Source organism: Epargyreus clarus, unplaced genomic scaffold (assembly GCF_041222505.1).
Source record: "Epargyreus clarus isolate Ecla_fem2 unplaced genomic scaffold, WU_Ecla_fem_2.2 ptg000008l, whole genome shotgun sequence".
NCBI classification, from domain to species: Eukaryota; Metazoa; Arthropoda; class Insecta; order Lepidoptera; family Hesperiidae; genus Epargyreus; species Epargyreus clarus.
The window spans coordinates 10742558-10886736 of record NW_027332216.1 but is presented as its reverse complement, the minus strand read 5'-3'; the positions used below and the strand labels follow the sequence as shown (position 1 = coordinate 10886736).

At 34.9% G+C, this 144179-nt stretch overlaps 3 protein-coding genes across 3 annotated transcripts in view; all 3 read left to right on the top strand.

Moving 5' to 3' along the window:
• Positions 1-39974: 39974 nt before the first annotated feature.
• On the top strand, positions 39975-117409 carry LOC140744420 (cell adhesion molecule Dscam2). The gene is made up of 35 exons (XM_073076000.1): positions 39975-40206; positions 45147-45363; positions 64321-64466; positions 72013-72171; positions 75545-75673; positions 76033-76138; positions 76600-76801; positions 77552-77771; positions 78107-78254; positions 78871-79037; positions 79278-79368; positions 79683-79861; positions 80345-80490; positions 80790-80925; positions 81002-81121; positions 82129-82314; positions 82969-83113; positions 85516-85673; positions 94592-94829; positions 95337-95476; positions 95989-96059; positions 97558-97804; positions 100312-100493; positions 100868-100991; positions 101774-101903; positions 102435-102616; positions 103685-103861; positions 104880-105109; positions 105393-105705; positions 107134-107232; positions 107745-107874; positions 111877-111983; positions 114003-114143; positions 116241-116312; positions 117269-117409. The coding sequence occupies exons 1-35, from the start codon at positions 40200-40202 to the stop codon at positions 117292-117294; spliced, it is 5271 nt and encodes a 1756-aa protein (XP_072932101.1). The 5' UTR covers positions 39975-40199; the 3' UTR covers positions 117295-117409.
• Positions 117410-137528: 20119 nt separating this feature from the next.
• On the top strand, positions 137529-139349 carry LOC140744173 (uncharacterized). Its single transcript, XM_073075666.1, has 4 exons — positions 137529-137864; positions 138007-138081; positions 138578-138734; positions 139180-139349. Exons 1-4 carry the CDS (start codon positions 137661-137663, stop codon positions 139347-139349), a joined length of 606 nt encoding a protein of 201 aa, XP_072931767.1. The 5' UTR covers positions 137529-137660.
• Positions 139350-140663: 1314 nt separating this feature from the next.
• The window catches only part of LOC140744172 (uncharacterized), a 4438-nt gene continuing 922 nt past the window's right edge, over positions 140664-144179 (top strand). Inside the window, exons 1-4 of the mRNA XM_073075665.1 lie at positions 140664-140916; positions 141175-141445; positions 142066-142069; positions 142308-142520. Of these exons, the coding sequence (XP_072931766.1) occupies positions 140750-140916; positions 141175-141445; positions 142066-142069; positions 142308-142520 (655 nt within the window). The 5' untranslated portion in view covers positions 140664-140749. The remainder of the gene's footprint in view (positions 140917-141174; positions 141446-142065; positions 142070-142307; positions 142521-144179) is intronic.

The window sequence follows — 144179 nt, the reverse complement described above, 5'->3', positions numbered from 1 at the left end:
ATGCAAGGAGTTAATTTTCCTTTATTTATACAGAAAATCACATCAACTTGATAGTTATTCAGTAAATACAGAAAGTACGCAAGAAGGTATAAGACTTGAACTGAAAACTCTGTCTGGAGTACGCTTCCATCTCAGGTCCGAGTTGAAATGCCGCTTAAAGCGGTAATTACACAGACTTTTACACTTCAGACTGAAATACAGCGCCTCTCAGAAGTCTACTTGCGACAGAAGTACGCAAGATGGAAGTTTAAAGCCTAGACGAACTGAAATGAAGATTAATTACGGCTCTTAATAGACTGCGGTGATATACTGAATTATGACATTTGAAATCAGTATAGTAAGTCGACATTACTCTTTGCTTACTAATTCATCTGCGTGTAATGATTATTTTCAAATTAATTTTCATTATTGGTTTTTCAACTTAGTTCATTGATTTAAGACTAATGATTACTGATTGATGGTGATGATGATGATTAATAACGTATATTGGCTTCTTGTGATGTAAAGGTTTATTCATTTTAGTTTGAATATTACAAGTCAGCATATAACAAGTTAATAGATGCAAATGTTCGATATCAAACGGAACTAGCTAACTAAAAGTAGTATTTAATTAATTGTGATCCAATGAAAACAAATAGATACGTTTGCATTGTTTGCGCAATAATGATCAAATTCTCGTTAGCGCTGAATTACTGAATTGCATTTGTATTTCAAATATATTTGCACTACTTATAGTTCCATAGCTTTGAACTCTTACGCACAAATTAATTGTTTTCCAATATTGAATTGAATCATTACTGTAATCAACCTTATTTTTAATGTGAAATAATTTTAAGTAAAGTATTGTAAGTTTATCTCTATGTGCTGTGAGCTGTCTTATTACAAAATCAAACATTTGTTACAAAAAATATGTATCCGACGTAATAATCCAATATGTAACTGGAACTGAAATTACTAATGATTATCTTTTGGGTACGGACTACATTGAATCGCTTCATCGCGTTACTACATCAGTTACCCACAGCATAAACACTCGTATAGAATGCTTTGTGCTACGACATAGACGGTATAATTGAAAAATCGTACCAACATAGGTTTTTGTGATAAGTATTTCGCAAAGCAATGCGACGACTTAACGGAACTCGTGTAGAGATGGCGCCACATAAAAAATAAAAATAGAAGTCGGAATAATTATGATTACGGATTACTTTCGAACCACCGTTATACATTCTTTACTTTCGGTCATCCATCCATCCATCAGCCTTTACTGGTCCACTGCTGGACATAGGCCTCCCCTAGTCTGCGCCACTCCGACCGGTCTTGGGCCGTCTGCATCCAGCGGTTTCCCGCCGTCCGCTTCAGGTCGTCAGTCCACCTGGTCGGGGGGCGTCCTGTACTCCTTTTGCCGAGACGTGGTCTCCATTCGAGGACCTTCCGACCCCACCGGTTATCGGTCCTGCGAACTATGTGGCCAGCCCATTGCCACTTCAGCTTGCTTATTTTGAGAGCTATGTCGGTAACTTTCGTTCGCCTACGGATTTCCTCGTTACGAATTCTGTTGCGTAGGGAAATACCGAGCATAGCTCTCTCCATAGCTCGCTGAGCGACTTTGAGTCTTCGTATAAGGCTCACAGTGAAAGACCACGTCTCGGCACCGTACGTCATCACTGGCAACACACACTGCTCGAACATCTTCGACTTCAGGCTCTGAGGTATCTTGGATGAGAAGATGTCACGCAATTTCCCGAACGCTGCCCAACCGAGTCGGATTCTACGAGTGACCTCTTTCTCGAAGTTGGACTTACCCATCTGGATTATCTGTCCCAGGTAAACGTATTCGTCAACAACTTCGAGTGTGACGCCATCTACAACGACCGGCATGGGTGTGACATGGACGTTAGACATGATCTTCGTCTTGTCCATGGTCATCTTAAGACTTTCGGTCACCGTTATATATATTTTGTAAAAAATCAAGTTTATATCTATTACGGTTTAAGAGATAGAGTTGTGTGTGTATATGACGTGTGTGTGTGTGTGTGTGTGTGTGTGTGTGTGTGTGTGTGTGTGTGACGGACAGACAGCGGAGGCCTAGTAATTGGGTTTCGTGTTACCTTTTGGGTACGGAATCCTAAGAATGACAATACACGAAACAGTTGAACATCGTCACATGCACAAAGCTAATTCGTTATTAAAATGTGTTACGTCAGCGAGCTACTGACAAACGTAATGAGACACGTCGGAAACACGTTGTTACTTGACGTTCTAATTAAATGTACAGCGTTCGGGCGACATACATGTTTGTGTGATGTTTCAGTGCAATAATTGACTCAGCATTTAATTTTTACTTACGACTTCATATTTTTACACTCAAAAAACATCTCATTAATTTGGATGTGAAACCTTTTTTCTTTTTTTTTTGTTTGATGACGAGGGGGAAACAAGGTAAGCTTCCAAAGGTACCCGACACCGTGGGAGCGACGACGGGTTATGTGGGACTTTTACCGCACTAAAACCCCCCCGGTGACCGTCCTCAGTGCTACATGGAGGACTCCGGGATCTCCAAAGGAACGCTACCGGAGTTTGGATGTGAAACCTATGTTAAAAAAAAATCACATGCTAGAACAGAAACAAGATTTGTAAAAAGAATTATAGAAAAGTGACTTCGAATTCTTATGATTTGACTGCATCACTTTTCCGAGACTGCAGACTTTTCCGAGGCGTTCCAGCTTAGTCCTGAGGGGTAGCGGCGCATCTGTGGCCGACCTCAGGTAGGAATATCTTATCCTATCTGGGGTTGATTACAGATGTCCATGGGCGGCAGTAGCCACTTACCATCAGGTGGACTGCATGCTCGTCTGCTACTCTTATATTATAAAAAAAAAAAAAAAAAAAAAATCCAAGTTCTTTTGTAATCTGCCCCGAAGAGGGCACTAAAACAGACATGTGAACTTATATAATACTAGCAAACCCGGCGAACTCCGTTTCGCCACAGATGGCTTCGTTTTTTGTAACATTTCGTTTGGGGATTAAAAGATGAAGAAAAATTTTTTTTTGTTTTATATTTGAAAAGGAAAAATTTTATCTCATTTCACAACAGTAATGAATTCATTTCGATTACAAAAATGAAGTGTAATTTAGTTCAACTTTATTTACCCTAAATTATTGGATATTGTACCCTTACCAGGAGTTTTTACGTTTCGACAAATATGCCTGTTTTGGTATTTGTTTACGTATTGGCCCATACGATTTCCTAGTTCTGACACGATCCGCTAGGGGCGCTGATTGGAATTTGTATGGGCAAATACGTAAACAAATACCAAAACAGTCATATTTGTCGAAACGTAAAAACTCATAATAAGGGTACTGGACAGGGGTCTCCTTTCAGAATAAGAAGGATTAGGCTATAGTCCACCCCCGCTGGCGAACGTACCTACGTATTGGTAGACTTCACATACCTATGATTTTTTTTTTAATATTTGTCAGCTCCTCACGGTGTTTCTCCTTCACCCTCAAAACAAGTAATAACTAATTTCTAATTCGCTTTGAAAAATAAAGAGATGCGTGCTTGGAATTCGAAACTGTACTTTACTGCTATAAAAGTATAGACTCTTTTTTACAAGATCTATATGGGCTTTATATATATTTACTTGTTTTTATATATTTACTTTATACTTTCATATATTTATAAACGTAAATGTCATGAATTTTATCCCATACTCATCCACGCACAATCCCCAAGAAAACTTTTGAGAAACAAACTTAATAATTTTATGTACGAGTATATAAAGATAAGCTTAATAAATAAAATGAAAGCAATCCTGTTAGCTCGCTAAGCCACGATCGGATTGCTAACGGAATGAAAAGTTGCTCGTAAAATTGCTAGAATTAAACTGAATTTGCTGAAGTTATCTAGTTTATGTGTTGTCTCGTAAATATTGTCTATTACTGGAATTAGATTATCTGTGTCAGTGTTAAATCTGTGGTTAGTACTTTAAATTAATATACAATAGAAGTGCTTAACAGAATTAATTTAGCACGGCGTTAGAGATTACTCGTCCACCCGTATTTACAATAACTGAAAAACGGATTTTTTAAATCATATTTTAAGTAGACATTGACATTCAGAAGGTGTCAGAAAATAATGGTTTTATGTTTTAAATATACGAGTAAAGTTAGGAATTGCTTTGATCAACTCATGCCGCATTCATACTCATGTATGCATGAATACAAATCGGAATTCAACAATTATCATTAAGATTGATTTGCCTGCATATTATAAACATACAGTTTGCACATAAATGTTAAACATTTAACACAAAAAGATTCCGTTATTTTTCCGTAAAATCTATTTTGTTTTGCCGTATAAGTAAAACCATTTGATGGAACTAGTATCATTTATCGTTCAAGACCATCAATAAATAGGAAACGATAGCTTAATTATCTTCTGAATATGTACAATCAGAGCGGTTTTTACGTTGCAGTGAGCGTCTTCTAAAGCAAACTCCTTAAGCGCTATTGAACGACGAGGCGGCTCCATTTGTCAGCGCTCACTCGGCCATTAGCCGGCGGATATCCCGCTATCGTTTGGGGCAAATACGGATTTTGTTCGAGTCGTGATTGGAAATTGTTCACGACGACATTTATTTCCTTTTTTTAATGAATGCATTCGTAAGCGGTGATTTGTTGCTATTGTGGCTTTAGGTTTAGTTGTGGATTAAGTATTGCGCAGATACCAATATAATCTTTATAGAGATTATGCTTCAAAAATCTATAATTAAACTTCAAACAAAACGATATCGTTTTCTTTATTTAAAAAAAAGATTTAAAGTTATTATTATTTGGGAAATATATTTTGATTTTCCGTACAAGGAAAACTATTTGAAAGATCCGGTATCATTTATCCATCATTTCTATTTTATAAATACGAAACGATTGCTTAATTATCTTTTAAATATCGACAATCAGAGCGGTTTTTACGTTGCAGTGAGCGTCTTCTAAAGCAAACTCCTTAAGCGCTATTGAACGACGAGGTGGCTCCATTTGTCAGCGCTCACTCGGCCATTAGCCGGCGGATATCCCGCTATCGTTTGGGGCAAATACGGATTTTGTTCGAGTCGTGATTGGAAATTGTTCATGGCGACACTTATTTCCTATTTTTAATTACTGCATCTGTAAGCGGTGATTTGTTACTGCTTTAGCTATAAATGTGGATTAAGTATTGTAAAGATATCAATATCTAGTATATACAAGAAAGCAAGGCGTAATATCTGTAATTTTATAATTTAATTAATCGCAAATATTTTTATTGGAAATCTAAAAACGTATCTGAGAACCTTTTGAAGTATATCTGCATCTATCTAGATATGACTTACATCATACGAGTAGTAGAAAATGACAAGCACGGCGATATGCCTACATCGTATGTGCTTTCACATTGTGGATGATTAATTATTTTACTCATATTATCTCATTTTATACGATGAAAGTTAAGTAACCATGATCTATATTTCCGTGACATATAAAATTGGACGAATTTCTTAGAGGGTTTTTAGTGCGCATTGAGCATCTGCAAAAGTAAATTCTTTGAGCGCTATTGGAAGATGAGAGAAGCTCCATTTGTCAGCGCTCACTTCGCCATTAGCCGGCGGATATCCGGCAATCGTGCCGCGGCAAATAAGGTTTCTCCTCAAACTGCGATTGGAAATAATTCACGAAGACACGCCGGCATTCATTTTATTTCCTTTGTTCAAGAATGTACCATTGTAAACTAAATAATTGCTCATCATTTTACACCATTAGAAATTAGAAACGGAATTAGAACGGAATTAGAAAACTCCATGCTGGAGCCAAACACATGGAGTTTTCTAATTCCGTAATTATCCGTATTCATTATTGAAAATCAAATTAATATATATTGCTTTGCGATTAGAAATGGTTTATGAACGGAATCCAATCTCGATAGAAGTAGGTAACAGTTCACAGTCCTATGGGTACAAATACAGGTCTGTGTAACAGTTAATAGAATTATTATATTTTTTACTACTGTTATACGTAGGTAATATAAATGTATATGTTAAAGATAAAACTAAAAGAGAATGTACGTTAGTAGATGGATTGATAAATTTAGGTAGATTAGGGTTTTGTGATTTTAATGTCAATATAGACAAATTAATTACTATGCTCATCAACAACGTAATAAATGTACAATGTGATTGGTTGTTAATAAATTGAGCTTAAGTAATTTATTATTAAATTTATAATACTGCTTTAGTATTAGTAATTAGTATCTATGTACATATATCTAAGCTTAATAAGCAATAATAGCTTAGAGGTTAAGTGTTTTCGAAGTGTATTATAAATTTGCATCTTTTAGAAGGTGTGTGAAACCAAAACGGCATACGGCTATGGTGGTGGAATATGGCCCAAACAGTAAGGACCAGGGTGATTATAAGAATGATCGTAAGTGGAATTTTCATGCCTCTGACCACCCCATTGGTTTTTTAACAAGAGATGAACCTTCTTGGAGACTTTATGACGATAGAAGAATTTACAACGCTTTTATTAGCTATGTCATCCCATCATGCCTCACTTTATTTATTATACCATTTCATCGCATCTCATGTTATTTGGTTTTGGAAGTGGGTCGTTGGAAAGACCTCGGTCCTGTTATGTGGTAGAGTGATTCAACTAAGCGTCTATACCCTTAGTACCTCCTGTACATCCTGTACACTTAGAACCTGTGTACTAAGTGTACAGGGTCAATAATTTGTAGCAACCATGCATGTAATTTTAATGACAAAAAGTATTTTTATTTAAAAATAACAAGGTTCTTTCAATTGTTCTTCTCCTAGAATATTCCTTCAAGAGAAAAAAGTACAGACCCATACAGAATAATTCATACCTTTTGTTTTCCCAGAACTCATAAGCGAGCGACGGCGTTTATAAATTGATATTGCAAGGACTTATGACTGAAAAAAATAAAAAGAATGAGCTAAGAACAGAGCGGATATAATATTTCTTAAGTAATTGCTGCAGAAAAGTTTATAACTATTAATAAGGTTTATTTTTATATGGATAAAGGGATTCTTACATAGCTATTAGAAAAGATAAAATGGAACAAACGTATTGAAATAGAAAATTATTTATGTCAAGCGCTGTTGTGTTCTGGATTGAAGAGTGATAAAGTTGATATACATATCCGAGACGTTCGTGGCTTACCCTAGCAAAAAAACTAGAATTTAAATATTACTTAAAAACTATTTTAATATTCTATATTCGCTACGGTGCTTTGCGGATATACTAAGTACGCTGAAATGTTATTACTTCCAAAAATATTTTCATAAGAAGCATACTCCTTTATTTGGTAATACTTGCAAGCAACGTTTGATCGCTCAAGCCATAAGAGTCAGGGATATAATGCATACGAAACGAGCATAAAAGTAAGAGAATGTTTTTCGCAAAGTCCCGGCGTTCCAGGAAACTTTATTAACATAAAATAATCGTATATTCAAAATATGGATTGAGATGTTTTGATCGCGGAATCCGAAATAAATCTCGCTGAGCCCAGCCAATGCCTGGCAAGTTACCGAACAACAGTAATGAACGTTTAATCCGCCAAATTCCTGCATAATCCCCTAGGATCTATTTGACTTGGCTGCGCTATAACTATTCGGTTTGATTTGAATTTATTATAGGCAGTGAAGATTGACTTTGCGTATGTCAGCATTGATAAATGCTAACTGATTCTTAACGTTTACTAATAATGTTTTTGATATTTGTCATTGTGTTGGTAACATGAGTTTATTGATAACGTTAGTGAGTCATACTAACGTATGTTTATTGTGGAAATTGAGATTACTATTTAAGGACCGTAACGTATCTGTGACGGGGCTCATGTAGGTTAGGGTTAGATGTATGTAAGTTGTACATAGTTACAAATGTCCTTGAAAGATAGTCCACTAACACAAATAAACAAAGTACTTATCTGTGGTCTTGTAGGTTTTGAAGATAATTATAATAATTATCAATTCAGTGTAGCAGTGGCCTTAGCACTAGTTTCATTTTAGTATAAGAAAGACAGGCTTTACTCCACCGATCCGGCCAATTACAAATTCAAAGGTAATGTCTTGGTCTAACCTCCCGCTGCATTTGCTAAGGCGCTGTAAATTCCGTTTCGGATAATCCCCTTCGCAGTAATTTGCACAAACGACACCGCTTTACCGGAAGTACCGCGTTTAAAGCCCACCTGAATAATCCTAGAGGACGTTTGCTCATTTACATTAGCCTATTTGTAACCTACTTAGCCCTAACGTTATGTTAAATAATATATCTTACAACTTAAAAGGCTTTAATTGTAATTGGTTTCACAGAAATTGTTGTAACGATTTGCAGGAAATTTTGCATTAGGTAAATATTTTTTATAATTTGTCTCTACATTATTTTATCATTTCATTTAAGTATGTTTAGCATGTTTTATGTCTACAAATTAATATAAATATTATAGATATAAAAATAAATTATAAGGCAGCATGTCCATTTGCTACTCCTATATGCACAAAGAAGAAAAATATATGTCATATTCAAATACACGGTAATATTTCTTAGAATCATTGGAACATACCCATGGACAATATCTTAAAATTTTAAGTAGTTATATTTTGTCACACAAACTCACGAAAGGGCGGAGAATATTATGAAAATTCAGTAATCTTTTTATCCATCTTCATCTCGAGCGTGCCTTGGAATTAAATCGAGAATTATATACTTAAGTAATAAGTACATATATAATCTTAAAACGTTTCTTGATGCAAATATTTCTGTTATTATGTTAATAAATATATCATTAGGTATATTACTAAGGATATTTATTGTTCAATTTGTAGTCTTATACTTAGAAATTAAACTACTTAGAAATTTCTAAGGTTATCAAGCCAACAAATTAAGTAAATTAAATTTGGTATATTTTTATAGAACTACTAGCTGACCCGGAAAACGTTGTGTTGCCATATAAATAAAAAAATGTCAAGGGTGAACAACCCTTATCACTTAGGGGGATGAAAAATAGATGTTGGCCGATTCTCATAGATACCGGATAAGCACAAAAAATTTCATCAAAATCGGTCAAGCCGTTTCGGAGGAGTATGGCAACGAAAACTGTGACACGAGAATTTTATATATTAGATCTGAACCGCGTCAGAGAACTAACTGTTCGCTAGGTGCTTCGTTGCTTAGTATCGACAAAACTCTTAAATTTATTTATATATTTTATATTTTTGTCCTAAAATCATTTTATTATTATTTATCTCATATAGATCTCCCTTATGAGATCACAAGAGGTCACTAAATCACTAGCTTGCTTGGTTTCATACAGAAGGTCATATAGGCGTTATCTATTCAGATTTATGTCTATGGCTGACAGAAGTTCTGACAGTATCGTTCCGTTTCCGTGCCGTGCCGTTCTCGTCTCAATGAAGAAGCGCCCTATAGAGATTATTGTCGTAGGTCATTGCGCTTGGCTGTGCGTGTCAGTAACCGGAGTTGTTAAGTTTCGCCCTGAATTTAATCCTTTAGTTGCCTATGAATCTACGGGATCTATGGAACGCATCTATGGGACGGGATAGTGGTGCTTACCTACGAAGAAAACTTTATACATTATTACAAAGAAGACGGCTAAATAATGTTTGTACATTACAAGTAGTAGCAGTTTGTTGGAAATTGAAATATTTTAACATTCAATCAATATAATATGTACATAAATTACTGCTGATTGAAATAAACGCTGTGTATTTTTCGGAATCACTGAGTTGCACCAGTAGTTACGCGAAACGTGTTCAAACACACAAACAAAGTGGTTTTAATTACATTCCATATTTTTTTGTAAACATTTGTATATTACAAAGTACTTTTTAAGGGAATATTATGTTTCAAAAAAAGAAAATGAGCCTGCAGCCAGTCTTATATAAAGTAATAAATAAAATTATGACTTTCCAAGATGTAATCGATAGATCAAGGATAGCGTAATTGTCACAGATGCCATATTCTTGAGGATTAAGTTAGAACGCCAAATGTTCTTATTTAACTTCTTACATACTGCCCTTCAAACCAGAATACAGCAGCTTTATACTGTTATAAATCAGAAAGAGTTGTAGTGTTGTCGCACTTCGTGGAACATCCAACCTTCTTTATTACGTGAAACTCTAGTGTAAAACTGCTCCATCATACTCAAATACATTTGGCATTGTGAAGCTTGGATTCAAGTTGATTTTATCTGTTCCCATCAACAACGGAACAACAAATAGCGTTTGTAACTCGCAACTAGCACGAACAAATACTAAATACGTACTCGTACACCACTGGCCTTTTTGAAACGAGTTCAAAGCGTGATTTCTGCTTCAAACGAACTATTTTGTTGTTCATTGTTTTGGTTTTGTGGACTTCAATGATGAAGCAAAATAAATCAATCAAATAATGTTACGCTTTATTTCATTGTAGTCGATTTTATTTATAAGCAGCTGTTAAATAAATGTCTCGTATGAGCGTGTGTTGATGTCAGTGGAGATAAATAATCAGCAAGTATACATACTGCTACCGAGCATGCAGTCTTTTTGATCGTAAGTAGCTACTGCCGTTCGTGGATATCTGTGATCAACCCCCAAGTAAGTCAATAAGTCAAGATCACTTAAGGTCGGCCACAGATACACCGCTATCCCCGAGTACTTAGCTGGAATACTTCGGAAAAGTATATCTTACTTTCCACGCCCTTAAAATTAGAACACTTAGGCAGAATTATGAAATCATGATGCATTTGAAACATACATCTTTATAAAATTGTTCTATTAAAATTAAATCATATTAAGTTGTAAATATTTTATTTTGAAAATTGGAATTCTACACCACTAAAACATTGTTACTGTGTAACATGCGACTGTACTAGACTTGTGTTCTTAAACAATTTGCTTCCAATCCAATCTGTCTACGTTCAATGCTATCGAAGTCTGAGCTACGTTGCTGTACTTCGCTTACATTTAGATAATTGCAGAATAGCGTCAGAAGTTTGTTCTCTGACGCTTTGTCGGTCTGGTGCTTTGAAGTATAATGACGCACGAGTCCGCACGACACATTGTTCGAACGTGCCGCGGTTTGATTCTGATTTGATGGATCTCTTGTTGCCGTTCATGCTGTGGTCTTTGATAGTGATGTCATTTGTGTAAGTGTTAACTTAATATTGTGAAGGAAATTTGTTTTGATACTTATTGATTCTACTTGGTTACCTGAGCTGCAGTATAATTTAGTTAAAATTTGGTGTTCTCTTTGCACTTAATGGATTCAAATGCCTTGTTATCTCAATGATCACGACTTTTAATATGAGAAATAATTTCAGCATATATTTTTTTATTATACCTATAAGAAGTGTAGGTTTATAGAGAATGATCATAACCAATCATAACCACCATGATAGAGTTCAAATATTTCAGATTTAATATAAATTTTAATTATTTTTGCAATATAGCAGCTTCCATCAGAAACTTATTGTTTGTCATCACATTAAACAGAATTCAAATAAACGCAAGGCAATACAATTGATTGTATGACACGAGATTTTAAATATTTTTAACTATTTTTAACTATTCCGTGAAACGTGTTACGAATAAAAGCAAATATGTAATAATTGGAACTCACAAAATTCCATTTCGAATACTCGAGCGCTGAAATCAATGTAACCAGTATTTTATTACGCGTTTAATTATAGTTGCAATACAATCCATTGGGTGCTTTTCACATAATTCGATTCAGTTGATTATTGTTTTGTGCTCATTACTTTAATGACGTTATTATTGTGCTGATTTCAATACTGCAGTGTAGAAATTATATGAAATAATTTTAATAGTATATTGTAGTTATAATAACTATTATATTTAAGTTGTTTTTAAGGGACAAAAACAAAGCTAGTATGTAAAAATAATTATGTGTGACGGAGTAATGTAACCACGAATAGTTCTCCTATTCCTACCATTTAAAAAATAATAAGAATTGAAAATATATATTTTTGTACAACTGGCTTGCAACATATGTTTATTAAACATAATGGAGCAATCAGTTTCATGTTCCGAGCCATTGGACGCTTCGAACCAATGGACTGATTTACTACCCATTCATTATCTCTTTGACAGTGGAAAAATGCAGAATTTATATCACGCATGTTTCATGAAAAGGCCATTGAATTGTATAGCGGTACCACTATTTTTGGTTCCTTATAAAAAGTGTAAAATTGTAGAGACGCTAATAATGTAATATTTCAACTAATTTATCAGAGCTATAAAAAGGTACGTCTATGACAGCAAGAATGGTTAAACAGAATTGACATACATTCGACAGCATTATTAATTTACTTACAGGCTTATTCATTTTAGGCTTTACAAGCATTAAACATGTGTTCCAATTAGTTCGCCAACTACCCCCAAGTATTTTTCGAAATACATATGTTAATAGTACTATCCGTTTCAAAAAAGTTTAAATGACGGTCCCTTTTATGGGATAGAAGGAATGATTGATTGAAGGAATCTAGTAATTGATTTGACTCACATGAATTTGAAATATTAAAAAGTTTTTAAATCGAGCTCTTTAGTAACGTCATTTTGTTTATCATAATCCTATCAGAAAACACTTCCAAGAGATACATGTCGCGCGCAAAAATACTTGGCGCCCCATATTGGATGTAGAAATACGTCACTAATCCAATCATGCATCATCCAAACTAAACGTAATTACAAAATTACACTCTTTTTTATAATAAAGAAGTAGCAGACAAGCATGCAGTCCACCTGATGGTAAGTGGCTACTGCCGCCCATGGACATCTGTAATCAACCCCTGACAGGATTACCTACCTGAGGTCGGCCACCGATGCGCCGCTACCCTTGAGGACTAAGCGGGAACGCCTTGGAGAAGTATGTCTCCCTTACCACACCCTTCAAAACGGAACACAGCAGCGCCTAACACTGCTGTTATTAGGCAGAAATAGGTGTGGCGGTGGTGCCGCCGGTGGTCAGTGGTTAAATCAGTTGGGTTTAAGTGGATTAAACAGTACAGTTGCAAAATTTGACCCTCACATACACACGAACTAACAAAGAAAGTTGAATAAAAGCTTATAGACGTCAGAATTCCTAGTTGGGATTCGAACAAAAAATCGTATGTTATTACTTTTTGTATGTACACATAATATTATGCGGCATAAATGATAGACTTGAATATAACATACATATATGTAAATAGAACATCGTGTTCCGAGCCATTGGGCACTTCAATCGACGTGCATTGAACTGATTTCCCGCCCATGAATTATCTCTTTGACAGTGGAAAATTTATTGAACTATACATTTTTTCTTTGGTTTTTCTCATAAATGTTTAACGCCTTTGGATCGTTGTCTAGTTGACGAATTTGGAAACTGAAGAATGTTTTAAAAACGACGCTATTATTAACGGCAGTCTTGCAAATCTTTACTACGAGTACCTATCGGTTCATAGAGGTTTCTTTATTAGACTTTAATATGGAATCTATGAGGATCTACTCTAGGATAATCACCACTATACCTACCTATTTATCAAGCACATGACTGTGTAAAGGCACAAACATTTACACGAGGATTCTCACTTCGTCTTCAGAAGAACACAAATTTATAAATCACAACCTATCAGGCGGATTGCAAACTAGTGTGCTACTTAAAAGGTAATATATTATTAAACGCATCAATATTTCGGTCCAATGCATATATTGTTCATACATGAACAATGTTCCACTCCTATATGTGGCTACGTAGTACGTACATTGGTATGTCTATATGTTGGTCCGTGTATTTGCAAGTGTAAATGGAACAATCAGTAATCTGTTCCGAGCCATTGAGTGCGAAACTACGAGTGGACTCGGACCAGATTTCCTCTTAACAGTGCGCTCAGTCACATTGACCGATCTACTATAATTAAAATATTCTTAGCTACTGTCATAAGTGAAATATCACATCCGATTAACGAGTTTCACGTTGGTATATCTATGCTCGTTATTAATACTCAATTTATCCAAATTTGCCTGCCAATTTATAGTATGAATAAGTTGTCAAATATCGTCATTGGCAAACTTCTCGGATAGAGTAAAAGTTAAACGGGAGTTAATAAATGACAGGATCAATTCAGTCTTTGAACGTTGAAAAGAAAAATAAATTAGATTTGCGATGGATATTTTAAAGATAGTAAGACTTTTGGTCGTATGAAGGCGGCAAAACCACCACACTTAATTTATCTTATAACAATAGTACTGAATGCTGCTGTGTTATAGTTTAAAGGCGTGGTAAGGCAGAGACACTTTCAAGATACATTCTAACTCCATAGGGATGCTACACAGGCTTGGGTTCTTCATTGTTCACGAGAGAATCTATCAGTATTTGAATTTTGATTGTTCTCTTGTATATCCCGTGATGTAACATCACAAACGAAATGACATAAACTTATAGCAACACTTGATTCGTAATTATCTTTTTGCAGTCCGGCGACGCATTAATTAAGCCGAGTTTGTAGTCAATTCATCTACGACAGAAAACATATAAATATACAATGAAAATAAAAAACATGCTTTTTAAATTGATAACAAACCATTCATCTAGTCGATTTTAGGAAAGTCTCATGTAGGGTTTAAATATTTTTTATGTTGGTTATTATTATGTGGTCAAATAACAGTAACCACTTCGAACTACGTTTGCTACTTTAATTCCATCCAAAAATATTTGCGAATGCGATGCTGGGTAATTCTTCACATACATACGGGACATGTGTACACACGTAATAATAATTGAGAATCGGATTAAGCGCCTCGCGTGTTTACGTTCATCAACGGACGCCAATTCCGTTCTGTTAACAATGCATTTTTTAAATAACATCTCGTTTATATGAACAAACGGACGTGTGACTTGAAATGAGCTGCGTTTTTGGTTTTCTTTTATAAATGGAGTTGTATATTGTACTTTTAATTGGTTGTGTAATGAATTAAGAGTTTTGGGCATGGATTAAAGTTTGTTGTGTTTTTATGAGTGTAGTGAAGTGAAATGTAGTTCTTCAGAGATCATCTTTTGCGATAAAAAGAATGTCTTAGTTTACACAGTCTTCTTTTTAGAATTAGCATTATTTCAACTTATATGAAATATTTTAAGTCCTAACTTAGTCCTCAGCTACCTTAGGTAAGACTCTAATAGTAAGATTATTGACTACAATAGCTACTAACCACCAGTGGTAGTGTTTTACTTCAGTATATGTTAGTGTATATTCATATATTTCGACATATCCATTCATTTCTTGCTGTTCCAGAAATTTAGACTGAAATTTCAATATGCAAGGACACTCATTACCTACTTTATAATACTATTTTTACCTATCTTGTACGCCTTATTTAGGTATTAAAATACTATAAATATTATATAAAATCCACTAACACAAATTTGATTGAAATACATACAACTAGCGAAGCTTGCCGTCCATCAGGAGTGTGAAAGGGTCACGCGCTCAGCGATAATGGAAAACGGATTACCGCGCGAGCTTTCTATGCAAAGCTGACAATCTATGCGGAGCTAGCACCGGATTTACAATAGTGAGTAGTGCAATGAAATAATAATAAGAATCTTATCTACCAAAAAAAGCTTAAGATATAATTTTTTATGGCTGTATAAATGGCGAATGCGATGTGGAATGCTGCAGAAAAACTCGATTAGAATTATACAAGGAATACTTAAATGGACCTAATAGATATTCTTTGTTTAAGATTATACCCGATCCCAATAGTGGCATAGTTGTGAGTTAATTATGATGTTGGATGTTAGTTATTGAATAGTATAATTCTTCTTCAATTCACAGCGGTGGCGATATCGCCAGTTTTTTTCCTTGTAACAGAAGATTAGTATCTACATGTGTTTTCAAGTCTAAGGAATCATATCCTAATCGCGATTGATAATAAATGCATCCACATGAACAGTTAACACTACGTGGCACTAATTGCCCACTCAATAATACTTGTATCACGTATTTTGTACAATATTATTTAAATAATAAAATCCACTAACACAAATTTGATTGAAATACATACAACTAGCGAAGCTTGCCGTCCATCAGGAGTGTGAAAGGGTCACGCGCTAAGCGATAATGGAAAACGGATTACCGCGCGAGCTTTCTATGCAAAGCTGACAATCTATGCGGAGCTAGCACCGGATTTACAACAGTGAGTAGTGCAATGAAATAATAATACGAATCCTACTTCTCAAAGGTGGTTTGAGACATAATAAAATAGGATTGCTTTATAAATGTTGAATGTGACGTGGAATGCGCCAAAAAGTCACTTGAATATACAAGGAATACTCAACTCAACTCATTACAAAATTAGCGCGTAGTAGTGAGTTAATGATTATGTTGGTTATTAATTATTAGATGGTAAAATCTTTTGGCATAAGATAAATAACAAATGCACTCACATGGGCACATGGGCAGCAAACAGTGGCCATTTAACATGTGGCTGTATCTATTTTTCTGTTCCACTAAATTGAATATGTACATGTTTGTACTTAATTACTCAGTTCGCCATTAATTTATTAAAAATATCATTTTAGCTTTTAATTAAGAAACAAATGAAGGGAGTAACGACAGCGAAGGATATTTCCCCGGGAAAAAAGGAAGTTGTTTTATTAGGAAAAGTTTAATATTATCCTAAGTAATAAGTAAAAAGAATACCTAATTAGGGCGCGCAGAAATGTATTCAAACAAAAGGGAAATGGATTTAAATAATCTCAAATGTACTTAAGAAGTGGGTGCTAACTTTCCGTAAAGTCAAATAGCGGACTGAAAAAAGGGTCAACTAATCTGCAACTCGTTCATTAACAAAACTTCTTTATTCGTTTGATCTTTGTAAACATTAACGAAGCGTTTTTCTTAAGCATTTTGTAAGTAATTTTTTGATACAATTTGAAGAGTAATAATGTACGATAATTATTGGCCTAACATTTTTGATCCCGTAGACCTTTTGTGATGTGTTATACTTTGAAGAGTGCGCTAAGAAACCGACATAGATATGTGGAGTTCTAGTTATTTTATCTGGGGTAGCAAAGTAGCTGTCACTGATTTCATGTCGGACTTCAACAATAGCTGTTGATTATAAATGTATAAAAGACAGTTACGATTTACCATCAGGTAGACATGCAACGTAATAATCATATAGAATGAATTATTCATCTTTATGTTATTGAAGTAACAAACACTTGAATTAACGTTGAATAAAATATCGAAGGATATCAAAAGTACGCCATAAATACGACTAGGAGTACTGCGCACTATCGCCAAACTATTTATTAATCTGTGCTAAAGCAGACGAGCCACTTTCACGGTGCGCAGGTGTGGTTACTCGAAAAATATAATAATATCAATAATAGCACTATTAAAGATATTAAATGCAAATGCATCACAAATATCAAATAGCCGTGGGCGTCGCTAATCCGTCAGGTACGGGTACACAGTCCGCATAAATCTCATTACAAATTGTTTCTGCGTTTCTGCGGCCCAAACACGCATAATGGGCAAATTTCAATTATTTGTTTATTGGCCAAAATGTATCGGCATCTGTTTGCATACCGTAACGTTACTATTGTTTATTTGTTCACGTTTGATAAATGTTGTTTCGAAAAATTATATTGGGGAATGAGCATTCTTGTTATTCAGATACATTTTATTTACAATCGAAACATATAATTACGTTTAAAAATGTGTCGATCATAGTTAGGATAAGTCGGTTAATAAGGATTGCACCTATCAAAATTTATTGTTAGTATAGGTAATGAACCTAATACCTACGCTAGTTAAATATCGTAGGTACCCATAGGCACTTTGGAAAAAAATAGACAACCTACGAAATTATTCTCTACGATAATTTTCAGACTAAAATGAAAAATATGAATGAAATATTATTTTTTTCAGTCGACAAATGTAACTGAAATGTCATTAAAATAAACGTTATCATTGGCATCATTAGCCATTTCATATTTATGTGTAGTTTCTCTTAAGCGACATAGATAGATCAGTAGCATCTAAGCCTATTATGCGGTTGGTTCATTAAGGGCCTATTGTACAGGATAGATTCGTATTATATGCATTCCCCGCACTGTGGTTTCGAACATACGCACACACTGAAATCCTATGACAATACGAGACATGTCCTAAACTGTACACAGCTTGGTATAATATAGGACTTGGCAAATAGTGCTACAGCGTACCGTAATCCGTTTTACAAACAAATTGTACCTATGTTTACGTTCTTATGTTACTTACTAATTAATAAAGAGTAATCATAGTAAGTGGGTCTTAATACCCTTTCTTACAGTGTTATATATGTGAGTGAAAATATTTTTATTATACATCATCATCACGTTATAGACAGGAACTTTACTCAAAATCTGGGTAACCGTTCCTACGACTAAACAATACAGACATAATGTGAGGATCTTTGTAAATTACAGTCATTTATTGATCAATTTTAAATTATTAATTTAATTTAAAATTTAAAGGACAATGCCCATGAAAGTATAGACCGCCGTCCAGAATTGCATCAAATTGAAACTTGTTGTGGACGATGTATAATTAACCAAATACTATCACCAATAATTATTTTTTAGATCAGCACCCGGGTTCTGAAGTTATTTACCGAAATGTTACATAACCTTAAAATCGAAAATATCCGACGATAGATTGATGGTCGATTTTAACTGATAGTAGGTACCTATTATGTGGTTCAACTAACATATTCCATTTACTTTTAAAGGTAGTAGGAAAAAAAACCTAAAATATTCCTAAAAACCTAAAATAATGAATTCCGAGTATAAAATACCGCCATATTAATTTTTAAGAACAACAATCAACATTTCGTCTTATTTTATCTTAAATGGAACCCCCTTGTTCAAAGAAACTATTCTGATCGACAAACTATGTAAAAAATAAAAAAAATAATTCTAATATTACTTTCATTTTGATGCATCAGAAAAATCATTAGTCAAAACACTAATAGATCTTATTGAATTCCGAGTATAAAATTCCGCCATTTTAATTTTTAAGATCAACAATCAACATTTCGTCTTATTTTATCTTAAATGGAATCCCCTGTTCAAAGAAACGATTTTGATCGACAAATTATGTAAAAAAATCAAAAAATAATTTCAATATTACTTTCATTTTGACGCATGAGAAAAATCAGTACCAAGAATGGGCATTCTCCTTTAATTTAAATTTTAAATTATTAATTTAATTTAAAATTGATGTTACAGAATTCAGGATTAAGAATGTTTTGATGAAACTTATTTGATGATACCGAATATTTTTGTTTCATATAAATATTAAAATGCAAAATTTCATTTCAATAACATAAAATCTTTATTGATTAGTTGACAGATGCTCTTACTTGTTAACAGGTATTGATGAAAATAACACATTCCACATAATTTTCTTCCCTTTTCAATATTATAATGGAGACATTTTGATCTTTTTTCTAAAAAGCGATAAGATTATTTTCATATACAAAATTTCACGTCAACGACGGGTTGACAAGTGCCTCTTATATTTAAGGCGAATGTCACGCCTCACCTCCGTCAAGATAGCTCCAAGGAGCGTATTAAGACCCTCGACATATTGGAAAATCACTTTTGCTTGTCAGGTCAGCTGTCCTAAATATGTCCTCTTACACGGATTAAGCATTCGAAAGGATTTAGCTTTATTTTTAAAAAGTAAATATTTTCGTAACCTTAAAAAAACTAGATTATATATTATTTGATTATAGATTGATATTTGGTCTGGTTTATTCGCAAGCAAGATGGCGAGCGCAGCTCGCACATAACGTTAGACTATTTAAATACATATGGAACAATATCTGAATTTAGTATATAGATATTTATATGCCTGACAATTAAATCCAGAATGTTTGCATGTTGTTGCAGAAAATCCTCTAGCATAAAAATGCTTTTTAGAAGTAAGATAGGAGTAAAGAGTCTATTTATAGTCCAAGGAGCATAGATCGTAAGTAAAGATCGCCAATCGATATTTAAGTCCATATGATTTGCCTAAGAGTTTTCTAGTGTTCTCGATGATATGTAAAATCTGCGTGGTGAATTAGCCTAAACTTTTCCATCTTGAGTATTCTTGAGTGTATTATTTCAACGAATTAAATAAAATAACGACCCGCGCAGCGGAGTGTTCGCCATATCGGTCTAACGCGCTGAGGGTCCTGGGTTCGATCCGCGGCCAGACAGACATCTAAATGATGAATTTTGATATCCGTTTCTGGGTCTGAGTGTTTGTGTATTTGTCTATGTGTGTCCATTGCACCCACGACACAGGGAACCCTAGTGTGGGGTGTTTTTTTTTTAAATGAATAAGGTAAGTAAATGACTGAGGTATTTCTAATTATGCACGAAGAAACTGTTTTTACCCGACTGCCAAGGAAGGGTTATGTTTTTCGCGCGTATCTTGTATGTTTGTCTTTCTTTATTTGATCCGATCTTACGAACGGCTGGATACATTTCGACAGTTAAGGTGTCATTATATTCGTCTCAATGACCCGAGTGTCCTTAGATAGGTGTTAGAAAAATAAAATCAAAAGGGCGAATTTATGGCGCGAAATAGTGACACATTTAAAAAAAAAAGTTAACGGAACCTATCGAGTGGGGTATCAAATGAAAGTAAATTAAACGTAGATTATAAAAACATATTTGTATATATATAAAACTGCAAGATGACTGACTGACATACTAATTAAATGACTTTTTCAGTTTTTAGAAATCAAACTACAGCCAAAACCGCTCAACTTAGAGTTCTGAAATTTTGCACAAAGGTTCACTATATAGCGTAAATAAGTACTAAAAAAGGCCTTTTGGAAATTCTACCCCTAAGAGGGTAAAATAGGGGAAAATGGTTTTTTTGAAATCCTTTAATTTTGAAGCAACTGCTATAAAATTTTGTATTTAGCTTTCTGGATAGGAACAAGGACATACCTATTTATCCCCATCCAAAAAATTAACCCCGTAGAGGGTAAAATAAGGGTTAAAAGTTCATTTAAACAATCGTCAATTTTCAAGCAAACACTATGAAATTTAGTATTTAGCTTGTTGGATAAAAATAATGAAATTCTACCCAATACGAGGTAAAATAATGACCGGAACTTTGAATTACTGAAGTTATATATTTTATGGAGCGTAAATGGTGGATTGTTTTTGCGAAATAGTAACACGTTTTAAAAAAAGTTAACTAAACCTATCGAGTAGTATATCAAAATAAAGGAACTTAAAAGAGATTACACATACGTTATATAATATATACCTATGTATTACTCATCGAGATGACTGTCTGAGTCATCTCGATTGTTGCTGTGATAAAGATCAACGCAAAGGGAAACCGCTGAACTTAAGAGTGCTGGAATTTTACTCATAGGTTCTTTATATAGCGTAAATGAGAGCTATGAGGACAAAATAGGATAATATTGTTAGAACATCTTTTGTTTTTGAAGCAGATACGTACTATGAAACTTTGTATTTGGCTTTCTGGATTAAAATAATAAAACGCCTATTTCTCCGTTTTTGGAAATTCTACTTCAGCTTTTATAGTGCAGTCGGGTTTTTTGATTTTTTAATTAATTACTTGTTGATACAGTAATTTATGTCAATGTAAGAGATGTAAACTTTGAAAGAGACTCGAGAGGGGAATTGCGTAAACTATTTGAAATGTTTGGGTTATCTTGATTAACCGTAGCTAAGTTGTTCTATTGAAAGTGTAATTAATTAACTATGTTTAGTGGAATGGTTTAGTAAGGGTTTTCGTGTTTTGCTTGTTCTGAATATTTTGTGTAATTATTCGGTTATATATTTGTTACAAATGAAATACTTCCTTAGTTCTTATCTTTTTGTCTATAATTATTACAGTAGTATATTTTCATTTGACATTTTGTTGATTTCTTAACATTTTTTTATTTCTAACATTTTTCTAGTTTCTTCCAAGTTTTTCTTCTACTCCTTTAATGACGTATGATTTCTTGTGTATTAATTGACCCACTACACCTAGACGACCCGTTTTAATTGAAGGATTGAAACGTCTATCTGAAGTAATACATACTCAATGATTCTGATAATCATATCAAACATTTTAATAAAACTAAAAGTAACTATGAATTAAATCCTCCTAGAATTTTAACCAAGGGAATATCACTACCGTAGTAAATAACGAAACTTATTTATTGCCTAAGGTGAGCTATCGCTCTTGAGTGAGCAGGGGGAGCTCTACCAGGCGTGTGGGCATTTCTTATAAAGAAAATCTTTCTTTGGCAAACAGGCTATGTTAATACCTGAGGAACGGACGAACTCCAACAGTCTCAGTGTTTGGAAAACTACGATACTTTGGTTTATGACCGTTCTAATAGACCTGTGGTATCAAATTGCTAACTGCAATTATTGGGGCCTCGACTTACATTCGTGTAAAAGAGAGTTACGCCTTAGAAATCTGCAAATGAATGAGATTTTATCTTCAAAAATTATATACAAGTATACGTAAATAAAGCTTCAGTGAAAGCTGAAGAACATTTCGACTACTACAGTACAAAGGGAAACAATAAAACTCGGCAATCCTCATCACTTAGTTAGCCGAGGATCGTCCGTAACGTTAATTAGCGTCTGATTGTGCCTTCTTTGTACTTTATTCTGTTATTCCCTTTGAGAGCTGCACTGAATAGTAATTGCGTCAAATAATACAATATGACTCAATTGTTCCAAATGGAAAAATTATTTCGTGGGCGTTTTGCTTGCTTTATTGTTAGAGCTTTTCGTTAATTTCATTTTCGTAATTAGCTTTGACAATAATTGTAATACAACTTTTCTTAATTATAATATGATTCGGTGAGAATTACTTTATTTTAATCATTTTATGTTCAACGTGATGCGGAGAGGTACTGTTTTTTTCAGTGCCTACGAAGTTCTAAGGAACCCTTCATACGGGTGGGTTTTGGACTACATTTGAATAGGACTTACACCATCTCGAGAGATCCTTTACACTTTTAAGGATTTCAGTGACATTGATTTCAATGCACAAAACAATATTTTGCAACACGTATTCAAATTGCTAGGAACTCGGAGTAGCCGACCCAATTAATGTATTCATGTAACTTAACATTACAAAACACTGACTGAAGAGAACATTACAGATTTGCAACTAAAATTCATGTCAGTAACGGTAACCAAACGATGACCGCCCAAGACTATTACAACTTGCAAGCCTGACACACCATTATCGGTAGAATTCTTTACTAACCTAGTAAATAAATTGTCTAATGGGAGGTAGCGGTAAGTTACCAAATAATTCACTCTGAAAGTGCTGTAATAGGGCGGGCGCGCGCATAAACAATAAAAAGCTATAAAACTTCCACCAGAAAAGTCATTTTTCCGAGCACCCGAAATTCCCTTTCAGAGGCAGTATTTGAATAATAATGTACATTTTTAAAAATACAGGAAAATTTTAAAATTTGTGCTAAAATTACTCGGTAAAAACGTGGAGCAATGTAGAAAATATTTTAGGCATCTATGCGATAGCAGGTGTTCTAAATGCAGACTTTCTAACTTTCTGTACATTAGCCTTGTTTGGACCTGCTTTCGTTTTTATCATTACTTTTTGTAAGCACTTTGTAAAGACCTCTTTTTATGTTCTCCATTTTGAAAATAATGTTTCGTACAATATTGAAAATTCAATTTGTGCTTCACCTTAGTTGATCACACTTTTAAATAAAATTACTGTTGTTTTAATTAAAGATTCAATTGTTTCGAAAATAGGTTGTATCTATCTTAATATTTATTTTAAAATGTTTAATTAGTATCACTTAAAATACATCATTATTATCTTCTAGCGAGTGTATACGTACAGACAGACTGTTTGTTATGTATTACGTAATTTTACCACGACAATGCATCTAAAGCTAAACCCATGCTCAAAATATAATCAACCTTATATATTCCAGTGGTACAAGGATGAAATTGGTCTCATTAGCCTATCTGGGCAAATTTTGAATTTCGCTTATCTAGAACGAGCTCTAAACAGCGACTGTGCGAGATAGCCGAGATGTTCAAGCGAAGGTTATGCCGAGACGTGCTCTCGGCGTAACATTCCGCCAATTTGCATATATGGCCAATATTTGCACAAACAATGGAATGTACAATTGTATGTAACATTTTGTACTAGTTTTTTAGAGAATTGCGGTTAGCCTATGGAATCTTGTGTGGTAATAATCCGACTAACACGTGAAATAGGGAATATAATATTGGGGATTGTAATTGTGTGCGAATTTATGTATATTGTACTCGTATGATTTGAATAAGTATCGTAAGTTATGAAAATGATCGTCAACTATTAAATCCAATTACAAAGATGCATTTACGGTAAAAAAATATATTCATGAAGAATAGTCAGATTGATGCAATTGATGAGTCTGTCTAAGAAATAAATACCAAAATATTCATATTTTTTTCCGTTTAGACGTTGAATCTTGAAATAGTTCACCCGACTTAAATGGAACTTTCGCTGAAGAAAGTATTTACAAGCGATATAGTGAAAATTTGTCCCGAAAGTATCTAGGATTTCCATTTAAAAATAAAACCGTGCACGGGGATGCAAGCGGATCCGTGACGGGAAGCTCGTAGTCGCTGAAATTTTAAAATTTCTCCATTGCCCTGTCCGACATTTGCTTTTGTGCTTCGCATGAATTCTAAAAATGCCGGCATCAAGCCCACTTTCGCGACACGTTGGGAGTGATGTACGGTGCCGGCTATTCATTTGAATTAAACTTTATATTACGGTAAGCCGGTAAAAAGGAACTCTGTTCCCAATTACGGAATCAACTCTATTCATATGCAAATAAGACTACATTTTGTTCATACAAATTGAAGGGCTTTGAATAACTGGGATAAGGGATTTCTGATTTTAATTAAAGTTTTCGAAAGTATACGACTGATATACCGTTAATTTTCTGTATCCAAATTGTTTATAAATTTGAAAATTAATTAATCGTATAAGGACCTGCTACTTGTAATTAGTTTAGAGTTTTCTGCAAAAGATAAATACAATGTAAATTTAGAAAGATAAAATTTAAAATTACGTCACCAATTTTATGAATATATAACATTTTCTTTACGAATAAAATTATTCGTACGTGTATCCTGTTGTTGACAATTTTATCCTAGACTAATTTTGTTGTTCATTAGTTGACTATTTTACACATATTAGGTTAAAGTTAAGTTTACATTTACTTGTATTGGAAATATATCCAGCTTAAGTTCCTTATACTTGTGGCTGTAATGAAAGCGGAAGAATTTATTGCTCGTAAATATCTCCTCGAGAAATACCTACTTTTACGTTGTTCGAGAAAGTGCTTTTAATGGGTCAATTCAACATAAAACATTCGCGTATTTTCATATACATTTACAGACTACTCTATTAAGTTAGTAACATCATAAAATCGATATATCTATTAGTTGGATAAGATAGAAAAATCTTCTCATCATACATATCAATAATAAGAAGACAGTAAATAAGTTTTTTTTTTTAATTTGTACCTAACGATAAAGCCGACGTGCTAAATGATGGAAATTAGTCAACGTCGCCTATGAACATTTGCAACACCAGAGGAGTCGCTAATGCATCGCCGGCTTTGAAGGAGAGCTCTTTTTGCACTTTTTTTAAGAGCCCCAAGTTATAGCGCATGAGTATTTAGCATAAGTTATTTAGTGATTAAGTTTTTATTAGCTACAATACAATAAATTAATCCTAACAACATGCATAGATACTTACCCTACGTCAATAAGTGAATATAACTGTTTTTTGAAATAGCCTGTATAGAAGGACTGATAGGTGCATGGAATATAAAAAATAAGTTTGAAATTTAATCTCAGACTACCAATAAATATCGCTCTAAAAACTATGAAAGAAGATAATAATTAATTAGTCCGCAAAATGTTTAGGTGTGAATAGTTTTTATACATAAACAAAATCCGAGATTAGTTCACTGAATAAAAGATTCTCTTCACCCACTTAATTCATCTTGTGTGTGATTTGTACGTCCGCTCTACCGATAAAAGCCTCTTTGTGTGAACTCCGCTGGTTCTAGCATCCCAGCGCTTCGGAATAAGACATTCTTAGCTACTCGTCCTGTGAATGCGAGAAAATCGTGAGTGCTTTTGAAAATTCCGAAGCGGTGCAGGTAGGGTTTAGCGCACAAAAGTAAATACTACTAGTAGATAATAGGTACTATATTCTGTTAGTTGGACTGTTTGGTAGACTGAAGCGTTTTTAGAACGTTTATATTTAAAGAAGTCTTAGATGCGTACCTTTTTTCGTGATGTGTTCCTTAATTTCTCTACGCGCTTTAAAAATAAGAGGCATGTGGTGGGATTTAAACCTCAAAACTTACCATTGAAAGGTCAAGTTTCACTCACTATATACTTCAGGTATATATGTAATGAGGTTTAGGGAATCACATGCACTATAGGTCCATTTCAGTAAACATTAACAAGGACTCTACAGAGCGGTCAAAGGTTATTAGAACGGAATACATAAAACACTGTAAAATAAGATACTTCTCCGCCCGCATTAATTCGTCTCGTGTGTGATTTACACGTCCGCTTCACCCATAAAAGCCTCTTTGTGAACTCCGGTGTTTCAGCGTTCTCGCTTCCGAATAAGAATTTCAATGGTAGATTGTAGACGCGAATAAATCGTGAGTGCTTTTGGAATATCCAGTTAGATGTTCTACTATTCGTTGAACTTTATTATTTTTTAATACTTGATTATAAAGTTGTTTTGGTTTGTTTAATCAAAATATTTGGAAATTATTATAGTTTCAGAATGAGCGCTAAGTAAGTTCGCGCTGCATAATGTTTGGTTTATATTGCGAAGTGAGAATAATAAAATTATTTGTAAACGTAGCGTTATATGGATTATTTTAAGTAATGTACTATAGTATTAAAATTAGCCTTTTATTATTGTACTAATATTTGCCGCTTAAATGTATCAAGAATAAAACACTCATTCTCTGAGTATATCAAGTTTAATGTTGGGTTACTTGTTACATATCTTTTTCTTAGCAAAAACACTTATTAATGTACTATAAATGTATAACTACTAGAACTAATTAGAGAAGTTTACTTGTTTATAGCGATAGTAATATCGTCGTCTATCTTCATCTGTGTAGATTAAATACCTACATAGTTTTCGCCTTTACTGAATTTTATAAATAATTTTGTCATACCTGTCTGTATATTTGCACGCCTTAAAGGCAAATTAAGAGCATATTAAACTTTGTCTTAACACCCATTGTACCTTATTTAGCAAATAAAGATTTTGATAAAGAGAGGTGCAAAAGTAGATCGATTGGTTCGTGTTAATTTACACACTGCCCTTTGCATCCCAACTTGGCTGTCCCACTATTGTGTGTCTAAATTGTGTTTTATACATTTAGCCTCATATAAATTCATAAAATATCATTTCTGAAGCTCATTCATAAACGATTTTACGTCGTCCAACCTACTTAACACTATCTATTTTCTGTCGGATTTTGCGTCCGTGAGGCGATAAAAGCCTCTTTGTGTCCTGCCGCACCGCTCGGGGATAACTCTTTCACTACACTATGGGCATTATGGGAAAATGGGCGGTGCAGGCTAAGAATTTCTAAAGAGGTCTCGAGGTCTATATTTATTTTTGTTTATGAATTTTGCGGAGGTGAAGTCTTTGGGAAGCCATGGAAATTGTAATAATTTAACAGACAGTAATTTTTTCCAATGTCGTACTTATGTGTATTACTGAAGACTAAGTTAAAACGCTTCAAGTAAGTACCAACTACTTTGAGATGATATGCAACCAGCATCTATCATAGTATTTTTTTTAAAAACGGCCACCGTAATGGCTTAAAATCACATAACTACTGTGTGAATTATGTTACAATATATTATGTCCATCGCGGAATTTATCGAATTAATGTGATTCTAAGTTCATAAAATAGATTTCCAAAAACGAATACAATAAATTATTAATTATTCATGACAATGCACAATGACAATAATAGTATCATTGAAACTGTTGTTAGAATATTATGTGATTCACGTTAAGCGCATTGAAACACTCAATCCGTATATCTATTTACCTATATTTTATGCATATACCTAAATAATGACGAAACAGTACATTTGTAACGAGATGACCCCTTTCTCCAACATACAGGTGTGTCGTAACAAACCGCGCTAGTTAACCCTAATGTGCGCGGGGCTCGTGACAAACGGGACGCGCGACACGGAACGGCTTTTAGTCTCGTCTCTTACGTCACGTGACACGTCGAGAGGGACACGTGTTTTCCGGCAGGGTTTTAATGATAAACACTTGGTACATGCTATTGTATTTGGTTTCTTGTTTCCGTATTGATATTGTTCACTAATTGAGATATTTTGAGGTTTTAAGGTGAGATATTTTAAGTGTTAAGTTTTATTCGTCTTTTTATTAGATTTTACCCATGTATAGGAAAAAATTGAGTAGGTTATAAATTTAATTTTACTAAGTGTTTTATTTTGGCAATACAGAATAAAATTAAATTACCAGAGATATTTAGTCGACACTACTGACTATGTCTTACACACAGTATAATTTTTGTTTTATTTACGTAAAAAATAAGTTGTCAATGCAAAATTACGTTGTACAAAAATTACGTTGATATAAACACCACAATAAAAAAATACTCACTTAGCAATTGTTTTAAACGAACATCGACAATCACATTTATAATGAGACCCTTTCTACAACAGTACAGGTGTTCCCGTAACAAACCGCTCTAGTTAACCTTAATGTGGGGCTCGTGTCAAACATAGCGACACGCTTCAGCTTTTAGCCGAAAATTACTTAGACCGAAAATCTTGCTTTTTTACATGTGATACTTGTATATTTATTTCGTATAGCTTAATGTCATGCCAATTTTTTAGTCTGTTACCTTCCACCTTTCGATAAAAGATGGCGCTACGTATGTTGTGTAGGTTAATAGCAGATAGATCATATCATGGGCAAACAAAGTCTGTTATAAATATGTACCACCTGCGACATTTTGGGGTTATGTTAGAACAACGAAGAGTACCACCATTTTTCTACGCATATAACTTCAAAAACTATACAATAGAAACCTTTATCCATTACAGTTGGTTTATATGCAAATAATAAAACCGAGTGGTTCGGAAGTGCTTGTTATGTCCAGAATTGGGTTTAAATTTTTTGGTGCGTAAATTCGATCGTAACTGCATTTGTTGCTTTTTTCAAACGAATATCCGTTTTATTATTTCCCCCATTCTCTACTTTTATGTCACTTTATATGTATCGTGCTCCGGTGAACTAAAACGTTTGTGGTGAGATCTTAGGCGGTTTGCCAACTTGCAACATGTTGCGAAGGTTGTAAATAAGAGTATAATTTCGGCTAGCCGTACCAGCCGGTATCGATAGCCTATGTTTTCTATACGAATAACCATATTTCAAGGAAATTGTATTTGTAAGGGTAGCTATACTTTCAATGCTCTATGAAAGCTATATGATAATGTCCAATATAGATTGGCCATTAACCTGCACGTTCCTTAAATAATCTGCATTATATGTAGCAGTATTGTGGAACATGCTCTGGGCTTCTCTTGTTGTGAGGGTAGATTGTGCTTTGCCCAGTTATTGGATGTAAAAAAGGTAAGGTAAGCTAAGGTACATTTTGGTTATGGCTTCCTAGAATGAGGTTATTCGGTATATTCTGCAATATTTTTAACAAATTCTTTAATTAGTGGACATACGTTTTTTAGCAAAATAAAACAGTGCAGCTCTACCAGTTTCCTGCAGCATCAAACTATTTTGTCTAAAAACTCCCACATAATAATACACGTATTTTAATCACGTGTGATTTCAGACTTGCGTAGAACAGCGTTGTTTTTGTTTTGTTCCTTTGTTTACGTCGTGCGATGAGAACAAAACACTGGCAGCTGTACGCAACGGGCCGTTGTCAAGTATGGGACAAGTGAACGGTGAACAACAATCTGCTTGAATAGTGAACAATCCACAAAAACAAAGACGTGTCACTCGCGTCACTTTGTGTAAAGATTTAAATCATGAATGACGTTTCTTTTATTAACTTAAGAGTTGGCAAATGGTCGCTCTTAATATTAACAATGGACGAAAAGTAATCAAGTAAATTAATGGTAGATTATATTATGCGGGAAATGCGCTTTGTGATATAATATCATAAATAGGTCAAATGTAATTTACGTTTACGTATCTGTGAGTGAAAATATCTGCACTCATATTTAACATTTTATAGGTAGGAAAAAAAAAAATTGTGTTCCATACTACTTTATTCTTATTTTTCTCTCAAACTTTCACTTACAAGAGGTTTTAAAAAGTACTATTTTTGGGAGACTTTTGAACACCTCCTATTATATTTATGGATAGCCGACCTCATTTATTATTTCATATTTTCACTATGCAATTGTATATCACTGGATATATAATTACAATTACTGGATATATATACAACTAGTTTTTGCCCGCGGCTTCGCCCGCGTTTAAAAGAAAATAATATGACATACTAACATACATAAAACTGAATATTCATACCTTCATTGGAAAGAAAGTGGAAAGAATAGAAGTCATCTAGCGAAAATTGGTCGTACCAACTCTGAAACCTTCGTGGGCTCATGGACAACAACTTTGCTAAAGATCATAACTTGATCAAATGCATAGTTTACAATTCAATCCTTACTAATATCGATTAAAATAATCGACTTTTTGGTCCAAAAGTTCGATTCTCCGATTAATCGATCTTAGATCGCCATCCTTAGTTCCCGTGGGATTTTCGGGATAAAAACTATCCTATGACCTTTCTCGGGTCTCAGACTATCTTTGTACAAAATTTCATTAAAATCGGTACAGTGGTTTAGGCGTGAAGAAGAGACATACAGACAGACAGAGTTACTTTCGGATTTATAATATTAGTAAGGACTAGTAAGAATTGTAGTCACTGGATATGAAGTCACACATATTGAGGGTTTTATGGCATCGGCTACATAACCTTAAAACGGACGTCAGAGCCTTCAGGGTTCTTGAATATTCCTAAGTTACGAATAGTATAATCCTACTGAATTATTCACGATAGGCTAAGGATATCGGCTTGGATTATGTTTAGCAATCTCTCACGCTGTCACACGCGATTAGCAGTAATTACCTATGCCTATCAGCTAATTATAAATGTTAATTAAAGCATGAGATAATGTAATTGCCCTTAATTGCCCGATGTTGTGCAATATTGGAAATTATGGCTTGAACAATTACTTGCGTATAACATTAGGGACGGTGTGCGATATAGTATTACTATCTATTATTTATCTGTCATCTGTACCCTCTGTACAATTTCAAATCAGCGCCCCTAGCGGATTGTGTCAGGACTTGGAAATAGTATGGACCAATACGTAAACAAATACCAAAACAGTCATATTTGACAAAACGTAAAAACTCATGGTAAGGGTACTGTTTATATCTTGAATAGTATACGATGTACGCTCACAGGATTCCAGGCGCGAGTTCTGCTCATATTTGTGGCCATGATTTTAAAATTTTATTCCGAGTCGAATATTTGTCTATGGTCAAGTTTCATGTGTCTGTATGGATTTATAATATGAGAAACGTCTTATTGATTATACATATATTAGGGCTTCAGGGCTTCACATATATTAGGGCTTCAGGATTACATATTATTAAATCACATTTAGGTTCCTAGGCACATAAACCTGTTCTAAGTCTCAGTGCTTAGGTAATAGAGACTTAAACACTGACGCTTAAAGTGTACAAAAGTAATTTTAAACTAATCTATAAAGTTCCTATAACACATAAGACCATTATATCACAATAGAACATAACCGCTTTAAGTTGTAGTTCATAAATAGATTAGCATCACGTCGCACCCAGGAGTCGGTTGCCAGTAAAGGCCTGCCGGAAATGAGGGTTGTCTCGAGGGCGCGCCATTTCCGCCTCGGCCGCTCCGGAAACTCAGTACTGATGGCACAGTGCTGCCATCTGCGATGCGTTCGCGCCTCCGACCTCAACTATGCTTATTATTAAATCATGTTTATTTTATTTCGTGTTATGTTGTATTTCGTCCTATCATCACGAAGATAATCATTATGTTTGTACTAAATTTATACTTACCGGATAATCTTCCACGTCTCTTTCCACTACTATGTTTTATTATCGTGTATCTTTGTATGAAAATCCTTCCATACATATGTTAGTGCTTTCAAAAATGCTCTAAAACGTTCTTTACGTTTTTAAAATATTGATCATAAATGTGGTTGCGATCGTGTTAGCGCAATCTATTTAGTCCCTGTGAGGAATTTTCAAAAACATTGTCATCCATGTTGTTTAAGAAACTGCTGTAAAAATTCTTCATTATTTTAAGCATTGTGTTAAATTAACGTCAGCTAGTTTTAGAATTAAATTAAGTATCATATATTAATATCTGTCAGATATTTAAATCCGATGAATATTAATCTACTTGAAAATATTTAACTAGGGTCAACAAAAGAGCATTAGCTCAACTATTTGTTATCTAGTTGGTTGCTTAATATCTAGGTCCGTACTAAATCGAGCAAACGAAGTGGCCTACCATTACCGGATACTAGGTGTTATCTAACCGGCGTAAGTTGTACTGAAGCTTAATGTACCCTTTATTGCAATACAGTGGAGCTGCTACGATTAAACTCGACCGGCGTGTACATTGCTTGTTTTGTTCAAGTTTTAATGCGAGTCACTTAGCGGCTAAGTAACGCACTTTTAAATAATAATTAAGTGTGTTTTTTACATTTGTTACATAGTACAGGTTACGGTATTGTTGTGTGATTTCATTTGAAATTTACGTTCAAACTTTTTTGATACTCTATAGTCTATATACTTAAAAATATATGGTATATGAGAATAACTAATAAGGAATTGTACAGCACCAGCAATTGGACGAAAATATGACTTCTTATTAACAGTGGTGTTGCCGTAGCCAAGCTATCTTGAGCATCTAATATTATATTATCTTCTCTAAGGAATTTTCTCATAAAGTAATATGACCGTTTTTTCTGAGATTATCACGAACAAACTTAGATATATTCTTGAGAATCATGATATAATCTAAAAATATTTATATAGGAAACATATTTCAAAGTTATTAACTATTAAAAAACACAAGCTAAGCTACTTATAAAAAAACATATTTTATGCGATGTTACAAAGAACATGCATGATACGAAACAAAGTGAAATTTCACTTGCAAAAGAGAGTCGCTCACTGAGTGGTAGTTAAATATCATGAGTACCTCATACGAAATGCTACTTGCCTACCTAGCAAGTACTAGAGCTAATGTACTATAAGAAGATAGCGCAACTTAGATGCCTTGAATTGAACAGAAAGTACTAAAAATATTGTATGGAAAGCTTAGTAATGCACAATATAATCTTTTGTTCATAATGTAATGTGTTATTTCTTATTTATGAAGAAAATGATAACGAAAAATTTCTGATCAAGAAAAAAAAGCAACAGGGACAAAATTTCACTTTTTGTTATTCGTAAGAAGTAGGCGTACAACTTTGCTAAAAGGCAATAAAAATTATAATATATATTTTCAAGCAATTCTTCTAAAAATCCATCTAAAGCATTTTCTTTGTTGCTAGATAGACGCTCACAAATCGCTAGAACAAAATGCCTGTAGTCATTGTAAAGTTGGGAGAGAGAATGAAACAATGCCTTCGATGCTCAGATCCGTTTTGCGTGAAGCTGAAAGCGTTTGAATTGGAAAATGAATAGAACGCGATAACGACTGGTATCACTCTCTTCGCGACGTGTTTATCATTGGAACAATCGGCCGGTAAACTTGTTCTAGCACGTTTTTAGTATCTACTTTTAAATTAATTATATAAATATTTTAAAAAGCTTAGGTAATTTTAAATGAAATAAATATTGTATTAACTGGTCATCACTATTTCCGTGTACACTGTACACGTTTATGCTTTACTTAAAATGTTTACAAATTAGATCACATGCCATATATTAGTAAATATTACTCACTCCTTACAAGAAAATGTAACCAGTTTTGACAATTGAAATTGTCACTGTCATCTATTTTCGTGTTTGAAAAATATTTAATAAATGTAGTTTTTAGAGTATTTACGAATGAAACGATATTTTTCCGCACTTTTTTCGATTTTGTGTTTTTGCACCACATAACTGCACATGTCAACATTGTTCCACGTAAATTACACCATGACAGCCATTAAATGGCTGACACATTTGTCAGCCGTTTAAGCCATTTAATGGCTTCCTTAAATTACAAGGCGGTGAAATATCTATTCTTATCTATGTTACATACAGACAGTATTTTTTCTTTATTTTTAAAATATCTTATTTTTACTAACTTCAGTGCCATTATTAATTTTGGAGTCATTGTTAAACATAAAAAAGTAAATAGGAAATAATATGATAAAAAATGTAATATATTATTTTTTGCGTTGCATACAACTACAAATAACTATAACACTTACGTTTACTACGCAACAACAGATTTTAAAGTTGCTAACATTGTAGACAACATTCATATTGCTAAAGCTGAACTAAAATGTATTTGGAACGACCTACAAGCGAAGTTTTACATTAAAAGAAGTAAAGTTTTGCAAACTCGCTGTAAATTCTGTGACAACACTGCACTCTGCATGTTCCGTCGCCACGTCGGGCTAAGCTGCTGTCAAAACAACGTATATAGGAAAGTAATGGCAATGTTTTGTATAGAAGTATATTGAAATGTTATTGTAAAAGTATTTCGAAGAAATATTCGATCAGTTGTAATGTAATTTTAGTCTGTGGTTATGCGAAATGGATTTGATGTATCTGCGGTTAGAGCACACAATAAAATAATTATTATTTTTCTTTTCCGTTTGATTCAAAAATATTAACAATAAATATAAAGACAATAAAATGTTTTAATTTTCCAATATTTTTAGCTGTGGATTTTAAATTTAATTTGACATAAATTATGTTATTATTAGTGGCTGTATATCCATAAATACATTTGCCTGAACAACATTTATATAAAAAAATTAAAAGATTCATTTTGGCGGAAAATTATTAGTAACGTTATGGCAACGTTTTTAAATTAAACACGTAATTGAAAATTTTATTTATGGATATATTGGTAAGCCACATATTTAATTATGTTTTTGCTATTTTGTTACAATTGTCGCGTGTACAATAGCAAAATGATTGTAGATTTTATTGAAGCACATAAATAAGTCTATGGTTACGACCGCATCTGTTTACAAAGCCAAGAGTAACAATACTGAAGTTTCTATGAAACTTATGCTTAAAACCTACACTTTGTACGGAAAGTGAGGAAACTGACGATTTAACAAACTCCCAACGAACTTCAAGTATTTTAGTACTTGAGTTTCAAACGACGTCGTAACTCGGCTTTTTAATAATGGAACTTGTATTATAAAATCTATAGGTATGTTAATTTAAATAGATATAATATTATACAGTGTTATATAATAAATAAATAATTAGGCATTAAATGGTGGCTTGGAGGTAGAGGACCCCAGTACTATCGTTCTAGCCCATGTACATTTGCCGATTTCCAGTGGATCCAAAATTATTTAGGGTATTGTGATTTTTTTGGAAACCCCATAATTTAGTCTAAAGTCCCGATAAACAGCCAGGGTTTTAGGGCTACCGTGTGAAGATTAAAGCCCATCAAAGGGGTAGTCGATGGGAATATGAACAAAACACGTATACGAAGTTATGTATGTGTAGGTACTCTGTCATAAAAAATTGAGTTTACTTTAAGAAGAGCTCTTATGGTGTTATGAGTAAAAATCATTTTTTTATATTCAAAAAGTATCACGCTAGTTGTTCATGCATAAATATGTTAATGGATCGCAATAGAATCGTAACTAATATGAAATATGTTAATGGATTGTATTGGAAAATGTAAAACATTTTGTGTTAAAAGCAACACTGGTTTGAAATATTCCAATCCAATGAGCGCAAGCCGTTCATATTGTATATGTGCGTATAAATGTTGATAATAAAAATTAAGTAAATATTTTAAACAATACGCGTATCTTAGAGCGCGTGACTCCATATATATGATTCATGTCATTGGCGATATTCTCGCGGGTTGGCGCCAAATAACATTATCCGCCATTTCATTTATATTTGACACTATAAAAATATTTCAATATCAGACTTTAATATTCTGAGATAAAAATATTTTATATAAAAGACTTATGCAGTAAACCTGAGAATATGTTTTTAAACAATACTTCCGTGCGCTGCGGGTCTTCATTTAATATTATTCGCCATTCCCGGCGGTCGCGGGTTAATGACAATTTGTTGCCGCCATTCCGTTTCATATTTAGTAACACAGAATTAACATGAGGCAGAAATGGTATTTTTATGTACCGTGGCAGATATGGTTTTTATTAAAAGTTTAATGGTGATTACTAACGTATAATCCATAGCGATGTTAACTGCAATAATTTTTGATATAAAGTTAAAAATGTGGGATTACTACATTTATTTATTTTACTCTAATTTAAGAAAGAATATTTATGTAACTATATCAAAATATTTTAGGTAGGTTTCGAGCTTAGCACGTTTAGTCAAACTTTCTTAATAAGTAAGTAGGTAGGTCCTAGTTACAGTAGTTTCAGAATTACCGAAGACATTTCTATACAACACCTGGTCTGTGTTTTAGATATACATAGCTGCTCGCGTAATATTAACTTTGAAATGAATTCCAGTCTTCCAGCTTAATTTATTATCAGTGAATTCTAAGGTGTACGTAAACAACACCAAGTACTGTAATTAATAGTAGACAAAACAGCTAAAATATTTGAACTTAGAACATTCTGTATCTAATAATACCTACCCATAGAAAGGTTGTAGAACCCGCGTGGTGTAACCCGCTACACCTATTCTAAACTTCAGACAGAACTTGTTCTATTTTCAGCTGATCACTAATGTCCATGAGCGACAGTGACTACTTACCATGAGGTCGAGTGCAAGCTCGTCTGTTACTTCTATTTTCTAAAAATCTCAACATTTTCTAATATAGTATTGAAAGTTACATAAGATTCAGTATTTATTTGATTCAGTTATGTTGGATATTGTTCGATTAAAATTTACTATTTTACTTAATCATTTTTATAGAAACAACTCTGGAAGATTCAGAATAATAGAAATAATATGTTCCTTAAACTAAAGATACATAAAAACCATTACTAGTAAAGGCCTTACCGAGGCTTTCAAGTAACATTCATTACCACCTACACACACCATTCCATAAAAGTACTGCTCGTTTTATAAAAGTAGCGTGTTTTATGGGAAGGCAAACATTTTGCCGGGAAATTCGAGCGAAAACATATGCCATTACCATTGTACGGATAACGCATTAGGCTAATGAGAGATCCGCATTTTTCACTGGCGAATAGCAAATCACGGGCTTCCAATAGATTGAGTAGCTGATCGATAATCCCGAGGAAGACATTATCTATCTTATTACGCTGAAAGGATGGGTGGCCCCGTAATTGGTTTTGTCGATAAATCAATCGGGAAATTCTCGCTATGTCAAAAGGGCTCTGTACTAAATGTGTGTAGGTGTTTTCGTGTCCCTTTCAGTATGTCAGTGAGAGGTTGTCATGAATGACCCAATACAGAAGTAAAATTTGTCAAAACTTGTATTTGATGATTTTGTGGTGTGAAATACTCGTATTATAAAAGGAAATAAGTAATGCGTAAATTACATTGAGAATAATTATCATGAAATATTGTAGGAAGGTAAGAAAATATCTATAAATATAAATAAAATTGGAGTGTCTGTTTTAAATATTTAAATAACCGCTTTTTACTACATGCATATGAATATACATAGGGTATATACACCAAAATAACATTTTTATAAATGTTTGTCTGTCTATTCGTTCTGGCTATATTATTTCAATAGTGATTTAGTTTAGTAAATTTCAAATATAATTTAGTATCAAACAGAAAATAGGCATTTACTTGAAACACAAATATATATCGAATTGCTCTATAATTTGAAGCATATAATGTTTCTATAGATTGCTTATTAATATGATATTCCATTACTACGTGTGGTGTGGAATTCAAATACGTTCGTAATAAGGCAATGTGCAATGCATTAATGTCCGCCTCCGCAATCGCAGTTCAAAAGCGGCTCAGTCCGGCAATAGCCATTATGTGGCGATTTGAATGCAGCGCCGCGCCAACCGCCTGCAATGCAATTAAACGTTACCGACTCACTGCAACTAGGAAATAAGGGCTTCCATTCTTTTTAGAAAATAGTATTTTGTCTTCGAATGGGTGAAGTCAGTTCTCATAGTTTCTGTTCTTCATGTATTGTTCATGTTCTTACTATATTTATATGCATAATTATTCTTCTCTAACAAAGGACGTACCTTCTACGTTAAATGTATTCTTGTATATCAAATATTACATTTCAAATACTACATTCTCTGGAAGATTATGTACACTATAATAATTTCTGCATCCCAAATTGCAGTTCAAAAGCAGTTCAGACCGGCAATGGCCATTATATGGCGATTTAATGTAGCGGTACGCCAACCGCCTGCAATGCAATTAAATGTACCTAACTGAATACAACAGACAAGTGAGAGCTGATTCTTAGCGGTAACTAATGCTTTATCTTTGTATAAACAGAATGTAAAATAATGCTTTGAAGGTTTTAGAACCCTTTGTGGGCACCACCGCCACACCTACTCCTATACAATAAAAAAAAATCTCTAGTTAAAATTATAAATTATGTTTATTAATTGTGTCTTCACTGCACTCATAGTTTCTCACTCTATATTTAGAGAGTATTTACTAAAATGTGATACAATTTCGCTATTTTACACTACGCACTAGTAGCAGAAGTCAATTATGACTTGATTGAAATAATGTGTTTGAATGTAAATGTACACGTTAGACCTTAACCATGTTTATTAATATATGTGGAATTTTCCAATTTTCACTTGACCACTTTCAAGAACTATGACTTTAACCCTTCAAATTCTCACTGTCATGTCTAGCAAGCAATGGCACAATAATGACACAATAATTACTACCGATGTCCTATTGCTACGCGTATAACTATTATGTCTGTGAAATTAAAACTTATTAAAAATCAGGTTTCATCATGCTCAGCATATTTTAAACCTCAACTAAGAACAACAAATTGCAAAACATTTATCATTCTTATATTTCTTTAGCCGCTACGAAACGACGGCCACGTAGCGTCGCTACGAAACTGTAGACTGCATTTTCTATAAATATTTTAAAAGATTTGATGAAAGAATCACGATTGCAAGTTCCTTTTCTGAAATACCGTAAATATATAAAGAACAAAAAATAAATAAGTTAAAAAAGATAACAATAATAACTATTTAATACTTTATTAATATTGAAACTCGGTGTTCAGTTCAAATAAATTACTCGCAGATATAGTCATAACAATTTGTATAAATGTTTTGTCTCCCTACAAAATAAATATGAATCGCGAAATGTTTACTTCACGACCATGTCATAAAATATCGTTTATTTCCCAACGAACACCTCGTAAGCCATTCTCGCCAAATTGTAGCTGGCACCGCTAACTGTTTCGTTCAAACTGCAAGTCCGTGAATGTCTGCGAAATGTGTACATTATGCTATAAAATCTAGACTAGTAGATGCCTAATTGAGCCACCCTGTAACTGTATAGTTATTATCATCTGAGAGGGTGGGAATTCTCCCGCACCCGCTCTCGACGTCAGTCCGCGCGCGGTCTTCCCGGAGAGAATACGTGTCGAACTCTCCCTTGTTTTAGAGGGAAAACTTTTGCACGATCGGGAATATGACTGTTTATAATATCTCTTTTTATTGAGGGCTACTAATGGAGGTGTGCAGTGATGGACGCTATGAAACGTGTATTGGTTGACTGTTTGCGGTGAAAATGATTTTTGACACACTGAATCTGGTTCAGAAATTAGGTGTGAAGTGACTGCGGAGTGATGAAAGGTCAGTTTAGAATTATTTGCTGATTGAATTATTACAATGCTTAAATTGCTTTTACACATGTTTTTATTTATTTTTATATATTTTCTTAATTTCTGTTTTTCGCAGTAATATAATATTGTTTTTGTAACGTTTCACGTTATTGAAACCATTTTATTGTATTTTTTATGAATAAAACTATAATTTTCTATTTAATTTATATGTCTATATAATTCATTTTTTTAATTAATCTGTAAACAATCCCTTTTATATTGTTTTCTAAAACAGTTTTAAAATAAATACCACTAACAAATAAACAAATGAAATAGTTTTTAACTTACCCTATTTATTCCGCTTTCTTAAGTAGTTCCTTTTTATATATTCCGGTTGCCGCCTACGTCTAACCTCATTACGTTAGTTAATGAGCTTGGAACCGCTGGGTTGAGGCTGTATTTCATATAATTATGGAAGTCAACTCTTTAACTAGCTCAGTAATAAGTTTTATAATATTATGATAAGCTAGTCGAATAATCTTCGTGATGTATATTATTAATGAAAGTTATTTACCTGTAATATGAGGTCTTATGAATGTATGTTTTAAATTAAATCGCAATCGAAACCATTATTATTTAGTGGCCTGTTTTTCATAATTTTTCAGGTTATCTATGATATTCATTTCACATACCATGAAAAAACATATTAAAAAATATATAATGCATTCAGGCAGCCGAAATTTGTTACACATGTCAAACATATGTATGTATCAACTTCTCAAATACAACGTGATACAAGAGGGCAAACAGATAAATTTTGTTATTTATATATGTTTTATTAATTGATTAACGTATATAAAAACTTTGTCGTCAGGAACATATTTTTAACAAATATGTTTTTAGAATCTCTGAATTATAGACCTTCGTTTGTTCGTCATACGTCAGAACTAATTTTCCGTTATAACAGCATTCTTAAAAACTGTTGTGTTCTGATTTTAATTGAACGGTAAGGTAGAGATAAGGAAGCGTTTAAGTTAAGTCATAGGGTTATAATGCTTCGGACGGCAATCATAACTAGGACGAGAATATTATTTGGACTAACTAATATACATTGTACATGGATAGTAGTAAGAAATTAATATGAAGACTGCATGCTTCTTTTGCTACTTTCATGTTATAAAATGCTGAACAGGCAAGAGAACTCCGTCAAGGTCGAAGTTCCTGTCAATAATGAGACACAACTCACGTATAATACAAAAAAAAAGTAATATCTAATAAAATTAAATGAATTCTTCATGTGTTCTGTAATGGGCCGCACACGATGCTCGTTTGCATGAATCTCGATAATTGCACGCATATACATGCTCGTATGTAATAGAAAGTGATAGATAGAAATTCACATAGACAGGACACAACAGTTATACGTTAAGTGATGATTTTTACCATCCGACTCCTGCGGTAAGCCTAAGAAACTTTATCCTAAAAGCATAGATTAGTAAAGATTACTCACGCCTAACAAAAAAATGTACCCAGTTTTGAGAATTGAAATAGTTGCGTAAAAAAGTTTTGCCACGTCTCCGTGCTAAAATATCCCTAAAATATTTGAAATAATTATTTATTTATTACGTAAATTACGTAAATTACGTAATTATTACGTAAATTAGTTATTTATTCGTAAATTTTCTCTAAAAATGATTTTATTTGTCAAGGATTCAAAAAATGAACTTACTAAAATAAGCCATTTGTGGCTTCATTCAATTTCAAGGCGGCGAAGTATCTTTACTAATCTATGCCTAAAAGATAATAAGATAATAATAATAAGATAAGATAAGAATTTGTTATAGTACTATTACCTCCATACGTAGGCTACGTCAGGTACTATCAACTTTAGTGTATTAAAATTTCCTTTTGTAAAACTAGAAATGTACAAAGCAAACTGATGTGGTTTTCATTGTTAATTAAGTAGCTCCACGAAACACTACTCGCTTTTCAGTAGAGTTGTATACTGTATATACAACTAAAACCTAATTAATACGTCTCCTTCATGAACAATGCATAGTTGGTAATGTAACATAAATAATGTTGTTTAACTGTGTCTGCAATAAAGCGTTTGTATCATACGGGTACCGTAGATAAATAAATATTCCACTCGGATTACTCGAATTTTGGATGTCATAGATACACACAAAGACAAATGCTTGGAATTTGAACGACATGAAATGGATTGGGATCTGGAAATACATTTCTAAATAGAGTACATTCCTCATAAGATTTTAATGTAGAATTATATGTTACCATCTCACAAATAGTTTCAGCAATAGTGAGGAAGTGGTGCAAGATGATTAGTGCACTATCACTTATATCAAGGCGCCTTTCCTGTCGCGCGTGTTATATTCACACGTGAGGCCCGTTCCCACACATGAATAAGAGTGCATTTCCCGTAGAGCGTGTTTATGCCCGTGCGGTATGCGTGTATACATGAGACGACGGGATGATAATGACACGCGTGCCGCATTCGTGTCTAAACAAATGTTACCTAAAGAAAGGGATAATCTGCCTCATGAATCTGATATAACGTCTTAAAACGGATAAGAATTCCTGCATAAGAATAAAAAATAACATGCATATGGATGCACGGGAAATCTCGTATTAATAAAAATATAGGCGTTATTTTTACGCTATTCACATGTTGTCATTGTAAGTGCTTAATTTAATAGGTTGGGTAAATAGGTCAACTGCAATCGCTTCATAACATGTACTACTACTACAGTTGATATTATATTATCGTCCAATATATTCTTCCTTTACCAACGTAAGGAAAATGGAGGTCTAGGAGTAACTTTACACGTAGTCTGTTAGAGCTTGACTAACATGATACTACTGGAAGACCTATTTATTATCATGTAGAACTAGCTGTAACGAAGAGCTGTTGGGAGTCAGTTTTAAAATACATTTTTGTTAGTTGGCGAAGGTAAGAAAATCTTGTTTGGGTATAATTAGTAAACTATAATAATATAAAGACTGCATATATTTTTTTTATATAATATAGGAGTAGCAGACGAGCATGCAGTCCACCTGATGGTAAATGGCTATTGCCACCCATGGACATCTGTAATCAACTCCAGATAGAATTAAATATTCTTACCTGAGGTCGGCCACAGATTCGTCGCTACCCCTGAGGACTAAGCTGAATGCCTCGGAAAAGTATGTTTCCCTTACCCCTTCAAAACGGAACAGCAGCGCCTAACACTACTGTTATTAGGCACACCACCACACCACCGAACCACAAAGGGTTCTATCACCTTAACTACGAATTTACTACGAGTTTAAATTACGAATATTGTTTTCTAGTAAGGTACAAAGGAATTTTAACTAATATTATAAATGCGAATGTGAGTTTGCTTGTTGCACATTCACTCTTTAAGTACATAACCGATTGTCATGAAATTTTGTACCCACATTGTTAGGGATTCATAAAAGGATACAGGGTACCTTTTGTTCCGTAAAAAAGTACTACGAGCGACGTTGCGGATATTTTTTTTATAAATTATATTACTTCATATTACTATTCATCACACGTAACCGACACAAAAATACTACGTGCCTCTGATTTACGTATTCAGGCAGAATTTTCGTACTGTAAAATACGTTAAAATAACCCTTCAGCGTAAAAATAATTCCGTGCCAAATAATATGAGTGTTAAGCCAGTGTATTTAGCAAATGGGTCACTTGCAACTGTACGAGTATATAATGGCGACGCAAACGTTCAACCCTGATATACTCGTGTTATATGGATCATTTAAAACAACACTCGACAAAACGAACGCTGTACTAAAACTGTTGAAGTTTATAATTCATGAAAAATTTAGCACGAATATGTTTTGTATTATCGGTAATGTTTTTTTTTGTGGGAAAGGTATTTCCACCTTATATAACATGGAAGAGAATATCACATATAAACAAATATACAGCGTGTATTTTTAAAAAAAAAAAAACAGATAAGTAGCGAGTCAAGTCCCCGAAGGGTTCCGTACAAATATAATACGGTTAATGAAAAACATGTTCTCTAAAAGTGTAAGTTCATAGCTTGACCGGGATCGAATCCTGAACTCTCTGTTTAGCAGACCGTTATGTAGCCACGCGGGACGTATTAATTCATAAAGCCAGTGTTTTCATTAAAATGTATATTTTGTTGGATCGCATGTTTATTTTGTATGACACAGGTTACAAAGGCATCGAACGAATTTACAATAAAGCGTTTTAGATTCATGAACTAAATTTTCAGATTAACATTTTGATGCTTTTGAATAAATTACCTTAGCGTTCCCGCACGATAAAGTGGGTGAGAGGGACTTAATCGCAAAATCTGTATTAATTATAGGTACTGTGACACTTTGCCGAGACCCACCATTATATTTAACAGACCGAATTTATAATGTCAATAATGGACAATAATTTATTTACATTTAAACTAAACTTTCTGGTTTTAAAATTAAGTGTAATATACCCCAATATTATGTTGTAAAAAATACTTAAGAATAAGTTATCTAAAATCAAGTCATTTTCCTTATTAAAACTATCTACAATACAATGTTATTTTGACAGAGTATACTCCTTTGCTTCCGAGACATTACATTTCTTTTATGGATCTTCATGGGCCAGAGGATTCCGAAATTAGAGGTGGGGGTGATTTGGGCAGATAGGCCCTACTACGGTACGTTATAACTGGTTGTTGGAGATGCGGGTTTGTAGCCAGTGCGACAAATTTTAAAATGTGAGATTACTAGAAAATACATAAATAGAATTAAACAAAGTATATAAATAGTATCCTAAACTTATACTATTAATCGTAAAACTTCGTACTTAACGTTAAGTACTAATAGCAGTTCCGTGACGGTTTAAGCACGTCTTTTAAAATATACGTTAACATAATTTTAAGATGTACGAGTATATCTTTACTTTTGTTTTAGGGCACAAGCTTCGATGGCTCTTCTTCCTTCTATCAGTTCACCTAGCAGCGAGTTCGTCGGACAAGCGGCCGCACTTCGTGGTGGAGCCACCACCGCGCGTGCTGTGGCCCGCCACGCGCGGCGCGTACGCTACCTGCCGTGCTACTGGACACCCCGCGCCCGATGTGCACTGGGTCACTGCTGAGGGCCAAGTTATCACCACCATACCAGGGTTGAGGTTAGTACAATTTTTAATATTCATAACGGAGTCACTTACGTGATTGCGCGTATTGCGGTGTGGGTGTGGGATGCGCATGATTACATAACAGAAATAGCGCTCTTAAATACAATTCCTGATAGTTTTTTTCATCATATCTAGTACTTGGGTTATGGAAGACCATGCGAGGAGGATGCCTCGTGACAGGCCATACTAGAAGATGGCCAAGCTTGCATAAATTTATGATGTTAAGAAAACTTCGATAGTGCGATTCATGGTCGTGTGACGCCATCTCTTGTCGAATTGTGACAAGTTGGCACAGTAATTTTATTGCTTTTCTTGTTCTCGGGTCCCATTTATATTTCAAACATTTTTATTTAGGTTACGTTTTATCGTGATCTGTGGTCGTGATTCATGCCGCTAATAGAGTTTTTTTTCATGATATTATGTCTAGGATTGTTTATAATACATATATTTTAAACTAGCCGTTACCCGCCCGCTTCGCGTGGCATAAAATACATGCCAAGTAAAAGAAATATTAAATTGTGTTATCTAGCTGCCTAATTATTTATCATGAACGAATTTTACGAAATCAACACACCGTTAACTACTTAGGGTCTTATCGATTTATATGAATTAAAATAATAAATAATACAGCTTTCCACATCACCATGGAGGTACTGTGTCGTACGTAATTAAAATTTACATTTTTATTTAAAAAAAAAAGTATAAATTTCGAAGTATTTATTCTTGGTTGTTTAACAGGACGAAACAAAAAATCGTTTCAAAATTTGATCTATTCCAGCTGTTAATTAAATATTTTTACTTTTTTTTTATTTTTATTTTACACCGTGCATTTTTTCTAAGGGCATTATTCCCGAACTCTATTCCAGCCTAGTTTCAAAGTTCTAAAATAATTATTATTTACTCTATTCCATAGGAACCGTCCATGTTATATGCGGCCTTACATACAGTGGTTCTTTCCAGGGTAGCTGGCTGGGCGGTTAGAGCTCCCATTCTTGCTGCCCGCAACTCCCGAAGTCCCCCTTTAGTCTCGTACGACAGGCAGGGGATACTGTAGCCCTGTTCTAGCCCAAAAATTTTAATCCAAGGTCTATGTGTCTATCACATAACCATCACTAATCCACGCATAACCACAACCATACCCCACGGCAGGACAAAATGTTGGCACGCAGTGTGTTCAAAGTAGTTGCGATGGACCTAATCAGTATACCAAAATTACGCATTATCATATATGAAATTTGCACTCGTCCACGTTGTCGTGTATTTGTCTGAATAGACGTTATCTGAAATTTTACGTTTCTAACTTCGAACTTAAAAGATTCCCGTATATATACATATAACACTTCTTTTACCTCCTTAGTAGAATTTCAAAAACATTCCTATGTACATATGTATCAATAAATACTTTATCATCAAATTTCTGAAAGCTAATTCAACACCTGCGGTCGGCAAGCCGACACCCACGGGTGGTGTATGGCCCGCGACTTTTCCTTGTGGCCCGCGGGTCTGCGCGTTACTAATAATTTACCAAGTGCAAGTCCAACCCGCACCTTGAGCATTCCGTACAACTAAAATTTTTATTTACACATTTTGTGAAAGTTTCAACTGTCTACTTCTACCGGTTTAAAAGTTAGTTGGAAAAATATCGAATAGCAGTTTGTTGTATGGGGACCCCTTTTTGTTTTCAACTTTTTTATTTTTAGTATTTGTTGTTATAGCGGCCACCGTTATGCATCCTCTGTAAGAATTTCAAATGTCTATCTATTACGGTTCCAGAGATAGAGCCCTGTGACACACGGACAGACGGACAGACAGTGAAGTCTTAGTAATAGAGTTCCGTTTTTATCCTTTATGTACGGAGCCATAAAAAACCGTCGATGTGCACTTCAACACGCGTAATACATTCCCATGTTAAAAATATATGTTACGATGGCCCTTGGAATTTCACCCTACACTAAACCTCTCTGCACTCTGTTCTTTTTCCAGACACGCCATAGGAAGTAACTTCAACAACGGTTTTTAAAGAATCTTCCTTTACTTATAGGTTTCTAAAGGTGGTAGAACCCTTTGTGGTTCGACTCCGGCGGCACCACCGCCACACCTATTTCTACCTAATAACAGCAGTGTTAGGCGCTGCTGTGTTCCGTTTTTAAGTGTGTGGTAAGGGAGACAGACTTTTCCGAGGCGTTCCAACTTAGTCCTCAGGGGTAGCGGCGCATCTGTGGCTGACCTCAGGTAGGAATATCTAATCCTATCTGGGATTGATTACAGATGTCCATAGCCACTTACCATCAGGTGGACTGCATGCTCGTCGTCTTCTTTTATACCCTATAGTACCCTAATGGTGGTTGATTGTTGAGTTGCTAAAATGCTGAAACAGATGTGTAAACAGAAAGGCATAATGCATACACCCTTCTATAGCAGTCTTAAGGGTTAATCTAAAAATCTAAAAAAAACCGTGACTCAGATGCTTCATTGATTGTAATGATAATTTTTCATAGTGGTCGCTCCCGAATTAACGGAGTTTGAAATGAAATTCCAACCCCTATTTAACGACCTTAAGGGATGATTTTCCAAAAATAATGGTATAGGTGTTTAATTATTTTCTATCGAAAACCCAAATACCGATTTTTATACAGTTTACATTAAAACTGGAGGACTTTCATACAAACTTACAACCCCTATTTTACCCTCTTGAGGGTAGATTTTCCATAAATGGTGTTAAAAAGTTCTATTATTTCTAACAGGAAAGCCAAATGCAAGTTTTTATAGTCCTTGCTTCCGAATTAACGGAGTTTGAAATAAAATTCCAACCCCCATTTAACGAACTTAAGGGATGATTTTCCAAAAACAATGAAATAGATGATTAATTATTTTCTATCGAAACCCAGATACCGATTTTTATACAGTTTACATCAAAACTGGGGGACTCTCATACAAACTTACAACCCTTATTTAACCCAAATAAGGGTTCATTTTCTAAACGGTAGAATTATAGTTCCACTGTAGCTAACCAGTGAGCCAATGGCTAACTTACATAGTGCTGGCTTTCAAATTGGCAAATTTTAAAATAAGCTGTTAACCCTTATTTTACCAACTTAAGGGTTGATTTTCCAAAAATGGTGAAATAGGTATTTAATTATTTTTAATCGAAAACCTAAATACCGATTTTGATAGCGTTTACATCAAAACTGGGGGAATTCTATACAAACTTACAACCCTTATTTAACCCACATAGGGGTTGATTTTCCAAAAACGGTAGAACTAAAGTTATTTTATATCTAACCAGCAAAGCAATGGCTAACTTTCATAGTGCTGGCTTCCAAAATGGCAAAATTTAAAATAACCTGTCAACCCCTATTTAATCACCTTTAGGGTTGATTTTGGAAAAACCCTTAGATTAGATTTTTATTACTTTAAATCAGAAAGCTAAATACCAATTTTCATCTAGTTTGCTTTAAAACTGACGGACTTTCATATTAACTTCCAACCCCCATTTAACCCCCTTAACGGTGGAATTTCGTAAAATCCGTTCTTAGCTGACCTCTACTCGGTGAAAAGAATATTCCTACCAAATTTCAAGTCTTTAGCTCTAATGGTTCCAGAGATATCGTGATGAGTGACTATATACGTGGAAATCTCTTTTATATATATAGATGTAAAACGTTCTAATATTAAATCGTAAGCTAGCTAAACTTGCAATGTTAGACAATACTTTATATAAGTAAATACTTTGTATAAGTTACTTTACAAGACTGAAACATAAACTTAGTTGTCTAAACATCGTGATTTGCAAGTTATTTACAATACAATTTGCAGAAAATTCCAAGAAGTTAATTAACAAAGTTCTTAGGTAAGATTACAACGAATTGGTTACTAAACAAAGTAAGACAACTTTCGGAAACATTTATAGACAAGAAACTAACTCAATGGACTGTAAGTTTTAAAGATAATATAACTCTTCATAGTTTGAGTCGGGCATAATTATCCTAACTTTTTTACTATATTGTACCAATGTCGTGAGGTTTTTAAGCCTTTTGAATTAGGAGGGTAAAGTTTTTCTTATATGTATTTGAATTTTTGTTATATATACCTAATATAGGAGTAGAATACGAGCATGCAGTCAGCCTGATGGTAAGTGGCTACTGCCGCGCATGGACATCTGTAATCAACCCCAGATAGGATTAGATATTCCTACCTGAGGTCCGCCACAGTTACGTCCAACCACTGAGGACTAAGCTAGAACGCCTCGGAAATGTATGTCTCCCTTACCACACCCTTCAAAACGGAACACAGCAGCGCTTAACACTGCTGTTGTTAGGCAGAAATAGGTGTGGCGGTGGTGCCGTCGGAGTTGAAACAACAAAGGGTTCTACCACCTCCAAGTATGCATGTATGTCTCATTCTTTGGCACGCATTGCAGCCCAAATGGGTTGATGTAAGTTTCTTGTGATCGGAATTAGTACTGAAGTCTAAAATCAACTAGATTCTGCATGCCCGTTTGCTACTTTTATATAAAAACAGCCTAGGCCCGAAGCTTCGAGAAAATACTAGTAAAAATAAATGTATTCGGGTCAAGCTATTATTGCTGTCACCGAAGAATGGAATAGTTTTCTTCTATTTCTCAGCTTAATAAATCAGTCTCGTGGAACATTATACTTTGGACCTACCTTTCAATTGTCGCGCTATTATTCGAATAATGAAAACTTCGTTTCTTTTATTATTGCGCTCAAATTGCTACTTTGTTTTGGTATTTATTGTTGTTGTTGTTCAGATACTGGGGATCTTTAAAGGATTGTATTTCATTTTGCTGTTGTATTAGAGTAGAGTTAAAGGTCATCAGATATTTTTAATTACATTGTTTAACGTTAGAAACTTTTTGAATAGTTACGAACATTTGGAATTCTATTTGTAATATTAAAATTTTCGCTAATTCGTAACTTGAAATGTCATAGCGCAAAATGTATATTTGTAGTTCTTTCGTATTTGTGTAAAGCTATTCAAATAAGATACAAAACAGTAATCTGTATATCCCTTCTCTACCGTAATTTTTCTTAACGACGACTTTTTGACAAAAAAAAAAAACAAAATGTTGAATAAAACTAATCACTCAATATTAACTCTACCGCATGTGAAATAATTCGCACGTTGTGTTGAAAGTTAGATAGATCGGTCTTTGGATTACTTTAGAGCTAGTAAGTTACGAAGTCGACGACGGATCCATTAAATAAACTACTCAAACTTTACCTATATTTTACAAGAAAGCGATACCCGAGCAAGCAAGTTAATATTTACTGCCGATGCCCCGGGAATTTCTTTACTAGGTGTGAGTTTATATAGATACTACACGTTATATCTGTGTGGGTTGTGAATAATTACCACAGTTCCGGAGTGCAGCTCTATAGACGTCACTGACATCCGAATTAACGTAATACACTTGAGGCATACGCGGCATGAGTTTGTAACATGATATTGAGTAACGGGTTTAAGTATGTAACTCGCTCTAAGTGTTCCGGGAATTTACTACTAACCGGATTTATATGTCAGTTAATATTCGTCAAATTTGTACGGATTTAGTTCAACTAGTACGAGAAATGGCGCCAAGAAGTGACTATTCACAGCTGTGACGTTATATGTAGCATTTGGATAGTATCATACTTTATGTAATGTTCATTTTAAATATTTTTAAATGGACTTTGCCAAAAAGATGTTATTTGATTTAGTCGTCGTGTGTATACTGTTTACTCCACTGTTTAGGGTAATGTTTTTCGACCATACGAGTACGTCTCATTCTTTAATACAACTTGCAACTCAAACAGCTTGGAGGATTTTAATATAACTATGAGTCGTTAAATATTACGACATAAACTATATTTTTAAGCAGTCAGGAATCTTGGTAATATAAGTAGGTAATTTAAAAAAATATTTAAATAAGGATAGAATATCTTATGAGAACAAATAATATTTTCAACCAACCTAATAATGAAGAGAGAAGAGATCCGCTGAAAATCGAAACTAATATATCAGTAGACTACAAACCTACCAGTTGCTATTATGTACGTTAACATTTGAATAGAATTAAATACACTACACTTGAGAAGCACAAGTACGGCTTCAGTTTGTTATATGATACTAAGTGACGGATTAAAGTATCAGTAGGTGTCTATTTAGAGCTTTGAGAGAGACGCTTTATGTGACTTCGTTGTATAAATACGAAGTGTGCGATTTCCTACATATGTTATATTACCTATAGCGTTATAATATATTTGATTTTGCGAATATTTAACAATCTTATTTTTTAAATAAAAGTACTATCATTATGTGTCTTTGTTAAATATATATTTGCTATGTTTATTTTTTGTGTATTTATAAATAAAAGGCAATTTATCGGATTATAGTTCACACAGGATTTTAGGTCTGTCTGTCTCGGTATTCATAAAAAAATATAAGTTACCTTAAAATTACACGCATTTAGTTACCTATATTTTAAAACCGACGCGAAATTTGGGACAGATCGGTATCCTTTATTCAAATTACTGTAATAATATATGTTCGCTTATTCCTTATCGTGTGTGCAACGTATAGTGTTCCTAAATGCACCAAAGTCCTAGTCATCTAATCAGAAACTTGAAGCCTCCTCACGACTTCAACTGATATGCAACGTAGTTCACTGGTCCTTCTCTTGAAACGACTATATAATAAATTGTTCGACATCCAATTGCAGTTTGCGGATCGTAAGAAGAAATTGAAGAGCGTTTTGTGAGTCTTTTAGTCGTCAGTTTCTTTTATTGTCTTAGCCAAAATCTGTTAGTACTGTTCACACACATTTAGAAACATTATTTAAAAAAAATGGTAACTCACTGTGATGCCTCCTCCTTTATTAAATACTTAAGAGTTTTAAAAACATCTTAATTTTTAAAATTAAAGGGAAACTTCGTAAGATTTGTTTAGTGTTAAATTATCAATAATTGTAAAAACAGCACTTTTTCAGTATGAAAAATGAAAATTTCTGTATGATACGTTTTGATACTTCATATTAACCGAATAGATTACGAACATAATATATGTGTGTTGTACATACATATATACTTTATGTGGGTACATTCACAATTACCAAAGTTGCGTTCTAAAGTTTGCTAGTTAGTGTTTCAAGTTGCCGATTTCTCACCGTATGAACTAACTCACGTTAGAGATTAGTTTCCCGTTGCGAAGTGATCACATTTCACTGAATCAGGTACATTAAATGAACCACCAAGTCATTTTTTTCATGATAAATCTTTAAATTGATGAAATAATGTTTGTTATTATTAAATTGATGAAATAGTTTTTTTATTAAAACATCAACTTTCAAAGTTCTAATTATATAGAATACACTTGCAGTGAAAGATTAAGTAATTTGTTGGATTATATCACTCGTAAAATATCCTTTCGCTATCTTGGCCAGTTACTTAGAACATCTCTCTCTCTCTCTGTCTATAGTTTTTTCCCTCAATGCTGAGGATCGTGACTTCTTTGCTTTATAGCGTCTTTTCAAAGATTGCGATTAGTGGCCTGGTGTATCGCCTCGCTGACCGGTATCTTTAGATGATCCGATACCTGGTCTGACCATCGTCTTGGGCTTGCCCTCTACCTTGCCTCTACTTAGAACATAAATAGTATCATAATAAACATATTTTTCCAGAAACACCACTGAAAGGTCCTTGACGACTAATATGAATTTCAGTGTACATATTTAAGGGTACTTATACAATTAATTAAAAATTTGTATGAGTTTCCAATACTTCTTCAAAGTACTTCAATTTAAACGTTGCTGCGAAGTTGAAAAGTTATAATAATAGCAGTCGAAGAAGATGAGTACGGCATAAACTGTTGCAGTTTTGATTTAAGTTATAAGCTCTATCCACTAGATCTGAAACTCGGTAACTTACTAGTTTACGGACACGATGCGTCGATCCGACGTGTGGCTAAGTTACGTCGAGTAGAACTTAGTGTATATCCGTTAAATTAGCATTCAATATCTTACAGCTGATATTTCTTTAAAGAAAAATAGTTTTATATTAAGTAGTCTATTTTATCGTTTGTTAATAAGAGATTATATAACCACCTACTTTTTGAAGTCGGTTAATAATTTATGTTAATGCAGCCCCATTTACATTGGAATGGTTTTTACTTATGATTGATGAAATTTATTAAGGCTTAATTATACTCTGTGTGAATTTGTTTTTCCCAGTTACGTTTTGAATATCTTTTTCTTAAGAGACATAGATAATTTAGATTGTTTAAGCTGATATTTATTATTTTATCATCCCAACCAATTGGGATCAAAAGCCTTTTAAACTGCTCTAGTTCGTTATATGCTCTCCAGCAATTAAATCCCGCAACTCGATAATTTGCTAGATGGTATCGAGTACATTCCCAACGTGTGCCAAAGTTTGGTTTCATGATAGTCCATGTCCAATATATACTTGCCGGTATATGTAATTATGTGCGCATTGTATTGCTTACTAATGAAAATCCAAATGTTTATGCTTATGTGTTTTTAATTAATTTTACTTTTAATGTTATGTGTTTTTTACAACTTTAAAGAAACAAATTATCCATTCAAAGGCACACAAGTAACAAATTTAAACTATGTCAAAATAATCATTCAATTACCAAGAAATAGATACTATATAAACTGTTCTATGTATCAGATATTAGTTATGTACTCCTAAACAAGTAAGATCACAAACTTGGTAACTTTGTAGTTGGTGAAGTGGACGTGTCTGGACGTGTACCGAAGTTTAGACTCCTAGTTCCGACTTGAACTTGTCGATATCCGATATACTTCCTAAAGATGTACTAGCGCCCGACTATTGTATTTCTACGAGCACATGTGTAGAAGAAAATTGATATAACACTTTACTATAAATACGAAATCGAAACAATCACACGAGCTTCGCCCTGTTTGTAAAGTAACTTTTTTGACAAGAGTAAAGTTACAAAGGAGCATATAGCCCATCTGATGGACAGTGATGACTGTTGCTCATGGATGTCTGAAACTCTGTAAGCGACAGAATAGGAAGTACATTTGAAGCCGATCATACGAGTATATATGCAATGCCATTCTTGAGGTCTAAGATCATCTCATATGTAAGTCAGCCGGTATCCACACGTTTGCACCGAATTGAAGGTCGAATCATATCAGTTGCAACCATCATCAATCCATTACTGTCCCACTGCGGGGCACGGGTCTCCTCTCATAATGAGAAGGATTTAGTCCACCATTAGTCCACCGTTAGGCCATAGTCCACCCCCTGGTGAAGTGCCTATTGGTAGACTTCACATACCTTTGAGATTTTTTTTAAATCTCTCAGGTATGCAGGTTTCCTCACGATGTTTTCCTTCACCGTTTAGCAAGTGACAATTAATTTTTAATACGCACATAACTTTAAAAAATCAGAGGTGGGATTTGAACCTCGGACCCCTCGATCGAGAGGCCGAGTTTCTTAACCACCTGACTATCATTGCCCTGTTCAGTTTCACCAAGATGAAAGGTTCATCTTACAATACTACTACCACTACTTCGTTACGAATGATAAAATTCGTTTTTTTATGAGTATTTAAGAATGAATCCCATGAACATGAGATCATGGGAGTCATTTAAGGAAATACTTGCTTGTTTCCACTATTCTTGTAACTATACAATGTAATCTTTACCAGCTTATACCTAACATGTTAACCATGTAAAACGTTTTATATACATACATTAGTTAATCCCGTAAATTTTCCTAAACTTTATCATCTCATTTCCTTAGTATCTGTTAGTAAGTCAAAGTTAGCTGGTGGTTCTTAATTAAACTTTGCCATAGTTTGCCAGGCGCTTCCAATGGTCTGGAAAATGGATCTACCGGGACAACTTGCAAAGGCATGTTGATATATTTTTAACTTTATTTTTTAATGAAATTGAAGTTAATTAACAATATATTTATGCATAATTAATTTGCTGAAACAAGGCTAAGTCCAATGTGTGTAATAGAGTATAAATTTTGTTTGTGTTCCTGTGTTTGTTGTTCTATTGGCCAATAAATAGCTTTGTATCATATCGATGGTAAAAATTCCAATTCCAGTAAAGTTGCATCTTTACTTTTTCCAAACTTATGTTCACATCTAAAGTAGCGTGGTGGAGAAAGACACGTGCCCATCAGGAGTAAGTTGTTATAAATGGATAATATGTTAAAGATATTAATAACGTTCTCTAATTACAATATCGAATATAAATTAATTCCTGCTAAGTAAGTAAAATACTTAAATTACTCCCTTCGAGTAAGCAAGATACGTATGATGGCGGTGCGTGAAAATGAAAATACCATTTTATTTGCAAGATAATATTTCACCGTAATGAGCCCAATTTCCTCCGCCCGAACCAATCGCAATACAAGTTAATGAAAAAGGAGGTCGTAATAAATTAGTCGCCGCCGAAGTTATTCGAATATATTCGGGACTTCGGAACTTCGCTCGGCTGACTGCTACGATGTGTTACAAATACGTGAGAAAGTTCCCCGCTCGTTCCAAGAAAGTAACAATACAAGTATTGAATAAAATGGCGGACTTTGCAATGCTCCGCCATTTATTCGCTTCGCTTTTACAAGTTTATCGTGTGTTAAGTCGTATGGAACTTCGTGCGCACAACAGTTTTCAGCTCTCGTATTATTGAAGTGTAATAAATGATTACATGGAATATATGAAAAAGTTACGCTAGTAACACTTGCGTTGTTAATATTACTTACTTGGTATTGCCTTCTTACTAGATTATCGAGTGAACGATATTCTTGGAAACTTTGCTGTAATATACGGCGATGTTTAATATCCAAAAGACTTTATGCTCTTCAAGTGAATTCGTAGCTGTCCTAGTTTTAAATATTTTTGTTTCATATCTTCGCTTTTTTTTTATAATATAGTAGTAGCAGTCGAGCATACATTTCACCTGATCGCTAGTGGCTACTACCGCTTATATACATCTGTTATCAACCCCAGATAGGATTAAATATTCCTACCTTAGGTCAGCCACATATGCGCTGCCACCCTGAGGACTAAGCTGGAACACCTCGGAAAAGTATGTCTCCCTTACCACGCCCTTCAAACCAGAACACAACAGCGCTTAACGTTACTGTTATGAGGCAGAAATAGGTGTGGCGGTGGTGCTGCAGGAGCCGAACCATAGAGTTCTACCACCTTCCTTCCTTCGTGTTGTGAACCCCTTGTTGGCCCCTTTCAGCACAGGAGGACATCTTCTTTTAGATTGAGAGTGGATTTAGGCCATTGCAAATTGGTAGACTTCACACAGTCCTGAGAAATTTATATAAGCAATCATAAGGCTTGTCATATTTACCCGGTAATTTCAAAGCGAGGTTCGGTAAAAGTAAATAGGCTTAAAAAATATGCTTAAACCTAGCCATATATTTATTTTATAATTTCTTAGCAACCTTCTTATTTAACGCTAAGCTTTTGACATTTTCAAAGAGCTATAACTTTTAATGGGCCACGAACGTTTTTATGAATGGGTAAGTATAATTTTGATTTATAATATACAATTCAGAAATTATAATTTAATGAAGTTTGGTGTAATACTTCATAGTAGCATAATATCTCCTGGATAACACTTTGATAACATTTTGTATACTCTTTTAGAATCACAAGTAAAACTTTTATAGCAAACCACACATTCTTGTATGTAATAGGTACCTAAATAAACGCACTGTTTCTAAACCATTCAAGCTTCGCATAATTGATATAAATACTAGGAGCGTCTTAAATAAACCACAAAGTGAACAAAACAAACGAATATGGTGACAGTTGATTTGTGGTCAACGGGAAGTGAATGACTAGGGAGCTTAAGTATAATGTAGTTTCTACATCCCATAAACAAATTAAATGTGGATTCCCCTTCGAAGCCTTTTATTGGATGTTGTAAAGATCTTCGTCTCTTATTTTTAATTCATTTTCGAAGAACGCTGTTTTTAATTTGTTTTTATTTTTTCTGATTCTTAACGAAATGAAAATTAATCATCATTGTACAATATGTAAATTCGATAATAACAAAGCGATATTTAAGTTAACAATTACTGACGGAACGATAGAAAACCAACATATTTGTCATTACTACCACCATAAGTATCTATTTCTATATCCACTAAGTATATCGGGTGTTTATTCATATTTTGTACTTAATTATCATCATCACCCTTATTCTGTGGAGAACGTATTTTCCATATAAAACGTTAATTATAAATATTCTTTAGTTTTAGCCTTTGTATACATATAGGTGTAACTTATAAAAACCTCTGGATGATATTTCCACGTTCCGTGAAATGGAAATAAACTTCAGCAGCCGTAATAAACCGCAAAGTGAACATGAAACAAACGATTATAGTGACAGTTGACTCGTGGCCGGGGATGAATGAATAGACTGCCGGAGATGTGGCTTTGTACTCATGTATTGTATACCTTTGTACTTTTATAAAGTGTTATTGACGTAATATTAAATGTATCATACATCATAATGACTTACCAGAAAACATAATACCTATAAGGCTAAATATTGACAAAATGTTACATAACTTATATTCTATTTTCACCCAGGGCTGACTGGTAGAGAATGCCATTAGGCAAGTTAGCCCACTTGTACAATAACTTTGTGTTAGAGGTGATACAATAAATATTAAATAATCTTATTCTCTTTGGGAAGTCGATTGAAAGTGTATAAAAGTCATTAGAAAGTATGAAAGTAAAAAAATATGGAACTTGAATATTTATGTTATGTTACATGAATTGTTATATTCCAAAATTAACTTGTTAGTAATTTATCTGGTTTTGGGAATACACAAAACCCTCCGGAAATACAACCATTCTATAACAAAATCTAGTGAACGTCGAGTTGCGTGCGGGATAAATGGCCGGGACACATGTTGATAGCATTGCGTGACAGACATGTTGCGGAATTGACGTATCCTTATGTCTTGTTTGTATATATATACCTGTACCCTTACTATGAGTTTTTACGTTTTGACAAATATGACTGTTTTGGTATTTGTTTACGTATTGGACCATACTATTTCCAAGTTCTGATATAATCCGCTAGGGGCGCTGATTGGAAATTGTATGGGCAAATACGTAAACAAATACCAAAACAGTCATATTTGTTAAAACGTAAAAACTTATGGTAAGGGTACTGGAATGAATGTATTTATTTGTATGGGTACATTTTCTACTATGAGAAAACAAAATTACTATGAGAGTGTGTGAAATAATAATAGTGCCTCACACTAACTACCCATACTAATATCTCAACATTACGATTACGCGGATGAGTTTAAAAGTGGATATAATTTTAATACAATCAAATTTTCTAAAGGTTTAACTTTTATCATTTGTATGTTAAATATATCAGTTAAACAATAACTTAGTAACTTAAATCTTTTTAAACTTAAAATAGCTTCACAAGGCCGAGTAAGACGGGTACCATCTGTGTATTGGGGCAGTATATAGAGCTCTCAATTGGCACCTTCGTGATGCAACGAAAGGTTTGGGAATATCTGGTCACCTATTTCTGCCCAATAACTACAGTATTAAGCGCTATCGTGTTCCGGTGTGAAGGATGTGTTTAGGGAGACATATATAATAATGGGGAATCCATGTTCATCTGCTGCTTGTATACTTAAAAAAAACATAGATTGTATTACGAAACCGCATTATAAGCATCAAAACAAATGTGGTGACAGTTGACTCACGGCACGTGCTCGGGCACAAGTGGGCGGGACACATGCTGATAGGTTTTGCGTGACGGACATGTTTTCAAATTGAAAATGTACCCTTATCACCCGCGTGTTTACAGGCATATTATATTGGCATTTCTCTGTATAGAAACTGAGTATTTTACATCGGGAAGGGCCAAAGGACTTTACTTGAGGAATTACATTATCGACAAAATTAAATTTTACGTAGTTCGGTATTGAATTATAATTGAACTCATTTGTTAGTGAAAACTTGGAAAATTAATGCACCAAAACTCTGTAATATTGGAATATAAAGTTTAATTGTCAAACGTGTTCACATCACGAGCTTTAAATATGTCACAGTGTTTCTAAAAGTAAAACGACTGCACACAGATTTTATCGAACGTTTAATGAAGTTAGTAGAATCGGAGTTTTCGATCAGTGGTTTCCTAAAATGTTGATTTCTACCGATTTCTCAGTGAAAAAATAAAACCATGATATTAATCGATAATCTCTTTTATGTCAATTTCAATCTGAATGTGAGTCTAATTGGTAACAAAATTCAATGTGAAAATGTATAAATTTAAACCTTTAAGTTCCGATAAGTAGTGTCAACATGGCACATAAATCTTATACGGAACTTGTTCATTTCGTAACTTGTGTAGTGAAACTTGTGCCGTTACTTAAATTTAACTAAGAAAGTTTGCAAAGGTTCCGTTCCAGAGCGATTTCTACACGAAAATACAATCTCGTTTTACATATGGTGCCTTGTCGCGCTACAAACTTGAGGGAACGGGTAAGTTGCTTCGTAGTTCGCAAGTCGTGTACAGTTGTTACAACCTTAACGCGTCAGAGTATGGGTGATTGTCGATTGCTTGTGAGCTACAGCGCTGTTGACTAGCGAAGTAACTTCGGACACCTCTCCGAGAAGTTACTTCAAGATTTATTCGGCCAGTTTGAAGAACTATACGGCCAGTACGTGACCATTCGCTGTGTTTAAACTTTGCTACTAAGTAGAGTCATTATTCACGAGTCGTTCCGGCCTTTCGCTACTGTACAAAGAAATTCTTTAAGATAAAATGTATATCTTTTACAATAAAATAACTTGAAATATGTACAGTTTAATGAAACTTTAATTAATGAATTAACGCTGCGAGCAAAAAATTGTAGTGCAAACATATGTATGTACTTTAATTTTATGTAATGTTACTGGTAAAGCGTAAATTAGGTATGTTCGTGTTATATTATAAATTGAAGTCGGCAAAATAGGTATTATTGTCCTCAGACAAATAGCGGAATAGAAAATTAGATTTTGGTGTCATATATTTACCCAACAGAATGTGCTCGACAATATTGGTTATTGAGTGTCGCGCAAAGCTGCGGATGCGGCATATTTGACTGACGTATTGGGGAAATATCCAATATTAGGCCAATTGTGTTACATTTTCAAAACAATATTTGAGAAATTCTTACTTTATAGACGTTGCACTTTTTACAAATTTTTGATTTAACTTGCAATGTTAATATGTTGACATATTACGGAGGTGGACAGTTGACAAAGGTGGTAGAACCCTTTGTGGTTCGACTCCGGCGGCACCACCGCCACACCTATTTCTGACTCATAACACCAGTATTAATCGCTGCTGAGTTCCGGTTTGAAGGGTGTGGTAATGGAGACATATTTTTCCGAGGCGTTCCAGCTTCGTCCTCAGGGGTAGCGGCGCATCTATGGCCGACCTCAGGTAGGAATATTTAATCCTATCTAGGGTTGATTGGAATGTCCATAGGCGGCAGTAGCCACTTACCATCAGGTGAACTGCGAGGTCGTCTGCTACTCGTGTATGATATAAAAAATGTTTAAATAGCACTAAAAAGAGTTTATTAAATGACTTAAAGGTAAAATACTTTTACATATTTCCGCAAAGCAATTAAAATGGCAGACATTAAATCAATTCGTTAAAAACCGTAAATTTTTGGAATATTATAATTTACATCCACTGGTATATTAATAATCATGTACAATTAGGCGTGTTCAGTTATGCAAAAGCTAATGTAGTGCAATATAATTAGGTAAATCAAGATTTAAGTTACGTAATTAATATTCAGAATTACATTACTATAACAAAGGCGTCATGTAATACATATATGTAATATACATTATTTATACGTAGAAAATAAACTATTCAAAAGGAAGTGACGACTGGCTACGTGAGGTTCCTGTTTATGTCAGATAATACGTCACGTCCGGAGGACGTAATGACGGAATATTGATTTTAAAATGGAACCAGGGTAATGGACGTTGTACGATGTTTTCTGATTTCAATATTGAAAATTATTTACCTCTTTCAAGAACAAAATTATTCAATAAGATTTAGTTTACCCTAAATTATCTGTATCAATTTAAAGTAAATATGAATAGCCATTTACGTTATTTTAAATTGATACAGATTTCGCCATTTAGTAACTTAGACATTATCTATGTGTTATTGAGGAAATAACTTTTCTAATGATTTTGTTAGTGTGAGCTATTTATCATCCTGATCCGGCTAATATCACAGATTTAGGAAATAATGTATTTATGAAAACTTTACTCAATCACAATTACTTACAAACTAAACAACACCAGTGAACAACTAATATATTCTATTTCAACTGTGGAACAAGTGTAATAATGCTTATCATTATATTTCTGTGATCTTATCGAGACTGTTACCAACACGACTAACAAAAGCGCTGGAAATGAAATTGCGAAACTTTTAACTAGCACCTGTATAGGGTAGTGATACTCTTATGTAGAGTAGGAGATAGTAGTAGGTGGTCCAATTTTACCTAAGCGACGCTACGAAATACCATGTTTTGTAATATCGTACCTCGGTTTAATGTGAGTTTCCATATTATGCATTAAAAACTGTGCTTAAACAAGTGAGGTGTAGTTAAGGCGTAAAGCCTCTGCTCATGGACTGGTTAAAAGTGTTGAAGTTAAGATAAACTTTTGCATTCCACTTACTGAAGTAGCGCCTCACAGTATGATAGTATGTATGACTTAAAGCACTGCCGTATATTCTATAGTAAACATCAGTGAGCAGAGAAGTTAATACTCTGACAGGCCACTCGTGGCTTAAATATGGCCAGTTATGACAATTTAAATAGCTTACAACATGAAACACAATATTACAGCACCGGCTACGAAATGACATATACCTGTTTTTATACTGGTTGATTGATATTTTTATATGAATAATACATATAGATAGAAAGTGTTCGTTACGATAGTTAATTATAATCGATCTTGCTATTTTTACTAGCCACGTTTCCAAATCTAACAATATCTAATTTTTAATTTTTTTAACTTTCGTAGACAAAAAATTGTTAAGATTGATCATCGCTAACGCCTGAGCCTTTATATAAATGGTTTGAAATAGATAGAACCAATGACGATAACACTTGATTTTGTCCTAGCATACGTGTTGGACGTGTCGATTGGGCTCTCGAGACGGACATGTACTTGTTACTCTACGGCGGTAGAGTCGCAATTTATCGCCCTTTATATAAGTGGCGTGGAATCCACAGACTAAGATATTGTAGCATTTGGTTGGTGTGTTGCTACACGTTTTTTTATGAAGAAAGTAGTAAATGGACATGCAATTTACCAGTTGGTATGTGACAAATGTCGTTTGCTACCTCTGCTATATAAAAGTCTTATATGCGGTTGGTCCCGGATGCATTCCTAACTTTCATTGCCATGTTTCTTATCATACACATAATACCACAAAACACTACTACACCACTACTGTTATCAGAGAGAAATAGGTGCATCTATGATCTTACAACACAGCTAACAAAAGCGCATGAAATGAAATTACGAAACTTTTAACTTTTTTCTTTTTTTTTTTTGGAGGACGGCCCCCCCGCTGGCCGTCCTCGGCGCTGCGTAGAGGGCTCCGGGATCTCCAAAGGAACGCAGCCGGAGTCCTCTTAGCGCGTTGCCCCGTCGGGCTCCGCCCAGGTGAGCTTGACGCTCGCCATACCGTCTGGTGCGTACGACGGTATGCGACCACACATACCGTCGCCCTTCCTGGGGTCGCTTACCGGGCGGTTCGAGCTACCCACTCTTGCCGCCCGCAACTCCGGAAGCCCCCTTTTAGTCGCCTCTTACGACAGGCAGGGGATACCGTAGCCCTATTCTGGTCCCGAAAATACAGGGACAACGAAACTTTTAACTAGTACCTGCATTGTTGAGATAGAGTAGTAATACTCGTACTCTTATGTATAGTAGTAATATTCTAGATATAAAGCAAATTGTACGACTACATAAACGGCGTGAATTTGATACAGCGGATGGCAAAGCACTTGGATGCTGTCATAACATATATGTATGACTGTACGTGGCGATTACTCTCTTGAGACGGACACGACACGGAGCTTGTTATTCAAACATTCGTATCTTTTAGGATATAGCTACATTAAAATTTTATTAGGTATATAAGCTACATAAAAATATTGTTTTATTACTCCAAAAGTAAACTCAATTAAATAACGATTAAAAGTTGTAGAAAATCTTATTTTTGCTCTTTCTATCTAAAGTAATGAAATTGTAAAACTACCAAATACAACGCCAATTACTAATCTATTATGGAAATCTAATAAAATGGGGATTTTAACTTATTAAATTAAAAATAAAATAAAAAAGAAACTTATATGTATTTTGACAAGTTTAATAACATCTTACAAACTATTTATACAAATCCTAAGTATCTTAACGACAGTCTACGGCATGTGACTAATAAAAGTCGTACGCACTTTTTATGTAGTATAATAGAAAAAAACCATTCATTCACTCGTCGAAGAATAAAGTTCCATCCACACCAACTGGACTCGTGGCGGTCCTCCACGGTTCGGTTTGTATGGACGTTCTTGCCACGGACGTGCAACATGTGGAATGAACTTCCTTCTGAGGTATTCCCGGAGCGCTATAACATGGGGCTCTTCAAATAAGGTGCAAAAAGAGCTCTCCTTCAAAGCCGGCGAGGCATTGGGGACTCCTCTGGACTTGCAAATGTCCATAGGCGACGTTAACTACTTTCCATCAGGTAGCACGTCTGCTTTATCGTCAGGTTCAAATATAAAAAAGGCCCGTTTTATTAGTGTCTTTATGGCTTAACTGTTGTAACATCAAATTAATTTTGTGGATATTTTACAGGCATGTCCTCAGCGATGGTCGGCTAGTGGTGGGGGCGAGACGGTCACTAGTGGATGCCGGCGGTGGTGGCAGTAGTGCAGTGTTACGGTGCAGAGCATCTAACAGGGCTGGGGTCACACTCTCCAGACCAGTACTGTTACAGCCAGGTATGTTTGCCAAATTATTTTGGAAATGTCACCAAGCTAGTAGTGATATTCTAAATATATCACCACGAAGTCGGATTTACTTATTAATTTTGAAGCCATGTTTTGAAAGAATCAAACGTTAATCTCCTTTCAGACAGAGCCTTATATATGAAATGTTAGAATTATTCATACGCAATCCTTACCTCTTCTAAAAAGTGCATAGCCACTGGTATTAATTATTATTAAAGTGCACAATGTAAAATTCTAATCAGTTCTAACAGATCTCAGCTTATAATATTGTTGGATAATATTATTTGTTATCTCTGATCATTTATGTTTTGCAAAGGATTTTATAGAGTTCATTGATCCGGTGGTTCTGACTAATTATAATCGATCCGGAAAGTTTTATCCGAGCGGTTGGTTGTTGTATGGATGACTATTTATTATAAGCAGTTGGTCTCAGTTGTTATAACAATACATGATATTACATTGTGAGGGAATTAAAAACGTATGATGGTTATGTCCATTATCGTACACTTCACCATTGCCAAGGAAAGAGTTTGATGGAAATTTATCCTTACTTCTACCACAAATACTAGTCCGTGGTATGAAATTGTGTATTGTATTATAATTATTTTTTTTATATTTTAATAACATTCTCAGAATGTGTTCAATGAAATCTTATCCTTCACGGGCATTAAGGCTTAAAAGCATCATAAAATTTGTTCAGTGAACACAACATTACCAACTTGGTATGCATAATTAGCTAGCATGATATAATGGTAACGGAGAAAAAAATGGAAAACTTCACATTTTTGTTTTTAAATATACTTACGCTATGTTAGCCCAAATATAATGGTAATGAGAGATCCGAACAACAGGCTACGGGTAATAAACAGATGTACGGGAAGAGGGTAAAACAAATTACAACTTCGACTCGAGTTGGACCAATTAACTTTCTGTTACAGCGAGGGAAATATGAAATAAAATGAAAAACAGCCTACGACCGCCCGAGGTTTTACGCGGCAAAACTTTTAATTAAGGGATTAAAAATGACATTAGAGTGAGTTCGAAATAAGGTAAGTTTTCTTTGTTCGCCGAACGTCCGCTAGAAATTCTTTAGCTAACGTTATGATTACCGAAACACTGAACGCCGCTGTTTCCCCGTAAATCTTGTTAAAACTTACTTAGTTTTCTCCGAGCGTTTTGTGAAAAGCGGATTCATCTTACGGACATTAATGATGATCCCCTAAAGAAAATAAACCCTTGTTAACATAACGATTTGGGTCAAAACATAGGAAGGTAAACTTAAAGGTGAGTGCTGGGATCTTATTTCAGCAGATAGGACGTAATTACATGCCATAATAACACAATGAATATATCATGTTTCACCCTATTATACAGTTGTTCGAAGGTGGTAGAACCCTTTGTGGTTCGACTCCGTCGGCACCACCGCCACACCTATTTCTGCCTAATAGGAGCAGTGTTAGGCGCTGCTGTGTTCCGTTTTGAAGGGTGTGGTAAGAAAGACATACATTTCTGAGGCGTTCCAGCTTAGTTCTCAGAGGGTGCATCTGTGGCCAACTTTAGGTATAAATATCTAATTATATCTGAGGTTGATTACAGATGTCCATGGGCGGCAGTAGCCACTTACTATCAGGTGGACTGCATGCTCGTCTGCTACTCCTATATTATAAAAAAAAGTTGTGTCAAAACTCATTAATATTAATTTATTTACGTTGTAGTTAACAATGTTTTTAAAATGATTAATATAAAGGAGGATCGTATTGAAAAATTAATATTTTCGTCCCAATTACATTTTTCCGCTGAGGGACTCGGAAAGTTTTAATTAAAGATTAAACGACATTACGTTGCCCGTATCGAAAAATAGCTTCCTTATTAGAAAAAAAATGTGAGCCGTCACGGGACGCCTGGTAGATGTGAAACATCGACATTATTTTGTAAAACTAGGTAATATGCAGAAAAAAACATATTAATTTTTTAATGTTCATATTTATAACAAATAAGAAAAAACTTTCGTGCGCTGCACGCCATCAGCTGATTTTGAAATACAATTCTGTCAGTCTTAATAAATTTATTCTCTGAGAAGAATGACATTAAAATTAATTAATAATTTAAAAACATTGTATGCAATGATTTTTATGTGAATTTTAATCTACCAAGATAGTAGATTTTACATTTGCTGGCGCTCAAAACACACCAAATATACGCGTGCTTAATGCACAGATAAATGCATACTTTAATTATAAAAAAATAATTAACTTACTGATGACTTGATGGTGTGTCATAGTGTGATTTTGCTTTCTTTGCAGAAGGCTGATCACTTTCACTCTCTAAATTATCACGGTCAGACATTTTATTATCAGAAAAATAAGCGGGCAATACTTAAAACATACAAAATACGTCAAGTGGTGTAAAACGAGTTAAAACGACTCCAGTCGCTCTCGCGCGGCGTAGTAATACACACGAATGTCACTGAACACGTTAAACGTCATTATTTTGAATTTTAAGCCTCAAAATGCCTTCTTGTGCAATGCATAAATGCAAAAATTATGCTCGAAAAAGAAACAAGATTCATGGAATCACCTATCACACGTAAATGAAGAGAAATTATTAAATTTTGTTTATTTTTCGTGTTCGATCCGCCATGATTACATGAGTAACCAGAAAGAGACAAAGTATGTTTTTGTCAATGAAAGTGATAAAGACGCAAAATGCATGACCATGCATTTTGCGTCTTTATCACTTTCATTGACAAAAACTTTCATTGATTGAATTGAACTGTCATAGATCAATGAAAAAATTTTCATTGATCTATGACCATAGATCAACAGAACAGAAGTGACATTTTATTGAAGCTCACGATGTTCATACGTGTATGTTATAGTTTAAGATCCCACTGCTTAATTTTTATATTAGTGTGTTTTAGTCAAAATATAACTTTTTATAGTTTATTTTAATAAAATAAAATCGATATATGGGAAATTCTGTATCCTAATCTCTAAATTTTCTTCGATATCTGTGGTAAATAATAAAAAATATTACCATAAAATTTATATAGGATAGTATACGGTATTTTAAAATTTCTTTAATTGAATAAATTAACCTAAACATAATTTAATAATCAATCTTTGTATAGCCAGAAATTAATCCTCAAAAAGACCACGGTAAGATTATATAAAATTCGCATGTCACGATGTTAGTTACTGTACTCCTGCGAAACGCTCTTACTGATTTTCATCAAAATTTATATGCATATTCAGTAAGTCTGAGAATTGGCTACTATCTATCTATTTTTCATATCTCTTAAGTGATAAGGGTTGTTCACCCTTAACATTTTTTTTATTTATATGGCAACACAATGTTTGCTGGGTCAGCTAGTACATTTATAAAATGTACACAACTTTGCAATTAATGGTCGTGTGTAAAATAAAACTGAAAATAATAAACATAAATTAGTAAAGATACTTCGCCGCCTTGAAATTGAATGAAGCCACAAACGGCTTATTAGTAAGTTTTTTTTGAATTCTTGACAAATAAAAACATTTTTAGAGAAAATTTACAAATAAATAACTAATACTGCGTAATTTACATAATAGATAAATAATTATTTCAAATATTTTAGGGACATTTTAGCACGGAGACGTGGCAAAACTTTTTTACGCAACTATTTCAATTCTCAAAACTGGGTACATTTTCTTGTTAGGAGTGAGTAATCTTTACTAATATACGATAATAAATATAAACAATTTTTAAATCGTATATTTTAAACCAGTCGATACATCTGTACATTCTTTCATCAAATTATATATTTATATAATAATAATTTATTTAGTTAAACTGTACTATAACATTTCTACGTAAACGATGTACTAAAACTATTATCGACAGTTCTGGACATTTTTTACCTTCTGTTCCATTATTTCATTGTCTTTGACAAGCATGAGTATCAATGAGAAATATACGTCCATACGTCCCGTTTTTAACGGGACAGTCCCTTTTTTCGATGCTTCGTGCCGTTGTCTCCGAAATGAACCGTTGCCATTGTCAATTAAGTAACAGTAAATATTATAATTGTGAAAAAAACATGGGGTGCTCCATTTATCAGTTTTCATAAAGCGCCCCACATTTTTTGCACAATTATACTATTTACTTTTCCTTAAATGATTCCTAGATTGAAAATTATTTTCTACTTTTTAGTTAATTTTATCATAAAAGCGTGTTTTTTATTATTTCTAACTATATTTTTTCAAGTAAAAAGTATTTGACATAAAAAAATCGATGTCCCGTTTTGACTGAAGTAATCATTGGTCACTATATTCCATGGTCAATATTTACGTTTGCGTACACTTGAAACGCAAGGTCAAACACTAGTTGTCTTTTTTTATCACATTGTTCTAATAGCTCTGTCCCTTATAGAACATTTGTCTATGTAGTTAAAGGTAATCGTCGCCACGCCAGAAATCTTTTTTACGTGCGGCTATAGATGTTTCACATCAAAATGAACTTCGTTTAATGGGTAGGCTGGATCCACCTAAACGTTTTGTAAATTGCAATATTTTACGAGGTACGAAAAAATAGAACAGTATCTTATATTTTCTTAGCCTTGAATACAGTTTCTTGCGATTAGGAAAGGAAAATTCAATTATTAGTTAACGTTTTATTAAACAAATATTTTTGTAGCGACATGAGCCAGTGGTCATTCTATTGGTTATCGTTTTAGTTGTCGTTACAAACTTTTTCGCCACACTACACCGACGACTGATCATATTTCCTTAAAGTACCCTTCAAAGAATTCTGCAATATATGAGGAAAGTTTAATTTAAAATTCACCCTATTTATTTATTTATTTTGCTAAGCATTGATCACGATTCTATATGCGGTTTATTATCATTTATTTACTAGAGTAATAAATTGTTAGTCACTAAGGGACTCGGGTTTTACTTCAAGGTAAATCATTTAAATTCTCGTGCTTGTCTTGAATTCGTTGAATGAAGTTTGCCGATAAGAATCCTTAGTATTCAACGTTTAGTAATAGGAGTTGAGAAAGGTACAAATCGATTTCCACTTGATTTCCTTTAACGAATTCCATCAAATTGAGCACCGAAGTCTGACTGAACATCCTCTCAGTTATGCCTCACGTTCAAAGTTACAGATTTGATTTACCATATTTTAATATTTTCCCATACAATGGAACTCACTACAAAGGCCGGATTGGAAGGCAACAAATGGGAGGTACTAGAAGCCTATTCTTATTCAAATGAGTTCTAAAGAAAATGTTCGACACTTTGATGTTACAATATTTACTCCATTTTACTGAACTTTGATACTTCTTTAATAAGTTTAAACATTTCGGACTTTAAATATGATAATGTAAAATAATTCGTTTTGAAGTTTCAACTACAAATGTTTTTGTTTTATGTAGTAACTGGCGCGTTAAAATAAATTTGTGTGACCTTAAGCTCGTAGAAACTAGAAATTTCTAAATGTAAGGTCTATTATGTAGTACGTGGGAGTACATGAATAATAAGCATGTATACACAAGTGAATATACTAACAAGTGTTTATATATATACGTGTGTTTATAAGTGTGATGACAAGATACTTTAGACAATAACAGTTCCATATAATTGGCCAAGTGCGTTTCAAACTTGCACACAGTGGATTACGTAAAACCATTTTTTTAAGCATGTGTTACATGATGGCTATATAAGTAAATTGATTGTAAAGTGTCCCCCATTACGGTTTAATAAATTAACTGAAAAATACTGGCGTCTTGTATGGGAGGCTCTTTCCATATTTTTCACCCTTTAATTTTTGGGTTTTTTATTATAGAGGCTATAGTAATACATACTCTGTACAAAAATCAAGTAAATATTTATTTGAATTTAGTAATGTACGTACGATTACTCTTACGTTATTTTACTTTACTTACATTATTTTTCAAGAGATAGAGCCGTGTGACAGTCAATCAGACGGACAGACGCACATCCGCGAAGTCCTAGTAATTTTATTACCATCTACGCGCGATTATAGAAAATATTAATCTGTATAAATAAAACAGTCGCAAAAATGAAGCTATTTTTGAGTTATTTACGATTACGATTTTTTCGGAACAAGTTTGATAAATATCACAATCACAGTAATAAACAAAGGAAAACAAAACAACGGCGCTCAATTTTGACGAAGTCGATAATGAGTGGAGTTCGCAAACAAGGCCATGTCTGACACAATTATACTTCTATCTATTATTTTGCCTCATTTTTATTTCTCGTTTCGTACAAAGTTACAAATGTCGTGCAATAAACATAAAGTTTGGATAATATTGCCTCCAACTTTTGAAGTCTATATTTTACGTACCTTCCGAGTACTGGGAATAATTACTGCGGTAATTTTTCTGTTTGAATATAATTTGCGTTGTGTACTCTTAAATAAAATGGGCAAGAATAGAAAATTGTTTTCGCTACAAGAATAACACGGTGATTGTACTTGGTTGAACGAATGAAGCAACTTTTTATTGTTATTGCTGTGGTGTAATGAATGAAGTTGTATTAAAAATAAAAATTTGATATTAATCATTATTGGTCATTAGAATGTGATTCGATTAAGCAATGATATTTTAAGTAAAACTCATTTAATCTGGTTTTTTCGCTATTGGAGAAGTCTGGAATATATCTATTCGATAACGTTGTAATGTTTTTCTTGCATATGTACTCGTATAAATGCCTCGTTTTTTGGCTTGCCCTACAGCCTAAATGGCCTGATGGGTTTTAACATTAAGGTGTTGAACTTGTATAAATGCTTTTAGCTATTAAGCGCTAGAATGTTTTATTTTTATAATAATTATCTAGTTTCAAATTTGGACACACATTTGGACACAATTATTAGAGAAAGCATTTCTACTTTACTTAGTCTACTTTGAAAGGAATTTGCTTGTTACATGGCGCCGTTATGGACAGAGTATCCCACTCGATACTTCAGCGGTCCTCGGTCAAATTTGAAGGGTTGTTAGTTTAACGACGTATCCCTAAAACGATGGCTTTTTATTCCCCATGTCGACGTTACAAAGGGATTTTTTTTGGAAAGTATTCTAGTGCAGACATAACTTATTTTCCTCTATGATAGTTTATTTTATAGAATCTGGATATGGGTGTCCCAATTTTTAAATCAATTTAAGTATTCAATCAAAATAAAAAGCTTTTGGGAAAGCAAATGAAATAAAGTATTCTAGTACAGTAAAATCTAAATAAGTTGGAATTATTTTTAATCGACATGAAAGTCGATAATTTTACGATTTATGAAAAGATTCAAAGAAGCTCCTATAATTCATCATACATACATTCATACTTGACTTTGGTATCAGAATAAAAACCGTGTAGTCGTAGACCACCAAGTCCATGTTTATGTTATGTTTATGTCCATGTTATGTTTATGTTATGCCTGGAGGCATAACATAAATATTTATTGCTTTTAGAAACATTATTACCACATTATTACACCCAGAGAAAGGATTTGACATTGTTAAAGTACTTTTGTTCTTCTACAGTTGAGGACAACGTGCTGTCCCATTCCATTCGTCAGCTGTCTCCAGCTAAAGTTGGGGGCTCCGTAGTTTTGCGCTGCGAAGTGTCCCCGCAAGTTGGCCTTGTTGACGTCACGTGGTTACAAGATGGATTGCCGCTCTCTTCAGGCTACATGGGTGCCGGTAAGCTTAGCTATTCTTATATTTACCGGGCTGTGAAAGAAGGACCTATTTAGAAAGTATGTAATTATATTTTTTTAACATGAGTTGTGACCTATACAAACTAAACGGTGGACATATTATGATAATTTTTAAATTCTTCTTCGTCTTCAAATCAAAAAAATCTAAGTAAAGTCTTAATGCGACTTTTTAATGATTACTCGTTTTTATATATATTTTTATCATAGTTAACCATTTGAAGTAATTTTTATTATTTTCATTTAAATTACGAGTAAATTCAGTCCTTAATATTTGGTTGTATGATTTCAAAACTAAATATTAAGTTTCGCATTATATTACAGTGTTTGTACTCCTTAGAAATACAGAGAGACCTGAAATATTAACTTAAAAAAAAAAATGTGAGCCGTCACGGGACGCCTGGTAGATGTGAAACATCGACATTATTTTGTAAAACTAGGTAATATGCAGAAAAAAACATATTAATTTTTTAATGTTCATATTTATAACAAATAAGAAAAAACTTTCGTGCGCTGCACGCCATCAGCTGATTTTGAAATACAATTCTGTCAGTCTTAATAAATTTATTCTCTGAGAAGAATGACATTAAAATTAATTAATAATTTAAAAACATTGTATGCAATGATTTTTATGTGAATTTTAATCTACCAAGATAGTAGATTTTACATTTGCTGGCGCTCAAAACACACCAAATATACGCGTGCTTAATGCACAGATAAATGCATACTTTAATTATAAAAAAATAATTAACTTACTGATGACTTGATGGTGTGTCATAGTGTGATTTTGCTTTCTTTGCAGAAGGCTGATCACTTTCACTCTCTAAATTATCACGGTCAGACATTTTATTATCAGAAAAATAAGCGGGCAATACTTAAAACATACAAAATACGTCAAGTGGTGTAAAACGAGTTAAAACGACTCCAGTCGCTCTCGCGCGGCGTAGTAATACACACGAATGTCACTGAACACGTTAAACGTCATTATTTTGAATTTTAAGCCTCAAAATGCCTTCTTGTGCAATGCATAAATGCAAAAATTATGCTCGAAAAAGAAACAAGATTCATGGAATCACCTATCACACGTAAATGAAGAGAAATTATTAAATTTTGTTTATTTTTCGTGTTCGATCCGCCATGATTACATGAGTAACCAGAAAGAGACAAAGTATGTTTTTGTCAATGAAAGTGATAAAGACGCAAAATGCATGACCATGCATTTTGCGTCTTTATCACTTTCATTGACAAAAACTTTCATTGATTGAATTGAACTGTCATAGATCAATGAAAAAATTTTCATTGATCTATGACCATAGATCAACAGAACAGAAGTGACATTTTATTGAAGCTCACGATGTTCATACGTGTATGTTATAGTTTAAGATCCCACTGCTTAATTTTTATATTAGTGTGTTTTAGTCAAAATATAACTTTTTATAGTTTATTTTAATAAAATAAAATCGATATATGGGAAATTCTGTATCCTAATCTCTAAATTTTCTTCGATATCTGTGGTAAATAATAAAAAATATTACCATAAAATTTATATAGGATAGTATACGGTATTTTAAAATTTCTTTAATTGAATAAATTAACCTAAACATAATTTAATAATCAATCTTTGTATAGCCAGAAATTAATCCTCAAAAAGACCACGGTAAGATTATATAAAATTCGCATGTCACGATGTTAGTTACTGTACTCCTGCGAAACGCTCTTACTGATTTTCATCAAAATTTATATGCATATTCAGTAAGTCTGAGAATTGGCTACTATCTATCTATTTTTCATATCTCTTAAGTGATAAGGGTTGTTCACCCTTAACATTTTTTTTATTTATATGGCAACACAATGTTTGCTGGGTCAGCTAGTACATTTATAAAATGTACACAACTTTGCAATTAATGGTCGTGTGTAAAATAAAACTGAAAATAATAAACATAAATTAGTAAAGATACTTCGCCGCCTTGAAATTGAATGAAGCCACAAACGGCTTATTAGTAAGTTTTTTTTGAATTCTTGACAAATAAAAACATTTTTAGAGAAAATTTACAAATAAATAACTAATACTGCGTAATTTACATAATAGATAAATAATTATTTCAAATATTTTAGGGACATTTTAGCACGGAGACGTGGCAAAACTTTTTTACGCAACTATTTCAATTCTCAAAACTGGGTACATTTTCTTGTTAGGAGTGAGTAATCTTTACTAATATACGATAATAAATATAAACAATTTTTAAATCGTATATTTTAAACCAGTCGATACATCTGTACATTCTTTCATCAAATTATATATTTATATAATAATAATTTATTTAGTTAAACTGTACTATAACATTTCTACGTAAACGATGTACTAAAACTATTATCGACAGTTCTGGACATTTTTTACCTTCTGTTCCATTATTTCATTGTCTTTGACAAGCATGAGTATCAATGAGAAATATACGTCCATACGTCCCGTTTTTAACGGGACAGTCCCTTTTTTCGATGCTTCGTGCCGTTGTCTCCGAAATGAACCGTTGCCATTGTCAATTAAGTAACAGTAAATATTATAATTGTGAAAAAAACATGGGGTGCTCCATTTATCAGTTTTCATAAAGCGCCCCACATTTTTTGCACAATTATACTATTTACTTTTCCTTAAATGATTCCTAGATTGAAAATTATTTTCTACTTTTTAGTTAATTTTATCATAAAAGCGTGTTTTTTATTATTTCTAACTATATTTTTTCAAGTAAAAAGTATTTGACATAAAAAAATCGATGTCCCGTTTTGACTGAAGTAATCATTGGTCACTATATTCCATGGTCAATATTTACGTTTGCGTACACTTGAAACGCAAGGTCAAACACTAGTTGTCTTTTTTTATCACATTGTTCTAATAGCTCTGTCCCTTATAGAACATTTGTCTATGTAGTTAAAGGTAATCGTCGCCACGCCAGAAATCTTTTTTACGTGCGGCTATAGATGTTTCACATCAATAATAATATTTAGATTGTCTTCAGTATCTTATATTTCAAGTTACATTTACTTATAATGTTTGATGTTTACTTACAGCTGGCGTATTTGTTTTTTATTATTTTGCGTAAATAGATAAATAATAAGATCTCTTACACAATCTTTATTCTTCGACATTCGAACTATATTTCATGTTCTTACATTACAGTGTTAGATAAAAATAGGTATCGATTCCTTTAATACTTCAACATTACCGGTGTTTACTAAGTGATGAATATTATTACCATTATCAAGGATTCATGGCTAAAGCTTTTATCGTAATGTTAATGTGCTATTAACCCTCCCCTTATCTTGTAATAAACAAGAACATAAAGCGAGCCGATCACTTCTAGATTCACGGTGGGTGTCCGGGGCCCACGGATTATTACTGGGCACGGATCTGACGCAAGCAGATATACAGGCTGACTACTCATGTGTGGCTCTAGACTCTCCTAGCCCGGTGTTAAAGCTTACAACAGATGGTTAGTATCACAACTATTTTGGTACTTCATTTTGAATTTGTATGTCTATAGATATTATAGTTTACAACATACTTTCTTGAAATTAACTCACTTTGATTTTCAGTTTTCACGTTTTGCGGACTTAATATAATATGTATACTTAGTTTTAATGAAGAGTATATGTAGAGATTAGGTGTATGTAGAGAACGAACGGCAAGCAAGTAGAAATTTTGTATTTCACTTACTATACGTCTATTTTAAAAGACGTTAATAAAACATATATTTGCGTAACTATTTATTATTGGATTTTGTTAATATTGAAATGTTAAAATATTTGTTATAACTATGTGTAGCAAATGACCATCCATTTTCCAAAATAGATAGTAGCTGGTTGGAGGCGATAGAATTAAATTCCATCGAAGCTCGACTTGGCGATACTGTGATCATACCGTGCATATTACGACATATCAATGGACATACCATAACGTGAGTATTTTTAACTTTTTATAAGACGGCACTTTTATAGTTAGTTTTTAATTATATTCATCAAAAGCACCAGTCACAAAAATCTTTAAAAATACATTGTTTGTCATGTATATAAAAACATAATTACGATTAAAATAGAAATTTTATCTTTGAAGTAAAATTATAAGCGTGTATCATAGTCACACAAATACCTTCACACACATACACACAGAAATCAAAATTCATTATTTAGGCCATAATAATTTCTCTGGTTTAATATGAGAAAGAAGTAAATTATAATAAACTACGTAAATACCTAAATCATATAACGCTTTGTTAATTATTGGTTATTAGTATGACTATCGTAAAATTCGAAAATAACTTTTACGAATTTAGCGTTGTGTTTGTGTTGTGTTATAGTCTTTAGTAAAGATTAAACAAATAAGAATAGCATAGTGGCTATAGAAGGAATAAATGGTCAGTTGGCAGCGACAGGAAGTGAGCGGCGTGTGGGTGAGCGCGGGGGAGGGCGTGGTGCGCGCCGGCACGCTGCTGCTGCCCGGCGCGCGGCCCCACCACGCCGGCCGCTACGCCTGCTCGCCCGGCTCCGATACCTCCCCGCGGACGCTCACTAGGCTAGTCGTGTACGAACCGCTCACTGTCTCCGTTACTCCTAACCCTTTGGTGAGTATTGCTTAATATTTCTGGATTATTGTATTACCTTTTTTGTGTTTTTGGCAAAAAATATCTCTTTCCAGGCCAAGTGATTATGTTAGCAGCTGTGCTCTGTTAATCTCACTTTAAGAGCATCTTAAAATCAAATATCTTGAGCAAAACATTGATAGCGTGTTTCAGAAATACTAATAGTGCCATCTCTTGTCGAAATGCGGAAATTTGTTACAATTTTATGGGCAATTTAATATGGTTTGCTGTAATGGCAATTTTATCTAGTAACAAGATAGTATTATGATGTGGTAAGGCACAGATACGTATATGAGTTTTTTTTATCTTAGTGCCAAGGTTGTATATAAAAATCTTTAGTAGTAAGTACTACAATCCCAAACTGATCAATAAAGATTTCCATGGACGATAATGATCAAGTCGATTGTAAATTCTTTACACAAAAGCATCTTTAGTATACAACCAACTGACCTTTGGTACTACAAACTTATCTGAGTATTTTAATGGCCGATTATTAAAATATTTTTCAGATAATTCTAAGATTTAAGCGCCATCCATATTGAGGCAGTCTTTAAATTTTATGTTCACTACAAAGTATATTTCCAACAAAAGCTTAATAAGGTTAATGTACTAATATTAACTTTTAATGAGATAAGTCTTTTATTAGTTTTTAAGTTACATCAAACTTTCTCGAGTTAATAGATGATGAGATTGAGACAAAATCTCTTCAAGTTGGTGTTTTTCTTCGCCTAGATGCTCGGTACTGGTGGATCCAGTCACTTCAATTGCTCAGTACATGGGGGTCGAGGGGGAGGGGTCACCCTTAGCTGGCAGCATGAGGGACGGCCGCTACATTCTCCACAAAATCGTTTGGCACTGGGTCCCGTTCGACCACATCATATTGGCCTTTATCAATGCACGGCATATGACCACTCTGACTCTGCAGTTGCCGGAGCTGAACTACTTATTGCTGGTAATAAGCCTTTCATTTTTTTATTTAACACTGTCTAATCTACAAGGATTTCATTTTTAAGTGTTTAGGAATTTCAATCCGTCCCAACATAGTAATTTTTTTGCTTTATCACTAGACGGTTACATTTGGATTTTAACCTTAAAGTAGTGACATTGCTTTATTGTCCTAGCGTTAGCTGTCATAATTGAATTAATATTTTATGATTAAAATATTATTTAGTCTACATCGAGTCAGCATGGTGGAATTTGATTAACATAATGACAACATTGGGAAATTTTATTTATTCTTACGAAATATTCATGGTAGTTGATATCAACTATTATACTGGGTTTTAGATAGACCTCCAAGACTCGTATCGACTTTTAGTGAAGCCACAACAAGGATCGGCCAGAGCATTGCTTTGAGATGTGCAGCAACTGGAGTACCTCCACCTCGTATCATATGGACATTAGATGACAGACCGTTACCATCAGCACCAGACAAGTAAGAAAATACGATAGTAAAAGCGGAATTGCTGTATCTTGAGATTTATTTTAAAACTTTATTGTATTGGTTGTGGTAGCGTACTCATTACATATCGATTGCAATGTTATTATATAAAGTTACACTATTATGTCATAGTATAAATTAATGAAAGTAATCATTCTATGCTGTGGTAACGTAGAATAGCTGGGCATAAAGGCTCCAAGAGTGCGGGTCTTATCCGGGCAATTTCTTCAATAAGTCCAATGCTCACAACCGTTGTATGCTGATATTAAACATCTGTGGAACAGATATGATGGAATCGTTTTCGTAGACGTTCTGGTCAAAGGAAAATATCCCTTGCGTGGTTTCGTTGTATATTGACAGATTTGCCGCTAAAATGCTGCTATATATTTTAAAAAACTATACAAGTCTTAGTAACTACACTTTAACTACGAGTACTATCTAACGGTACTTGAAAGTATTTCATCAAGATTATAATTTCAATCTTAGTAAAAGATGAGCTTTTGTGAAGGAATTAAGTTACAATTTGATTGTCTTCTTTTAAAAACTTTTAAATCAAGTTCCTCGTAGCTACTATCTTTTTATATGATCTTCTTTAGACTATCCTTTACAGGTATAGTGTAAATACAAGAGCGGAAACGTTGCCTGGTGCTGATGAAGGCACGATAGTTTCAACGCTAAGCGTTACAATTAGAACTGCTGACGAAGGAGGCAGATATGGATGCAATGCAACCAACACTGGAGGATCACACGCTCATCACTCCCGTCTTAATGTTTTTGGTAACTCATTAAAAATTTAAAGCTGCTTATACATCTACTTAATTTTACTACAGTTTCCGAATTTGGTAGCTTTATTAAGAAAGTTAACAATTATATCACACTTATCATAATTAAATAAAACTTAAGAATTTCAAGGAATAATTTTTAAACGTTTATTGCCCAGGTTATCCAAAATTATTTATTTTCATTTTTTCGAATAAAAAGTATGCTCAAAAAAATCAATGCTAATTTACTTTCTAGGTCCACCAAATATTAGATACCTACCACCTATTCATGTGAAGACTGACACTGATGTAACACTCTACTGCCCTTATTCTGGATATCCTATAAAGTAAGTTATTTCCTTCCATCATTTCATTTCACGTTAGCTTCCAATTTCTATAAAACTTTTCACTTACTATATTAATGGAGAAAAAAGGCCATAATTGCAGAACAACAATTTTCGAAACATAGTTGGAGAAGTTGATTTAAGTTGCTTATAAAGAGATGATTAATTTGTATTGGAATCATAAGGTGGAGTAAGATCTAGATGTGCAAAGAAACCGGTATCCTACAGTATCGTATGTAAAGAATTTGTAGCCATAGCCATAATCGGAGCATCATTTTAGTATGTATAAACAAATTTATTATTTGCAACCATTTTAGAGAAGTAATATGGCGACGGGAGGACGGCTCTGTGGTTGAAGTGCCGCTAGAGTCTAGCGATGAGAGAGGAGTTTTAAGACTGACTTCGGTTCGGAGTTCAACTGCTGGCAGCTACACTTGCGAAGTTCGCGCCGAGAGCGGGGAGATCGCTCGGCGAACTGTACGCCTCGAGGTTCATAGTAAGTTGAAGATTAAACATGCCTTAAGGATATATTGCTGTTTTATGAATAATTTTAAAAAAGAAAAAAGAAGAAACTGATCTCTTGTTGATCACAAATGACGAATGGTGTTTTACAACGGTTACCTTACTTATTTTTCTTATAGAAAAATTCAGAGTGGATTTGCAGCTATATTGTGTGTTTTAGTATGATACAACGAGTTCTATTTATTGTGGATCTACCTCGTACGTATTTTTTATTCAAGCATCACATTTTAGACTTAATTTTATCATGAGAAAGTATTTTGATACAAAACTTTGTAAGAGTAACCTTGACGCAAAATCAAAAAACAGACAGTAAATCTCATTTACGAGATTTCTCGTATTTATACAGGTGCCTATAATTTCCTCATTGTTATTCTGCTGTCGTCTCTTGTATAAACGCCCACAAACTTTTCCGATTGGATCAATCACAATTGAGTCAATTTTAACTTCTCGTTAACAGAACCGCCGAAAATTGCGCCATTCCAATTTCCCGAAGAATTAGAAGTTGGCGGAAGTACGCAGGCGACGTGCAGTTTAGTTTCTGGAGACAAGCCAATACAGTTCTCGTGGCATAAAGATAACTTGCCGATTCCATCTGTATTAAAGGTAAATTTAGTTCTCGTTAGTTTCTTTACTATTTTCTCATTTGATCTCATTCACTGCTTTATTGATGTTCCTAGCCCAGTGCTTAAAACGATGTTATCCGAAATGTGCTATCCGAAATTGATCGCAGATAAATAACAGCCCCTAAGGATTTGGTAGCTCAAGATGTAGGCGAATACTGAGATCATAATTTCTTCTAAATCCAAATACCAGCTAAATTTGTATATAAAGACAAAATAGAAGTCCTGCTAAAAATGCTAGACTACCTTTATCTTTATGTACATTAAGACTATTGTTCGCAGGTAGAACAGAAGAACATGGATTTTTTCACAATTCTGATTATACAGGATCTCAGTTCGGTTCATACAGGAGAGTATTCTTGTCGGGCGACGAATGATTTTGGAACTGTCAGCCATAGCTCTTCATTGACTGTTAAAGGTAAGGATTGACTTGAAGCAGGAGCAAGTTTTAATAAAGTTCATGGCATAATAAATATAGCAGTGTTTTCACTTAGAGCCTCCGACATGGGTGTGGCGGGCTCAGAACACTTCGGTATCGGCCGGAGCTGCTGTGTTGTTGCCGTGCTCCGCTAAGGGACAACCCTTACCGAGGATATCTTGGGAATTCTCGTCAGGTAATGTTTTGAGTGCACTGTTTTATTGAGATTGATAATATTGTCTACTAAATTTATCAGCATATGTTGATTAAATGTCATCGTCAATTTGTATGTATTGCAATGATTTTTCGAATTCGTCCTTTTGCCGATTGATCTTAAAGATTCAATGTTTGTAGAGTTTTATAAATAATTATCGGTATTGTATCCCAAAATTAGCAATTTGTTCGAACTTCTCACGAAATTGAAGTTCTATCAAAGTCGTCAAACTTCGTAAAAACTTCCTTCTTTTATGAATGAAATATGAGCCAAATTATGAGGAACTCAAGAGAGAATGCAAAAGTATTTAAATTAAGTACCTAATTAAATACACGTCGCAGAAATTATATCTTGCTTAATGTTTACGTACGGTGTAAAATTGATTTATGTCGTGAATATGTACAAATTCATAATGCGTAACAAAAGCTATGAAAAATAATAATATGCAGAAATTTCTCCTGAGATATTCCTGGAGTGCATTCACACGGATCGTTTTAAAAAGGTGCAAAGAGAGCTCTGCTTCAAAGCCGGTGATTCATCGGTGACTTCGGCGTTTTGCAAATTCTTTTTATCAGATGGCCTGTCTATCTTAACATTAAGTATAGTCACAGACAAAAGGGTTAATAAAAGAGATAACAGTAATAATGTTGAATGTGTATGAGACAAATATGACAACATATTTATGGGATCAGTTAGAATCGCCCGATGGTATCAAATAATTGTTCTTTGCCAGATAGCTAGACGATAGACGGCACAGTTTGGCCGAGGCCTGTTCTGGTGTAACTATTACTTTTTTACTAATGTTTACACCTCAATTGATAATTTATTAGAGGACATATTCCTTGTAGCCAGGCGCTATCGCCTGATGCTAAATAAGAATCGTTCTTGTTAGATTGCGTCTATAAATTGACTAAATATACATGTATATGATTTAGTGCTTTCTTTTTTCGGTATAATTGAATGTATGTTATGTGTTCCCATTAATGTAGAGGGAGAGAACTGGCGACATATTCTGTGGGGTCAGTCAGAATCGCCCGATGCTACCGAAGGGTCGATACTGTCGGATGGTACAGTTTGGCTGCGCGCTGCCACTCCGGAGCACGAGGGCTGGTACAGGTGCACCGCAAGGGCGCAGCATGCTTTCTTACATCACTCATTTTTTCTTGATGTAAGAGGTAAGTAAGTGAAATTTTGGTTATGGTTTATTGCATAATTGTTGCACATCTATTGTGTAGTATACAGTTTTAATTTGATTTTGTTCATAATCAGTGTCCTTTTTAATTAAGTAAAAAGTTATTTAATATAAAGTAACTCATTTTAGCTAGGTAATCGTTAATCTAATTTTAAGAGAATTTAAGAGAGAAACTAATGAAATGTCTAGATAGCGGTGTCGTTGTAATATTCTTCATGGGTAGTAAATATTATCACAGATAAAATTTTAATTGAACATCAAGTTTTTATAATACACGGACCTACAATCGCGTTCAACAAAATCATCTCAAATAAATATTATAGCTTACGAGTATGTAATCATGTGTTGATTCTTTTAATATCACTTTTCTTTCATAATTGGTAAAGTAGTTTTAAAATATTAACCTGCACATATGGAGAGAGTTTTACATTTTGATTTAATGTTAATAAGAATTCCTATTAGTTAACAAAATTGATTTTTTTACTTTATAAATGTATACAATAGTGTATAAGTAATAACAAAGAAAACTGAAATGAAAATTAAAAAACTTCCCAAATAATTTTGTAGATACTTCTTAAATAAACCATGTAAAATTCAAATAGGTACATGATATTTGAATCGAGAGTGTGTTACACAGAGCCTCCTAAGCTAACCCGCGGCGGCGGCGGTGGGGAGGCGCGTTGGGTCGTTCGCGGCTCCACAGCCCGTCTAACGTGCACCGTGCGCGGCGAGCCGGAGATACATGTGCACTGGACGCACGACTCCAGGCCGCTGGCCTTGCAGTAAGTTGCACATTGCTGTGGGTGGCAGTAACCACTTACCATCAGGTGGCCTATATGCTCGTCTCCTACTCCTATCTTATAAAAAATCCCCTAACCCACTAGTGTAGATGTGTATCACACAGAGCCTCCCGAGCTAACCCGCGGCGACTGCGGCGAGACGCGCTGACTCATCAGAGGCTCCACAGCGCGTTAGCGCTCACACAAATTGGGGGATTTATTGTCAAAACGTAGAAATGTAGTATACCAATGTTATAAAGATGAGTGGTTTTAGAACTTTTAAGTTTATAATTAAAGTGTTACTTCAACACTTTGTTGTATACCTATCTGCCTTTGGATAGCGAATCTCCTTTTGCCGTTCCTTTAAGTTTAAATAATTTTATGTGGTGAATGGGAGTAGGTATACATGTATTTGCAATGATAACCTGTGCTTATCTGTGACCTGTCAAGATCAAAGCTTCCAAAATAAGAAGTCGCCTTTCGGTGTAATAACGAAAGTGCTGAAATCGTAAATATGCAAAAACTCCGCTACATGCATCTCTTTTGACGGCGAATCTCGATCGTGCCTATTACGTCACAACGTCGAATGGTCACCGCTGCATTCGCTGTAAATCCAACGTTCGTTTAAACTTAACGCGCTTAACGTGTCGCTGTCGAGCGCTGCAATGACCTATTTCGTTAGTAATCTGATGAAACTGTTTTATATACCTTCGGGATTTTTTCCACGTCGCTACCCAAATAGAAATATTTCACGGATTTTGCACCGTGTGTTGAGCATTTTGTAGCTATTTTTAATTTTCCTTTGCTTGATACTCTGACGGATTATCAACGCTATTTGGGTCATATTAACTGAATGGAAATGCTATAATTAAGTTGATTCCCTTGTTATCCGATCGTTTCCTAGTGGACTTTTAAATCCATTATTGTTCCACTGCTAGACACGAGTCTCTTCTCAGAAGGGTATAGGCCGTAGTTTAACTCGCTGGCAATTTATTGTGATTGGCAGTTACTTCACAAACTATTAAGTACTTTTTTTTAGTTTTTCAGGCACATTATTTAAGATGTTCCCCTGTACTGTTAATTAAAACATACTATAATAAACTAATTTCTAATAAGCACATAACATCGTAAAATAAAGAAACAGTCGTGCCAAGCAGTAGGACATTAATGGGTTGATGAATCAAACTGAATATACAGGGTGAATTTTTAAAACGGGCCTTCAGGGCCAAATCCGAAACTATAAGGATTAGCGAAAAATGCTGAAAGGAGTTACGAGGCCGATTTTGATAAAAACTAAAACTGCATCATTAATTTTTTAAAATATCTTTTTCCCTAGCCGGGAATCGAACGAGTTAATTTTTAGAAAAATTACACCCTCTATATTATTCCACCATCTGATAGTGTCGCTTATAAGGATCAAATTCTGGGAAGTAATGTTATGTGACAAATTAAAGGAAAAGGAAAATTTTGAAGAAAATACATATTTTTCCATACATTGCCATACTAATCCTTAAGGATTATACATAACAAATGATTTATGTGTATTTCTTTAGAAATATATGTAAGTCATACCATTGAAGAATTTGTTGGTTAATCAACTAATTATTCGATGTTATAACCGTGACATACGGCTTAGTATGAGAAAGTAATAGTTTGGCAAGTTAATTACCGCCGTTTTTAGGATTTATTTTTAAAGTGATTAAATAGTAAATTGTTATTGTCTGTTGTTTATAACTACGTTTCAACAGTAAATATGATTTTCTATATCTCTTTGTTTAGTTATCACTCGGATTTGACTCGAAAAAGACATTCTCGCAAATTGTCAATTTTACATCTGTATTAAACGAAACTCCGCCCATAGCAAGTTAAATCTATTATAATGGTCTTAAAAGTAACCTTAACTAAGTCGGACATAAAAATATAAATTCTTGAAGAACAAAACCATTTCGAATGATTTGAAACATTGAGCCAAAAAAATGTTAATACGCGAAATGTTTAAATTGATGGATGGCGGGAACTTAACTGCCAAATTAATATAAAAAAATATGTATTTTCTTAAAATTGAGGCTTTTCCTTTAGTTTGTCATTTATCATTACTTCCCAGATTTTGATCCTTATAAGCAACACTATCAGATAGTGGAATAATATAGAGGGTGTATTTTTTTTTCAAAATGAACTCGTTCGATTCCCGGCTAGGGAAAAAGTTATTTTAAAAAACTAATGATGCAGTTTTAGTTTTTATCAAAATCGGCCTCGTAACTCCTTTCAGCATTTTTCGCTAATCCTTATAGTTTCGGATTTGGCCCTGAAGGCCCGTTTTAAAAATTCACCCTGTATACTTCCAGTTAAATATTGATCATTTTAATTAAATATAAGGTATTAAGTACTCTATATTTGCTCTGTAGTGGTTCAGGTGGTGTGGAAATGAGAGATATCGGAAACGGGGCGATGACGTCGGAAATAACGATAACGCACGCGGGGCCCGAGCACGCGGGCGACTACCGCTGCCTCGCACGGAACCTGTACGGCAGTGACGAATTGATATTCCGCCTCTTTGTCAAAGGTAAGCTAATCTAACGTTACATGTAATGTTTACTAATGTGACATTGTTACATAGTGACGTTATATGTTACTTAATTGTTTAATGTAATGTCTAATGTTTACTAATGTGACATTATGTTACATAGTTATGTTGTATTTTATTTGGTTAACATAATGTCTAAGGTTTACTAATGTGACGTTGTATGTTACTTAATTGTTTAACTTAATGTTTACTAATGTGACGTTATGTAACATAACGACGTTATATGTTACTTAATTGTTTAACGTAATGTCCAATGTCTACTAATTTTATGTTATGTTATGTTACATCTTGACGTTGTGTAATCACTTCATCATTGTTTGTTTTGATGTTGTCATGTTATTAAGACGCCATCGTAATATTTGTAATTTGTTTTAAATAGAGCTAATAATTCGTGAAGGGTTAAGTTGAGGTTGTTTTTGGGTAGCAGTCAAAAGTACGAGCAGAAATCGCGTTGGTATCGAGCCAGGCTGTCAGTTGCACTTAATTAGTAGTTAATAGGACGATATTTATAATATTTTTACTATTAAATGCAAATTTAATGTAAAATTACATTCAGGGTTTATGCCTAAATATAACAAATTACAATATAAAATATAAATAAATCTGATTAAGATTTTTGAAAACAATGTCCTCATTGATTACAATTAATGCTTTACCATCCGTTTAATAATGTAATATTGACGTAAGAAGTAACATATGCGGGCTCCCGACTCAGGGGATTATAGGCCAAGGCTGTGGCAGTGACGGATTGATATCCTGTCTTTGTGAAGGATGTAACAAATACTCATTTTAATGCGACTCGAAATGAGATTACAGGGGCGTTAGGTGGAAGGAATAAATGTTTTATACGTACGAAGAAATTGATTCTACAGGGAAAATGTCACTGAATTGTAGAAGGTGGAAATTCTCAAAATGACGTCTACCAATTCTTAGTAGGCCAGTGCCGTTGGTGGTTTACATACCTTTCAATTTAAGAGAGAACCAGTGTCCAGTAATAGAACAATAAGGGGTTGACGACAATGTCAAATAAAAATTTTGAAATAAAATGAAGTATCCTTATTCGTTACATCTGTATATCAGAAAAGTCGATAATATATTTATACTACACCAAAATTTTAAATAGCGTTAAATGATTATAGTATGATAAGTAGATTCAATGTTAGTTGATCAAGTTACACTTCTTTATTTTGAATAGAAGATAGTGCCAACGTTGTTAAAGAATCTAGAGCACTGAACACAGAATGCGTTTGGTCTAAGTATTATTTAGTCTTAAAACATTTTGATTGGAAGCATACGAGGCTATTGAGATGGTTTAATACGTAATCATCTTGTAACCTGTATAAAATTTAAATTGCAAAATAAGTGTGCGGCCCGCTTCAGATTAGTAATAACTAGCGTCCATGGATGTCTGTAAAAGGATTTATGTCCTACCTAAAATCGGTCATTAATTACCCATGTGTTGCATCGTATAAACTTTTTTAGAATAACTCATTGTAGCAGTTTGCTGTTAAAAGTCAAAAATCGGAGTTAAATCACAAATGTTTCTTCAATTTTACAATCTAAAGAAAAGTTTATATACAATTTCCATCATATATCTAAAGTATACTTATATGCGATGACTTTACAAATAACTAAAAGCGGGATTAAAGTACGCAAAGGCTTATGTGACGGGCCGCAATCGGATTGGCAGTGATGAATTGATTTTCCATTGCTATTCGAGAGGTGATGCGTGACAAGAATTTTATGTATAGACCTATAATATAATGTGTAACAAAAACTGAATATAGTTTTTGATTCTATATAGAAGGTGTCCTGTAAATGTTTGATAACTTTTTAACCTCGTGTAAAGCACACAATATTCTATAAGAATATCGACATTTACGAGACAGAACATCTTATTAGTTAAAAGTTAACAAATTTTTGGAACCGAACATTTGTTAACTTTTAACTTAGTAATATAATACTTTTAATCAACTGTGCGTTTTGTATACAGAAATGTATTTTTAAATCAGTTTTTTAACTAAAAAAAATGTTTTATTGTTATAATGTCACCAGCTGTATGTTACAACACAACATAAATTGTTATGCAACAAAGATTTATTTCAGGCTAAACATTTATGAGCAAGAAGTTATACTCAGACCCACAAACAGTTCATAATTTACATAAAAGCCTGGATCTTTTACTTTGAATGACTAAAGTTGGAAGATTTAGAGATCAGGAGCCATTTAGTGTCTTAACTAACAGTATACAGTGTGGATATATTGGTAGAGTCAGAATGGTATAGTATTACGAACGTTTTAGAAGGAATTGGAACAATAGATAGAGTTTAAATCTTGAAGACCGCTGAACGACGTTTTTGATACGTTTTATATTTATCGCGTTTTAATAGATCCTTATTTATATTTCTACCTGCCTGTTAACGGTAGAATTGTAAAGGGCATGCGAGGGGCGCGGCAGGTGGGGCGATTGACGATCCGCGCGGTAGTAATATAAAAAAAATGTGAGTAGTTCGAAAATACGAGCCACCGCGCCCGCCGCACGTTCCTATTTCGCTGAACTGTAACACGCTTTCTACTCGATTATACTAGTGATTCTTAAGACCATCTTTATTTTAAAGCCATTGTTTATACCACAAAGTACAAGTGGTCTTCGAGCCGTGATCAGAACACCTATGTATCACACTCCGCCGTCGGTTAAAACAATGGCTAGTGACGTGCGTTCCTTACGAAAGGAAAGAAGATTGGCGAGGTACGAGGCCTTCACACAGTCTGAAACAAGTAAGAGTGTAACCAATTTGGAAGAAAAAGATGCAGTTAGCGATGGAAAGGTGAAAAGTGAAGTGCAAAATAAAGACACACAGACGAAACAAAAAGTGCCGTTACCCTCGGATCGAGAGTCAAAAATATCACAACGGTCGAAAAAATCGTCAGTATCTTCCATGCTAGCACAAAAGAAGAGATTAGAGTTAGAAGCAGCAAGGGAAAAGGCTCGTATTCAAATGGAATTAATCGAAAAGAAATTAGCGGCGGACCTAGCAGCAGTTGATGAACAATACAGTCCACACCCATCGGAGAGTGATCACCATAGTCGTGAAGAGGACGTTGAGAAGTGGTTAGAGCAGAGTCAACAAGAACTGGAGAAGCAGAGAGCTAGCGCTCATGGTACTATTGATGGCCCTCTGTTTAACCCGCCGGCGGAACCGGTCGGCACCGAAGGTCCAGTTCAGCAGTTGGTCAGTGCAGTAAGGGAATTAATCACCACTTCTGTGTCCACTAGCCAAAACGCTAATCTACTCAGCCGTATCAGCACGCCTAGAGACCTCCCAGTATTCTACGGAGACCCTATGGAATGGTTGGCATTCAAGCAGGCCTATGAAGAGTCGACCGCACTGTGCAACTTCTCGGAGAGAGAGAATATTTGGCGATTAAGAAGATGTCTACGTGGTTCTGCAAAGGAGGCCGTTTCAGCGCTATTAATTACCGCTACTTCACCAACAATAGTAATGTCTACATTAGAACTACAGTTTGGCAACCCTGAAGTGATCTTATCAAAAATAATATTGGATATTAAGAAGATGAATTCAATGTCTCACGAATACCATAGAGATATAGTGGCATTTTCAATAAAAGTAAAGAACTATGTCGCAGCAGTTCGTGCACTTCGCCGCGAGGAGTACCTGCAGGGAGTGAATGTAGCAAATATAGTACTCTCAAAGTTACCTACAGTACTACTGTCCAAGTGGGCGGACTACAGTTATCCACTCATCATCACTGGCGGCAAATCGAGAATGGATATTTTGTCGGATTTCCTCAGCGACGAAGCGGTTAAAATATCTACGTGCAGTGCCAATTTATTAAACACTAAAACGGACAATAAACGTAAATATTACAGTGAAAATAATTATAATCAGTCGCATACTGTTTTGTTACAAACTTCGTAATCAACTCTTAATTCGGACGATAAGTGTAGATTCTGTCGCGCGTCAAAACATAAGTTGCCGGAATGTAAGAAATTTAAAAAATCCTTACGTAAAGATCGATGGGCCTACGTTAAGCGCGCCGGTATTTGTTACAAGTGTTTAGTATCGCATCATGACCGGCAGACGTGCCTGGCCGCCGCCTGTGACGTGGACTCCTGCGGCGAGCACCACCATCGCTTATTGCATTACGTACCTAGTTCGCGTCAAAACGGTGCAGCGGTCGTGCAAGTGATAGACACTAAAAACAATAATATTTCCGAAACAAGCTCGCAGACTAACGTACAAAGTGATATAGTTACGCATATAACGTCGGACAATTGTGCAGTGTTATTACAAGTTGTAAAGATAAACATTCATGGACCTAACGGTGTAATTAGTGCTACCGCGCTCCTTGACAGTGGTTCCACAGTGACCTTGATAAGTGCTACGCTCGCCGCGCGGCTGGCGCTGCGTGGACGCAAACAAATATTGCATGCTAGGGGCGCGTGGGGCGATACGGGACTGATGTGCGAAACGGAATTAGTAGATGTTACAATATCTAATAAACAGGGAACTATGTATACTATCTGTGCGCGTAGTGTAACTGAACTAAACTTACCTAGTCAAAATTTAAATAATGTAAATTACGAAAAACATAATTACTTACGTGACCTTAGAGATGAACTGTGTACGGGTCAATTAAAACCTGAAATATTAATAGGCCAGGATAATTATCATTTAATGTTACCTCTGGAAACGGTGACCGGTAGTCCAACTGAGCCCTATGCCACTCGTACGCCACTGGGATGGTGCTTGCACGGAAAACTGATGAAATCGTCTACATCACCAGTCGATCACCACTCCACGCTGTTCATCACCGATGATGGATCCGCTCCTGAAAATTTAAATGACCTACACGAAGAAGTACGTCGCTCGTTCTCAATAGAATCCATGGGTATTTCTGCTTCTAAGCCTCGCCAGAATTCAGAGGATCAACGGGCCTGGGAACATCTGGAAAAAACTTCCACGTTCGTTGATGGCAAATGGTATGTCGGCTTGCCCTGGAAGGATACGAATAGCGTAATGCCTGACACGTACTCCCACGCACTGTCTAGATTGAAGGGAGTAGAACTTAAGATGAAAAGAAGTACAGAATACGCAGAGAAGTATAAAGAACGAATACATTACCTGTTAGAGAATAATTACGCAGAAGAACTCAAGGATCCTGAAGTTACACCAAAGACCTGGTACCTACCACATTTCGGTTTAGAAAATCCAAATAAGAAGAAATTGCGAGTAATTTTTGATGCCGCATCCAAGGTCGCAGGGCTATCTCTCAACGACTACTTACTAAAGGGTCCGGATCTACTGATGTCTTTATTTGGAATAATGTTACGGTTCCGAGAAAATAGAATAGCCGTGGCAGCAGATATTAAAGACATGTTTTTAAGAGTAAAAATCCGTCCAGAAGATCGAGACTCACTACGATTTATTTTTCGAGAAAATCCTGAAAATATAAGTGACACAAATATGATCTCTGAAAAGTGCGATACAGAAGATAATAAAATTAAGACCTATGTCATGACATCCCTAATTTTTGGAGCTAATTGTTCGCCATTTATAGCGCAATTTATAAAAAATAAAAACGCACGCCGTTTTGAATCTTCCATGCCATCAGCAGCTGCCGCTATATATAGTCAACACTACATGGATGATTACATCGACAGCCTACCAGATGAAGAGACCGCTATAAAACTTATAAAAGAGATTAGGCACATTCATAAGAAAGGAAACTTTAAATTACGCAACTGGACTAGCAACAGTTTAGCAGTACTCGACAGCATACCAAAAGAGGACCTCGGTAGTGCTGCTGTAAAGTTCAAAATCGGGCAACAATATGAAGGCGAGCGCACGCTAGGCCTTATCTGGTACCCAAGCGATGACACGATGGGCTTTGAAATGTCATTTAATAAAATTTCTGAGAATATCATATCTGGAAAACAAAGACCTACAAAGAGAGATATTTTACGAGTTGTCATGTCAATTTTTGATGTGTATGGATTTTTAACACCATTTACTATCATCGGAAAGATTATTTTGCAAGATACCTGGCGCATAAAAATAGACTGGGATGAATGCATACCTAATGATATATATGAAAGATGGCAAAGATGGATTTGTTTATTACAATCACTTAAAGATATACGCCTACCAAGACATTACGCAGCCGCCACGCTAAGAGCGAGTGAGACAGAGAGTCAACCTACTCCTCAGCCAGGTACCTCGCAACCACCCGAAGACAGTGCTACGCGTAGTGCTACGAATCCTTTACCTGTGCTACGAGATGTAGCACCCCCTCCAAGGACACTTCCCTCCAAGGACAACTATTCTGTATCAGCTACGCCGCGTTCATATCAAACCGATTCTGCGCCCGCGCATAATAACGATGTGAATGCATTAAGTACACACAACTGTTATAGAAACCTACAGCTACATATATTTTGCGACGCCTCAATTAAAGCATTTTGTGCAGTGGCTTACTGGAGATGGATTAATAACGAAAACCGTGTGTGTGTAGCCTTTGTATCGAGTAGAAGTCGAGTTGCTGGAAACAAAGCGATCACGGTGCCGCGTTTGGAGTTACAATCTGCATTACTGGCCGCCCGACTGGCAGATACAATTACAAAAGAGCATAAGATGACAGCGACGCGAAGGATATTTTGGTGCGACTCAACCACAGTGTTACACTGGATTAGAAATGACGTTCGAAATTATAAAATATACATAGCGAATCGCTTAGGGGAAATTGATGATCTCACTCAGAGTTGTGAATGGAGATACGTGCCTACAAATAAAAACATAGCCGACGTTGCTACTAGAGAAAACTATGATTGTTCAGTTTTATGTAATGAATGGTTACATGGACCTACCTTTTTGAGAGGTAACGAAGAAGAATGGCCGCGTGACGTCATAAGCGCGAACATTGATAATTCTACACTGGAATGTGTTAGTACCATACAAATAGAATATAATAACTTACCTGTTCCGGAGCCTACCCGATTTTCTTCTTGGTTGCGCCTTCTGAAAACAACATACAGAGTTATTATGTTTATAGACAAAGTAAGGAAAGCAATAAATAAGAAATTTAAAGATAGAATAAATACTTACCGTTATGAAGACACTGCAGTAGAGAGGGCTGAGTTCCTATTGTTACGTCATTCACAATATCAATCATTTGGGTTGGAAGTAACACTGCTGAAAAATAAAAAGAATATACCTACCTGTAGTAAATTACTTACTCTGTCACCATACCTCGACGAACACGGAGCCCTACGCGCTGGTGGAAGAATCGACGCCGCCGCTGATGTTGCACCTGAAAACAAAAGACCTGCAATCTTAGATGGGCGAGATTACATAACACGATTGATTGTGAGACATTACCACATTCAAGCTGCACACGGTAACCAGGAGACGGTTGTCAATAACCTAAAACAGAAATATTGGATTATTAGGGTGCGACCGACGGTCAAGACTGTGGTGTCAAAATGTATGTTGTGCAGACTAAGAAAATGTAAGCCAGAAATACCAAGACTTGGGGACTTACCTGAAGCCAGAATGGCTCATCACCAAAGGCCTTTTTCCTATTGTGGAGCAGACCTGTTCGGACCCATGGAAGTCACGGTCGGTAGACGCCATGAAAAGAGATACGGCGTTCTGTTTACATGTTTGACCATAAGAGCCGTTCACATCGAACTAGTGCCCACACTCACCTCGGATTCTTTCATCATGGCGTTGAGACGGATGGCAGCAAGACGAGGTTGGCCTACACATATGTACACAGACAATGGTACGAACTTAAGAGGGGCTGATAAAGAGCTAAGAAAGTCTATTATGGAAATGGATCAGCAAGCTTTGGCCGATGGAGCAATGAACCATGGCACTAAATGGACATTCATACCCCCCGCCAGTCCACATTGGGGTGGGGCATGGGAGAGACTGATACGATCTGTAAAGACCTCCCTGCGAGTTGTGTTGAAAGAACGTGCACCAAAGGAAGAAACACTGATGACGTTACTAGCAGAGGTGGAGAACATCATTAACAGTCGCCCTTTGACTCATGTTTCGGTTGAAGTAGGTAGCACAGAAGCCTTAACTCCAAACCACTTCCTTTTGGGCACATCATGCAACTTGCCACAGATAGGCACATTTAGTGATGAGTTTTATCATCGTAAACAATGGCGAATTTCACAACAATTGACGGATATGTTTTGGAAGCGATGGGTGAGGGAAGTGCTCCCAGACATGATACCCAGAAAAAAGTGGAAGAAGGAGCAGAGACCTTTACAGCCAGGCGACTTGGTTTACATATTGGACCCGGACAGCCCCCGCAATATGTGGCCAAGGGGCCTCATTGAACAAGTACACCCCGGAAGGGACGGTCGGGTACGAGTGGCAATAATTAAAACCAAGAACGGTCACCTAACCAGATCTACCACGCGAATTGCACGAATTCCCATTGTAAATGAGTGCTGCTGAGCAGCACTGGGGTGGGGAATGTTAACGGTAGAATTGTAAAGGGCATGCGAGGGGCGCGGCAGGTGGGGCGATTGACGATCCGCGCGGTAGTAATATAAAAAAAATGTGAGTAGTTCGAAAATACGAGCCACCGCGCCCGCCGCACGTTCCTATTTCGCTGAACTGTAACACGCTTTCTACTCGATTATACTAGTGATTCTTAAGACCATCTTTATTTTAAAGCCATTGTTTATACCACAAAGTACACTGCCCGTGAATTGAACCCGAAACCATCTGCTTATCAGACCTCAATTTTAACTCGTCTGTATTACGTTCATTTAATAATCAACTTACATCGCATTTAAATAGGCCGTTGTACTTAAAAAGAACCTCTTCCTAATTTAAACATGTAAATCCATATAGAACGCCCAAACACTCCAGAAGAGGTACGCGTATCAGAAGTGTGGTCGCGGCGAGCGCGCGTGACGTGGCGCGTGGCGCGCGGGGCGCTCGTGTCGCACTACTCGCTCCAGTACCGCGCGTTGAGCCACGAGCTCGCCAACGCACCGCTCAACGCCCCGCTCCCCGCTCTGCTCGACACTTGGGACACGCCCGACGTTCTCAACCTCACACTGGCTAATTCGGATTTGCTACATGTCGCGTAAGTTTGTACAGGCTTATGAATATGATAATGCCGGAGGGAATTCAATTTCTGAACAATTTATATGTTTGGTGCCAATACAAATTATCTATCATTCACGCGTTAGTTGTAATCTGTAATTGATTGCGCGTTTCGGTTATATCTCCAATAACCGTGATTGGATATGTTAATTGAAATTGACGAGTACATATTAGTATTTCACATAATCGTAAGCTTTGAGCTTAATGAAATGTATGTGATATAATTATAATATTTAAAACTGTTTGATGTAGGTACGAGAAATATAGGTAATTACGACTGGTTCACGTATTAAAATGAGAAATATAAAAAGCCTTAAAAATTTAATTTATAAGTAATTTCTTTAATTGATTTCTAAATAACACTTGCATTCAAAATATTTCCAAACCTCTTCATTTTAGTCATAGCGTTCCGTAAATTAAACGAGAAATACTCAATTTTAATAATAAATGATAAAATATAAGCTTAAGCTTTTTATTATGACCTTAGATCAGAAGGTCCTGGGCGGGGCGGGGCCTCCGTGTCGGGTCTAGCGCCCGACAGCCGCTACGTGCTCAGGATTGCCGCTATCAACGACGTTGGTGCCTCTGCCTACACACCACCCATACACTTCACAACTCGGGAAGAAGGTAATTATAATATAGAAACTACTTTTTATATATAGTCCCCAAAAACAGAGTAGAAGATAGTTCTAGATTACAAAAAATATATTACAGTTAATAGAGCTTTACACGAATTATTAAATAAGTAGAGATCTAGAATAACAGAAAAAACAAAGTCTACAAAAATAAGAAAAGATTCTGAGAATTGTTTTTTAATAAAAATATCCGATACCGAATCTCGACCAGATAAAACTTACGATAATGTAGAAACAGGGATCAGATAAAAAACACGAATAATGCTTATTACTGAAGTAAGAATCTGTTTCAGAGAAGTATCTAATATCAAATAGAAGCGATATCAAATGACTATAACAATGCTCAAAAGCAAATACTTAGTAAATAAGAAGGTAAATAAACGAGATGAAAGGTAGAGAGAAATAAATGGAAAATTAAAACATACAGACCATATAATTTAGTCGTTTAAAAATAATAATCAACGTGATGAAATTAACTCTTCACTTACATTTTCTTTTAACTAGCACCAGGAGGAGTGCCGCGTGATATAACAGTGCGCGCGTTGAGGGCTCGGGAACTTCTTGTCACTTGGCAGGTAAGTTGTTCTCACCTTACCACATTCCAGGCCAAAATTCACGTTGATTCAATATAGATGACGTATACATGGCGTCGCATACATAACCTAAAAAAAGTAAGACAAAAATAAAAATATTTTGGAAATAGACATATATCACGAAATTGTTAAAAGTTGACATATGATACTGAAAAAACCAGATCATCCCCCTGGGCTTAAATCCCCCCAGCCTTCCCCATTCTTTGCTTTTCTGCAAACTTTATCCGTCGTTAAAGATTAATTATTTTTGATGGACAAATGCGCCTATGTGAATGTAACTTGGTGAAATTGGCATGACTCTACATCGCATCTTAAACGATGGATGGAGCGACACCCTGGAAGATGTTATATCTACATAAACATAATACCAATAATAATTTTATTAATTATTAGCTAGGCGACACTTTTTAATGTCCATTCATTATCAAATATGATATTAAAATATAAACTATCCGTTTTGAACAAATGCTTAGTAAATATAAAAACTGGTCTTAATACCAGTAAAGTACCACGGACTACGGTATTTCGTTAGGGGGGTGCATAAGATAAAAGTGATGTAGATTTTCCGCAAGTTACAAGGTAGTAAAGGAATGTTTCTGCAAACATAGTTTTGCATATATAATGCAAAATATAATAACTTTAAATTTAGTATTGAGGGCCGCGAAATATTAAAAATAATTCAATTCAAATAATAATTCTAATTAAATTGGTTAGTTAATTGTGGTTGGTTGATTGGGTGGTTAATTGCGGGATCTTGTCCAACATATAGTCTAAATAGAGTATGTAGAAGAAAAACTTGTTTAATTTCCGTATGAAAGCAGGAAAATTAATTTCTATCAACGTCGTGCACCGTCTAACGCATCAAACTGCCTTCAAGATGCAGAGGATGCCTCGTCTTTGTATTTGAAGTATTTGCCTCACAGATGGCTCTTAGCAATTATCTCGCAAAGAGAATCCTGAGACGAGATATTTTCTTGTGAAATTGCAACAAGATATTAGAGGTTGTATTAACTAAAATGATATTGTACGAGACAGAATTCCACAGAAATTTGAATATGATATTAGGTTTAGACGTCCGCCAGGTTTCTTGTTAAGCTTAATAGATTAAATGTTATAAAGTACGTGTTTACAAGAGATTCTAAGTAACGGCATTTATAATCTTTCGCATTTTTATTTTCTTTGATAAATTATATCTCTTTACTCTATGTTAAACTTAATCCTTCCAGCCATGTTTCTTTATTCGGTTGGTAAAATGTAATAAATTTGTTATAAAGTAGTGGTATTCTTTTTGTTTTTTTTTTGTTTTCATCCTTACCGAAACAAATCACAGACCAGTTTTGCGTTCTCTATAATCATAATAATATATAATTATTTTATAACTTATAATTATTCAGTGACCTCTAAATTCGTTTTAATTTTATTTGTAACCCGCACTGGCAGTGTTTCTAACGTGCAATTACGCTCTGCAATGTTCCCGTAGCCCCCGCCAAGAGAAACCTGGCACGGGACGTTATTAGGCTACACGATCCGTTGGTGGGAGGTGTCCGAGGAAGGGAAGGGGTCCCCGAGTGATACGGGATCCGAGAGCGGGGCGAGCGCGGACGCCACCAGCACAACACTACGCGGGCTGAAGGCCGCCACGAGATACGGGATTACTGTGAGGGCGTACAATGCAGCGGGCACCGGACCACTCTCGCCACCGCACTACCGACACACTTTGGAATCACGTAAGTTGTAGTTTCGAAACTAAATTTGCATTTTGTCATTACTTGACTTCATTAATAGAAACTCCATTAATCTATCACTGCTAAAGTACGGATCTGTCATTCATAATGGTATAAGTAGGTTTCAACACTATTTTATGATATATCTGGGATTACTATCACTTATTATACATAAACTATTGTTCATAAAATTCTATTCCTAATATTATAATTATTAAAAAAAGTAAAGACTATACAAAATATTTTTAATTGTTTGTCTTTGTTGTCGTATGTATTTGCTATGTATCGTTATTTGCCCGTCAGATTATTTAAAATTAAGCGACATTATCTTTCTTCTCAACTTTAAATAACCGTGATGAAGGAAAACCTTTAAATACCTCGCTTATTAAACATAAAGGAACTTTGAAGACATCCAAGTTCCAGGGATCTCTTTGTACCTGCTCTGTTAATATTACCTTCTGATACAGAAAAATCTTGAAAAACTACTTAGTATTTCAATATACATAATATATTAAAATATATGCTTCTTAAGACATTTAATAAAGTTGGAACACATACTTTATAACATTTTTGTTACATATGTTTTCATGATCAGATTAGTTATAAATTAATGATACTTATAAAATAAGATAAAATTAAGCACAATAAAGATGATATTAGTGACCTTTCAAGACATCCTTAGTGATTGGTGATAGCTACATCATTACAGGTGATGTTTTAGTAAAACGGAAAGAAAGAAAAATATATTCATAAATAATAAATTTTAGAATTTGTATACGTAAACAAAATAGTTACGTAACAAAATAATAATTGCAATTTTATGAATTGCCTGGAGATAGGGAAGCTAGTTTTAGAATTTAGAATAAAAATATTCCAACATAATCCTAAGGGATTATTGGACACTGTACTCTGGTTCATACTCTTTTCGTATGTTCATGACGTAGTGTGCATCCTGTTTGGCATATTAAAAAATATAAGGGCATAACTCGGACATTCTTGAAATTTCGGAACTGAAGATGTCAAAAGACGTAATTACTGTTGCTATCACACGGTTGCCAAAATGCCGTGTAAATATATTGTGCTGCCGATGCAAAGCGGCCATCGTAAATTTTCCCATCAAAATGCAAAATGGCTTAATTGGACCGTGGCCTTTCGATCTAGGTCAAACGATTCGGAACAAATTGATAGCTCTTTTATGCGCACTTTTGTTTGGTCTTTTACAGCTGCGACAATAGTTCTTCCGTGCGATTCGAATTAACATCACAAAGGCAGGCTCACCTCGCCCTCTGCACTCTAATTATGGATCCGATATAAAGCTTTAAAAGGCAATGTCCCGAATACTATACAATTGACACAAAGTCTCTATCAAATTCATGTCTCCCGTAAATCAGTGAAGCTTTTGGTTGTATCTTCCAATCTTTACGTGCGGCACACGTTAGTGCCCTATTTATTTCAACTCAAGTCCTGACAGTTGCAATGTATCTGTGTTTGACACACTTTTGTTCCACTATCGATGATGGCGACGACATCGATGACTGAAGAGACAATAAATACTACTTGACCATATAAATAGTTAATAAGCATTTTTGAAATATATTTACCAAGTTAATGAGAACAGCAAATGGACATACAGTCCTCCTCATATTAAATGGACCCTGCCTTTCAAATCACTACAATACAGTAAAAACAAATATATGTGGCGTGGGTGTAGACATGGATGTAGATAACATAAGCATGAAAAGGATTCGAGATTTCAATATTTTCTAATTTTAGTATCGGATATTTTGCTTCCTTTAAATTTGAGTATGTTTCATAATAATATGCCCTATTTATGGGTTCAGGAACGTGTGAGTTGATATCTTTATCTCACGAGCAATAAAGACGGCGCCGCTTCTTATAGATGGCTTTTCAGATCCGGGAATAAATGGCTATATTTTCCAACATGCGTTTCCAGTTAGCATTGCATGGACCATATGCCTTTACGATCGTCATAACCTAATTCCTTATACCTTATGTAATCAGATGTGTGTGGATAAAAGTGAAGGTTTTATTTTCTTACAACATCTTTCTATATGTATAAGAAGAACGTTTGCTTAGAGTACTTTTATCGGTACATATTTTATTTGAACTTTTAGTTTAAAAATATTTTTTGGGCATATCCATTTCCGGGGATTTTGTTGATACTTCTTTAATATTGAAGATATTACTAACGATTTACTTCGTTTAACTATTTTGTATGATTAATGCAGTAGTCACAAGGCAAAGCATGAAGCGGTCAATCTATATTAAGTATACACATAGATTAGTGCGTTCACTTGGAACTGATTTAAGACTCAAATTAGACCGGACGCACTAACCATGGGTCTACATATATTTCTAGTAGGCGTGAACACGTTCACAAGTCGAGAATGCATAATTTTCATTCCAGCATTTCTTTGTCGACGTATCAATTATATTCACCCTTGATGTCTATAAATTGACTGCGAATATACAACTTTCGTCTCCTATAGCACCAACGGGAGGACCCGAAGGTCTGTCCTGCATCTCCAGCGGGTCGACGTCACTGCGAGTGTCGTGGCGCCCGCCGGCTGCAGATGCGAGAGGAGGACAGATCACACACTACACGCTGCAGTACACCAGGCGGGATGCTGACCCACTGCTGCCTGTTCAAGACGCGCATTTGAGGGTTCAGGTATGATTAAAAATAAAAGTAAAAGATTATAAAATAAATTTTTAGTGAAATACAAACGAATTGTGCTTGTTTGTTTGTAAGTAGACAAGAAAAAGGATATAATCTAGAAAATTATTACAATCATTGTGTTATACTTAACGTATGGAATGATTCTTTATTATAAAGTGAAGAATAAAGCATATCAATTACTTGAAATTATTTATACATTAATTCAAGTTAAGTACAAAATATTTGACAACAAGGCTTTTATTTACACGATACATTTGAGTCTAATTATAATTCTAATTTACTAGACCTACTGCTACAACAAAAGGTTATTATTATAAGTAAAAAGGAAACAAATAGGTGCATAAATCACGCGGTTAATTAAAAAGGGTGAGGAGACAACGGTGTCGCGGCTGAGTTCGTACGCGGAGTACGAGATAAGGGTGCGCGCACACAACGCGGCCGGCGACGGACCGCTCTCCGCACCGCAGGTGTGCCGCACCGACGAGGACGGTAAGTGCATCACCACCGTAAACATAACTATAATTTCATCATCGGTATATAATCATTGACACTGTAAATAATACCGTCTCTATTATAAACACAAGTAAAATTGTCACCTACATACACATCATCGTCGTAAATACGGTTATCATTACCATCATTGACAACATCATTATAAACAGAAATAAAAGTATCACCACCATAGAAAGTATGAACGGACAACGGAGTCACGAATAAGCTTGTTCAAAGCAGAGTACGAGATGAAAATGTGCATACACGCCGCATTCGATAACGGACTGCGCAACTCTGCCACACCATCGAAAATGCGTTATGTTATAAATGTGACTAGTGTATGTGTGATACTACTTTTAAACTTTTTTTACATGTCGATGATGATAACTTGCCCAAATTTCCCTTCCGATTAAATGTGGTAAACAACAACAAAACTGGAGCCTATTTCCTAAGACCACAACATGCCACATCATATCCTTCTTGTAATGTAGTACACACAAGTGGACACAATAGCCCGCGCCAAACTTCTAGTCCGCTCTGAAGTTGTTGCGCGCAGGTTTAGTTAGGGGTAACGTAAGGGTACACTAACGCACCTACGAGTATGTACCCGCGGGCGAGAGCGGGCAGCGGACGGGTGCCGGGCCGTTTTCGGCCCGCGAACATGTAATCTGCTATTGCGACGCGACTTGTTTCTATATTCGGAGCGGACTAGCAGTTTATCGTGGATTCTACCATACCTACTCTTTTCTTACCGTCCCAACCCCAACCAAACCCAACAGTACCGAGCGCGCCGGGCGGGATGAAGTTGATAGCGCTGAGCGAGCGCTCGCTGCGCGCGTCGTGGCTGCCGCCGCCCGAGCCCAACGGGAAGCTCACACACTACTCGCTCTACGTCAAGGATCTGTCCGGGTAAGTCCGCAGTTAGCACCGAATTGTGTGTGTTATGTTAGGGCAATTTTGGTACATTATGATGAGGGAAGTGACCGAAGTAGAGATATGATTACTCTCAACATTTTAGGTCCAGAAAGTTTTGAATAGATAAAATGTTTCTTTTTTCGCATCTTTTACTCGAAGTATACGCACATATATAATAGATTAATTAAAGTAACCGGCGGCAACTTTTATATGTATTTATTAAGCGGCGTTACATCTGGAGGTAGATGAAAATATGGATAAGGGTCTTGATGTATTTTAAATCGCCTATGAAATCGTTCCAGTTTGTAGCGGACAAACTGAACCGATTGTTTCCCAATGAAATCCTCAACCGGAACCCATTCATCTCTCAATCACGTTTGACCACGTTTGTAAACATTTATAGTAGGTACAAGTGTACAAGTTGCGGAAGTGACCATTGCATAATAACGAACTAAGCATCCATTTGTTTTTTTCAAATAAATAAATTGCTAAATCACTCGTACTACAAACAAAATACACAAACAGCTCACAAGATCCAAACGTGACCCGCGTGAACGCGTGCACGGAGGGCGAGGGCTCAGTGGAGTGCATGAAGCCGCTGCGCGGGCTGCGCGCCGGCCGCACGTACGAGGCCTGGGTGCGCGCCGCCACCGCCGCCGGGGAGGGACCCACCTCCACCGTGGTCGCCTGCCAGACCAGCGCTTTGGGTGAGTTGGTCAATAAATGTCTATTTAATAAAGGATGGTGTTAATGACTTTATAGCATTTGGTCTGAGCATGCCAAACCAGTGCTTTGGGTAAATTGTCAGTTTAATAAGTGTCGGAAGAAACTTCACACATACATCCAAATCCATATCAGATATCTAAATTCATCATTTAAATGCAAGATTTCATCAAAAATGAAATTTGGGACCCTATGGGTGCTGAGTCGAATATAATGAGAACCACCCCAGAGTCCCATCTAATTAAAACGGTTTTATCCATGCTTCGATTGCCATCAAAATTGAATGTGTGAAATGCACACAAATAGACATAGAAGCAAAAAATACTATCTATAAAAAAAACAGGTTACTAAGTTTTTCGTATTTATTTGCTATCCTTCAGAAATAAACATGAGCTTAGGTGAAAAGGAATTATTTAACATTCCAGTACCTCAATGTTTCTATTAAAGTTCATTTGAAGCTTGTTTCGAATTTGCGTCATGTCAGTAATCCCACGTTTAATCCCTTCGCTCGACATTTTACAAAACATTTCATTGAATTAATCCACGAAAGCCCCTTCAGAAATGAATATTCACGAAGAAAAACATACAATAGATTATCCTAGGAAAAATATATTATTTAGCTGAAATGTTCGTAGTACCTACTTTATATGACAAGCAATGTTTCAACTTTATTTATATACTTAAAATAATCCTCGGCAATCATACAATATTCTATGTTAAAGCATCTGGAACTCTTTAAGCTAGGGATAACGAAAAGGGATATATTATGTACTTAATTATTTATAGAAGAGTTTTTAGACATTTTGTCTGCTCCATAACAATATAAGCAGATGTGCTCTGGTCTGGTTAGGCTAATGTAAAGCGAGGAGAGAGACAACAATATGTGGCGTTGCAAATAATACTCAGTTATAGAAAGCGTCTATAATCAACCTCGGATAGGACTCTTGGCCTTTTTGAGCTTATTTCTTGTAGACGCTAGACTGTAGGGACCACTCAATGTCTTGTGGTCTGCATCAGAAGAAAAACTCTACGAGTACGATTTTCTTCAATAGCACCGGCGCGAATTTCATCATTCGGAGGAGTAGCAGTTGGAGCAGCCGGGGGGTCGCTGACTCTCCGCTGCGTTGTCGGGGGAGTGCCGCCGCCGGCTAAGCGCTGGCTGCGAGGAGGGAACCCTCTCCATCCAAGACCACCCTTTCATCTGGATGGAGATGCTTTATTAATACGCGGTACATGACCTGTAGTAAAAATACATTAAGTTTAGTATTGGTAGAACTCGTCATAGTTGTGTGGATTGTGATGATATCATTGCTACAAATAGTTTTACCACGCTTTTATTAGTTTGGGTTGAATCTATGTTTGCGTGTATGTATGTTTGTAACGGAATCTTTGAATTCGATTTTTACACACTTTGAACGGTCCGATTAATTTAAAAACAATTATCAAGAACCGGTGACAATACACGATTTTAATAATTTTATCCTCCTCATCAGGATTGTCAGAAATCAGGATTAACGATTTTCTTTGTGCAATTTTAGCTTAGTTTCTAGTTATTAAACTATAATTATTTATTGCACAGAAAAGTAAATAATAGTAGGAATGTTTTTGGTACTTATAAAGACAGACTACTTAGGTACTACATAATTCATACAGGTACTTATAATTCGTAGAAGTGGTAGCTACTGATTGTAATAATCTATTAATAGGATCCTTGTCCTATTAGGGATTGGGTAATCGATAAATTACAATTACCACGTAAAATCAGATAAGCTACATGCCTTTTTGCTATTTGTGTTACGAGATTTACAAAGAGTAATAGGACTTTTTTAGGCTCTCCTCCCAAGGGCGTCGTAAGTACGACTTAGGGTCCTTCGAAACTTAGAGAATCTTCAAAGCTGACAACTTATCGCCTCCTTTTGTTATAAAACATCAAAACAAATAAACTTACAAGAAGTAACTAACAGACCAGATGTTTAAAATAAATACTTGGAACAAAATAAATAAACAAGCGTAAGTAAATTAATTTTAAAATATTTCATTATCAGCCCCTTATTATACAATAATTACGACGAAAATTCTTTACATTCTATGGGGAAGGTAACAAAAAAAAACTTGTGAGTAGTAACTAGGACTGAAATCCAACAACCTGAAATATAGGCGATTTACCTCATTTCAAAGGAGTACGTGCAGAAGACCATAAAATCCTCATTAACATAATACTTCGATATAACCTATATATTTCTGTAGGTCTTGAACTATCCCACGCGGATAATTACACGTGCGTGGCCGAAAACCCTCACGGTTCGGATTCCGTCACCTGGAGGGTCTTCGTGCTGAGGCCTCCAACACCCCCGAGCCTTGCGCTGCTGGAGGCCAGGTCGAGGGAACTAGAGCTGGACCTGCGACCAGCTCCCCGAGCACCTGGACATGCTATCCCCAAGGCCTATACAATACATTGGAGATTGGCTGCGCCAGAGGTAATGACTTTTCTACTTGTCTTATTCCAATAGTGATGTTTTGAAAATAAGCAAATTAATATTAATTCATTTTAGTGGAGAAAAACATTGTGACGAAATTTACGCGCCTCAAAGTTCTTTAATTTTTTAAACAAAGATGTGTGTATTTTTAGATTAAGTAAAAAGTTGTATACCTGCTTTTAATAATACTATTGTAGATCTAATTTTCTAGGTACAACGTATAGGATAAGTCATGCAAATTTATTTTGTCCTTCTGGAAAATCCTGACAAAACATTATTCTAGGGTGAATGGCGGATACAATCAACGAATCCTGGACCGGTGACCCTCACTAGCCTCCGATGTGGTTCAGCGTACCGAGCGTACGGCTCTGCTGGAGGGGCGCCGGGAGCTGAGATATCCATCCGTACTTCTGGGGGGCCTCCAACCGCTCCTCCAGATACGAGGTGGATCCGAGCGAATGCGACACACGCGAGGTTTGATACAAGCATGTGGTCTGATGGAGGATGCGGGCCGGTGGCTTTGAAGCTTGAATGGGCCGGCTCCGGTGTAGCCGGTGCGAGAGATGTGCCGGTTGGAGGAGAAGTTATATTAGGAGGTAAGGAGTAAGTAGAAAATAGGTAAGCAATTATGTAGCACGTTTACAGAATAGAAAACAAAAAAAACTTGATAAGTTAAAATATTCGTAGAAAAATCAAACAATAAATAGATTTATGTCGTTTTCGGTTGCTGAATTCGTTCGATGAATATTCAATCGCTGGTGATATGCACCAAGAGTACCTTGAGTAGATTAAAGGTCTTACATAAGGGTTTTGAAATGAAATTAAATGAAATATATTTATTTGTATTGGCCAACGGCGGCACTTACAAATTGTCAGTTACAATATTTTCTTAAACTACTACCGGATCGGAATGCTGATATATCGTTCAAAACAATAAAATGTTAGGATACACAATTAACATTTTTCGTCGAGCAACAAATCCGAAACAGTTAATTCTTCAGGTTGCAATTTTTATAGCATTATGGATTTTACTTTAACCTTGTTTTAAGACATATTTGAAAATTTCTATTAAATATCATTTTGTAAACTATAAGTAAATACTCTAACTTCATTCTATAAATGAATTTGCATTTTATAGTCTCAATAAAAACATAAAGCAGCTTACAGTGAGTTTGATGTTCTTTGAAGTTGGCTCACGGACGAGTTACGGTTAGCTAAGCTTCAGCTTAGGCAAAGTTATGTATAACTTCGGCTGCATCCCCTTTATTGGACCCATTTGGGATGGCTGCTATTCAGCTTCACCTATAACTTCTCGATAAGTTAATTAAGGATACTGGAAATGTAAATTTAATTATATGTGAATACGATTTAAAATAATACGTTTCGGGTGATTGCAATATAAGTAATTGAAACACTGATTCTAGAGATGTTAAAAATATTATTTAAAAAATATATTTGTCTCAAAAATATTCTGCAAAAATGGTTAACCCTACTGGATGGGGCTTCCGTGCACATTCATTTATGGAGAATGAAATACGGTATTTTGTGAATATCTGAAATTCCGGTACATATATTTAAAATATTCCCAATGAAGTCTTAAATTAAGAAGGATTTAGGTTATCGATGTTAGCGATAACGTACATTTTTCAGTTTTGCTATTGAAGAAAATAATTTAATAAAGGTATACATAGTGATCGCAATTGATTTTAATAGAACTTGAAAATTTTAGTTTGGCAGGGATAAGTTACCTTTTAAGTATTTCATAAAAACATTTATTGATTGCAATATCTTGCCTTTAATAATCGCAAAGTTAACTTGTGGCTATTCAATGCCATAATCTTCACTTCCTAGTGCTCATTCCATGCTACAACTACCATCATACGTATATTCGCATTATGTTCATTTTGCCACCTCACACAGCAAAGTATCAAATTCATTGCGTTAAGTATTGTTTTGCCACCTCATTCCCCTACTTCCCCAGGCCTGACTAAGTCTGGTGTTGCCACATTATAACTGTTTCCCAGGCCTGACGCCGGGCTCGCGGTACCGCTTAGCGACCCGCGCGTCGAACGAGGCGGGCTGGACGCGCGAGGTGTATGAGTTCACGACGTCACCATCTGAAGGTAAAGGTCAAATGTACAACAATTATTTAACCTCGATTATTATTATTATTATTTTCTATTGCAGTTATATAAATGCTAATTGTAAATATTTTAATTTCTTATAAATACCTAATTTTGCACACCCAAATGGGTAGGACATAAGAAAATATGTTAATTTTAAGGGTCGGTACATATCTGACGGAAAATGCGTCACGTATTGTCGGTCGCGTTACGCCAGAACAGACAATAATATAATAAAACATTCAACCTTTCACACCTAACCGATAATGCGTTAGTACGTCAAAATCAAATCATATCAATTTTTTTTATTCAAAAAAGGTTCTTTACAGACCACTCTTTGAATGTCAATACAACTACCACCACTTCGAAGGTGTTTCGTTATGGAGAAGAAGCGTCGAGCATACAACGTCTGATACGCTCGACGCATTTTCCGTCAGATATACACCGACACTTAGACCCATGTATACCACTGTTCTTGCAAATAAACTGAATAGAATTGAATTGAACTGAAGGTGGTTACGCGGAGGAGGTGGACGCGCCCTTCCCGGCGACGGCGGGCGAGCTCGCGCTGCTGCTGGCGCTGTGCGCCGCGCTGTCGCTGGCCGCGCTCACCATCCTCGCTATACTGTTGAGGCGGAAAAGGTTAGTGTCTAATATTTTAGACTGGTCGAAATACTAATATATTTTTTTAACAAAAGAATACAACTTCTATGTCACTACAAAGTAAAAAATATTTGAAATAGATGTTGGTTTAGTACATGATTCTGAAGTCGGTATTCAATATATTTCGTTTGATACAGGCGTATAAGCAGCGTATTCAATATGGACGTAGCCACATGCAAATTAGTGGAAATTACTTCAAACAACTTTCAGAACAATATTTGGAACTCTCACATGTACAGATTTGGTCATATTAGCATCATAGTATTTGATAAATCTTGATTGGATCATAAGCTAATTTAAAATAAATTGTGAGACAAGTGTATTTATTAGCAAAGTCATTAGTAAGACGAGTGAAAATAAAGCTATTTGTTAATTAATGTTCTCGCACATGATAGGTACGTTTTTATTAATTATCGAAATAATATAAATACATTTACGCATATTCTGGGATCCATCGTTAATTAATTTACGCTCAGTTACTTTATATTACGACATCGTATTCAGCTTATGGAATTATTATGTTTGTTAATTAATTTTCGTTGTATATTTAGAACTTATTGTCAGTCCGTTTGTCTTCAGGTTTTTTTAAGAAGCAGTTATGAAAACATCAGCATATACAAGGTATCCCTTAAGTACCACGAAAACTTGAGGGGAATAAAAGTTAAAGGGCTAACCTCTCAAAGATAAAAAGCTTAGTAAAAAATGTCGCCGTTTTAGAAATATCGATAGCTTTTTTTTTAATTCAGTCCTCTTGATCTCCTTTCGTTAAATGCATGTACAAATAAGGTGAAGCATTATGTATTTTTTGTGTAACATATTTTTAGTTCCCTGAGACGTCAGCCCCTAACTCATGTTCCCCTCAAGTGTGTTGTGGTACTTACGGGACAACTTGTATACTGTCGCATAGTATCGTCTCAACACCTACTCGTACAGTCTAACTCAAAAAATTCACTTACACTTTACTCCTGCTCTCAGTTTTTCAAGCGAAAAAGGGTTGGCATACTTACACAATATAATTAAACAAAGTTCGGGAGCAAAGTTCCCTAATTTGTTTTCTTGCACGCAAAACTTAGCGAGGTCTGCTCATGACGTGCCGGTCAGATAGAAAATGTTCTGTTCCGATAAGATAAGCATAGTGAAATGTAATTAATATTACAGGAAGTAATAGGTTGTTGTAGTTATTGTTATCATTGTTAATACGAAGCTTGAATATTAACGATATCGCATTTTTATATTAGTACTTTAAAATAATAAGTCACTAGTTTGATTACTACAGTTCAAACATAGATGCAGTGGGGATGATATCATGGCGACGCTCGAGGGAGACTTCAGCAAGAACAGTTTAATAACGGGAATAGTTATAATACCTCTAATCACTAGTGTGTACCTACTTACGTGTAATTGTAATATCGTTACTCTGTACCGTATATGTGACAATATTTATACATGACTACCTTCAAGAAGGCTTCGATCACATTATAAAAACAGTAAAAGTATGCTATTAAAATAATTAATTTTGTACCTTTGCTTGGATCTGAGCAATATAACAATTCTTTGCAAATAGCATCAATTACTCCCGTAATTTATAAAAGGTAGGTAAGTGTAAATAATTCTAGCAACCAATTGTACCAACAGATTTTTAAGGTAAGTAATATTTTGTTTTTTATACACACTGAGGAATAAACTTATATATTAGTTACTTGTACATTATTAATTTAGCCCTTATATTATGTAATCTTAAAAAATATAAGACTTAATTTTTTTCGAAGAGTCAGGCATAATTCTACTTATCAACCCAAAATTAGCATTTTTATATTAATATAGGCACTGTTATGAAATCCATTTATGAAACATGATATTCTCCACCAAATATGACAATTTCTATGGATTTTTCCTTGAAGAATCTGACAAAGAGTAATGGTAAGTGGCGAGAAATCTATTCACACCCTCGCTAATGTACCTTATTTCACACGAGAATAGTCGCAAAAACTCGAGCCTTTTTCACCACTTCTTGCACCTGACACATGACTTAATCAAGGGCCGTGGAAATTTATACTCGCAAAGTATAATGGATTACTTCTTAATATTACTTTAATAAAAGGTGATAGCTCTATATATTAGGGAATTAATTCCGTAAGTGTCGATTTAAATTATTGTCTCTTTATGAAAAAAGCATTGTGAGAAAACCTGAAAGCTTATCATATTATAAGGTGTATCAGTAATATTTATTTGACATATATTTGTTATTAATATTAGTATCCATAATTTAAGGTCCGAAGACTGTAAGATTTTTACGGTCATCAAATTTTTCATTAACGTATCTATAATACTTTTTAGGGTTCCGTACCCAAATGGTAAAAACTGAACACTATTACTAAGACTTCGTTGTCTGTTCGTCTATCACAGGGCTATATCTCCGGAACCGTAATAGATAGACACATGATTGTTTTACAGAGGTTGCATAATGGTGGCCGCTATAACAACAAATGCTAAAAAGAAAATGGGGGTCTCCATACAACAAATCGGTATTTTTCGGCATTCTTCAATCTAACTGTGAAACGTCTTCCTAGTACAGGAAGACGTTTGAAATTTTTACAATCCTTTTACTACTATAATTGGTATTATAATAAATATAAATAAGAACCATAAAACATGTTTTAATATAGTTATTTTCATTTTATTAAAAGTTGTTTACGTATCATTTATCATCACCCCAACGCAACGCCACCTATTTATGTGTCATATAACTAAGTATTATTGAAAATTTACGTATCATTCATCATCATGAACATTTGGTGGTACGGAAGCCTCCATGTGCGAGTTCGACTCGTGCTTGGTAAATTATTATGTATAGTTTATTTAGTATAGATAAATACGGTTATGTTGAGTTGCGTATTAAAATATGACCACAGATACTTGTTCACTGTGAATTTCCCGTTAATTATAAATATTAATGTATTTTCATTAAAATGCAGATAGGCGTAGCAAACAGGCGGCAGGTTCCTGTATAATTAATCTTTTTTACTCTGAAAGGAGACACTTAGCCCATAATCTTTTGTATCCTTGTCATTATAGTTAATTTTTTTAGTAAACATTTATTTTTTATTGCTTTCAGTAAATAAAAAAATACAAATTAGTATACTACACATTAGTATACTACTCATTCATTTCTTATAATTTATTCATTCTTCTGAATCATACAAATACAAAAAATATACACCAAGTAACGAATTGGGCGCTTAAACATTTATATAAATCATTTTTATTTATGTTGCGTATAAGGATCTGAGACCAAAATATACTTACTATACTCCCTTAGGTATAATGAAGGGTAAAATAATTCTTCTAATAAAGGAGGTTTGCATACCTATGATGTTGATACATATTTCATCCGTATTTAATAGAGAGATTACGCGAGGGATCCTGCTTTATGACAGGATTTTGTAAGGCCGGATTAAAACTGGGTTGTCCATTTCAACGATACAGAAAAAATGTACGGGCGACATGTGTTACATGTATTATTTTGCCTTTTTTCACTGTTTTATTCAATACATATGTTGCTGAAAGACTTCATGAAAAATATACATCCTAGTATTTTATATCAGTCAAATAGATCGTATCAATGAAAAGCCGAACTAATATTGTGTGTAGGTGTAGCATATCGCTTAGCTAAATTTTAGCATACGAAAAAATATGTAAGTACATTTATTATTTTACGCGAGCTAAACTTATGCATACGATAAAATATGGACGTATATTAAGTTATTTTTACCCGACTGTGGAGGATGTTTTTCGAATGTATGTATGTCTCATTTTTTGATATGCCGTGCAGCCCAATCGGCTCGGCGAATTTTAACATATAAGGTGACGGTGGACTCATCTTAATTGAGGAAGTGACATAGGCTTCGTTTTTAATAAGTCAGATTATTTTCTTTTATAATTATCTAGTTTTGGTAGGTTCTTACGTGTATGTTGTGCCAGGGGCGACGGCGCGGTGGCGCGCGTGACGACGAGCGCGGACAAGCCGGGCTGCGGCACGTACCGCGCGCCGCCGCACCCCACGCCCAAGCTGCCCCCGGACCCCCCGGGTAAGTACTACATTTTACATTATTTGGGGGACCTACAAAAAGACGATAACATGAACTTATTGTATTCTTTCTTTTTCTTATTTTAAGATTATAGAACTGTTTGTAGTGTAACTTCAGAGGCACCAGCGGTACACCTATTTTTGTCAGTGTTAAGCGCTCCTGTATGAAGGGTTAAATGAGAGAGGTTTTCACGAATGGTTCCAATTTATTTCTCAACGCTCGACCTGAAGTGGGACTCTAATCGTATCAACTTGATTACAAATGTAAATGGGCGGCAGTGGTCACTTATTTTTGGGATGGACTATATTATATTCGTTTGCTTTTTCTATGAAATTATAATAAACTATAGCGATTCTACTTTAATATTTCTTATATAAAATTCCATTTTATTTTAGATATAATATAGTTAGGTTGTAACAATGTCTTAAAATCAATAAAAAATAAATAAAGATCAGAAAATTAAATCCATGACTGAAACTTTCTACAAAACATCTTAATGTTATAATACCTTAAAATGAAACAAAAGAGATATTTCTACTAATAAAGACATTTAGACCTAAAAAGGTCGAAGGTCTGATATATAAAGCATATTCCCTAAGTGGTGATTAATACTCCAATCAATTAGAATTTAACTTCAATTCGCATTGTTCGCCTCTCCGATTGGCATCGTAATAATACCAGTGTCTATAATGGCGGCCCATTTACAGTTATAACAAAGTCTTCATTCAGCTGACGGGTCATTCATTCACCTCAATAGTCCTGAATTGAGTGAAATTCTCGATTAATTCGGTTCCATTATGTAATACATATGGAGGTATCATGTTGAACACTTCTTTATATATTCATAGGTACTGTTGTTGCTTCTCAAACAGGAAACAAAGAAACAACCCAAGTGTGAACTTTTGAAATTAGTCGTGAATTTTAGGGAATAAAAATGTGATAAGTATCGACGTGCAATTCTGAAAGTTATAATTAGCTAATATATTTTTACATATCACACTGTTTGAGCACGGATCTATCTATAAACGAATCCTACTCCACAATTTTTCTCGAATACTAAATGGCCACAGCTAACTTGTCAATTTTTAATGCCCATTAACGTCTCCAATAAGGTTCATACATTTGCTTAACAGACAAATGATTTAACATGTGTTCCAAAGTATGGCAGCACGCATTTATTTTAGCCAAGAGCGGTCACCCTGTAGTGTGCGTAAGAATTTAATTCCTGACCGCATCCGATGACGTTTAACTTTACTTAACTGATGTACAGTTATGATCCACACAAGCCAACAAGGCGCCGTGCCCTTCTTAACTTCCTAAGTTAATTCAATAGTAAACGAACTAACATAGTTAACGTTACTAGCGGAAAGTGTTGCAAATGGTGTAGCAAAATTTTACCCATAATTTAAACTTCAACACGTATAATGTTGAATATTTAATAATTTTGTGTTTTTTGTTATGAATATAAATGTAGATATTGTAAATATTTATTTGTACCATACAGGGTTCTACCGTATTCAAGGTGTTATTTGTTTATTATTTTTGAAGGCAGTAAACCCCTCTGTGGTCCTCAACAGCAGCACCACCACCACATTTATGTTTGTGTAATAACAGCAGTGTTAAGCGCAGCTGTGTTCTGGTTAGAAGAGAGGGGTAAGGGAGACATACTTTTCCGACACTTTTCCGGTTCCGGTTCCAGTTTAGTCCTCAGATGAAAGTAGCGGCGCATCTGTTGCCGACCTCAGGTAGGTATCTAATCTTATCTGGGGTTAATTACAGTACACGGGCGGCAGTAGCCACTTACCATCAGGTGGACTGCATGCTCGTCTGCTGCTCCTATATTATAAAAAAAATCCTGTACATTAAGTATGTCTTTCCACACACTTTAAATTAGAAGACTTCAGCGCTTAACACGGCTGATATTAAGTAGAAGAAGCAATGCATTAGGTATCAAGTTGCACCACAAAGGGTTTCTATCTATCTATCTTCAAAGCAGTATTTATTACTTACGTTACTCAGATGTGTACGAGATAAGTCCGTACGCGACGTTCGCGGGCGCGGGCGCGGGCGGCGGCTCGCGCGCGTACACGCTGCAGCTGCGCGCGCTCGCGCGACACGACGACGACGCCGCGCCGCCGCCGCACCCGCCCTGCTGCGACGGTAACGCGCTCTCCTTAAAGTATACTACGTTATAGTCCGCGCCAAACTGCTAGTCCGCTCCGAATATAGAAACGAGTCACGTCGCAGTAGGAAATTGCAGATATCGGCGGGACGAAGCGCGGGTCCTTCCCGGCACCCGTCCGCTGCCCGCTCTCGCCCACGAATACATAGCTGCGTTAGTGTGCCTTTACGTTACGGAGTATATGCTAACTAAATCTGCGTACAACAACTTCAGAGCGGACTTGGAGTTTGGCGCGGACTATACTAGCCACGAATGTTTGTATACGCTACAGCTGTGCACTCGCCTGCCACGACGACGACGCCGCGCCGCCCCAGCATTCGCTCTGCTGCGACGGTAACGCGCACTATAACTATTATATACTCCACGCCAAACTGCTAGTCCGCTCTGAAGTTGTTGCAAGCAGGTGTACTCATACAAGTTACTATGGCGATGCGATTCATTTCTATATTCAAAGCGGACTAGCAGTTTTACGCGGACTATACAACGCTACTAACCACGGATATTTACGTTTCCTTCATTCATCCTAACATTTAAGCAATTCATTAAACTATTAATATTCATTCAACCTTTAATGGTTAATGGTAAGTGGTTAATGGTAATGGTTAATAGTGTAATTCATTAAACATTTATTTATTAATTTATTCAGACATTAAATCGTCAACATCATTCCTACATTTAAAATACATTGAAAATATAAAAATTTTAATTTATTAATTAGTCACTCAACTTAGTCATTCAGTCATAAGTCACATTTAGTCATTCAATCATTCGGACATTCATTCATGCAAACATATTCATATTCATTCATCCACTATTTTCAGTTATTAATACCTACAAAATATTTAGATAGTATTTTTGCTTTCCATTAACTGCTGCTGAGAAAAACTAATTGCCGTAACATATATAACGACTACCATTCAGAAAAATATTGTAATGATTTACATAAATGATTTTGTAAATTACCTTATTATCCACTGGTACATAACATTAGAGAGATTAGAATATAAATTTTTTTTCAACATTTTCTAGTAATGCTATAACTTTACTCTAACATAACGTTGTAATTAGTTGTTTGTTGCGTAATCTAGATATTAATTAAATCCCTACGCACCGTTTGTCTAAGATTGATTGACTAGATTTGTCGTAAAGCCAAATAGATGCGAGCCATTTATATTGTATAATATAGTCGTTTGAGCGGTTTGCATATTAATTTACCAATTCTGATACGTGACAAAACATTACCACGTGACTTGATATTAATTGTATTTATTAGGAATGTTCGGCTTAGGAGCGTATTAGAAATAAATCGTCACTCGCTTTAGTGCTAAAGGAAATAACCCGAGGAAGGTAACCTGAGAGTTCTGTATAATAATCCTGCATATATTGTAGTGAAGGAAGGCTCATGTTGTATCGATGTCTTTATTGTAACTAACTTAATATTACTCTTATACTAACTTAAATACTATACGGCTTAGCTCTACATCACTATATGTATCGTCTTTAGCGTCATGGTTGACTGTGACTTAAACCGCTACTATGGTCGTAATTCCATAGTCGGCGGTGACGTACCTATGAGAACATAGAAAAGAGTAGCAGGGTTTTTATAAGTAAGCTCCATTAGTTTTACATACGTTACGATTAGTTTGTTTTCGACCATGGATAAGTTTTGTTATAGACGTAGATATGTCGTTGTATTTGTGTTTAGGCTACGGCGTAGCGGGCAGTAGCCGCCTACGCCGTAGCATGATATACGTAGCAACGATGTAGCGATACAATTCTATGTATCGCTACATCGTTGCGCTAATTGAATTTGAGGTGTAGTAAAGGTGTCGCAACTGTTTATGAAATATTATCAATTTCTAATTAATTGATTATCAATTAAACAATAAATAGCTATTGCAATAAAACATTTTTATTAATATTTATGAACCATTCAGAAAAGTTCACTTAAGTTAAATATACATTAGTAATTTCTAATAAACATAAATGTAAAGTTACTCAGTGGTTATTAAAAAGACAGAAACAAGTATTAGCTTAAGTTTGTTATAAGGATTAATGTTACGTTGTTTGTACAGAGGAAACCTGTGTGGATGCGTGCGACGCACAACGGCGAAGGAGACGCCGACGACATTACTGCCCCGATCATGGTAAGTTGATGCGATATTATTTAATTATGTATATGTCACTGAAACGTAAAATTAGAAAGGTACTGTGTTGTTAAGATACACCATTTAAAAAAAAACTGTTTAACTTGTGCCTTCTGAACCAGTCTCTATTAGCCAGAAGTCCTAATAATGTAATTCATAACATAGTTTCTCAGCAATCTTGCCGAGATTTCACATTACATTATGAGTTTAATGTTACTTATTATAACAGCTAATTACAATAAGTAATATTAAATTTCTAATTAAAATTTGTAAATCGTTAACAGGTTATAAGCTCATCAATATATTTTTTTCTTTATTTAACAATTACTATGTACTTTGAGTTTATAAACGGAAGTTAATAAAAATAGGACAGAAGTCTTAAAATAAATTAAAACAATACTTCATAGAATTAAAATACGGAATACAGAGTGTAACATTAACTGTCTTGTTAGTATAATATACTTGTGGATAATTATGAAAGTTCCAATGAAGGGTATCACAGCCTTACATTACAACAAACACGAACTTCAGCCTTGCGGGACATTCCGCGGCGAAGTTCATTCCTACTAGAGACAACTAATGAAATATATCTTTTCCTAATTAGTTTCCTTATGAATACAAAATTGTTGATATTTAGTACGTAAATGTAGAAGTTACTAAGTGGCAATGCATTATATACGAAACTTTAAGTTCGCTTTATATGAAAGTAAGATGTCTGCCACAGATGCGCCGCTACCCCTGAGGACTAAGCTGGAACGCCTCGGAAAAGTCTGTCTCCCTTACCACACCCTTCAAACCGGAACACAGCAGCGCTTAACACTACTATTATTAGGCAGAAATAGGTGTGGTGGTGGTGCCGCTGGATTCGAAACACAGAGGGTTCTACCACCTTCAGTGTGATAAAAATATACTTAAATATGGATAATCTTATTAAAATAAATATATTTTGTCCCCAGGTTGCTCACAAGACTCAGGGAGTTGAGGAAACACTGCCAAATTGTTTAGTGAAGATATCTAGTCGACTTAATTAGTAAATTCAGTTATACATACTAATATGTATACACAAATTTTTACAATAATATTGTCTATTTATATTATGAAGTTTTTCTTTCATTCTCCCTCTGACCTACCCTGACATATTAATTGACATATAATGCATATTTACCGATTGATTATAATGTATCAGAGCTATATTTCCACAGGTAACATATTTTTATTTTCTCATGTTAAAAATAATTATGAAACTCTATAAGAGATTTACATTTTAGAACAAAAATATTTTTTTTATTTCAATATATATTTCGTTTGATAAGTGAAGAAGTAATTATATTTTATAAAACAATAACTTTATGCACAGTTGAAGCCTTTATATAATTCATTTTCATCAATCTTATTTAAGTGTCCATAATAAGAACCGAGAGCCAAATCATTCCAATTAACTGAAGCAAGTACTCAAAGTAATTATGCCGGTAAATATAATAACTCAGCTAATCTGTTGACGTCGTTAGTGTAAGCATCCTTAGACGTAATTACGCAGTAAGCCGATTATCTTCAGAGCACTATAAAAGAAGACGATCTATATATTAGTATTCTAAAACAGTTCTTTGTCTGTTTGTTCGTGTTACTACAAAGTACTAGACTAGGTTTTAATTTAATCAAATCATTGTTTTAATTATTAATCATTTCTAATCAAATCTGTAATAGTGACATCTGTAATGAAAATCACTAAAACAAGAGTTCTATCTGAAGCTGATCAAAGATGCATCTTACTTCTGAGTATAAAGATTGTCGCTTCTTTTGTAAGTCAACTGGCATTTTCACCTTTCCACCAAAATGCTAGAACCGCTAACTATGAGTACTTCTCCTGTAGAACTATATATTTAAAACTTTAAAAAATAAAGCTTATTGGCCATGTATCTTGGAATTAGAAATGTTTGTTGTTTACCATATTGACGTATGCGGGTTTACTTCACACGCTTTCGAGAACGCCATAAAAACTTGTGTTATTTTCTGTCACAGATAAAACAACTGTACATTTACCTTTTAATCAACGCTAGACCTCATAAACCAGAGAACAAGTAATCCAACATTATAACAGATTATTATTTTTGTGATTTGTATCAAACCCTTTTCGGTATTATCATTTAAATTGGTTAGATTTTGCCAGTAATCTGTCATGGACCCATCCGTCGAGGCCTTTCGCTCGGATAAATACGAACAACAAACTGAAACTACAGTTTTGAATATAAAGTAGTATTGAGCAGATTGTACGAAAATTATTTGCGTTATAGCTTTCAGTTTATTAATATTTCGTAGTGACTGTGGCCTTCTTCAAGTGCTGTTTCGATTGATTTTGGAGAAAAAAGGCTAAAAGGTGAAATATATTTTATATAATTGGATTATAAAATAGCCTAGCAATCCATCTTATATTTTTGGTCACGGCTGCGTGCTGCCTATGGACATCTTTGAAAACAGAGCAAAATACTGCTACACTTGAGAAGTAAATTGAAACATCTTATAAATAATCTAATTGATATTAAATTATCACTGCTGCCCGTAGACGTATGTAATTAAATTCGTACTTAGAGAGTTCAATGTGGGGTTCATCACAAATGTTGAGAACAATGTACCTACATGGTTAAATCTCATTTCACATTGCACTTTAAACCAAAAAACCAAAAATTTAGCTATCCAGTAGAAATGGAAACATTACCTTCCTTTATTTAAGTTATTTATTGCCGATATTTCGATCCAGTTGCACGGATCGTGGTCACGGCGAAACTGGCGAAACGGGTGAGGAGAAACCGTTGAGAAGCGTTAGTGGTAGATTAATCTATCAACTCTACGTCTTGTTCGTTTTACTCAGTGCCATATTCATAAAACGTCTCGAGTAAAATCATATACTTTATTTAAAACATACTGTTCTTTGAATTAAATTACGCTTATGTAAGTCATGGCTTTTCAAGTAGAAAGCGTAACGTAGGTTAATTTTGCGTGTAAGATTTACCTATTTCTAGCAACATCTGTGGTTCCGGCGTTAGGGCGGACGTCCATTAAACGTTTGTAACACGTGGCCGAGCCGTAAAATAAATCGTCCGTGTAGTTCCTCTTACAAAGTGCAGCGTTGTGTTCGGATGCTGAGATTACAGTTTCTAGGGATTTTGGAGATTTCGCAGTTGAACCGTAAACGTAATTATTAGAAACAAACATTATCAGAGTGACTGTATTCATAAATTGGATCATAGTATATTATTTTTCTGTTTTAGATCTATGTAATAAGTTTTTAATCTCTGACATACATACCTCTGATTTTTTAAGTAACGCGGTAAGAAATAAATATTATTAAAAGTTTAAATCGTTAAGGAAAACTTCGTGGAATTGTACTAAACTACTTGAAAGTTCTGTATGCACAAAAAAAAAGTCTATTAATCAATCTGCAGTTGGCCAGTGTATACTATGGCCCAAATCCAACTAATCTTAAGAAACCCATGGAGACACTGTTGTGGGTGTAATATTATTATGTTTATCAAGTCTTACGAAAAATAATAATTTTCACGACAAATTAGCGTGAAATACAGTGTATGAACGTGGAAAGAATAACTCTATAAGAAAACTACCTTTGAATATAATAGATATTACTTGTACTAAATATTTAGACATAATAATTGTTCATCCGAACATGCTAATATTTGAGCTCAAAGTAAACTTCCACAACTCAATTAAACGCACCTCACGGGTCTAGTCTACGTCTAAGATCTGACATTTAGCAGACGCCTCAAATCAAATCTAAAATTCGAACCAAGTTGTTGAATTCAGCCTACGAATAATCGGACGGGGATTGTTGCCGAAAATCACGGACGAAGTAACCGCACAGACCGCGAAGTGTAGCGGAATACATGTACCTAAAATACTGATAGCTTGCTTAGAATTTCAGATTGAAAAACCAGCTTTTCTGAATTACTTGCGTATTTTAAATTAATTAATACTAGAGTTAAGGGTAAAGAAAACGTGATGAGGAAACTTATATTCTCAAAAGTTCTCGATGTTCTTAAAACCGTATGAAACTTATCAATCTGCACTTTGGTCAGCATCGCTGACTGTGGCCTAACATTCTTTAATCTGCGAGGAGATTAATGAAAACTGACCAGTGTCACATTCACGGTGACGAAAGATGATGCATTATGATTATTATAACTTAAGCGCAAGCAATACTAATAAGCAATACTAGTTATTGTACGCTTATAATGTGCATCATGCAGTCTGAGCGAACCAGCGTATAAGTCTACAGTTACGTACGTAAAAATACAGCTTATTAGCAGATTAGGAGTCTATTCCTTACTTACTTCGTGTACTGAATACAGATGGAAACCGGCTAGTTTAGTTAGCAGTTCTAAAACGAGTTTCGGTAAGTATATTACCGTATATAACACGTTTGTATGTAAATTTTATTCCGAAAATCCAACTTGATGGAAAACGAACCCTAAGTATTATCAGGGCAGTGAGGGCCGACGGAAGTTTTGGGTCGACTGGATAACAACCCGGGATCCGAGTGTCGATTACCTTATCATACAAACTGAGTTAGGTATTTCAATGTAGATTTCGTTACGATTTTTTGCTTAGCCAGATTTAGTCCGTATAGTGCAGTGGATAACATATGGATCTGCCTAAGGAAAAGCCTTGAGCAGATCCATATGATCTACCACAGTGATGTTTACTAGAAGGTTTCGGGATCAATCCCTGACCAATGATAAGTGTCTACAGATATCGAAACTGAGTTATTTCAATGTAGATTTCGTTAAAATTTTTTCCTTAGCCACATTTAGTCCGTATAGTGCAGTGGATAACATATGGATCTGCCTAAGGAAAAGCCTTAAGCAGATCCATATGATCTACCACAGTGATGTTTACTAGAAGGTTTCGGGATCAATCCCTGACCAATGATAAATGTCTACTGCCGTAATGGAAATCTGTAGTTAACCGCAGATAAGATTAGAGTCCTACTTGAGGTCGGCCACAGATGTATTGCTACTCCAAGGACAGTTAAAACGCCTCAAATAATTATGACTTATTTACCATACTTTTCAAAGTGGAAGAAAAAGGGGCACAGGCCGTATGTGTCGTATATACTTTTTGTCATCATCATCAACCCATTACTGTCCCACTGCTGGGCACGGGTCTCCTCTCATAATGAGAAGAATTAGGCCATAGTCCACCGCGCTGGCCAAGTGCGTATTGGTAGACTTCACATACCTTTGAGAATTTTTATAAATTTCTCAGGTATGCAGGTATCCTCACGATGTTTTCCTTTACCGTTTAGCAAGTGATAATTAATTTCTAATGCGCACATAACTTTGAAAAACCAGAGGTGCCGTGGTTATTCCAGGCGTGCCTGGGATTTGAACCTCGGACCCCTCAATCGAGAGGCCGAGTTTCTTAAGCATTAGGCTATCGCTGCCTCCACTAGGCTATCACTGCCTACTTATTGTACTTATAATAAAATGTGATTTTATATGACACGGTAAATGTCTGTATAGTATAAACGAGCCCTATAATAAATGTGATATTATTTATATATATAGATTTTATAACGATTCTAATCTGTTTTCCAACGGATTTACGTGGAATGGAAAACAATCAGATTGAGTGGACATTAAAATACAGGGAGCTGTCGTTTACATAAAACGCTTAGGATCGCTTGCGTCAGAAATAATACTTTTAAAGTCTTTCATCGTTATAAAAGGTTTTCATGTCATGAGCTGAGCCGTTTAAAGATCACAAGGGTCCTGAAAGCTGTTTTTATAATATTTTATACAACAATATCTGTAAGTAAAATACGGTACACTAGTTACCGCGGTACGGCTTGCTAGACATATTTATTGTTTTTATGTCTAAAAACAGATAATACATCTTTCTTAATAAATTTTAGATGAGTCTTCAAATGACCTAAAATCTATAATTCCTTAGATAACCATATCGTAAATTACTACCAAACAATTATTTTCTTCTTTTTCTTCTTAAAGGTTACCTTTGTGGATCAATTTCGGAGGCAGCAGCGCCACACCTATTTTTGTTTAATAACAGTAGTGTTAAGCGCTAGTGTGTTGTGGTTTGAACGGCGTGGTAAGGTAGACAATTGTCCGAGACTGTTACTCTATATTAAAAAAAAAATCCTCAATAATTTGTTAAGTATTACATTACATGTAAACAATACAGTCATATCGTTTTTCAATATCACTTTAAATCATTAGCCTATCTGTTCGGAAAATAATAGATATTCAAATAGTTACACTGAGCTTGATATACAGCAGGTTACTGACAAACGGGCGTGCTCAAAGAGAGATTAGTTCGTCTTCTCTGCCTATTAATCAACGGTTTAGAAACTTACCTGTTCTGGCTTCTGTTTGAAATACGACTACGGAATGACGTTGATTGAATGAAATTTGAGACAATTCTCTACAATTGTGGTTTGTGTTGGTGGTTTGCATTGTTTGTTGTCTACCCACTATTGTCGCATTGCTGGGTATGTGTCTCTTCTCAGAATGAGAGGGCTTATAGGTCATAGTCTGCCGCGCTGGCCATGTGCAAATGGTAGAGTTCAGACAGTTTTGATACCTTTTTTAAGATCTTTCTGGCGTATAGATAGCCGCTCGATGCATGTCTGTATTGTTACAGTAAGTAATAATTAATTTGTAATAGATATAATACTTTGAAAAATTAGAATTGCGTGCCTGGGATTCAAACCTTCGACTCCAATTTGAAAGACCGAACCGCTAGGTTATCAGTGTTTTCATTGTTCAATTAGACTAAATTGTAGAAATGGGTAGAAAATAGAGTAAAAAGGCATCGATGGGAACGTTGTGATGCTGAAAATTGGTTCTGATCGAAACACAATCAGGGACAATTGACTTCCAATTGAAATTAAAGCTTATATACTTGTTGCACGGACTTGATAAGTACTGATTGAGGATAATACAATCAACAAAATGCTATTTATTATTTCACAAAATTTACGATTATTTTATTTATTTAATTACTAAATATTTGGGACCTCTCTTTGTATTCAGTTTTATGAATCGTTCGAGCGGTTTCTGTGAATATTTAGCACCACAATTCAATACAATGCTTGCATTCAAACATCGCATATTTCGATTTTCAATGTATACATTCCTGGAAAATGCTGGATTCCTGAAAAACGAAAATTCCTGGAAAATTTGAGGTTTCGTTATAGCAACATATTTATTAATTTCGAAACATGTGTGGTTTACATGTAAGAGCTGAGTGTCCTCAAATCCTTGAAAATCAACAACTTTAAATAAACAACAAAATGCCGTCTTAAAATCTATCAAATTTTAATATATGAGGCAACTTCTGAAGACTAAGTATGAACGCCTCATAACATATAACGCCCTGTGGTGAATTTTCATCTACAGACATATCGTTCTTTGCAATGTGTAAAGTGTAACCACAGTATAAGGATATACAGTAATTTAACTCGGCCCTGTCCTTGAATTAGATACCTACGGTTGCGCTGGGCACGGTAACGCGTTAGGGCTGCCTGCCTACAGTTTTTTAATTACATCTGCATACTTGACTTTCTTTTTAATTTTTTGATTGTAAATGTTGTATTTTTTTATTTATACAAATGAATGCTATAGTTAATTATATAGAAAGTGTTGAATGAAAATGCATGTTATGTTTTTTAATATGTATATATTACGTAATAAAAACTATTCTTATAATTGGGTACTTGACAGTTACAACAATAAAATATGAAATATGTTCGACATGATAGCTTATAAATTAACATAAATTATGCAAAATTTAGTTTAAATATTTAATACAATATTTAATAATAATTTTAATTAGAGATGCGCCGAATAGTGGTTTCACCGAATAACCGAATACCGAATATTATTCGGTTTAACTTTCACCGAACTGGATATTCGGCCGAATGATTCGGTTTACCAATTCATTGTTTTGCCGCGTAAACAGGTTCTAATATTTCTTTTATAGTGTCCATTATTGTCAATTTGCCAGTTACCTGTGTTCATTAAAACTTTGATTTAAGTTGTAAAAAGAAATACTGATTTGAGGTTTAAAATAAATGTTAACTATACTAACTTTAGAATCTATACAAATAATTAAAATTTAAGTGTCTGTTTGTAATGTCAAAATAACAACATTTTACTAAGACCATATAACATAAAAGGAAAATATAAAATATACGGTACATACGGTACTTTTAACGAAAAAAAAAATTATTTCAAATTTGGTTTGTTCCGGCTAATCTTTAAAATGGCTGTACTGATTTTGATGGGACTTTCACTGGCAATTAGCTGATGTTATAGACAGTAACATAGGCTACATTAATTTTGGAAAAAGAATTAGGGATAAGCGCAAAAAAGTTAAATCCCATGAAAACTTCAGAGTATTTACACTTTTAACGCGGGTGAAACCGCGGGGCACAGCTCGTAAGTAATAAATATGTTCTTTTAAGGTTTCAAAATAAATGTTGATTTGAAGTTTAATTGCTTTATGTTATTAAATTATCATAGGATTTCTTTGACTTAAAATATAACATAAATCTTACATAAGAAGTTTTGTGTTTTAGTTATGTACCGTGTCGTGTATACACGAAAGTAGACATACCTACTCGAACCGAATATATTCGGCACCAAAACCGAATAATTCGGCCGAATACAAATACCAAAAAAGATGCCGAATACGCCGAAAACCGAATACCAAACGAATATTCGGCGCATCTCTAATTATAATCTATACTCCGATTCATAATTGGGTGTCCAAAATGTAAACAAAGGTGTTGACCTATCAAGAAAATACCTTTCAAATGGTAGTTTCTTATTTTTGACGATCTTAAAATAATACAACAATAATAAAATATTGATCTAAATAAATTAAGATCAATTCTCATTTTCTAATATTTATATTACCTCATTCAGAATAGTCCCTCGGCGGCATATCGCGCGAACAAACGGGTGCCGAAAGGCCGCTAAGCCACGCCCTCAGCCTTTGTTGCGCCGCGCGACGACGAATAAATACGACGCGTGCGTTGTGCAAGCAAGCCCTTCGTTTATCAACAGTTTCGAGTTTTATTTTGCGCGGGAATAATAAAAGTTGTAAATTGGTCGAAGAAATAGTTTTATTCTATTAATTCAGAAGAGGGATAACCTCAAATAACAAGCTCTGACACCTGTCTACTGAACCAAAATTACAACAATCATACGTATTTTTTTAAAATATCAAATTGTATTAATTAAAAACTAATATAATTTAGTAGTAGTACCTAGTAGATTAAGTATCTAGTATTAACATAAAAATCATTGTAATTGTCTTACCTTTCGGAGTTTCCAGGCAGTTTAAAAAATGTTATATCTGGATGTGTTATTGACGAATTGAAGCAACCAAAAACAACACAATATAATCTATAACTTTTCTTCGCCATATTATTCTTGAAACAACAAAATATCTTACAAAACCGTCACATAACCCGCTCGTCACCGTGGCACATTCACGACACTGCGTGTACCGAGTGTTTACTTACCTCGAGGCGAGTAGGCGTGGCTTGCGTTTCGTGCGTTTGTATGAAGATAAAATACTGTATATCCTTATACTGTGGTGTAACTCTATTCGTAAGGCGACCACGCAGACACGGACTGTACCTGTCAAAATATTGTAGAAAAATTTGATTAGACGGACACGAAACTTCAAATGATAATTAATGAATAATTAGTTATTTTAGTTAATGATATTATATGAAGCCGACACAGGACCGAGATAACACCGAAACAGGTGTGGTGAGGCCAAAACCGGACTAAAAGGAAATCAGGCTTTTGCTTTAATAATTCTTATGCTGTAGGTACTCAACTACTTATACGTATGCATCTCCAACTAAACCTCAAAGACTGCACTTAAGTAAGTCTGGTGCTGCCTGCCTTTCGAAAAAGGCGTTTTCGGTGTATTTTCGATATTTTTGTAAGAAGGTTTTTCCAAGAGGCGTCACTAAAGACGGGAAACGCAATGCCGAGGCCCACAAAACGGTGCTTTTAAAATGCAAACGGTACGATTCAACCGAACACTATTTATGCGCCACCTTTTTCAGGTTGCCATATCACTTCTAAAGGCACCGTTTTGTGCCAGCTCTCATTCAGCACACGTCTACGGTGTTCAGTTGTGACACGTTAATTATCGCGATATCGCGCCGTTTTGAAAACTCCGTGTTAAATGTGCGCTATGCTTGTGGCGACTAAACATTTTTCATTTAACTGACTGTAGACAGTGTTATATAAATTGTGTTGCAAATAACCAAACATCTCGTACGTTAACTGATGATAAGTCGTAACTATTGTGGTATGAATAATAAATATCTATAAGTCTCAAATAGAATTTGATCTCCATCTCTCTTTTGCTGCTCCTTTGAACTAAGTTGGAACGACTCATGTAAGTTACCTTGCCTTAGCACATTTTACAAACTAGAACACTTTTCCGTTCCTAAAAGAAAAGTGCGCATAAAACTTTTTTTCATTATAAAAAATTATACGTACGCAAAAATATAAAACAAACAAAGTAAATTTAGAAAGTTTGCCATTGTAATACACTAAAGTGAATACTTAAACAAATTACATTCTAGCGAAAGCCATACTTATAAGTTACAGGAAAAAGTAAGTCTACTCGTAATCCTTCCTTTAACCTCAAAAGAACATTTGCGGGAACTTTAACTTCAAGTTCTGATTACATATTAAAAGCTCCTGAAATGAACGACATTCAGGAAAGTTTAAATATGAAAAAAGGGAATGTATTTCTGCGGGCACTTTTATTAAATGTACTCCCATAGTGGATGGGCGTTTGGCGCGCGCAAGGCTTTCATATTTGATGGCCGCACTGCGGTCAGGAAATCTCTGTGCCCGTGGCATTATCATGAGCACTCAATACTCCGTATAATCACATAGATACATACATACAATATGTACCTATATTTGAATTTATATCGCTGTATCCAAGAACCCGATGGCACAGTGACGCTTATTTGTTCGTATGCAGTGATGCAGCGATCACCCCATCGAACATCGAACACCGGTCACAGAAGGTGTCCAGTTAGATTCCAGGTCAACCAAACTATGTTTTTTTGCATATATCGTGACCATTCTCCTGGTGTGTCCTTAGCCCTTATGTAAGTAATACGAAATTATTTTTACATTCTATTAGTTTTACATTTTCATATAAAATTTCTTCTGTTCTGATAAAATAGTATAAATGATTGTGATTACGTACTTAATTAATAAAATTTTAATTTGGAAGTTTAAAAATAGTTTTTCTGTAATGTACATTACTTGGATGGATATTCAATATAGCGAAAATATATAAACAGAAAACTGAGTAAATACATACATTAACGCGTATAACTTTTTAAAAGTATACTTTTATAATGTAAGATTTACATCTACAATTTGACGTTGCCTGTAAGTTATAAATTATGTAAGCACTACGAGTAATTTTAATTACAGAAATTAAAATTAGACACAAATTAAAATTTGCGGTACAAATTGCAAGGCGCTCGGCACGACACTTGCACACTGCTCTCGCATTCGGTGTGACGGCGTGTGAAATGGAAATGCTATCTCTTCTATTAACTTTACACAAAGCATCTTAAGGAGGACATACTGTTGCGAAATATAGTGTAATTTTAGAGACAATGTCAAAGCAATATTCAATAAATGATTTGATTCAATATCCAAATTACATAAGTTGTCTTGCGTTCTTCATTAATATGTTATGTTAAGAACGATACCGTATGTATGGGGTAGCATGGTAAATGTAGTAAAAAGTGTAACTTTTAAACTGATATTTAATATTTAAAAATCCAGTAATGAGTTTCCAAAATTATGTAAGAATTATCCCTCTTTTCAAACAGATTCTAAATTTGTAACTTCCTTCCGGTTTCTCAATTCCTTTTGATTACGTCCGTAGCGTTCCCTAGGACAGCATTAGATGTCCCGGCACGAACTCTAATTGCTGTCTTTAAGAAATCAGTTCCTACTGTCATGAATTATATTAAAGTTAAAAATATTAGTTAGTTAGAAATATTGATAATAAATATCGGCAGTACATAACCTCACGTGTACGCCCGGTACATAGGCTGTACATGCTTTGGTGAATATTTATTTATGTGACTTACGATTACGAGTATATGAATTCATACATTCAGTAATGGATTAATGACATTGACACTCATATTTAATATCCACCGACCCTTAAAAGTCACTTTTGACATTCCAAGGAATAGCTTTAATATATTTGGTTTGATAGCCAGGAAAATGTTTTTATCGTAAAAGGTAAACAGTTGCATATACTGGATCTAATACCGTAGTTGATACCACGATATTCATATTATGAAAGGGTAAAGTCCTACACACGACTACGCAGCACCGAAACTAGCAAAAGACTAAAAAATGCCCCAGATGATCACATGGATCTAAAATGTCAAAATAAGTTCCAAAACAGACAACATAACAAATACCTGAAAATAATACGTACATCGGAAAACCAGAGAAAACGCTAATTAGATTTGCAGTCCATTTCACGCGATAGGGGGCGATCTCGATCAATTTGCTGACAATTTGTCGCCTTTTACGCGGGAGTAGCACTTTATTTTCCCGATTTGTTCTAAGAATAAATTACTTATCTAAGTCCGGATCTTGATGGAGTCTCATTTAATTACTTGTAGTGTTATAAATGCTGAAGTAAAAGGACCTAGGCTAGTGATATGAGTGTTGCTGTTACACTAGGGTCTGGTATTTAAAATTCAGTCTCTCAAATGTTTTAGAGATGAAAGAAAATATTGTTAGTAAACTACATGCACGCAAGTTTTCTAAAAAAGGTTTAAAATTCCTTTATATATCCAATAAAACTCCGTAGACTATAGCCAAGATTCTAGTCATTCTGAAAGTCTGGAGACCTATGCCCATCATCCGATTGAAAAGATTGATGATTATGAAAATAAACAATGAATAACAATAATCTATATATAATACATAATGCAACTACATTTAGAATACCTATTCTAATTCACATTAATACATAAATCAGTAAAGTTTCCACGAATTACTCCTACATACGTAAATGGCGCAAAACGAAAAAGGAGCGGTAACTATCTAAGATATAAATATATGAAATAAGTAGTTCAAAATTAAACTATAACAAAACAAAAATCACAAAGGAAATATTGCAACGCAAAGTACGATAGAAATACAACCTGAATGTAAACGGTCGTTTGCATCTTGTGCCCAATTAGCAGCGCTTAGCCTTCATAAGGGCGCTTGAAACAAAGTATTCCATTGGCAATAAGAATTAAAAATTTACATTTTATTAAATCCGGTTGAAGCTTTAAAATTGCTTAAATAAAACCACTAATTGTTCTTGGGAGGAAAGGCTTATTTTTAAGCTTTTATATTTCTATCTTAACTTAGGTAACTTGTTTTGTTTAAATTTCCTTGGATTAAAAACATAAGTATACTAAAACATTGAAATCAATAGAAGTATGCTTTCAGTATAATTAGAGCCGCGCTTATATTATAGAGTAGTTCCATAAGTTATAATTGAGTTGCATAGATAAACTAGAAGCATAGAAACTACTGTTGCTTGTAGTAGTGACGTCATAAAATAAAATTAGTTTTTCCATTCATTAATAACGCTAAGGCATTTTCTACAATAACCGTCCTACACTAGAATTCTCGTGAATACGGTACATACACATAGATACATATATACATTGAAACCCAAACCTAAAATTTTAATCGTATAGAACTCTATTTATTCGGGTCTCGAATCCGAAACACTGCATATCAGACAATCATCGTACCCACTAAACCATCGCGAATATCTTTTTCCGATAAAATTCTTCCAAGCAAAAATAAAATAGTTTAGTTAATTATTCCTCCATTCGACGACGTTAATTACAGACCCATAATTACGTATAGTCTACGTAAATTACCGCGAACTTTAACTTTCAGAATTTTAAAATCTCCAGCAGTGGTCCGGAGCCGGGAAGATTAATTACAGAATCGACGTTTTTAATTAGTTTCGTAATTAACAGCCGCATGCCATGCCTTCCGCGCGAACTAAAATAAATTACTTTTTAATACAATCACTCCTGTGGACTTTGATTAAATTGCTGTTCCAGTCGACACTAATATTCTATCTCTACTGGTATTCCACAAGAAATTGCAAATTCTATTTCAGGTAGAAGCTGTCATGTCTTTTAAGAAAGCGTTCATATTATTCTTAAAACGCCGAATATATTAAGTGTGCTCGCATACTACACTGAATGTTAATGTGGGAGTATAAGCATGTGCCCATATGTAGAAAGACAGCTGAGTTCAGGTCTCTTGAAAGAGGTTTTGGCCAGAGTCCATCAGGCTGAACAAGTTAACTCCACGTATGTGTTACTGTGAAAACACAGTGTAATCTTTTTGGGTACGTAAATTTGGTCTTATTAAAATAACGTTGCAAGTTATCGTTATTGTATAAAAAACAAGGCAACACTACGACAAAAATCGACCTGTACCCTTACCAGGTTTTTACGTTTCGACAAATATGACTGTTTTGGTATTTGTTTACGTATTGGCCCATACGATTTCCTAGTTCTGACACAATCCGCTAGGGGCGCTGATTGGAATTTGTATGGGCAAATACGTAAACAAATACCAAAACAGTCATATTTGTCGAAACGTAAAAACTCCTGGTAAGGGTACTGGTGGCTCAACGTGCCCTCCAGAGTTCTTACCATCAGCTTAGTATCCATGTAAGTACGAACCACACACGACGTTGGTTAACTTTGTGGATCGGTTACGTTGCACACCAACTGAACGGCTATGCAGCCTTCTTCAGGTATTCATCAATTTAGTGCATTCAATAAAAGGAGAGCGTCACAATGTTTCCATCGTAATTCGTCACAATCGGAATTGTGACAATTCCCTCGGGAGAGCTTTGAGAAAAATTGTCGCTAACGAGCTTGTTCCCTCCCCCAACCCCCACTTTTAATCCACACCACCCCTTTTATCCGTAGCACTTTAAAACCCTTTTGCGATTTTCCGCACGAAAGAATTACTTATCAAGAAAAGTGAGAACATTTTTCTATTGTCTAACTTTTTTAATAATGCTACTAACGCTTAGTTAAAATGGTAAATTGCTTGAATACTTCTTCATCGATCCTTTAATCTGCAATGAGGAAAGTTTTGCGGCGCTAAATTATTTCTGGATAAAAATGAATTTCGATAGCATCGTTAAATTCCAAGTCGGAGTTGGAATACTGAGCGCCCGTTTAGGATCGTTGACGTGGTACTGAGTGTGGTTGCAGATAGTTGGTTTAAGCCATTCCTTTCGAATTGAATGCAAATGCAAAATGCCAAGAAATTCAAGCTATTTCGTAGACATTTAGAAATATTTTAAATGCAGAAAAAACAAAGTCGATAGTGTTAGTTAGTCAATTATTATAAAAATACTAGCTGACCCGGCAAACGTTGCGCTGCCATATAATTAAAAAAATGTTAAGGGTGAACAACCCTTATCAAATAGGGGTATGAGAAATAGATAGTAGCCGATTCTCAGACCTGCTGAATATTTGTTTTTTTGTTTGTATAAAGTACCAAGTGACTAACAGGTACTTTATGTTAATTACGATCTAGCCTAATTTATGACTAATGAGTAATTCTACGCTAACTTAAACTGCTAAATAATCATATAATGAAGATGGCGTCCTCTGACACAGCACTTCTTTGTTTACACACATAAGGGAGTAGACACATTGTTCTTGTGTTCTATAATGTTCACTTATCACTATTTCACTAACACTACACTGTGTCATGTCACAAGCTCAAAGGGTTTAGTCCGTTTGAGTCTTTTCACTAGGTCCGTTGTATCGAGGAGCTGGATCACCTCGATAGACCTACTGAATATGCATTTAAAATTTGGTGAAAACCGGTAAAGCCGAGGAGTACGGTAACTAACATTGTGATACGAGAATTTTATATATAAGATAAAACTGAACTGCTCAAAAATATAACCTATGTCATGGTTGAGACGAATTCGCAGATTCCTCAGGGGTTAAAATCCGTCAAGTCGTTTGGCCTGTGCGGCGTGCCAAAGAAATAAGAATGAGACATACATACAAACGCTCGGAAAACATTACCTTCCTCAATTGGATGAAAATGCATGTATTCTTTACTCGTATGAATACTTTGGACTCGAACTATAGCGTTATAGGCAACCCAGTCTTGACTTCTTTAACCTTAAGTTACTGAGAAAACAGTCACAAATAATCATTTTTAATAAATACGATATTAATTTCATTCTAAGCGTAAGTAACACAATAATGTGTTAATACACTTTATGCAAATTAAACTTTTAAAGCCGTAGTCAAAACATTTTAACTACATTTTGTCTTACTAATTCCAAACACTATAACAAAACAATTACCCAATACTATTTTCTCACATTAATTCAAGACCCGTAGCTCTCCCACTGTACAATATATTAGGTACTTTTACAAATTCCTTTTATAAAACGCCTACACAGAATAGTTAAAGTTCATCGGAATACAATAAAGAAATTCGCGTTGACTTCGGAATAGGTAAATTTGTTCTGCCAGTATGTGCCTTTTGAACACCATTTGGCCTCATTAGCGATTTTCCACCCGAACAACTCTCGAGAAAGACGGAAAAGATGTAGCGACTCGTATTCTTACAATAAAATATCAAGAAAGCAAGACTTTGAAAATAGTCATTTGTAAGCCGCTGAAACGGAAAACGCTGGAAAATTTCGTTGCTTATATAAAAGAATTCGAAGAAATAATTAGGAAATGAAGCGAGTATTGTTATAAAGGTATGTATTTAGGACAATTTTATTTATCTTTATTTGATGACCCGCTTGGCTAAGTTACAATACTGGTGTGATACGCAGTGGGATCTGGATTCGAAACCGGCTAGGCAGATATATTAATGATGAATTTAGAACTTTCTTCTGGGTCTAGGTATCCCTACAAGCACTACATATCTACAACCTACTCGTTATACAGGTGAATACAATCTGAAGCCGGTCACCGATGCTCTGACTCCTGAGAGCTCCTAAGATGGTTGCCTCATCATTACTACACTTCCTACGGCATCAGCCGGCATCCTTACTACATTTCATACTAAAAATATGTCTTAGGGCTCGAACACAAAACTGCGATGCGACGCGATGCGAATTCGCAACGCAGAAAATTGCGATGCGAATTGCTGCGATGCGATATCGTGCGGCGTAGCGTCTCTCAGGGTGACCAACAACAACAACCACTGTGCGATGCGAATCAATTCGCAAGTTCTTGCGATGCGTCGAGGGAGCTCGCAGATTTTTGCGATGCGACGTCGCATCGCAGTTTTGTGTAAGAACCCTTACTCATCATTCATGGTAATTTACTGTTTTTTTTTGTTTTAACTGAATATGAACACTATGTACGGGGAAACTGTATACTTTTAACTTAAAAAAATGGTTAACAGTATTTTTTGAGTGACTATTTCAATGCTTTTGAAAAAGCGGTGTTTGCTCGAACTAGCATCCATTAGGGCGGAAGCAGGTAATGACATGCGGCGGCACGCACACTATAATTTAATAGACACTCTAGTATACTCTCAAACCAAAAAAAAATATAGATGAATGCTCTCGATTTGCGTAGTACCTATATACGGATTAAGCTTGTAAATATTTCTAAATACGTTGGACAGAGCTGCTGGTATTACTACACTTAAAAAATTAAGATGCCTTAGTATCATTCATCATCAACCCATTACTGTCCCACTGCTGGGCACCGGGCTCCTCTCAAAATGAGAAGCTTTAGGCCATAGTTCATCGCGCTAGCCAAGTGCGAATTGATAATCTTCACAAATCTTTCAAATCTACTCACGATGGAGGAAACTCACCATTGAAGCTAAAGTAAGACCATATTATCCAATTGAGACAAAAACAAATTGATAACACATTAATCTATTAGGAGAATCTGAGTACTAGGAAAGCATAAAAGTCCTACAATCCTTTAATGCACCGCACGGCAGAGCTCGTGAAAGCCATTGAGACTCTTACAGGCAATGGAAAGCAACTGAAAAACCACATATTAAAATACGGAGCACTTTCAATAGTATTCGCACGGGAAATTGATGACTGATCCTCTTCAACTTATGCATTGCATTGAACAGCTGTGCGTTTGAATAAAAATATTTTTTTCAAATGTAACATGTTTTCTATGTAGTGGTTAACGAGCGTACAATTTTTTCCGCTACAAAGGTATGAATACAGAAGTATTCTATCGTAGGTGACTATCTAATTTGAGAATTACTTGTTATTATCGATTTTTTGTGTATTTAAATATATATAACTCATAGGTGACTGACTGACATAGTGATCTATCAACGCACAGCCCAAACCACTGGACGGATCGGGCTAAAATTTGGCATGCAGGTAGATGTTATGACGTAGGCATCCGCTAAGAAAGGATTTTGATCAATTCTACCCCCAAGGGGATAAAATAGGGGATGAAAATATTACTTCGTAACGCGAGTGAAGCCGCGGGCAAAAGCTCGTTAAGTTTATATAGCCTGATCCACAAAGTTGACGTTGGTTGAAGTCGATAATAGAGAGGGTGACCACTAGTGGTTATATTTCATGCGCACTTCCGTGATTGTCAATTAACCAATCGGCTTAGATAATTATTGGATAGCAATTGTTAAACCCTATCAAAGGCCTTTTTTTAATGTTCGACACGGGTTGCCCGCTTATCACAATGAATCTGATCAGTGCGGTAGAGTATGTTACACACTTCCATCACTAAAGATAAACTTGTATCCAGCGATGGGATATAAAACAGGGATGCTCAATATATACTAATATTAGTTACTAAGATTAGTCGACCAGAAATTTATTGATGCATAACATATTTATTACAAAATTTATTTATTAGATATAAATTAGATTTATATTTAGGCTAATTACATTTTTTTACGCCAGTAATTACCTTTTGGCTTGAGCTTTAAATCTATTGCAACGTATTTTACTAAATATTTTTGAAAAGTTTACATAAATACAGACGGTAACATCACGGTTCTATGTTTTATGAACACAATGTGTTTCACCTTATGTATTCTAACTTAACTTAATGAAGACTATGCATAATATTGACAAAGGCCGCGTGACTCATTAAAACAACACGGCAATAATTACTTTGAAGTGACATAAAGAAATAAAAAATGTACGGTAACTTCAATATCCATTACCGCGTGACAGCAATCGCTCAGTGCTGTGCAAACAGTACAGCGTAGTCAGCTACGTAGCTAAGTTATAAGCGATTAGCGTATACGTCCGTTATTAATAGTTAATCTATCTAATGTTTTGTTTTGGATGTTTTGCATTGAGTTATGGGAGCTGGGCGTCGAGGAAATAATCAAAATAATCTGTTTCGCGAACGAATTAATAGGTTTATTTAATTTTTTACACAACTTGTAACAAAAAATATATGATGTGATAGGAAGAGTCACTTTCCGCGATGAAGGTGAACTGTTGCCATGGCGGACGGCCACCTGCACGAGGGACGCGCCTCGTCAGCGTTGGCCGGTCCGCGAAGGCACTATGCAGCGTGAGCACGGTGTAGGTATGGCGTGATGCAGCCTTAACGTTTAGGGCTATCCCTTTCACGTAACTAATATAAGTGGTAATGCAAACATACCGATATGCCTAATAAAATATTATTTTATACCAATTTTTGTACTACGAGTAATTTTCTACGATTACTAACTTGAATGAGATTTAATAAAGTACTCGTACATACTTGCATGACCATACAAACACAAATTACTAAATGAGAAATGCAGTTTAATTTTTATTAATTTGTTTGAAATTACGTTGCTGAAAAATAATGGAACATTACAAAAGGTACAAATACCATAGTAGTTTAATATAACATTAATTACCATTTAACTCTCAACATAATGTACCAACTAAGATACGTCACCATTATTGTTTAAGTAACGTTTGTTTGTTCTACCGTTCACGCTGATTCTACTTGAATGATTATACAATTCATAGAAACGCAATGTTTAATAATTTACTTTATATAAATATTTAAAAAAACGTGAGCGGTCACGGGACGCCTGGCAGATGTGAAACATCGACATTATTTTGTAAAAGTAATATGCAGAAAAGAACATATTGTGATAGGAACTAAATATGTCATAATGATAAAATAAAATATTACGATTTTTTCCAGATAACGATGACTATTTATTGAATTCGATTGCGCATGGCGACGCGTCGCCACACCGTACACACTACTGCATATAGACTGTATATATATACCATCGTATAGCGTGGCGACGCGACGTGACGACGGCGCCACGGCATGCGTCGCCACGCCAGAAATCGGTTTTACGGCTATAGATGTTTCACATCAAAAAAATATCTTCTAACTTGTACCGCTGCGGTCTAGCTGATGAGCAGCTCTCCAACGAGCTCCACTAAAATAAATTAATAATGTCTCGATTGTTGCGGCCTTTATAATGACTAAGTTTATTACAGCGCTCCTCGATGAACGTTGTACTAGGACACGGATACAATGTACTGTGTTTTCTAATTACACTTACAGTCGGTAATTACAGTGTAACCCTTTTTATTTTATAGGAAATATTTTCAAACGATTTTTATTGGAGCGCATTGAAAATCATGAGTATTAGAGGGAAAATCAAACAAATTTGGAAATGCATATTCGTACCAACGAGTATACCGCCGATGAGATTTATCGTACTCCTGGAAAACTTGCTGTCTATTTACAGAAATCTCGGTTACTACAAAAAGAAATGCCACGTTTTAATATACTTTCGGGTAATGATTGAAATAGCGATAACGATCGCATGTGTCGTTATATATTCTACAGACATTGTTATATATTCTACGATTGCGAACATCATTTATTTTTACATGAATTCTGCCAGTTCCATTATTATCATGCTGCTCGGCTGTTACTCGTCGAAAAGGTTCAAAAAGTTGTTACTGCTCATTGAAGGCAACAACTTATATTTCGCGAACGACGAAATCTACCAGAGGAACATAAAGAAGCGAGAGTATGGAATCAAATGTGGATTGCTTATTTCCAATTCAATATTAATATTGGCCCTAATTTTCAAGTACGTGGGAGAAAAACTTAGTGGGGTAAATCCGAATGTCGTAAACGTGCTGTATATTTTAAACGCGAGAATATGTGATTGGCGTTGCACATATCAGTACATAGCTTTATATTGTATCCTATTCGTAATGTCGGAGCAAGTGGATTGTATTACTCGCGCTGTGACGAAGACAAGAATAGCTGTTTCGACAGTCACTGATCTAAGATATAACAATATAGACAAGAACTCCAGTAGGGTAAGCATCGAGATAAGAGAATTTGAGGAGCTATCGACTGTTTTCAACAATATCAAAGAGTGTTCCAAGTTGTTTAACAAGATTTATGGATTACAAGTGAGTACATATTGTTATTATGTCCAGCCATTTAATATTTTCGACTCTATCAAAATATTTATTTTTTATAATCGACTGATTTTGAATGTATCTGTTAGGAAACGTGAATAAAAAAAATGATTTTATTTTTTTGTGTTTATAGTTGGTAATGATGTTGGGGTTAGCAACCGCGTACTGCATTATGTTCATGTACACTATGGCGTTCCTGAGTGTCAAAGTAAGAATATATTTTATTTTTAAGAATATGCAACTGAGAAGCAATGCAACATGCTGTGCCATACTCATTTTAATAAACACTTTAATCCAAAAATCGACATTTCTATTTACCTCTAGCTCGTTTTTCATATCGTGTGAGCGAGACACAAGTACAATATGAATGTAGTAGGATCCTTTGTGGTAGACTATCTACTCCAGCGGCCTAATAACAGCGATAAGCGTTGCCGTGTTCCGGTATGAAATGTGTAATAAGTGACACGTACTTATCCATGGCTTTCTAATTTATATGAAGCAACGCATTTGTGGCTCACCTCAGGTAGGACTCCAATCTTATTTGGGGTTAATTATTTATAGATGTTCATGGATGATAGTAGCCACTTACGATCACGTATGGACTGCATGCTTGTTTGCTACATTTAAAAATAGCCCTCATTTTGGGACATTATTCAATTACAAAATTATAAAAATGTTGATAATGAGTAATAAATTATCTCCAGGGCTACACAAACGTGGGCAGCTTGATTAGCAGCATATTAAAGCTCTTGATGTACTTCTTACTCCTTCTGTTGCTGTCTATGGGCGCGCAGAAGAAACAGAACAGCGTGAACAACCTTCCTCGGCAACTTGGAAAACTTCTTATTAATCACGTTATCAGTAAGTTGATTTGAGAACAAACTATATAATTTTATAACAAGTACATAGGCAGATAGCAGGTAGAAAGGCTTTTCTTAACTTGTATAAATATTCAAACAATAAGGCGAACGTTTTAAATACGTTTTAAGTTTAGAAAATAATGACCAGGGTTCGATCCCCGATAGTATACTTATTAATTTTCGAAGTAATGTGTGCATAAGAAAATAAATTATCAGTTGTTTAAGCAATTACGGACAATTTCGATATGAGTTCTTAATTAAATAGTTTGTAAAAAGACTATCAATCAACACTTGCCCTTGGTAATCTTCGGTCTACTTCCTTGTTATTCTGAAATAATTCTACGAGGAAACCAGAATGCAGCAATAACCATAATTACTTATATATTTGAGAATATAAGAAGTAGGTATTATGTTAATAAGTTATTAAACTTTTATATTATTTCCAGATGACGCCCACTACAAGGCAACGAAAGATTTTCTGCGTTTGGTATCCACCCGTTCCATTATGACGGAGACCCTCGGCTCCATACACGTGGACATGACCCTCATCCCCTCCTTCATCATGTTTGTCACCTCCTACACAGTTATAGCACTACAATTCAATAACATTGTTTAATTATACACTGCCGCTTTTTTTTATTTTCCGTAAAAGGGTTGCATTTGAATTTTTAAATGTTTCATAGTTTGTCCATATATTTTACCTTAGGATGATACAGCACGTACAATAAGAGTGAATATGTTAACTTGAATACATATTTAACAAATAAATTGATTTCTGTTTATTTTTCGTGTCTATGTAGGGAAATAATACCGAAATCTGCCTATTTTCAATAAGCCTATGGGCATAACATCCCTCAAAACATAAAAAGCCGTATTTGATTGTCTTTACATTTATCAGTAAATATTTAAAACATACGAATTGAATTAAATGTTGTATTTACTTGAAAATAAAAATTCCATCAGCTCCTAATATAGTATACTCATCTCCCTGAAAAATTCTGGAAGTTTTACGTAAAAAATAAAAACAGAATTGAAATGCACAATCGCGAAACATTGAACATGAGCTTATTTTCTTTTGTAATAAATATAAGTAATACTGTTATAACAATAACACTACATATAATATACTTAAGTTAACTAAATGTAAAGGGAAAATGGAGCGGCGTGAAAATAGATAAATTTTCCGATAACACACCGATGACAATTGAATGGCATTCGTGTGACTAATGGATTGGAGTGTCACTCCAATAACATATAAATAAACAAATAGCACCAGTACTATTCTGTTACCAACACGAACTCGAATCTCGATACGTCACAATCTCGAAGCCAAAATTAATATAAGTGAATTCGTGTTTCGAAAACATTTAACCTCGACATTTGGGACTAACTCAATAAGAATCGAAGGTGGAAGAACCTGTGTGTGTTCGACTTCGGCGGCACCACCGCCACACCTATTTCTGTCTAATAACAGCAGTGTTGAGCGCTGCTGTGTTCTGGTTTGAAAGGTGAGAAAGTAGACATACCTTTTCTAGGCATTCCAGATTAGTCCTCAAGGGTGGTGGCGCATTTGTGACCGACCTCAGGTAAAAATCTAATATTATCTGGTTGATACAGATGTCCACGCGCGGCAATAACCGTTTACCACCAGGTGGACTTCATGGTCGTCTCCTATGTTTATATAATATAAAAAAAATCCACAAAGAGTTAAAAATATTATGAGGAATGCTGAACTGATAATATTCATCTGCTCATAGTAAAGACTTAAAACGAATTGTAATAAAAAACAGCATCAACTTTATGGCCATAAAACATCGTCAACGCTACAGTAAAAATACCTACAACAAAAAAGTAGATTAGAAAAATATCGAGTCAATTTAATTTATAACCTCCATTTATTTGATTACTACAATTCTTTCCATTCCGTCCTTTGTTAATTTCTTAACGTTACTTTCATTATTGTTTTTCTAGAACCATTTCTTTTGAGACATTTGTACGATAAACAACCTAAGTAAAATGAATGTGAAGCCAATAAAACTTATCTTATTTATAGAAACAATACTCGGTATTTATCGGAATATAAGCGAAAGAAACCAAACAACCCGCGCATTTATGTACATTGTATTGTCTTTGGATTTATGTTTTAGTATTTTGAACATAGTTGTGCGAAGTATATTAATTTCGTCTGTCCAATTACCTAGAACGGTGTATTTTTATTTCGTTGCTATTAATTCTATTATTATTGTTGTACTAGCTTTCCTCCACTCGAAAAGATTCGGAAAACTGCTAACATTAATATATCTAAACCACGAGAAATTCCAAGAAGATGATGTTTATAAAACAAAGCTCGAAACGAGATATAGATATTTGATTATAACAGTTATTTTTATTTCCTTTTTTGTCATTGTAATACTGTACCTTTCGTATAACCCTCATTTTAGTACCAATATGATCATTCAAAAATTTTATTATGACATCATATTTCAAATTAATTTAATCCTTTGCGACTTTCGGTTTGTTTTTGAATATTTCGCGACATCGTGCATACTGTTCGTGATGTCTGAACAGTTAGAGAGCATTACAAGATCTATCGCTAATGAAATAAGTATAAACAAATCTGGAATCGATATTAACCAGTTTGAAGATTGGGCGACAGTATTCGGTAACGTTGCAAAATGTTCAAAGTTATTTAATCAGATATTCGGACTACAGGTAAGATTTGAATCTTTCTTCATTTTTAAGCAAAACTAATGATCTTAGTGGGCGGCATAACATACTTACCGCGTGATAGATTGTTTCATCATCAACCCATGATTATCCCACTGCTGGGCACGGGTCTCCTCTCAGAATGAGTAGGATTAGACCATAGTCCACCGCGCTGGCCAAGTGCGTATTGGTAGACTTCACATACCTTTGAGTTTATTTTTATAAATCTCTCAGGTATGCAGGTTTCCTCAGGATGTTTTCCTTCACCGTTTAAGCAAGTGATCATTAATTTCTAATACGCACATAATTTTGATAAATCAGAGGTGCGTGCCTGGGATTTGAACCTCGGACCCCTCGATCGAGAGGCCGAGTTTCTTAACCACTGCTATTATGATCATGATGATGGATTGTTTGCTCGTATATTATTCAATTTCATTTCATTAATATAGTTTCTTACCTTACTTTGTTTAGAAGAAACATTTTTTTTTGCAGCTAGCAGTAGCGTTTGCAACAATATCTTTCTTCTACATAATGTATCTGTTTTTAATGACAACTTTGGGAGTGGTTGTAAGTTACTTTGCTTTTAAAATCATTCGCTAATACTTTAATAGTGTTCAATTTATCAGGACAGTATTTTTTATCAATTTTCGGTCACACATGGACTTATTTAGAGTATCTCACCTTATTTAATGTTATCTATACAAATAAAAGATTTTTGTGAGTCTACAATTACTATGAGTGGCACTTGCGCGAAATATAATGGAAATAATTATAACTAATTACAAAGCTCCATTGTCTTCGAAATTTTTCGAATTCGAGAAATCCAGAAGACCTTTAAGACCAATTTGATGATGAAAATGTCGTGTAGATTATATTAAGCATTGTATCATAACTAGTATTTTTGCGTTTTTTTTATATTTGCAGGGTGGCGTACGATCATTTTCATTTACTGTGTACCTGCTGAAACTTGCGGTATACTTCGCAATCTTATACATGCTATCGTTGGAGGGATACAGATTGGAGAAAAGCGTCGATCTGTTACGACGACAGTTAGCAAAAGTTCTACTACAGTATCCTGTTGGTAAGATTAATGTACTGAATTAGGACAAATCGAAATACGAGTACTCGTAATTTATGTGGATTTGGTAGTGGTGGAGCATGGGTGCAAAAAAATGTAATTATCCTATTATTACCCCAATGCTGGGTACGTGTTTCCTCTCAAATAGAGAAATATTTATGCGTCTGCCCCTCGCATTGGCTAAGTCGATACGTTACTATTAGTATGCTTTACGGACTTTTGAGAACATTGTTATGGCCTTTAGAGATGCAGGATTTCTCATGATATTGTCATTACTTTAAAGATCTTTAACGTTTATTAGTCGTATTTTTCATATACCAGCTTTAGAAAATAATAAATCTGAAGCCGAATTTCTTGCGCCTTGGGCCTTTAAGTTATCGGCACCAGATATAATAAAAGCTAACCGTGCTCTTTGTAGTTGTTAAAATAATTGTCTTATCAATACAAAAATGGACGTCGTTTGTATTTCAAATTATATTGAACATTTTCAGAAAAATACCACATTCTCAGTGGTCAGCTAATAATGAAACAATTGAAACAAATTTGCACTATTGAAATTTAATTAAAGTCTCGCCCCTACATCTAGGTAAATGGGGTTAGCTAAGCTTCCTTGTGACCGCATTTTGACCTCAACGAAAATTTATTCCTGCCTTATATATAGCTATTTGATCAATTCTGTTATTTTACTATAAATTAGAAATTCAAAAATTAAGCATACATATTTGCCTTAGGTTCTATATTATCAAAACACCAAAGCACAAAACGTGGGTACTTAGGGCCCAAAATGTCTATTGAGAAATAGATCTTATTAGCATATTGCCTTTATAGCAAAAAATCCAATGTAGCAGAATATCAAATGATGAGTGAATCAAATTCGTTTAATAGTATTCTCAAGCTTCTATTCTACGGGGAATCGACCCCTGTTCCTGATGGTAAGTGGCTTCTGCCGCCCATGGACATCTGTAATCAACCCCAGATAAAAGTAGATTTCTAACTAAGAACTGAGCTACCCCTAACTAGCTAGAACTAGAAGCAGCTAGAAGCTGGAATGCCTCCTAAAAGTATATTCCCGTTACCACACCCTTCACACCAAAAGTATTTACCACAGCAGTATTTAACACCGCTGTTATTAGGCAGAAATAGGTGCGGCGATGGTGCCGCCGGAGTCGAACTACAAAGAGTTCTGCAACCTTGTAAACAGCTGGAACAGTTTACTACTTTCGTTATTCAAAACGTAAAAAACTGACGTCATGCCTTTAGTGTCATCTCGCCTGAATTTTCACAGAAATAAAGGCACATCGCAACATATAACAATATTTCCCAGTTTTATTTTCCCTTTCATCTTGCGGTATAATTATCACACCACATAAAACTCTTCACAGTGCTTTGTCGCTGCGGTTCTGACTTCCGTTTAACTCCCACACTTTATAACGATGCGGTTCAATGAACCAGCCTTTAGAAGGGATTTATAAACAAATAGACCTTAAATCGTTGTCTAGTTTTTTTAATGACAATTTTGTGTAGGTATGAGCATTAAATATTCAAGTCGAAATGCGGCTTGTCAAAGCAAAGATGGCGTTAGTTGCAGTAACGTTTCAAGGGTAAAAAGGTTAATAAAAATTAGTGCCGATTTTGACAACTAGCTCCATTAATTAGTAAAGA

Bases quoted from the DNA above. Each gene is read 5' to 3' on its own strand.
- LOC140744420 (XM_073076000.1), top strand. The intron at 101,904-102,434 runs GTAAGTCCGCAG...ATACACAAACAG, and splicing joins TACGTCAAGGATCTGTCCGG to CTCACAAGATCCAAACGTGA. The intron at 105,706-107,133 runs GTAAGGAGTAAG...ACTGTTTCCCAG, and splicing joins AGGAGAAGTTATATTAGGAG to GCCTGACGCCGGGCTCGCGG.
- LOC140744173 (XM_073075666.1), top strand. From the start codon at position 137,661: ATGTCGGAGCAAGTGGATTGTATTACTCGCGCTGTGACGAAGACAAGA. The intron at 138,082-138,577 runs GTAAGAATATAT...AATTATCTCCAG, and splicing joins TGGCGTTCCTGAGTGTCAAA to GGCTACACAAACGTGGGCAG. The intron at 138,735-139,179 runs GTAAGTTGATTT...TATTATTTCCAG, and splicing joins TCTTATTAATCACGTTATCA to ATGACGCCCACTACAAGGCA.